This window comes from Aulonocara sp. 'chitande type north' Nkhata Bay, linkage group LG9, assembly GCF_057382095.1.
Source record: "Aulonocara sp. 'chitande type north' Nkhata Bay isolate Kocher_YH1m ecotype deep benthic linkage group LG9, A_spYH_male_GT1.1, whole genome shotgun sequence".
NCBI lineage: Eukaryota > Metazoa > Chordata > Actinopteri > Cichliformes > Cichlidae > Aulonocara > Aulonocara sp. 'chitande type north' Nkhata Bay.
In genome coordinates this window covers 13,366,745-13,510,923 of record NC_141352.1, presented here as the reverse complement: position 1 = coordinate 13,510,923, position 144,179 = coordinate 13,366,745, and the positions used below count along the sequence as shown (strand labels likewise).

Sequence of the window (144,179 nt, the reverse complement as noted above, 5' to 3'; positions counted from 1 at the left end):
CCAGTGGATGACGGATGAGCTTCTTATCTGGGGCCTGGGGAATGGGTAGACAGGGGATCCGCTTTGGAAGGTGCCATTCTGGGGGAGGTGAAGAATGTGAACCCTTCCCACTTTTTCTGACAGGCCCAGTGCGGTGTGCTAACCTGGGTGGACCCCCCACCCCACTTACTCAGTGATTCATGACAACCTGTAGATAGTTGAATGTGTCACTGAAAAACATATACAGGATTTAAAAAAACAACAACAACCCACTGTTGCTTTGCCAAAATGACATCCCATTAAATTAACTCATTGATTTGATTTGTTTGTTTAATATTTCATATTTAATATTTCCAACAATGTACCCAAAATTAAGTCTGCTTCTCTTCCCTTCTGTAAGCTAGAGAGCTACAGAGTATTACATCATTACTGATTAGTTATCACCAAGAGAAGATAACTAATGCACATAGGAGTTGTTAGTTTAAGATCAGCAAAGGCTAAAAAAAAGTTACAAACCTACACACACTATATGGAAAAAAGCACTGGGCCACACCTCTTGACCACTAAAGTCAGGTGTTTTCAGTCCAGTTGCCACAGGTGTATAAAATTAAGCACCTAGTCATGCAGTCTATACTTACAAAAAATTCTAAAAGAAGTTCTTTTTTCTAAGGATCTCTAAATTTGGGCATTGTACTGTAATAGCAATCCATCACTGGAACCACAGCAGCTCAGCCACAATGTGGTAGACCATGTAAAGCTGCAGAGCAGGGTCACAGAGCGTTGCATTGTATAGCGTGTAAAAGCTGTCAGTGTTCTGCTGACTCAATAAAAAAGTCATATACATGTATATAACATTGCAGAAATTGGGGACAGCTACAAGAACCTAGGAATCCCACAGATGAATCGGAACCACGAAGAGGCTGCTAGGACACCCGTAACTACCAAATACCTGCAGAGGGAAAGGCTAGTCCTGATGAGTCAGCTGAATGAAATGAACATGTTCGAGACAATTAACACCTACACCCTCACTGACAACAAGACCAGGAAGCTCCTGACAATGCATGGAGGATTTCACCCCAAATCCAGCACCCTGAGACGGTACGGTATGTATTCCCAGCAGATGCAAGAAGTGGCTAACATCCAGAATCCTACTGGTGGATGGACAAAGCTGGACTGAGAGGCAACACAGAGGCAGCACAGCACAGGAACAAGCTCTCAGCACAAGATCAATAGAGGCTGTGGTCTAACCACACCAGGCAAGACCCCAGGTGCATGCTGTGCAAAGATGCCCCTAAGACAATCCAGCCAATAACAGCTGGGTGCAAGATGCAAGATGGAACGCCATAACCAAGTGGCCAGTGGCCATAGCCAGTTATGGCCACTTGGCATTATTTTATTTCACCAAACTTTCATCTGTTTCATTTAATTCTCCGCAATTTCAGACATATTTATGCATGCCAGACAGCCCAAAGATGGATCCTCTTCACTCATCAAACTCTGTTATGATGCCCTTTTCCCTTAACTAGTGGTTGTTGCTTTATTCCCTAAATGTGCTTTTGCTGCACTGTGTTACATAATTGACATACACTGAGATCTGAAGAGATGGAAAACAAATCAAGCAAAATATTTTAATTTAACCTAAAACTGAGCTTAAGACAGTAAGAAATAATGAAAACGCTGTTATTTGAAGAATAATCTGATGATGGTGAAACATACAGGTAGAACAGTTCAAGAACACACTCATAACACACAATACACATTGGAAAGCACACACACAAGGAAAAAAGACCACAGCAACCACTCATAGAGTGCCTCTGCTTGATGCTGTGTTTGTCCCAAGGGCCTTAAGGGAAGTATGTTTGCTTGCTGAACCATTGTGAAGTCTCCAACAGACATGTCTAGTTTGCTGCTGTGCTGGGCTGTGCTGTTCTCTGCTGGAGGAGATCTCGGTGAATGGGAGGGGAATGCATTGATTTGATGAATGAGTGCATATTTGTGGGACTACTGGTGGCCAATGTGCAGTCTGGTGTGAGAAGTTATTTTTGTGGCTAGAACTTGACAACAAAGCCTTTAGCTCTAAGACGGCGAGAATCACAGCTCAGTGAAAGGCTACCACAGATTTTATTTTCCCAAACTGTCTCGTAATCTGTCTTTTAAATGTATTTTAGTGTACATCGAATATTTTTATTTCTTATGTGCTGTCATGGACTTTTAAGTATACAGAACTAAGCGCAGAATTTACATAATGGCATCATCTGCATAAAGAGAAACCTTAGAAACTGGATTAATTACTTTATGAATAAGATTTCAACTAATGCGTTTCATAATTCTCAGCTTTGTAATTCTGATGTGCACTGCTGACACAATACTTTAACAAGAAAGTAAAACGAGAGATGTTGTCCCGCACAGAAAAAGAGTTTGGGTTTTACAGCTTCTTCCCTTAAGCTCAAGTTTATAAATCGAAAGAATTTAGGGCAATGCTTGTATTATAGCAATGTGTTGCACCTTGTCCCATTCCCATACATCAAGACACATACATATGCTGCCAATGTGCTTTTCAGTTTATAAAACTTTTAAGTTGGCCAATATAATCTTTTTAAAATAACCAATTAATACTTCTACCAGAACTATAAAGTTTGACATCAAACCCAGGTGTTTTATGGAAAAAGTAAAAATATCATTCAAATGTGTGTGACTCAACAACTTTTATGGCTATAAGTGGTTCACACTTCAAAGAAACTGTTTAATTTTTTAAGTTCCTATAAAGGTTCCTTATCCATCATGGCAACTCCATTTATAGAGGCTATATAACTTTAATTAAGCACACCCATGTGTTGGCTGGTACAACAACTTGACACAGAGCAGAAACAATACGACCTGGTTAAAGACACGTGAGGGGGAAAAGGGAGGCTAGGGTTTCATGGGCTAGCTGAAATTCTGGGTTTCCCAGAAGCAGTGTAGCCGTGGTGGTACTTCAGGGTTAAAGCCAGTTAAATTTGGAATCCATGTGTGTGTTTTTCTCTTAGAAATACAGATATAAGATGGAAAACAAATGGTTTACAGAGCCATATGTAATTCACATCACCCATTGTTTTGTTTTTTTCAATGGAGAACTACAAATTTAAAGGTGAATTCATATATGTTGTTTAAGAGAATCAAGAAAACTGTGGAGAATGGACTGATTCAAAATGATAAGTGCATCACTGAATGCAAAACATGTTGGACCTTTTAGGAGATGGGCAATAGCAGCAGACCACTCCAGTCAGTTTATGCCAGAAACTAAGTTTATAATATTATAAACGTATAATTTGCACAGTGTTACCAAATTAGAAAAATGTTGCCCAGTGGTAGGGTCAAACAACATGAATGCATCATGACTTGTATCAAAGGTTCAGGCTAGTGATGTGATGGTGTGGGGATGCCTTCTTGGCATCCTTGGGGTCCTTTAGTATGAACTGCTCACCATTTGGTCGCCACAGCCTACTCAAGTATTGCTGCTGACCATCCCTTTATGACCACAATATCTCCATCTCCTGATGTCTGCTTCAAGGAAGATAACATGTCATATAATAAAGCTCAGATAATCTCAAAGTGGTTTCCTAAACATGACAATGAAATCACTGTGCACAAATGAGCTCCCCAGTCACCAAATCTCAATCTAAGAGAGCATGGATTGGGCCTGGGATATGGTTCAATGGAAGATTTACATCCTGGACATGCAGCTTACATATATGCAGCAACATTCACATTTTTACTACTAAAATTAAACTGGTGTGATGGTCATTGGCTGTTGCAAGCCTGAAAGGGCATTTAGACACTTATTCGACTCTCCCTCCTTTTTTAATATATGTAAGATTTTCAGTCATACCAGTCATATCAGAGTTTAGTTAACATGTAAGTGTTGATTTTCAACATTACAAACCCTCCTGCTAGAAAAAATCATTCACAGAAGGGTTAAATGTGACAAAAACAGCAGACTTACATTAAAACCCTTTTTTTGTAATTTAAAGGAATTTATAGGGGGCTCAATGCTGCTTCATTTACAGATTATCTCAGCCTTTGTAATTCAGTTGCGTTGCATCATTTTTTATGGGACGAGGCAGGGATAGCTGGAGGGGAGGGTTGGGGGATGGAGGGGAGCTCGGTCTAAGTCCTGTACAAGTATTCACACGCTCAAAAAGCAGGGAGGCATCATAAAAAATGGCTCACTAATCATTTCAATACAGCACCGAGGTAGGCAGGAAGATAGCTTTATGTCCACAAGCACACACATTCCCAGCAACAGGTGACATTCATGAAACCTTCGGGGACATTACGAGAAGATGACATACGATAAGAAGTGAGCTCAAGGAAGCGAAAGAAAAGGGTAGCAAATGAGTAAGAAAAGAAAATAAGTTGGATAGTTTGTGTTATGATCCACAAGAGAGGGAGAAAAGAGAAAAGCAGACTCAGAAGTGATGTAACAGCTCCACACATCAGAGGCAGCAGAGAAGAAGGTGGTGTGTTTTTACAAGGTGAGCGTGCCTGAGACGTGGAGACACCTCATTTAGATAACTGGAGTAGTGAGCCACTGTCATCTCAAGGGGAATCTTGCTCCTAATTTCCCTTGGAATCACAAACAGCTGTTGTTTAAACTAGATCACATCACTGTCACATGGCTGCGGGGGCTTGGAGTAGTAGCTCTGCTGCTACTACTGACTGTCACCATCCAATAGCCATTTTTAACGCTGATCCCTTTCAGGTACTTTAATGTTCTTGCCGTCTCTCGAGACTGGGGGTGGTGGAAAACAGAGCAGGAGAAATCTGATAATGAGAAATATGTATTTCTTTAATAAGCGCTGACCTAAGCTCAAAAGAACACACAAGCCTGGTGTCCAAACCCTGCTAACACAGAGGCAATCTGTCGTTTTCTCTTTTACTTTCCAACAGGATGTGTGGGCCCCATCTCTGTCCTTTCTTTCCCAGGATCCCATGCTCGTGCCATGTGTTGCTGCTGATCACAAACATATGGTTTAAATACAATGAGCAGACAAAACAACAAATGCCGACATTAGGATAGATTACTTCCCCTATTCTTTAAATTTCTTTCATAGCATGTGATCTGATGTGACCTAAAATGTTTAAATAAAACATAAATGTTAATGCAATTTCTGTACACATGGAGTATGTCAGCAACACTTAGTACTGTTCAACAGGTGATACAATTTTCTTTAAAAATTGCCATTTGTATCAGTTTTCTTAGTACCAACACAAACATAGAGCCACAGTCTGTCTTCAACTTATGACTCAAGATATCAGGTGATCTTACTCCACACAAAGGAATTTTGTAATAACTATGACATTCAAACTTTGCAGTCTGCCTAAACGAGGAACTAATAAACACCTTTGTGATGTTCAAAAATTAGCAGCGGTTTTAAGTACTGACACTAAGATATACTTAGCGTAGTGCTCTCAAAGAGATGATGTAGCTTAGACAGTCTTGTATGACACATAGATTGCAAGACCCTTTGAGTGCAGTCAGTTTTAAGTCCAGTAATATACTCGAACTATCTCAGTCTTTGGTCAACTTAAACTATATTTTTTCCTGTATGTTATTAATAATAACTGGCTAATTCATTGAATATGAATGAGCAAACTTTGGCTTTATATCAGGTTTAAATCTGTCCCCAGAAGTCAGATGTGAAGGTTGAAGGCAAAAAAATATCACACAGTCATGTTTACTTCAATCCACATTGAAAAGTCCCCGTGGAGATCCGTCTACCTTACCTCGGCCAAGAAACAGTAACCATTCTAACAACAGCATACTCAAAATCTTATTTTACATAATTAGGGTTTACTCTAGCTAGCCTTGAGGCTTAACTGGAAGCATCCCTTGTATTTACACAACTGACAGTTCAAAGTTTGTGTGTGTGAAAGAGAGAAAGAAAGATGGCAGCACGCTGGAGCGATTCTCTGTAGACCATGCTTCAGGAGACAGACGTGAGTGTAAAGAAGCAAAAATGCAAATGAGTCCATCCATCCAAGGCAGCACTCAAACCTTTTACACATGTGAACTTTAAATACCACCCACCCGACTGTTTCCCATTGCCTGTCTGTCAGTGCCTGTCTTAAGAAAGGGCAGCGGACTGAACTTTTTAGTCATTGATTATGTGATTATACTGGCTTAGCGTTTATCTAGCACTGGCCTGCAATATGTCTCATGAGACACTCAGTTCTTTTAGGACTGTGTGTGAAGGATAAGTGTGAGTGGGTGTTCTTTCTTACATGTTTGCATGGTTGATCAGCGACTCCTTATTTCACCCATGTAGTAACTGAATGGTATTGTGGGGCAGAATTTTTTACTTGTATCTGCTTCTGATGGAGCTTCTCTAAACTGTGTTGGGAACAGAGTGGCTGCTATCTTAAAATTCATATTTTATCCAACTGTGTCTAAGAAAGCAGCATTGTCTTTGAATCTCAACTCATGAACTGAAAAGCACTGCTGTGTGTTGCTCGTTGCCTTCCTATTGTGCGGGATCTGCCTGCTGTGCTGATTACAAAGTAAGGGACAAATCATCAGGTGAGTCAGAGCGAGAAGCATTCCTTCATCAACAGTTCCCCTGCGAGCCTGAAAGTTACCACACAGTCATACACACAGACACGAATACAAAAACACACGCATATACACACACACAGACTCTGCAGGTGTGCCATAAATTAAGTGCATGAGTAACTGTCTGGAAGAGGGAAAGAAAAAAGTGATCCTGAGAGACATTAAATGTGAGCACACACTCATAAACAGATGTATGCAAGTTCCCCTCTTGCACACACAAGAACAGAAGTACGTACACAGCAGGGTAATGTTTACGAACACGTATAAATCCCTGTTGTGTGTGTGTGTCTGTGTGTGTTTCTGTGTTTTTAACACTGCATTTTACCATGACAGGCGGCCCAGTGGTGAAGTGGTTAGCACTGCCAACTCACAGACCTGAATCTGCCAGCCAGGCGGAACCTTTCTGTGTGGACTCCGCATGCCTCCCTGTACCTGCACGGGTTCTCTCCAGGTTCCCCAGCATCCTCCCACAGTCCAAACACATGTTTGTTAGGGTCACTGGGGATTCTAAATTGGCCATAGATGTGAATGTGAGCATCTCTATGTGTTGGCAACGTGACAGACTGACACTCTGGCACAGAGTGTACCTCTAACCCCCACCATGCCCCATAACCCCTAACTGGAAAACAGGTTAAGAAAATGACTGCATTCCCATTTTAGGAATTTCCCTTCCCCTGAGTTTGTTATTGTTTTTTAAAAACATTAATATTAAAAAAAACATTTTTAGTAAAATATATGTGCACCCTACTAGTTGAACATGTGCTTCACTCTGTTCTGAGAAGGCCTGTCTATGTGTGTATATATATATCTATATATATATATATATATATATATATATATATATATATATATATATATATATATATACACACAGTGGGGCAAAAAAGTATTTAGTCAGCCACCGATTGTGCAAGTTGCCCCACTTAAAATGATGACAGAGGTCAGTAATTTGCACCAGAGGTACACGTCAACTGTGAGAGACAGAATGTGAAAAAAAAAATCCATGAATTCACATGGTAGGATTTGTAAAGAATTTATTCGTAAATTAGGGTGGAAAATAAGTATTTGGTCACCTCAAACATGGAAAATCTCTGGCTCTCACAGACCTGTAACGTCTTCTGTAAGAAGCTTTTCTGTCCCCCACTCGTTACCTGTATGAATGGCACCTGTTTGAACTCATCATCTGTATAAAAGACACCTGTCCACAGCCTCAAACAGTCACACTCCAAACTCCGCCATGGCCAAGACCAAAGAGCTTTCGAAGGACACCAGGAAAAGTATTGTAGACCTGCACCAGACTGGGAAGAGTAAATCTACAATAGGCAAGCAGCTTGGTGTGAAAAAATCAACTGTGGGAGCAATCATCAGAAAATGGAAGACATACAAGACCACTGATAATCTCCCACGATCTGGGGCTCCACGCAAGATCTCATCCCGTGGGGTCAAAATGATCATGAGAACGGTGAGCAAAGATCCCAGAACCACACGGGGGGACCTGGTGAATGACCTGCAGAGAGCTGGGACCAAAGTAACAAAGGTCACCATCAGTAACACACTACAACGGCAGGGAATCAAATCCCGCAGTGCCAGACGTGTTCCGCTGCTGAAGCCAGTGCATGTCCAGGCCCGTCTGAAGTTTGCCAGAGAGCACATGGATGATACAGCAGAGGATTGGGAGAATGTCATGTGGTCAGATGAAACCAAAGTAGAACTTTTTGGTATAAACTCAACTCGTCGTGTTTGGAGGAAGAAGAATACTGAGTTGCATCCCAAGAACACCATACCTACTGTGAAGCATGGGGGTGGAAACATCATGCTATGGGGCTGTTTTTCTGCCAAGGGGACAGGACGACTGATCCGTGTTAAGGACAGAATGAATGGGGCCATGTATCGTGAGATTTTGAGCCAAAACCTCCTTCCATCAGTGAGAACTTTGAAGATGAAACGAGGCTGGGTCTTCCAACATGACAATGATCCAAAACACACCGCCCGGGCAACAAAGGAGTGGCTCCGTAAGAAGCATTTGAAAGTCCTGGAGTGGCCTAGCCAGTCTCCAGACCTCAACCCCATAGAAAATCTGTGGCGGGAGTTGAAAGTCCGTGTTGCTCGGCGACAGCCCCAAAACATCACTGCTCTCGAGAAGATCTGCATGGAGGAATGGGCCAAAATACCAGCTACTGTGTGTGCAAACCTGGTAAAGACCTATAGTAAACGTTTGACCTCTGTTATTGCCAACAAAGGTTATGTTACAAAGTATTGACTTGTATTTTTGTTATTGACCAAATACTTATTTTCCACCCTGATTTACGAATAAATTCTTTACAAATCCTACCATGTGGATTCATGGATTTTTTTTTCACATTCTGTCTCTCACAGTTGAAGTGTACCTCTGGTGCAAATTACTGACCTCTGTCATCATTTTAGGTGGGGGAACTTGCACAATCGGTGACTGACTAAATACTTTTTGCCCCACTGTATATATATATATATATATATACCTTTTTTTTTTAGTGGCAGTCACCGTGGTGAAAGGCTGTGGCAACTTGACAATCCAGTTCTGCATCCATGTGTGACAAGCCACACCAAAAGGTCAGTAACTTGAAAGCCTGGAAGCAGCTTCAAAGCAGAGCTCGGCACTTCTGACAGCTACATAATGTTTGTAGAAGTCTAAACCTGTTTGTGAGGTATGAAAATGGAACATTTTGAAATGGGTGGGTTTTAATGAAAACCTGCCAAGAATACCTATCGCTTTATCTTGATGGCTCAACAGTGGAAACACTTTCGTAACAATGCGTTGGGGAAAGGAGATGTTCAGTGAACGAGGCTTGTAAGTAGAAGCACTCAGGAACAGAATACTGCAACAAGTTTTCAGTTATATTCAGTAGATTTTTTCCTCATGTGAGCAGACATTATGACAAAATCACTGTCCCACTTTTGGCATGTACATATTTTAATTTTTAATTTTAGATCCACTTCAAAAATCCTTGAAAGTGCTTCAGATAATTCCCATTTAATGCAGGCAAATGTTCATCTTCCCAAAAACTCGTTATAAAGTTATTGCCTACCACTTTCAGAACAACTGGGGAAAAGCAATGGCCGTGATGCACTTGACATCCACTGACCTGTTGCCACTTTGGTATGTACTTACTTAAGGGGACTTGATTGACATCCTGATCTTAACACAAAATGCTCATAGATGCAGCCGAGCTATTCTTTACACTAAGAAGTAATCAGTACACAGGCATCAGCATTGGCTCTCTTTGTCTCAAAACTCTGCAAAGTCACATTAAACTTGGGCTCACACTTTATTTTTTATTTTTTTTGGAGGACTCTAAAAAATTAATTTGTAAGCCTGACACAAATAAACAGCTCATGCATAAATATGCCCGTAACTTTAAGACAAAAGGAGAACAGCTCTATCTTCGTTGCAAGGAAGGGATTTCTCTTCTTATCAAAGCTACACAGGGCAAGATTAAAGAGTCAAAATCCTCCCAATGTAGTGTGTAGTGTGTGTGTGTGTGTGTGTGTCTGTGTGCGTATTTGCTCCTGCATGCCTGCCCCCGGATGTTCTCGCTCCTTCTCCTCCCTCCCTCTTGTCACTCTCCCTGTAGCATTATGAGCTAGCTGCCAGGCTCTCCTCTTTAGCATCCATCCATCCATCCCTCCATCTTTACCCCTTAAGGAGTCTGCATTAATCAGTTCTTTTCAAAGGAGGTCCTGCTATGGTGGCTGCTGTGTTTCCTCACATTTGTTTCCACACAGATGTGGCCTACAGTGAAGTTACACCAATTCATATACAGCGGAATCACATGGCCAGTCAATAACATTCAATAACAGCAAGTCAATTGCCTATTGATGTGTCCACTATTCAACCCAAACACTGTGTACATCCTGTGGATTTTGGACTGCATCAAGAAAAAAAAACTTCCATAAAGTAACTTAAATGAAGTATCAGTAGGGAGAGTGATAAGGTCAGTATTACAGAAAAGTAATAACAAATTTAACAAACAGAAAGAGTTGCCAGTCCTCCCTGCAACAATGTTTAAGTATTAAAGCCTTTTCTTTATCCTGAAACAGTAATACAACACAAAGCCTCAGGAATTTTTCTTAACCTGAAGAAACTCTTTTGCAGGTAGTAATATGGCTGAAACATCTACTTAGAAGTCTGGAGGTTAAATTTGAAGTACTGTTTCATAATTCAGTAATGAGCAAAAACATTTTTAGTCCTGACCTTTCGTGATGTTTGCCATAGTTACAGATACAAACCACATGCAGGCACATCAGGTTTCAGCATACAGCAGCGGTTCAGGTTAGAAGCAGATTAGAAAGGGCAGTTTTGTTCCACAGCAGTCAATCATATTTGAATAAACTATATGTTCACAAGCTAATTGTGTATATCTGAGTCCATTTTGTGCAGCAGAAATGAAGTTAAGGTCATTCAAGCATTGCAGGGCAGTTTCTGTCCTACTCTGGAATTTGAATAACTCATGTTCAAAATACTAAAACATACATTTGGTGTCTTCTCCTGAGACAACATGTGAACCAATTTGTGGAAAAGCAGTTCCAAAATAGTATTTATAGAAATAATCAAAATGAAATAGCTTTTGAGCACCTCCCAATAAGGCAACTTTTGGTTACCAAATTGCAGGTGAAATAAGTTATTTTTGTTTTGATTGTATTGATATGTGCCTTTTAATAACTGTTAAACCAGTTTAACATAAATAAATAAATAATTTTGCACTGCACACTGCACATGTGCAACCCTGTTACTGGAAACTATTTAGGAAAATCGAGTCGCGTCGTAACACCGAGGTCGGTGCTTGTTGATGTTTTGTATTTTTTCAGTCTTTTCTGACTAGATCGAGTATGTCAGTCTAACGAAACAAAACATATCAATTTCAGTTTCCTTACTTTATTTATATAACTTCATCAATCCTGTTACAAAAAAGTGTAACTTTAAAAAAACTGTAACAAAATGACTAATGAAAAGTTGGGCTTATCTAAAACTGAATGACTATGCAGTATCAGGGTAACTTAATGGTGATGGTTTATTCATAGCACACAGCAACTAAAATATCTTGTAAAAATGTGCAGTTAATGCCTCATCTGAGCAAGAATAACTTTTAATGATTTATTGTTAATGTCTTAAATGCATAATGGAGAATTATAAAGTAAAGGGTCTATTTCTTTTATTTCACCAGTTTTGAAGCCTAAATCATCCTCATTCTGGAATGACCCAGTAGTGGTTTGTCAAAAGTACAAGATGTAACACAAAGAAGTACCTGATGCTAAAGATAAGCCTGTTTAGACCCAATTTTTAAAAAAATGCTTATTTTTGCTATAGTTAGAAGATCCACAGAGAAATTTTTTTTATTAAAAATGTAATTTAAAGTAAAAAAAGGAAACATAAGGGATACATAAATATACATAAAAATGCTTAAATATTGCCACAATCCCTAATGCCAGTCTGCTACTCTGAGTCCAAATCAAGCTGTCAGCGAGTGTGCCAACATGTCCAGAGGGCGTCACCACACATACTGTACTGAGCTACAAACAGACACCACTTCATGCAGTGGGTTTACAGTGGCTGCCAAAGGCCAGAGAGGAAAGGAGTATGAGGTGTGTGGAGAAAAAAAATGTGGGACTGAAAGATGTAAAGAGAAGATGAAGAGAGAGAGAAAGGAAAAGTGGAAGTGAGAATGGAAAGAGAGAGGAGAAGAGAGGATGTAGGAGATGGCATGAGGGCAGCATGAAGATTGCCCAGGACCTGACTGGCATATTCTTGGATAGCTAACAAACAGAGAAACAGAGAATAGAGGGAGGGGCGGGGAGCCTGGGGAAAGTTTGGGCCCTCAGGATGTTCTGTCCCACTGCCAGCCCCAGAAGTGTGGCTAGGAGATAGCAAGCCCACGTGCAGTGGTGCACCATACACATGCAGACATCCACACACATGGACTGACAGTGAAAATGAAGACATTGAGCAATGTATGTATCGGGACGCTTAAGGGAAAATGTCCCAAAGATACAGGGAATAAACTAAAGGTAAAAAAAAACAAAAGAAAGAAAGAAAAAATTGATGTTCACGTCTCTTGGAAGATTTTTCAGCTTCTGGATGACTCTGCATTAAAAATGATGCATTCTTCAAGTTTCATTCCCCAGAATTTGGTAACTCAGACTCTTTTCACATAGACCAGTGTGTAGTGCATCTTCAGTCAGGTCAGCTCTCTTTTTCTGCTACACTTTCTCCATCTTTATCCTCCACTCTCTCATTGGCAATGTAGAGTGGAGGAGCTTGAGGCCATGTGTGCAGGTTTGGGCCAATTATAGGGATTCTCATCAGTGCTGGGCTGTCTCTTGCTGCAGGCACAGAGCACACAGACCAGCCGAGGGTCCACATGGGTCAACCCTGTACCCTGCACATTTCTGCACAATGAGCATACCTGGGAGATGCAGTTTGGTAGACTTGATACATAAAAGACGGGGGAAAAAAACAGAAAAAGGAAAATTATTCTTGTTGAGCTCACGTACAAAGAAAAAAAAAGGTGTTTTTCTTTAAAAACATAATACATATTGTATTCTAATACAACCAGACAAAAATTATGTAAACAAATGAAGAAGCTAAAAATGCTTAAATTTCCTAACGTGATCTGGTCAAAGTTATTTGTTATGTATTGTTGTCCCTCTCTGAAAAAGGACTGCTGTCACATAAAATAAAATCTAAATACAAAAGAAAAATCATGAAATTTAAATTCAGAAACACTAACTTCACAACGCACCTGTTGAAACATGAAAAAATGTCCTAAGAAAGAAACACAGAGAAGCTTTGTGTTAAAGTTGTGCCTCTAAAGGTTTCAAAGACACCATGCAAACATAAGAAGGATAGAGCAAAGATGTAAGCACCGAGTTTGACACGAAAACAGATGGATAATCCAGTCATACAACAAGACAGTGGGGATGAGATAATCTGCACACAAAGCATTTCCTCTTTAGTAAGTTATTTCTTCGAAATACGACATGTATTCAAATGTATTTCAGCTCTAATGAATTGTTATAAAATAAAAATAAAGAAAAGTTACACAAGCTTAAACATATGATGGTGTAGTAGCAGGAATTCTTGAAACAGAGCCTGTGGTTCACACAGTTCAGCCCCCCTTTTAGGCTAGAAGAAAAAGTAAATAATTGGTACCCAGTGAGTGAAACGTAACATCTGCTGACAAAGTGGTTAAAGCTCACTGTCCCAACTCCCCCATAACTGCTTCTTGCTGGACTCCTTAACACACTAATGTAGAAGTCACTGCCCTAAAAACAAATATCCACATCAGCAGATACCAGTCAATTAGGTACAAGTCAGTTTGGCTTTACCACAAAGCTAACATGGAAGAACAGGTCAGTGACTTTCTTAGTTTACCTGGAAGTAAACAGCACAGGTACGACACTTGGCTCAGGGCTTGACAACAGCAACGACAGCAATACTTCGAGTATGCGCTTTATTCAGCCGTAATTGCCAGCTTGGAGGGAAATTTGGATGAGAAACTGGATTAAGCATGACCAAATCTTCTTAAATGTGTAGAAAATCAAAGCGCAGTGAATGTTTGCCCCATACACATTGGCTGTGGGATGAAAGGCTTGGCCGAGGTTCGTGAACTAGTGCCGACACCGGGAAGGTTGTTTGTTGTCAAATTATCTGCTTTTATACTACCAGAACTTTGAACAGTGCTGGTTTGTGTGTTTGCTGCTGAAACAGAATCTCAAACATGGCCTAGAACTGTGTGTCTTGGAGAGGGAACCAAACTTGTGGCCTGTTTGGCGCGCCTGCAGTAGCGCAGCCCTTAAAGTGGATTTTGCTGGTGCACAGGATTAGCTGCGAGCAGACTCAAGCAGAGTGTGTACGTGTGTATGAAAAAAAAAAAACTATGTGTGCATGTCTGTGTGTTGGCGCTGGAGGCTAGCGTGTGGTGAGGAGGAAAGATTCGCACCTCCATGCATGCTGCTGAAAACCTGCTAACCGTTGCATTTACAACTCTCAGTATGGTGAGGTAAACACATTTTTACTGAAACTGAACCCCCACCCTCCCCTCCACAGTAGATTTTTTTTTAAAGGAAAAGCAACAAAAACATATCTAAAATAGCAGTGCTACAGAGGAGGGATTCTCTTTGCCCCTAAAACAAACATTTTGGATTGCCAAATGATCCCTGTCATCCAAATGCAAACATTCCCAATACCATCAGTTGGGCTTACGCCTGCTGACAAAATGGAAAGCAAATTATGTGCGGTCACCATCTCTACAGAAACTAGCAGTGACATAAAAATATGCCCACTGAGATCAGCTAATGCTTTAAACACTCATTTAAGTGCTCTTGAATTTATTAAAACCATAATATAAATAACCATGGGTATTTTTTCACTCCTAAGAGAAGAAAAATGAATGTCAGACCCAGATTTCTATCCCAAAGTGCATTTTGGCTTGTTAGTTGAAGAGGAGGGAAGGAAGCTAGAGGAAGCTTTAAATCCTTGTCAAAAAGAAAGACATTAAGCCTGAGCAAGATGTTCATTTAGGAAACCTGGTCTGAAGGTAGGTACGACGGTGGTCCATTAATTACAATAATCACATCGTAGGTGTTAGAATAATTCATTAACTCAGATTTAGTTAAGGCTTCATTTAATAAGTCCTTGTTGGTCAGGAGAATAAGAGACAGGAGAGAGGAGGGCGGGAGGGAGACGGAGATAGAAAGAAACAAAGGGAGGGGGAAGCTTGAGAGGGAGATACAGGGTGCCTATTAAACCACAAGGCCTGGATTGTCAATTTGTGTTTGAGCGTTCCACTGGGGGAACTGTTCCATCCTTTTTAAGAGATATATCATTTTATAAACGACCAAAGGGAGGGAAATGGAGACAAAAACTGGGGGCTGGGTTGGGTGGGTGGTGGTGATACAAGGGAGGGATGGAAGGAGGGAGTTACAGAGGAGGGGGTGGTTGGATAGGGAATCAGTTTTGCCTACTATATTTAACTGACCCATAAATCTGTTTTTAAATTCCCCTCCATTAAAAAACGCCTGGGCAAACGGGAGAGAGGAGAAGGCAAGGAAAGGGAGGGCTTTTCTTTTTCGCGCCAGCTGTTAAGTACCACAATCCATGCATAGCCAGCGCTACATTTATCCTAACAATGTAATTGGTCCAGCTCCCTTGGCTGGTGGCTCAGTTACTGGCCCTCCCTCAGGCCCCCCAGTGTGTGTATGTGTGTGTGTGTGAGTCTGAAACTGAGGCCCTCCCTTCAGCCCTAAAATGAAGAGAAATCCCTGGATTCTACTGAGACAGAAAGTCACAGGGGGCTACGGTGGCTAGGCTAACCTTGGCTAATGCTAACATAAACTGCATGCACCTGCTAACAACCTCACTTCAGGGCTGTAAATCTGTGTGTATGAGTGTGTGCATATTTGTGCATGGAGGGCACAGGCAACAGATGAAAAAGCAAAGGAGGTATGAGTTAAAACACATATATATGCACACGCATACTTGAACAAGCTATCAGTCCTCCTACCAGCCTCTCCTTGTTTTTTTCTTTCTCTTTGACACATGTACAGTACACACACATTCACAGTCATCGCCACATGCACCCATACACACACACACACACACACACTGTATTGAAAGCCTTGGTGCAATTATGAGCAAAAGGACAAAAGCTTCATAGCAGCGAAAGGGTTTGCTCACTGTTTTACCTGGAGCTAAATATCTGAAGAAGAGTGGAGTAAGAGACGAGGGAGGAAAAGGGGGTGAGGACAGAGACATGGAGAGGGGGAAGAAATGGGCAGCAGGACAACAGGGCAAGACCAGAAGAGGAGGTGGTTAAACGCAACTATCGAAAGAATGGATATGATTTTTTTTTCTCTTCTGTTGTTCAGTTTCTGATTTTAGAATTTTATATCAGATTTTGACAGTGCTAAGAGTGTTGGGGAGCAAGTTTTCTTTAATCAGCATGAAAAATAATGTGAGACGCTGGGTGAGGGTTGGGAAAAACGGGGAGGTGAGGTGGAAGAAGGGAGCATTGGGGATGAGAAAGGAGACAGGAGCTGCATAATGAAATGCCGGGCTAATTTAGAGAACTCCAGCTGGCTGAAGCCAGAGGGCCTGAGCTTCCACAACATCTGAAGCACCTTAATGCTGCACATGCACACACACTATAAACTACAAACACACACACACCCTGTCAGTAGGCTTGTGTGGCGTGGCTTTGTGTATGCCCGTTCGTGTTGTTTGGTGACGGTTGATTTCATCTGGCTGGTATATGCGTGCATAAGTTTTTAGAAGGAAGCATGCTAATACTTGGATTAGAATTATTTACATAGAGTATCTTTGTTCTTTGTTTTGTGATATGCGTTTCCACGTAAACTGCGTGTCATGCAGATTTGTGAAGAATGGGAACACAATGCAATGCCATATTTTCCATTCAAAATACTTCTTCTGAATGGCTCACCATGAGATAAAATGCATATGTTTCTCTAACTGTGATTCTAACAGCAATGGCCTCAAGCTTTCCCAAAATTTCTCCCCCCAAAAAACTAAAAAGATATTCAAATTTCTTCGTATCTTTTCATACAAACAAATGTAACAGATACGGCGACACAATAGAGCATCATTTGTTGCATCTCGTGTTCATAATATGGTGCATGGTATGTTTAAAAAAATGTGACAGTGCCATTGTAAAAATAAACTAACAATGACATTGACGATGAAAGTGTCAGTTACCTTTATGGTGCAGTCATTTTGAAACAATAACCCTGCCACTATTAATAATCCTGCTTTTGTTATTGATCATCACAATCGATCTGACAGGTTCAACTTGAGGTTGAAGTAGTTCTGCTAGTATGGTTGGCCCGGCACACCTTTTCTGAACATCCAATACTTCTTTTTGCTCCCTGTCAACTTTTCAAATTTCCTCTGTTTGGGGCTCTGCTGCCTTTTTGACCCAAGGAATATGTTGGCCCTGAGAAGTCAAACGCACTTCGACTTAAGAAAACACCAGCAAAAAGAAAAATGCTGTAAAAGCACACAAAACACAACAGAAGTGCTTTTTGGAGACAATAACTTGAGTGAACAGCTGTGGAAGTGACAGAACATGCACAACACAACATGAAAAGGATTGTACTGAGACAAGCTTCAAAGGAGTAGAGCATTCACCGCTGTTTTGAAGAAGAAGATACAAGGAAGTGTTTGCTTTAATTGCATGAGTCATATAACACTGCAGATACATGTTTGCTTATACAGTTAGCTCGTCCCGAAAAACACTTCCATCGTGTTTGGTGTGCTTTGTGTTTTTTTGGCATTATCCTATTTAGTACACTGACCTTTCAAGGACACCATAAACTTACTTACTTTCCTTTGGCCAGGTAGTGTGTACAGGTGTATAATATCTTGGCATACAAGATAACATTGAATATGTACAGTACTCAAAAAAGAGTAGTAAGGAAGAATATTAGCATTCTATTAAAACTAATAGCAATTATATTGTGAAAGTGAAACTTTTCCGCCTTCAGTTCCCAACTGCAAGGTTTGGTCTTCAACACACTGATGCCAGCTACATATGAGGCACTGAGCAGAACATAATTGGCTGAAATGTTGGAGTAAAATTCCTTTCCTCTGAGGCTACATCACAGTAATGGCTCAAAACACAGCTGGATTAGAGCCTTTCTGGTTTACAACCAATAAGGTTTCCCATCTGCAAACAATGCCCAACTATATTTTGTTGCCCTCCTCCATTTGGTTAACCTCAAGCCTTTATGGTTACCTAGGGGTGGCTTGAGGTGATGGCATTTGACTTAAGACTAGAGCCAGAGTGAAATGTTGACTAATCTGTAACATCTGGCAACCTTTACGAGAGAGAGAGAAGAGAGAAAGAGAGAGAGACTGATGTCAAGTTGGCAGGTGGAAGAGTGAGGAGCAGTCACTGTTAAATTTTTATAACCACACACGCACGCGCACACCTACGTGCACATGAAGCGACTAGACTTCCCATTGCCAGGGTGTGTCGGCTACCGATGCCAAGCAGCTCGACCTTGAAAGTTAACCAACACACATTTGTGCGGTTGTGTTAGTTATCCCAAATAAACACACCAAACACAGTCGTCATCTTAGATGGTCACTGAGTGTTTTACATTTACATGCATGTGCACACACACACACACACACACACACACACACACACACAGATCATTGTGAAGTATCATGTAGTCCAACCAGTGTGTTTTGCAATTGTCGCCCTGACCTTTACTGCAAAGAAGGCACGGTGAGCCCGAGACCTGGGAGCTGTCAGCAACTCAAACACTCCAATAAATAATGTTTAGGCTTAGGTGTAAATGTATGTGTGTGGGTCTGTGTGCTACTTAGAAGAGGCCTACAGCACTGTTTCGTTTAGTTGATACTCAGAAACCATTTAATAAAACGTTAAAAAAATAGATAAATGCACAGCCGTAAGTACAAGTCAAAACAACACACAACTGGTCTATTATTAGAGTTCAGTGTTTCCTGGTTACTGCTGCTGCTGAAGTCTTGGGTTTGAATCCAGCAACTGGCCGAGGCCTTTCTGTGTGGCGTTTGCATGTTTTTCCCGTGTCTTCTTCTATGATCCAAAGACATGCAGTTGGTGGGTTTTGGTCAACTGGTGAGTCTAAAACTATTCCATAGATATAAATAGTTGAACTGTGGGGTGGGGTTTTGTGGCAACAGTTAACCATAATCTGAGCATAATTATTCAAAGCACCAGTAGGAATTGATACACAGGTTATTGTGGCAATGTTGACTTCACTTCTGCTTTCTCTACTGAGTGTAAAACTGAAAGATAAACAAGCCTCCCCCTTTTCTCCTTGGCATTTATTAAGCATTATTTTTATTCAAGTAATTTTTCATATCAATTCTTAGCTAGTGTCAGGCTTGCAGTAAACAACCTTCCTTTGTGCTATAAAATCACCAAGCAGATCCCCCCTCTGAAATGTGATAAAGGTGGCACACAATTAAGTCTGTGTATATTATATTTTTCTTATACGTGTAAGATGAATAAGTTTGAATATGAATGTTTCCACACACACGCACAACGATGCACATGCTCTTCTTCAGCACAGACCTCCTGTCTTCCTCACACACTGAATTACTCTGATAATCACCGGAAAAATGAAACAGCTATGACACATAATGCAACATAAAAGGGAAAAACACATGCAACACACTTTACTCCATGTTCTAAGCTGTACCACGTAGCAATCACACGTTTGGTACGCACCAGGGTGAGAGGAATAGCAATAAATTGGATTTCCCAAGGATGATGGTGTGATGAAAGATTGTGTGTTTTTCTCATCTACCGCCAGTGCTGTTAGAGCAAGGCATGATTAAATAAAACCTTGCCCAAGTTTCAATAAATGCATTATAACAATTGCATTTCCTTGACAAAGATTTAGGGACTGGTGTGATGCGATTGGATTACTGGGGAACATTGAGCTTTTTTAATGCTGTTTTTGCCCTGCCTGAAGTTGAACGTACACCTCCACTTGAGCAAGTTTAAAGGATTTCTCTCCTCTCAACATGTGGTTAGGGACTTTGATGAACATGATAGAGGTGGCTTTTGCTCGTTCCGTCCCCACCCTTTATGCAATGAAGAAAATAAATGACCACGCTTCTGCCTTTCACGCAATGCTTTTAATTCCTATTTGTGGTTAGTGCACACACCAGCAGTGTAACAAGTCATCTGAAAGTTTCTCTCCCAGTATTGATTAAACCCCTAAAAGCTCATCTCTCTTAATCAAAATGGCATATTTAGAAGGTTTTGTTTGGTCTCTTTAAATGGACAAAATGTAACTCTACACCTTTGTAAAGGCAAACCTGTCTCTGCCTCCAGCTCCATCAACCCTCTCCATCTCTCTCCTCCATTGGAAGCTACACAATGGCTAGGTGTAGTATTGGTGTCATTTGCCATGCATGTTTGAACCAGAAAGCAATTCAAGAAATAAAAGGGTAAATTGTACATGGTTGTATGCAAACTTGACTGTGTCATGAAAGCTCATAAATCTGTTGTCGAGCCTTTCTCACGACACTGTGCAAGATGCCGGGACTGGTTCCACAGGAATTTTATGTTTGAAACCGTGAATGTCTGAAACAGGAGATTTTGTGCAGCTCCAAGTTGGGAGTGTTACAATACACGATGCCAAATGTCAAACTTTTACGTATTTATTTGTTTTTTTTAATGACACAGCAATGGAGAAAAGCCTGGTATCCAAAAACAAACTTGTATATGCACCAAAAATCTTTTTGTGATTCTAGAACATAGCAACACAATTGATTGCACGGGCACATTCATGTGGTCTGTGCTGCCTCAGATGAAATATTTATCTGAAGAGTAGAGAGACTATGAGTCATAGCAGATCTAATAGTACAGAAAGATTAGAAGCCTGTTACGCTGATGACTAATACGTAAAAGGCAGTGCATAGTTACTGAGGAAATTCAAAGAGATGTAGAGATAGGAAGAACACCCAGATAAACAAAAGGAGACGAGACAAGTTTATGAATGTGTGTGTGTGTATGTGTCACCTACCAGCGTGGGAAGATTGGGTTTTTTTTTTAATTTAAGGTCAACTGTCTGTCTTTTCATTAATTCAAGTCCACATGTTAGGAGATATAAACATACTCATGACCCAGCGCTACCCATCTGTGATTCTGGCAGGTGGCGACAGGTTTGTTAACAATACCACACCTTCTCTTTCTGCTTTCACCCACACAGATGTACAGAGTATACACTGATATATAGGACCTGTATGAACACATTACAAAAAAATTACACGCTTTAAAATCCTGCTGCTCTTGTCATCGGTCCATATTCTCCTGCCTATCTGGGTGTTTACAGGGGCAGAATAGAGGAGGACACATGACCTTGAGAGGTGTTATTGTCTTCAAAACGGTGTGGAGAATCTTTTTTGCAAGTGTTCAGGATGTTAGAAATGAAAAAAGCTGTCCAGGTTGTTCAGAAATGCCTGAACAGCCCGTAACTGAAACACAGTATTTTGGGATTTAGACTTTACAGCTTGATCATTTACTTTATGTGACCAAAATAAAAAAACACCTCCAAAGACAACATGATGTGTTAGGTAGGTTATTTTCTCTGTGTCAAGAAGAATTTGACTCTAAATAATGGAGGTTAGTTCATATATACAGTCGGTGTTATTTGCCTTATGCTATTGTGCGACCAAACTCTGCGCAGAAAGGGTTCGTGCCATCCCTCCTCTTTGGTAGAATACGTAATTGGGCTCATAGCAAGTGTGTCCAGCGCCAAGATACATGCTAAAATACAGATCTTTCCTCTTTAAACCAGCCAAGTGCTATAGAAAACTTTCTTCACCAATGGTGTCCACAACAGCCTTTTGACACCAGCACAGCCACCAAAGCAATAGAGATGTGGAACATGGAACATTGGTTCCCCACACTCTTACATAAGGCTTCAACAGCTTTGCAAGATTTGAAGAGATCCCAGATTACTAATTGCCTAAACTGACACTTTTATGATGAAACACAACGAGTTGGTCAGACAGTTCTTGCTGATCACACCGCAGTCCCATTCCACTGCCCAAGTGAGCACTGAAGGCCCCAATGGAGTCACGCCAAAGGAGTCCAGAGAGACGCTTGAAGTAGTCCCCCAACCCAAGAGTACAATGAAAGCACTGGAGGAAAGCAAAATGTATGGCCACTAAACCTGGAGCCAAGAGTACTGCAGTGTACACCACTGTGCACTGCTTCTTACCCAGTGCAACTCCAGAGACCAATAGAGTCCAGCCTCTCTCCAAAAGATTGGCTCAAGAACTTGAACATTTAGGTAAATCCAAACTAGATTTAGCAGTTTTCTTTCAAACATAACTCCCTTCTTCTTATAGCAGTAGTCTTGGAAAATATAAGTTTGTCTAGGGTGACCCTACAAGAGTCAAATTGCCCCAGACAACAGCTTGTAACAAAAACTGCCTGCAAAACTAAATAATATCAAGGTGTTTTTTTAACATTGTTTTAACTGGTTACATGTTGCTAATTCAACCAGTTCAGTTCCAGAATAAACATGGTGCACCAGTGATTTAACCACAACAGTTTAGCACATCAGAGAATTTAAGCTAAAGGCTGAAACAAAGCGAGGAAACATTGCCTCTGGTCTTCTAAGTAAGATCGGACTAAATTCAAGTGATTTGAAAATGCTATAGATTAATTTTTAATGCCAGTAAGGCAGTGTAAACCATTTTAATTCATCTGTCACGTACGGGCGTGTGGCAAGCAGGGAGCGAACCCAGACACAGGACCCATCTCTTAATCTTGGCTTTATTAATGCTGGAAAAACAGCAGGAAAAGCAAATAGCAAACAGTGATAAGGCAGGTCAGGAACTGATTGACAAAGATCACACACAATGAAGAAGAACACAACAGAGAACAGAGGGAAACACAGGCAATATATACACAGGGGGTCAATTCAAGTGGTTGGGCTGTATCCTATCACAGCTGCCATAAGGTTAGAGGCAGGCAACACCGTGGACGCGTCATCAGGTCCTGTAAAACATTCACAAATTACTAGTTAACCTAACATGCATGTCTTTGGACTGTGGGTGGAACTCAGAAAGAACCCATAGACAAGCACAGGAAGAACATTCAAACCTCGCATAGTAGGTGAATTCAAACCCAGGCAACAGTGCTAACCACCGCGCCACTGTGACGCCAACAACTACTTAATGTTTTTTAGTTTAGCGAGTGTGTGAATCTGCACTTATGTGTTGAAGATATTACATTCACAGTTAACACAAACCCTATTTCATTGCTTCATAATATGTAATAAGGTGAAATCTCATTTAAGCCATCGAGACAATGACGATTTCATAACACTAACTGTATATGCGAATACATTAATGTAAAAGTTCCTTATTGAGAGAAGCACAGCTGTACGATGTTAACAAGAGTGTGATGAAGAACAGCATGTTAAAGTGGATGGATGTTAAGTAGGCAATAGTGCAATATATAGCTTAAAAGGGGAAATGTAGGTTGTTTAAACAAAAACACTAAAGTATAAAGCTTAAAAAACGCTTTGCGATGTCACATTCCTACTGACGCTTTAAAAAAAGCATAATGCAAAATATGCCTGGTATGACATGAATAAAAAAAATTGCACAGCTTTAAGCCTTAAAATTAAATGAGAAACAAAACATTGTTTACAATATGCCACGGTTATCATTATTTCAACAGGCAAATATGTGACATTATGGAATGTCATAAAAAAAAAGTGACATTGAGTGATAGCAAGAGCATGCAATTGTGTGCCACGGTGGCAAAGGCTGCTACGTCAAATCACTGCGAACTAAAGTGACACGCAGGTTCCTCAATGCAAAATAAAAATAGAGTATTATAATGAGAAATTTTTTTTTATTAATGTTTCCCCCCTTTTCTCTTTTTCTCTCGCCGTTGGAGGCATCCAGGGTTCTGCTCAGCATAGCTCACAGTTCCTCCCTACTTGCAGTCTCTCCTTGGAGGGAAAGTCAAAAGGTTTTTCATTTATCTCAGACTGAAGACAAAGCACAAAACATGACTCCCTCGAGAGACCCACGAGGAAACTGCGAACACCTTGCCCTAAATATCTGATCTTGGAGGAGCAGAAAATAGCATGCACGCATTTGTTTGCTAGGACGAAGACTTCCCTCATTCCCCAGACGCTGTGTTGTCATTGAACATTTTGCCTGTGTTTGTTAGGCATATAAAAATACATTTCGATTTTTATTGGGGAAAGAAAACACATACTACCAAGAACAAAAGATAATTGTATTGATTTGCAGAGCATGTGGAGCAGTTCAAAAAAAAGTATCTGTTGGTAATGTTTGGAGCTCTGAGATTGTGAATGTGTGTTATGTGTGCATGCATGTGTGTGTGTATTTGCTCACTTCTGTATCTGGATGTGTATATTCTATTGACCACATTTTTATTTTTTTTTTACCAATGTTGACTTCCAGATATAAAAAGGCTCATTGGGTTGTTAAACTTGAATTTGAGAAACAGCTTTGAGGTATAAAAAACTAAGATGAAAGCTAAAGAGGTGGAGGCAAAAGCTTTAGAGTCCTTCTGCGGGTGTATCTGTACACTGTTCCTGCACAGTGCAGCTACATATATAGATCAGTGTGACACAGAGTTAAAGTTCAAAGCTGAAGGGAATGTGGTTTAAAGGCTGTCATACTCATTGCGGTAGCTTCCGTGTTTGTTAATGCAGCAGTAATATTTTGCACTTTGCATTCAAACCTGCATAAAAGTGCCGAGTAAGGGACTCCAATGCTTGCATTAGGCTTTTTATTGTGAAATAAAATTCGTATTTCACGCATGCTTTTCCTGCAGAAATTCATGGCTGCATCTGAACAAAGTCACAGACAACAGTTAATCAGAGTCACTGAGAGGAACTGGTAATGTCAGTTATGGCTCATGGCTCAAAGACATATTTTCTCATCTGTAGGCAAGTTAATCTCTCACTAACACACTCTCTTTTGCTGCAAGCTACACTAAATCAGATTTGCATATGGATAACTACTCAAGTGAAACCGTATGAATGTCCACAGAAAAAAAGAAAACAACAACCCCCCCAAAAAAACTAAAGAGCAAAATAGTTATTATGCTCTGTTTTGCTTTTATAATATATTCTGCCTGACTCGTTGTCTCGTTCTCTCATGTACACATGCAAAAATGTGTATCTTGTATCAAATGTTCGTGTTATTTTGCAAGATATATAAAATGAAGAAATAGAGGAGACAATGTAAAAGTCTGCCCTCTGCTGCAGCCGGAATGGCAGGCTCCTGTTTGTGCCAAGCGTCGAGTCTTGCACAGACTGGTTTGCTGCACCAAAGCAGTGCAACAAGTAATATATTAGATCATTAGTGCAAAACCTTCATCATGTGCTTTTTCTTGTGTGGGTGGGGGACCTCCGGGGAGGCCAAGCTTAGGGGGGAGACCTCCAACCTTTTCACAAGGAGGGTGACCTACAGAGGCAAAGGGGAGTAATAAGACCTTCAAAGGCAGGTTAGTTGAAGAGAGTCAGGGACAACCCACACTTAGTGCCCGCATGAATATGAAAACAAGCACAAAACTTGATGCAATGGAGCACTTAATCATAATGTTTGGGTTTTTAAAAAAAAAAATAAAAGGACATACAAGAACATATAAAGCTGGGAAAGAAATTCTCACTGATGCTACAGATGCTAAAAAAAACCCCTCCTTCCTCTCACCTACATGTCCACACAAGCACTCACATAAAGTTTCAATCTGGTTATCAACCTTGGTCTCTTGGCTACAGGGCTTGTGGGATATCCCTGCTTCTTGGCACTCATATCTAACACAAGCTAGAAAAACAGGCTTCGGGTTTGTGTGCGCACGTCTGCGCTTCTGAGTCATTCTCTGTGTGCGTTTTGTTTTTGTACGAGTGAGTGTATTTTCAGAGTACGTCTGTTTCTCAGGCATGTGCGTTTTAGACGGGCTTTTGTTTGTGGGATAACTTGTGCATGCACCTGTGCAAATGTGTGTGGATTACAGAAGGTAAAAACAGATCCACGACTAGATAAAGCTGCTGAAAAACATAAATGACACATAGAGGCGGAAACGGCAATTAGCCGGAGACTAAGAAAAGAAGAGATCCGAAAGCAACTGGTTTCTAAAAAAGCGAATCATTTCTTCTTCTGTCCATGCAACAAAAGGATTACAAAATGTTCTTGCAGAGGGCTTTTGTGTCATTACTAAACTTTTAATCAAAGTGAAAGATAAATTTTGGATTTATATGTGAATGTATAAATGACAGAATCAAACAAAAAGCATAAAAATTTGAAGTCTTCATTCTTTTTATTTTGTTTGAAGTAAATTGCCTGAGGAGCAGAAAAAGTGTTAACATTTCGTGTTAACTCATTTCATGTTACTCAAATGCTGAATTCTGATTATGCTGCAAGTGTTCATGACAGAATTACTCAATTTACATCTTTCAACAACTATATTTTTTAGGTGTAGGCACAGGTACGTCTGTAGGTATAAGTGGGTGTTACTGTAAGTACAGGGTGTTTTAAAAAGAGTCATCCGATTTGAAAAGGCTATATTTTTCAAAGTAAAGGCGAGAGAAGCTTATGGTAAATTTTAAAATACGAATTCCAACAATATGTGTTTCAGTCATTACTAGTGAACGGCCGTGGAATGAAACCACTTTGTAATCGGATTATTCTTTTTAAAACATCCTGTAAATCTAGCACAGTTGAATTTGTATTATAAGACCACAGTAATACATTATAAACTATCAGGGTTGTGATCTCATTTTTGAGTCAAGGTTTGAAATCTCAGCAGAGATACACGTTTCCATCTCACTTACATGTTTTCCTAAGAAGTTACACATGCAACTCTAACTGCTGTTTTTACTGCCTCCTGTCTGGGCTTTGAGGTCACCTCTTACCTTTAATTAGCTCCATCCGTCTGTCCTTCCTTTCATCCATTTTTTCCCCAGTTTCCCTATTTAGCCTTTTGGACCTTGACTTTGAATAGTTCAGCCCAAGCAAGATGGACTTTAATTCTGACAGGTGTATTTTTTCCCCCACTGGATCACTTTAAATAAGGGCAACATTTATTTGAAAAATGTGGCTCTGATGATGTGTAACATCGTGGAGGATGATGCCAAGGTAGGATACATGTTGAATTATTGACGGTGTTGGTGGTAGAGCAGAGTAAGCAGATATTTGATGAAGATTTTGGATGAGATACCCTGAACAACCTGCTCATAAATGTAGTACTAAGTGCTGACGTGCCAGAAGCTCTCCTTAATTTTTTGATTACAAGCAGCATTTGCAAAGCTGCTTTGCAAACACACACACTCCCAACCTCATTCATACATTTAAACACCTAACTTGTTTCCCCCTTAATCCTAAGATAACCAGATGGTTTGCTTCTAGATACTATTTATCTAACAGCACTATTATTGATATAGATGGCGATAATGGGCAGGGGTTGGGGAGAGGACATGGTGCGGCAGCATTCCTGGTAGCCACTCAGCCAGCTGGAGAGTTAGTACTGCTGAAAGCAAAGAGACTTCCCACCCATTTTTCAGAAGATCTACAGGTACCTGCTACTGCAGCCAGTGTGTTTGTTTGTGTTTATACACTTTTTTGACTACATGAATAAGTTATTAAAAAGCAACCATGGACTAGTTAGACATAGATCTCAAACAACTGCAAGCAATGCCGGGATGTGTGTGCAAATAATCCAAATAAGTGGGCACTGAGCGAAAATAAACAAAGCAAGCATAAAATTACTAAATTTCACCATCAAAACACTGGTTAACATTTTATGACCGAAAAATCAGAATAAATCTGGACATAAAGGCACAGAATTACACAGAATTGTATTGTAATTAACCAGAAACATCATCTCATTATTATGAGTCATGGTCATGCCAATCAAAAAGGTCAGTCCTATAAAATTATATCACTTCCTTTTCTTTCAAGCAATACGAAAGAAACCGTTAACAACTGAGCTGTAGCCAAAACAAGACAGTAGGACAGTAAGATGTGAAGAAGCTAAGCGTTTCATTTTTGAGTGGAGTGTTGATAGAAACCTTTCCTCTCTTCTTTCTGATATGTGATGTCTTGTCTTTCTTGTGGATATGAACTAAATATAAATAAAAGGGCAGGGTGCACAGGTATGAGTCTGAGTAGAATAAAAATGGTAGACACATGCAGACAGATACATTTTTGATTAGCTTACTCACTGCACAGGCTGAATGGTAGAGAAGCTGTTGAATGAATGCTTGTGCATTGCTCATTTTCTAAAATTCATTTTTATTTCTCTACTCTATCACCACTGTTCACACATGTTGGTTTTCAGTTGCAATTTTTACTTAAAATGTTGTGGCGAAATTGTAGTAAGCAGGCCCCGCACCACTGGCCTCCTCTCCTTTAATAGACCTGGTTAGTCTGAAAATCTCCTTGACTCAAGTTGTTTAATGACCATGGCTAATGCTGCTGTGCTCCCTCCTCTCTTTGTCTTGTCTGTGTAGCTAGCCTAATCACTGCTGACAGTCAGCTTTGCTCTTTTATTAGCTCTGCGTCGCTTGCAATCAGTGACAGTGAAGTCAGGCAGCAGGAAGGGCTTGTGTGAACTCAACACCCACTCTGGCCCAATGTTCAGACTTGCACACACACAGACACACACATACACACAAATGTGTACACATGCATCATCACAAAAAAAAAAAAAAAACCTCCCTAGTCAAATCAACAATCACGCAGCCTCTGACTTGCACACATGCAAATGAGCAGTGTATGTGCAGAGACACGCACGGCCACAAATTCATAAAAATATCTGCAGCGATGTATGTAAGCACAGACTTGTCCATACATGCATTCATACATCTACTTTCAAAATAATGGAACAGCCTTGACAGCCACTGGCCTCTCTGTATGTGGGTCAGGCCAATGCAAAGCTATATTGATTTTTTTGGCTGTGTGTCTAACTGCGTGCCCCCGTGTTCAAGAGGCTGACTGCTAACACGACAGCTAGCAAGCATATCTAAACGCGCACACACTCATTCACAGATGAGAGGTTCCACAGTTTGCTAGCCCTTCTCGTCAGTGCCCCACGAATTGGCAGACAATGAACTTATTTGATAAAGAGGAGGGCTGACATTCGAACGGGCAATTTGTGAGCGACAGGCCAGGAGAGAGGGATGGGGGTGGGAATAGGGGGTCAGGAATTTGCTTCACTCTCTTTAGAGAATGTAGCGTCACCCATATGTCCGTCTGCCATGGTGCATACTCGATGGAGTGGAAGAACAGGGATGTGAGAGTGCTCTCTCTTTTTTATTCTCTCTCTACTTCCAGCCTATTTTTGCAGGGCTGACAAGCTTTTCTCCCAACTCTGGTGCAGAGCGAAAGCTTAATGCTGTTTTGTCTATTGCACCATGGAGTGGCCATTTAGGCCACTATGTAGGCCACACAAAGCCAGAAAGAGACAACTTTAAAACCTGTGCCATTCGTAGCTGAGGTTAGTGCAGTGCACTGCTCTTTCTCAGTGAAATATCTCCCGTATTTTAAAACACTGAAATGTCACTCATCCTGAATTGCCGGAACGTTTCTTTTCCTAAAACGTGCATGCTATATTTAAGTGCTTTTCAGGGATCCCTTATTAATCCCCTTAACTGCAGGTTTGCACCTCATATTTACCACAGCTGACCTTTTGACCCTAGCCACCGGCGAACATCTAATGTTGAAATTGGCTAATTTGTGAAATGGCTGAATTTGGGGCTAAAGACCACTTAGTGCTAATGGCTGGCTCATCTGAATATAAGCGCCATGCTCAGGGGAGGGCATGAACAGGGCAGCACTGCTACCAGTGTTGGTGAGAAGTATTTGCAAGAATTTCCCATCTCAAAGAAGCTAGATGTGTCTCCCTCCCACATCAATCTGAATACCTAAGACTTTCACTGTTTCCATTATCTTGCCATTCGTTATCCTTGTGTGCTGTAGGCTTATTCTCAATTACAGCCATTTATGGTTTCTAGAGTAATTACATCAAACTTCAGTCAGTTACCTGTAAGGTGTGTTCTACTGTAAATTAATTTGGAAGTTTCTGTCTTACTTCCTTTTCATTTGGTAGTAATGGGCTGTACTTCTTTTTATGCAAGACAACTAGAGGGCTGAATGAATTTAGAAGCAGGAATCTGACCTCATGAGGGAAAGCAAAATTCCAAGAGTTCAGAACAGTTTCTATTAAAACTGGGAGACTGAACACGATATGTGACAAATGCCGCACATGGATGGGAAAAAAAGATGAGTCATTTGTTCTCTGTTAATAGGAAGATAATTTAACACATTATTACCACATTTTTTAATTAGAAACAGCTTAATTTGTGCGATGGTAATTGGAATGATGATTCAAATAGACAAACTGTAGCGTTGTGCAAAGTAACTAAAAGTAAAGTAACCATCTTAAAATAGTTTTATTGTAACTTCTTATAGTCCAGTAAAATAAATCCACTTATTGTGCAACCAAACTATCTACAGACCACCACTTATTCTAGGTACAGCTGCTAGATGTTCTAGGACAGTGGTGTCCAAACTCAGGCCTCGAGGGCCGGTGTCCTGCAGGTTTTAGATGTGTCCTTGATCCATCACAGCTGATTTAAATGGCTAAATGACCTCCTCAACATGTCTTGAAGTTCCCCAGAGGCCTGGTAATGAACTAAACATTTGATTCAGGTGTGTTGACCCAGGGTGAGATCTAAAACCTGCAGGACACCGGCCCTCAAGGCCTGGAGTTGGCCAAGTCTGTTCTAGGAGAATCTTTCCACAAGTCTTATGGGAATTTAGACTTTTTCCAGATATTTCATGTAATCCCAAACTACCTTTGGAGGTTGCAATCAATATGATAAAGTGTATATTTATTTATGGTCGCCTATCCTGCAGAGCGAATCTGGGATCAATCATACACCTTCCTGATGGTACGGTCCCTAAAACCTTATATTGCTGTATTCTGTTTCCCAAGATACAAACATCATCAAATACTAAGAACACTTTTGGAAGGAGTACGGTGCTTTTTCAGTGGAATTACACAGAAAATATGCATGATGACAGCTATACCTGAGAAAGCATATTTACTTCCAGCTTCTTCACTTTCTCTTCACTGTAATTTGTGTACTGGATGTTTCACTATCTCGGTTACCTTCAGCATATTTAGCCAGCCCTTCATTTGCACTCGTCATTTAGGCTAACAGCTTATTCAGCCTGTTTATGGATGGCCCCTCAGAGCTAAATTAATAGAAGAGGCTTTGGGGACCAGAGAGGAAAGTCATAAGCAAGACTGTAATGCTCATTTGCAACGCAGAGGCTAATTACCAATTTGCCACTCTCCAATCTTGTTTCATAATACTTTCACGACTCAACTTCTTTTGTGTTTTGGTGCCTGCGAGCGATGTATGACTTTTATACAACAGAGGATGCTTTGATTCTGTCTTCTTTATAACTTCATGTGCTGGAGATATTGAGCTTATAGAGTTGCTCCACACAGGCCCACATTAAACACTGGCTCATGTGAGAGTGGTACTGTGATTGCCTTCAGATTTGACAGTCTTCCCTTCAGTTGCATTTTTTTTTTGTCTCATGAAGAAAAAGAGAGGTAGATGTGACGAAGCATCTGAGGGAAAGAGTGCAATTGGACATAAATCATCACTCTAAGCTATTCAGTGGTTAAACTTCTAAAAAGATCTTATCATTTCCTTTTGAGATTCAGAAAATGTGGATAATTTTACAGATAAGAATCTTGCGATAACAACACTTAAAAAACAGACTTTTGCAAGTTTTATTATAACCTATAGTTTACAGCAGGACAAAATGCTCAGATGTCAGGTAATCAGGGGTGATTATAAATAATAACACGCTTTTTAAAAAATATGTGTTTTTAGGGATCATAGACGCATGAAAAATATGAACTGACAAAGCAGTATAAGCACCCTGAGATACGTTACCTGCTTTTAAAATGCCTTTTTTCATTGAAGCCCTGAAAAGACAGACAGAAAAGGAATCTGGAGGGTTTACTGTATTTGACAAAAGCTTTGCTGAACACAATCCAGTCAAATAATTTTGTCAGATCTTAACAGAAAAGTGAAGTCTGATTTCTGAAGGACTCCGGGGTGACATGTTGACTCAAGGATTAACAAACCTGAGTTATAACATGCGTTCACGAAATGAATGTTGACTCCAGCCTTTTATGTACTTTTCATCTATGGTTAAACATCTTCTACACAGTAGCTATTAATGCTGCTCATCTCACAGCAAACAAACAATGGATTACCCAGCTTTAGAGACTGCATTCTTGAGAATCCATCACTTATGACTTTTGGGTGTTAGCCCTGAAAGCGTTCATAAATAAAAATCAAATTATGTGTCTGCGTGAATGCTGTCAAGGCAAATGCCAAAACATATAGCATTAATATCTTGTTGTAGACTTTCACATTCCTATGAGAGCACATAATCCCCATTGAAACCTCTTTTTTTTGTACTGACATGAAGGAGCTGGCTAGCTAGCATATGTGGAAAATTAATTTGGGAAATCAAATTGAAAAGAAACTTGTGGTTTTCTCATAACCACTAAAGGAGCTAGCTTACAATCCTTACAGCTTAAATGTTACCTATATCCCAGTCTTCTTTCTGACTGCCTTTTTATTTGGGCTATTTATATCTGACTGCTCAGTGCTAGAAAGCTGCTAGCTTACTCTGTTACAGCTACTTGTAAAGATATGGTGTCCCTGCAAAATTAAACAATAAAGTAAACAACAAAAACCCACAAGAAGTTGTTGTGTGGGCTACCAAAATTTTCTTTGATATACTGTTTACTCACCTCTGCTATTGCCTTGAGATTAGCTAATGTTAAAGGTTATTTTGTAATATGTTCAAGATGTAAAGACACTGAGGTCATGTAGCCATATTCAAGTCACGTGCTTCTGGGAGGAGTCTTGACAGTGGTGCTCAAGCACCTGTCCTTTTGGCCTCTTCCTTGGTAAGTGCACTTTTTGCAAGACAATTTTTTTTGTGGGTTTTTTTTTTTAATTTCAATTTTAATCTTAAATTTTGCCCACAGCACACAATTCCCAATTCAAGAATGTAATTTCCAGCAACTATATTTTTATAATTTTGCCAGACCACACATGAGCAGCTAAGCCTGCCAATCAACCGCCATTGTGTCTCCTAGCTGCTTTTTTCTGGTGAGCCAGGTAATGATGGTGTTTGCCCTAGCCTCATCCATGTGCTATCAATCAATATAATACAGCCAGCCAAACACAAGCAATGATAATCCACTTTTAGCTTATAAAAAGCAACGCGTGAGCTCAGTCAGTCTCTTTGCTTGATTGCTGAGAGAATTAGGTGATCATTTGTCTACACAAATACTTTTTAATAATTATCATTATTATTTTGGATGAAAACAACGTAAACACATCTAGTTAGAGTAGACAAACCAGGTGTCTGGTTCTGTGGGTGCTTCATGAGGTTGGGCTTTTGCTCTGAGTGGACAATGTAGCAGTACAAACAAAATGAAAGAATATATCAAAGTTCTCTGCAAGACATGAGTAGCAGCAAATTGCGTGACATGCTGCAGAGGAAAAAAAACAACAGAGACGACAGAGTTGATGCCCTGAATAGTTTGGATAATTTGCTAATCATCAGACTGAAATATTCCTAGCATTCTCCAGAAAAACATACAATTCAAAAATGCAAGTCACAAACCTAAATCAGTGTCGGTCACTGTTATCGATCAAATGTCTTTAAACCTTAAATGTTGCATATTCATTTAATGCTGATTAACCCTTAATTATCATGTAACACAGCGGTCTCCAACCTTTTTTGCGCCACGGACCGGTTTATGCCCGACAATATTTTCACGGACCGGCCTTTAATGTGTTGCGGATAAATACAACAAAATAAAACTAGTACCGGTACCGAAAAAAAGAAGATTTATTCATAACACATGTGAAAAGACCCAGGAAAACCGAGTTAACGATGAAAACGATAACAAAATAACGCTGAAAACCGATAAAAACCCTGAAAACCATACATTTCCCACCTGAGCCTCAACTCTCGCGGCCCGGTACCAAACGACTCACGGATCAGTGGTCCGAGGCCCGGGGCTTGGGGACCACTGATGTAACATACTGCTTTTGTATTCAGCAGTTGCCACAATCCCAAGAAACAAGAGATTTGGAAAATGAAAGAAAGAGAACTACAGCAGGCAGTCCAGGGTAGCAGCTCACCTCTGTCATGGATCAGGCCAGCTATCAGTAAAGCGGTGGGAGGGAGATATATATTATCACCTATTAAACATCCTAAACAGTGACTGCAAAACACCACGCTCTGTGTGAAATAATATTTTTGATCTGATAGATGTTTACATTATTGTAAATAAATAAATCATTAAGTATGTAAGCCACTAAATGGTGTGATATTTTGTAGAACCTTTAATTATTTATTTTTGATTAATACTCATGTAGCCTTCTGTGGCTTGAGCAGCTTAGTTAGCTGCTGGTCTAAAAATGTGTGACAAATTTCAAGTCTTATTTTGAAAAGAACCTTTATATTACACACACACATACAAATTTCGAAATCTACAACATCTACAACAACATTGAGAGTGACACAAACAGCAAAATGCAATTTTACCCCAGAGAACTCCTAGTTCTCAATGTGTCCTTGCTTCCCTTGTGCGTTAATATGTCAGTGCACACACACAGCAGTAAACCGAGTGTTGAATCATTAACTGTAGGAAATAGATCATTAAAAGTTCAAAAGAGATCTAGGTTAAACTCACAGAGTGAACATTATACCCTTTAAAAAACTTAAAAGGCAAGAGGCAGAGGACACATAGTGTATGAATAGTCCAATGAGCTTGCTACTGCCTTCAGGGTCAGTGTTGCATGTCCACTGAAGACAAGCTAAGAGGAGTTGCTCATTGGACATTAACATTTCAAACGTACTCCTAGAAATTTAGACACACGTGTGGGTTAGCTACCAACCTCAGAGATCATGGTTGAACTCATTTGAGGCAATCAGTTGCTGTTACAGAAAGAGGTTAACCTGGACAGCTCAACTATTTCCTGGTACATTAATTAAAACAGGATATGTCCTTGTGAGCCTTTGATGAACTGATTTAAAGAAACTTCAGAAACCTTGCGTACAGTATTTTCTAGAGTCACTTTTTGAGATTTCAAAAAATTAAGCACACATCCTCTCTGAATATTTAATTAAGTTGTCTTACATGTGTGTGAATGGGTGGATGATTGTGTATAGTGTAAAGCGCTTTGGGGTCCTTAGGACCAAGTAAAGCGCTATACAAATACAGACCATTTACCATTTACCATTTACATACACAGGCATTTCTGTGCTACACAGCAGTTCTTACTGTTCACATTGAATGTGAAAGCATGACTGTCAGGAAATGATGACAGTAATGTATACTATGTATACTATCTGTCTATAATTTAATACAAAGCATCACAACATTAGAAAGTTGTTTGACAGGGTAAACTGTTGAATGTCAAGAAGAATGAACTGAAAATCCTAGAAAACCTGTTTAATAAATGATTAGACAAATTCTTAGATAAATATAAATTACTCTCTGACAGTTAATATGGATTCAGATCAAAAAGATCAACATCTCTGGCATTAATCGAATCAATTGAGGAGATTACAAATGCTATAGATCAGAAACAGTATGCAGCTGGACTATTTCAGGATCTCAAGAAAGCATTCGACACAATCAATCATGACATATTAATTAATAAACTGGAACGGTATGGGATAAAGGGGGTTGTACTGCACTGGGTGAAAAATTATTAAAGTGACAGGAAACAATTTGTGAAGCTGGGTGTCCGTTCCTCATCATGCTTGGACATTGCTTGCGGTGTTCCACAAGGCTCTGTACTGGGTCCAAAATTATTTATTATTTAAATAATTTTGGCATCTGATATATTAAAATTAGTATCATTTGCAGACGACACAAATATTTTTTGTTCTGGAGGGAATATAAAGGAGCTGCTGGATACAATTACTTCAGAAATGTGCAAAATTAAAAAATGGTTTAACAGGGACAAACTATCGCTAAATCTAAGTACAACTAAAATAATCTTATTTGGGAATTCCCTTAGAAATGCACAAGTGCAGATTCATATAGATGGTGTGGAAATTGAAAGAGTTCTTGAACATAAGTTTCTTGGTGTGATTATAGATGATAAATTAAACTGGAAGTCTCATATAAATCATATACATAACAAAATTTCAAGAAGTGTTTCGAACTTGAGTAACGTAAAACACATTCTGGAGCACAGATCCCTCCACATTCTCTATTGTTCCCTGATTGCACCGTATTTGAATTACTGTGCAGAGGTTTGGGGCAATACTTACAAATGTTCGCTATCATCAATCTTTATATTACAAAAAAGGGACATAAGGATAATCCATAAAACTGGTTACAGAGATCATACAAATCCACTATTCTTAAAATCAAAAATTCTAAAATTCACACATGTGGTTCATTTTCTCACTGCACAAATTATATATGAAGCAATAAACAACCTGCTTCCTGACAGTATTCTAAAACTGTTTTCTAAAAGAGAACGGGGATACAATTTGAGGGGGGAATTAAATTTAAAACATCCTTGTATCCGTACAACATTAAAAAGTTTTTGCATCTCTGTGTGTGGAGTGAAGCTGTGGAACAGACTAAGTAAAGACATGAAGCAATGTCCGAGCATGGCTCAATTTAAAAAGCGGTTTAAGGATATGGTTTTTGCAGGGTACAGGGAGGAGGTAGAGATTTGATAGGGTGTCCTTGTCCAATATTTTCATGTGTGTGCGGGTGCACAGGTATGTTGGTATGGGTATATATATCTGTAGGTTGTGTATCCTTTGAGGTGTTACTGGGGTTATTGAAAATGTGTATATGTGTGTATGTGTATATATGTATGTATGGATAGATATATAATAAATAAATAAATAAATAAATAAAAATACATGTGACATATAATGTAATTGCTAGGAGGTATTTCTGTAGTCTGTTGATTACTAGATAGTGGAAAAGGGGTGGGATTAAATAAGCTTATGCTTCTTCCTGCTCCTTTTTGAAAGTTATTTGTAGTTGTGGTTGCTCGTTTTCCTTTTGTTTTGCTTTGTTTGTTTGTCTCTTTTTAATTCTATGTTGTTGTACTTTTTCAACATGTTCAAAATAAAGATTCAATCAAATCAATCTTTCAAACCCAACGAGTTAACAATTTTCTCATACAGTTCTAATGACAGTTAAAGTTTAAGATTGTGTTATTGAGGAAACTTTTTTTTCAGAAATGAAGTTAAATGGGAATACAGAAGGTTTTTCTAAGCAGAAGCTCGTCCAGCTTTGCAACTGTGTGTATATAATAGGAATTAAACTGTACTTAATAGGGAAAAAATGTCTGGATTTACTCTGATCTGCAGTGATCACACCTGATGTCAGGTTTTAAAACACAAGTAACTACTCCCACTATTATATATTATAGGAATAATTTAGTGTCATTACAGTACAGTTAGGATTGTAATTCAATTAGAATTTATTAATGAACATATTAATGTAATTGCACTTTTTATTGCACGCAAAGGGCATTAGATTGGAACATGCCAAAATATACAAGGAAATACAATATACAAGGCAAAACAGAGTTTGTACAATTCCAGCAAACCTTAACATCAATTCTTCTTCAAAACAAACCGAACTTTCTTGAACAAGCTTTCTTGTAATTTCTTTAAGTGGTCTTCAGGAATAGTCCTCCAGGCTTCTTTAATTGGCATTCAGAGCTCTTCTTCTTCTTCATCATCTGTGGATGTTGTCTGCTTATTTGTTCTATTCTCTGTCGAGATGATCCCACACTGCTTAAGTAATGTTGAGGTTTAGGCTCTGGGGAGGCCAATCCATGACAGATAGTCTTTCATTGTGTGTTTTTATATCCAGGTATGATTTTACTGCATTACTGTGTTTGCATTCATTGTCATGCTGAAAAATGAAGCTGTTGCCAATCAGATGCTTTCCAGGTGGTACACACTCATTGTTGTACCTCTCTCCCGGACTTCTCCACATATATTGATGATTTGAACCAAAATTTTAAATTTGGATTTATCACTTTATAATTCTTATAAAGTGATGAATTACAAATTAAAAGAAAGTTTGGCTGCTTAAGACTTTTACACAATGTTGTATGTCATGTTTTTGTTACATTTTTGATGTTTAGTTGTTCAAAAAAGTCAATAAACTTAAGCTACTTTAAGCTAAATATAACCAATCACCAAGCAGCAGTACGGTTTTATATTACATATTTCTTTTGATGTTTGCTGTGAGTCACCAAAGTTAAGTTGAAGCAATCGATAAAGCCAAACTTGTATGTTCACTCTTGTCTCAGACTGTATTTCTTATCGTATCCTATACACGCCAACCCTTTGAGCCACTAACAGAGTGCAGCCTCTGGCTTCCTGATCTTTAAAAAGAGATCATAAGTCCTTCACTCTGACATGTCTTCGCTGTATTTCAGAATAAATGGCAAAGAAAGAAAAACAATGTATTTATAGCACAAAGTTTCCTAACAATTGTCTAATTTCCTCAAGCACTTTGGGTGCTCATCAAAAGGGGCAGACTCACTGCCTGTCAAAAATAATAAATAATAAATTCTTGTCATATGGAGTCATTTGCATGTGAAAAGCCCCTTGTTGGTCACCAAAATGTTTCTCAAACACGTCCCTCTTACTCTCAATTTCTGTGAGATCATGCCCTAATGATGACCCTAGGCACACTTTTAATCACTATTTGCATTGCCCTTTTAAAAATTATTCCACTCCTCTGCACAATTTTAACCATAGAAACAGGAGAAGGATTCTTGTGATTAATTCCCTTATAGACGCAATCTTTTAGGGCCACGTCAGTTTTCTCTTTGACATTTGAGGCATTCAAAATAAGTAATGTGAAATTTTCACATGTGCTTATGGTGCATCATGTAAAGCAAGTTTCCTTTCTACAGCAATTTTTCTCGAGATTGATGAAACCAAAGTTGAGGTTTTACATGCAAGCCACTTTAAAAAAAAAAAAGTCACTCACTCCCGCTCTTATAGATCTACATGAACTCTATGGTGAAAGAGACAGCAAAGCGAATTCAGAAAAAAATTTTTGACAATAGATACAGAATTTTTTTTCTTTTTTGACAGAATTGCACTAACACTTACTCTTAGCAACACCTTTTCCAGTTTCACTCGCCTATAAAATCCAACAGGTCACCAATGACTCGTCAAGGTTTAGGGTTACAGTTGGGTATTGTTTTAAAAGGCAGGTTTTTCTATATTAGAGGATGTTAAAATAAAAAGATGTCATAGATTTTGCCATTACAGTTTCTCTGTAAAAACGCACACAGACCCCAAACCTTGCCCTTAACACTGAATGGATTCCCAATAACCTGGTGGATGTTAAGGCATTATGTACATGCATAGGAGGTAGTTTCAGATAAACAGTATATAATACAGTTCAGTGTTTCATCCTTTTTAATTTTAACATTTAGCATAAAACAACAGGATAAACTTTTTTTTTTTACATCAGTTTCCTATACTTGGATCCAAGAAATAGGTTTATGGTGCTGCAGCGCCACATTCATGTTTGAGTAATCTACAGTACATGCGAATAATAATGTAGCCTTCAAGGTTTATATATTTTCCCTTCATGGGCGATGTTATTAATAGCCTCATCTTTCTTGCTGCCTTAAATATAGGGTGAAATATTTTGACAAGTCCATAGCAAAGGGAGAGAGGTCCAGGCCAAAGAAACATTTGTTTGAATTAATCATTCGATTGTGAATTAACGGTAGGTTTACATCTCGCTGGACCTTTCTCTGTAACTCTGACATCACCTTGAGTCAGTATGTGCAATTGCTCCTGTAAGTCACATCTGTGTCTATTTAGGGAAAATCTTTACAGAGATAAATTATTTTTGAGCAATGAAGGATGAATCTCTTGTGTTTTCTTTGACCTTGTGAGCAAAATACAAAAAGTAGAGCAATCGATCTCTACCCTCTGAAGATACCACAATATTGTATTTTGGAATGAACAGCGCGGGGGGGGGGGAATAGAAGTGAAGCCAGATGAACAGCTGTATTGAGATAAACCGTCACCCCATATGCTGAGGGAAAACAATCTCTGCACATTACAGAGAGTGAAGATGAAAAAAATAAGCTTAATCAACTAACATTGATATTACTTCTGGCAATTAGGAGCATGCTGGTAATGATATGAGTTTTCAGCTGTAAATAATTATGCTGCCTGCGGGCCATGCTTTAATTCTCGGCTGTATCTATAAACAATAATCAAACCAACAGCAGCAGGCTAAAAGTTGGAGATTTGTGGTTTGCAGAGCAGCGGTTGAGGAGCAGCTTATTGGAGCCCTGTGGTGATGCCAGTAGTCAGGGTCACCTTCAGGTGCTCTCTCATCTGTACACCAGCGCGCTGTTCTATTGATCAGCCGGGATGTTTCAACACAACAGATATACATATACAGCTGCACACAAAGCACATGCGAACGTATATGAAAGGTTTGTGCAAAGAAGTGCACATGAATGCATGGGTCCTCCTACCTATATAGTGTGTGTATGCATACTTTCTGTGCACACATGCATAAAGCTGGCATGCTTTACTCATTCTTCACATAGGATTTCCGTGGCAATGATTACAATAATACTAGGTTTAGGAAACTGACTCAGAACTAAACGTGCTTAACATGCTTGTTTACTTCAGTGCTCCTAAAATTAATACCAGTTTTAAAAGAGCAACATAGGAAAAAAAACTTTAAATGCTAGAGTGAGACTTGACAGGTAACTTTTACTCACTGTCACACAGGAAGCAGAAATCTGCTGATGTGTTGGGACTAAGATGAAGTGCATAATTAAGGAAACATATGAAAGCCAGCACCAGGCCTGAGATTAATTAGGTGTGTGTCAATACCCTCATCAATATCCGATTAGCTAATGACACATGGCCCAATGAAGGCTATTGATCTTCTTCAAGTATGCGGAGTTAATAGGTTGAAGCCCACACTCAAATGGAAAGCTGACAGAAAGCTGTAGAAACAGTTTCAATGTATTTGGGACACAGGGCCCTAAACACAGCAAAAATCTGAAATGTCCCTTCAGTCATAGACAGTCGGATCACATTCGCGTAATGTGGCCTCGTGGGATTGCAGTGATTGCTGTGACCACAACTGAACTTACTCAGCTTTGCAAGAATTCCCATTCTTTTAGTGATAATTAAAAATGACCCAAAGGATCCCCCTCCCCAAAATGAAAAAAAAAAAAAGACTCAATCTAGATTAATAGTGGTGGAATGGCCAACATCATAAGTTGGCCCTTTTATGATAATGATTGTAATGATAATAATGAACACTTGGATGAAGGATGAACAATCCCCTGTCCTGGAGTTGAATCCCTATACAGGTTAATTAGGTAAGATAACATCATTAGCCACTCTCATGCCTGCAAAGAGAATTAATTGGATAAGATGGAGATTTAGGTCTATATTTAATCGCATAAACGATCAATGACAGCTTAGGCAGAAAATGGGAGGTCCAAATCGGTGGGCATCTTATTTAGAATATATTTAACCAGCTTAATAAGCAAAAATAAAATTAAACAAATGTAAGTGTAATATAGATCCTGTAAATACTGCTTTTGATTCAAACATGCATTAATGATGCGTTGTTGTTCGTAGTTAACTTCTGATTGTTTTCGGCTTTGTTCATTAACCAAAGAAAGAGTGTGATACGGGTCCCCTGAATGAACTCAGAGTGTTCACAGCAGCTATCATAAACTTTTGATAAAACAAAACAGTGACTCCGTAGTGGCAAAAAACAAATGAGGGCTATTCATTGCTGATACATATGAGCAATCTCTCTTCCTCAGTTGAAAAGGCCACCAATGGCCTGATGGCTTTGCAGTCATAAATAAAACAGAGGCTGACTGTTTGTTCTAAGGGAAGCATTAGTAGTTCATGATCTGTTTTAAGGAGACATTAGTGTTAATATGCCTTATGCCAAACATGAATGGGCCAATCCGCTGGGCATTTTGTGACTATCCTTCATAGCAGCTGTAAAGCTTGCTTGGTTTTCTTTGGCTGAGAAATACATTTGTCTGCACTTTCCTTTAAATAATGCATGCAACTCGTGTGAATTGTCACATACTACATAATGGATGTTTACACAGCAGCACGAGCACTTTAACGTCAGTTTGGGAGGTTCACTGGAATCGACACTGAGCGATGACAAAAGGGGGAAGTTTCGTACTTTTGTTCAGGTGAAACTATATGTAAACATTTGTTTGAAGAAGCGCCATACCGCACTCCGCATTAATAATTCAGCCTTGTTGAGCAGTGATGCCATCTGTTAGATGAAACTATTACACAGACCAGACTTTATCTTGCCAGCTTAATGGTGTTGGTCATGGGTTGCCACAAACTGTCAGAAATGTCCTTCCCCAAAATGTGAAATTGGATAACTCACAGTTCCTGCTTCTGTCATTCATGTTGTATTCATGACAGTCATCTTGCCACTCTCGAATAATGAATTGTGTGCTATCTTTCAAATATAAAAAGTTTAAAACCGGACGTGTGTACTTTCACCCAGAGAAAGTGAACATGAGGAGGTCATCTGACACCAAGTGTAAGGGCTTGCTGTTAGGACCTGCGTCACTATCGCCTTGGCGACTGAGGTGTAGCTAACCATAAAGAGGGAGGATTCTGACTTCACAAGGTAACATACCTCTTAATCCTAAGTAATAACAATATCTATGTATTCAGTTACTGTTATGGTGTGCTAGTTATTTGCAAAAGTTTGGCTTAATAATCCATTCAGATCAAATTACATAGTTTAGTGAAAAGCCTTCTTACCTGCTTTTAATTTACCTGAAGAGGAGCAGTTTGACAGAACTCAGAAAAAGAGATTGTTTCTTATGTTACTATAAATTTATAAAGTGCAAAGAGCACATTTAAAGTAAATATGCTGCAAAATGTTAAAAAGCCTGGCCCCTTTTTTGACTCTTATTGTCAGCCGTGTGAACTGTGTGTTTTGGGGGAGACTGACGGCTGTAAAACAAGAAAAGGCTTCTGTCTGCAAGCAAATAAAATATTCTTTGGTGCGCGATGCCCTGTCTCTTTGTGACTATTGAATTACAGCCCCGATCCGTGTTTGTGGAAACGGGAAAAAAAATGTCAGGGAAGATTTCAGGTCACACCATGCCTCAAAAAAAGGGGAAGTGCCTTGTCTACTGCAAACACTGATCCCACTGTCATTCTGGATTAGGGGCTGATTGAGCTTAGCTGACTAGATGACAGAGGAGATGGTCTTTCTCAGGGCGAAAGAAGTAGATGGAAAAAGGTTGCAGGTCAAATATAGTGACATTCCTGAGGAACAATGCACACACTTGCGGTATTTTTAATCAGTAGATCCATTGTTCATATTAGTGCTGTCACTATTTTAGACGTCTAGGGTAAAGCACAAGCTCCTTATTTAATATATTCAGTGTTTGAATTTATGTGAATAAAGTTTAACTCTTAAAAAGTTTTGAGAGAAAACCTTTAAAATGCTGCTTTGTGTGGAAAGGTCCAGAAAAAGTCGTGAAAAAGTTCTTTAAAAGCCGAAATATTTTCAGTTCCAAAATTTAAAACAGCAATCAATCGACGGCAGCGTTGTCTTTTTAAACTCTGAACCGAGCTGCTTGTTCCCACCATTTTGCTGTGATTGAACAGTTTTGTGGTGTGCAGGTCAAAAACAAATGCAATTGCAGGAAATCGTATATAGATCATTTAGCTGCACCCTGGCTCGTGTCGGCAGAGTGTGTTTGCATGGGTGTATTGCTCAGTAAACACATGAGTTAAATTAACACAGCAGAGAAGTCCAAACTTCTTGTCTTTTTTTTTTGGATTGATACTAGCAAAAAAAAAAAAAAAAGTCCAGAAAGTGCATTAAACCTCCTGGACTTTTGGGGTTTGTTGTGCAGTGCTGTAATATATTCACATATGGCTGTTGACGGAAAGCAGAAAAGTGAGCCAGTCCTTTATATGGTTAACAACAGTACTGGCAATCTCAGTATTTGGCAGGGGGTGTTCAGTTTTAACTACTAATGGACTTATTTTTCTCACAGCATCACAATTTTACAGCCTGTGTAAAACGATTGCACACACACACACACATGCAAACACACAATGCCAGAAAAACAGTTCACCAAATTAAAAACAGGAATGTTAGGGTGTCTTTAATTCAATAAAATACACATGTACAGGAAATGCTACAAAGCACCTCTTTATCTAAAAGTATTATCCTTCTTCTGGTGATAAGCGCCATTAGACACAAATAGATGCAGCTAGAAATGTAGCTGAAAAGTTTTACTCTCCACAGTTGTTTACGCGATCGCTTTTTCCTTTTCTTTTTTTGTTCTCTTTTTTTGTGGGCCGTGATAAGGTGCATGGATATCCTGTGGTCTTTGCCTAGTCAATGTGCGCGGACCGCACACTGGCTCCGCTTTCACTGAGTTATTACGTCGAGTGTAATTTGAAACAATTACAAAAACACTGGCCCACTTGTTACAACACTCATTTTCCCTCACATATACAAACCACAGATTCAATAGCTTTACATGTTTTTCAATCACACCCAGTGGAGCAGTGTTCAGTGTGAAAAAGTATAGCATTTCATCCTAGCTCGCATGGTATGGGATAATCTTTCACATTTTGCCTGGGGTTTGTTTTGCTATTTCAGCAGAAACTTGTGCAAGCCATGTGAATTACCATAGGAAAAGACGATAAAAATACCAAATGATACTGTATCAGATGTAAATGAATAAACACTTTGAATAATCAAGGCAAATAATTTGTTATCTGTGATAATAAATGGTGTTTAGTGTCCTACATTCTCTGAGATGCATTGCAGAGATAACGGTTTTAAGCACACAAGCAGGAGGAGAGTGTGTAATGCTGTGTGTGCTGCAGTAAAGGCTTTCGTACACACATTCAAATAAACCTTTTTTTTTTATAGCTCTAATAATATAGGCATGCTTTAAATTAAGAGGCAAATTTAACGTTTGAAATTAAGTCAATAGTAGCATCTCTGTGCTTTTTATTTAGTTTTTAGTTTTTCATGAGCCTCGGTTTAACTTTATGTTTTTTTCCACCATTTTTCACACATTCTGTTTTTTAGGCCTGGTCTAAGTTCAGAAATCAGGGTCAGCCAGTGATGATCTTTTGCAGTTTGTGGAGATGGACACCTTTGGCAGTGTGAGTACAGTTTCACTTCTGGCCCTCATAACAGTGTGACTGAACACAGCGAGGTCAAATCCTTGTACCTCCAGCTCTCCCTCTCTCTCAAGGTGCTGGAGCAGCCTGACCATTGACATTTAGCATTCCTCTGTGCTGCCTCTGGGTTTTCAATGGGGGGGGACTGAGAGATGCAGAGGCCAGTGCCTGGTTCTCAAGGGTAAAAACAAAAAGGCTCTTGAAAATCCCAAGGAGTTCCCATGATCCTAGGAAAGACCTTGATCCGACCTGTGTTAGATTTCCATTCCATGGATTAGGACAAAAAGAGCATATTTGGCTCATATTTACTGGCATTATTTTGGTATTTGTTTTGTATTTTTCCCTGGATTGTGGAATTGCAGCGTTTAGACGACTTATCTAAAATTTTGGCAACAATAAGAATTTACAGATTCTCTGCAGTTTGTTTTCACATCCATTCAGAATTCATGCCCTTCAATGACATTTCTAAGTCGGTACAAAAGCTTGTAGTGACATTTTATGGTAGAAAGTTTTCAAAGTCATTTTTCAAGGTTTTTTCCAGCAACATACATAATCTGTTAGCATCAAAGGAGCACACATGCATAAATAATTGACTAATTCACTTAAAGGGGGCCAGCGTAGATTAATTAAGCTTGAATACTAATTATGTTTTCTGTCTACACCAACTGACGCGGTTGTTGTTTAGAAGAAACTGTTTGGTGGGTCACAATTACCATGCACATATAAGGCTGCTCTATAAATTGAGACGGTTTCACATTTTAAGGGTAGAATTGGCTTTGTATGCTTTTGAAACAAAATGCTAACCTTATCTATACTCATTTAAATAGAGATGCTTTGTAGATGTTTTAATTATTCTTATGACATTTTATCAATATAACAATTTTTATTATGTGGATAGATAAAAAGAGACTTTGTCAACATGAAAACAAAAGTGGTCATTGATTTAGCAAGGCTCAACTTTTGCGTGTCACATTGTTTTATTGCATGGAGTTATGATGTGTAGTCGCACATATATGTATATTAATGACTTTACTCGCTGTGTGTATCATGCCCTTGGATTCAAACTGTGTTGATCAAGACAAATAAGAAATTATTTTTAGGTACAAGTTGGAGCTCAGTGAAGACACAAAACACATTATGGGATCTCTGTGTAAAGCTCTTAAAACTCTTGTCACTTCCAGAATCACTCTTGTCCCTGAATCCTTTGCCTAGTGCGCAGGGTGCTTGTCTGGAAATGGTAGCTTTAAGTAGCTCAGTGAAGACAAGGTTTTGCTGTCTACTCTCCCCTGGCAAGCAGCGCGCAGGGACAGAGGAAGACAGCTCAAAGCTGGGGCCTTGTTTACAGCTGTATGGGGAAGAAAACAGGCAGACGTAAATGAGGGTTGACGGTTTCATGAAGCACAATTGGTTGATGGCAGATTCAATGTGACTGGGCTGAACTGGGCGATGATCCGTACAGTATGCAAAATTCACTTTCTAGCTGGTCTGTGCCCACCAGCCCCTAGCAGCGAGCGGTCTTCCCCAAGCCCTTCTAGCTATGCCTTTGAATGCAACAAGAACTGAACAAGGCATTGTTGTGCTCAATTCCTTTTGACAACAATCACATTTAAAAAGAAAGAAAGGGAAAAAAGTCACGATTCTCCTTTTTTGTCACCCGTTGTAAATTATTTTTTTCCCATGTTGGCTGCAAAGTAAGCATTTGGTGTGCTTCACAGTGAAATGAGGTGGAGTGGGTGGATTTAAAGGGGCATATGTAGATGCCTTCAGATGGGAAGAGAATGGGCCTTTTGTGCTGTGCTACTATTTACAGTATGGCTGTTGTGAATGGTATAATACATCCAAATTTCTTGGCGTGTAATTTTGGTGCAGCTCCAAAAGTTTAACACATGTTTGTGCAAAGTCACAGAAAACAGCAGAAACTTTGGCTTGGGCTGGTTTTCACATTTCTCAGTGTACTGCATAGTAAGTCCTGCACCTGACCAATTAGTTGGCTTTTTTGTTTTTTTTAATGAGTCCTTTCTTAGCTTTCATGACAGAGAGCTTTACATGGCAGGATGTGCACCCAGAGTCTGGGGCTACCATATAGAGTCTAGGCTCTTTACTTGGTTACCTTATATTCAAATTGACACTTTTATTTGCAGGGCATGAAGCTATCGCACTATGCACAGTTAGAAACATGGGAACTTTTATAAATCAGAGTAATACAAAATGTGCTTTGAGGACAACCAGTGTAAAGACAAAGAAAGAAAAAAAGAACAGTGCCAAAAACCCTTCATGTTATGTGCTTAAAATGTAAAGTCTGCTATAAATTATGAAGTAAATGATATTGCAGATATTTCTAATTGGGCTGTTAGCATAAAAGGTGGCTTCTTCTTAAACGTCCACTCTTCAGATGGTTTGTGGTTCAATCCCCAGCCACATGCCACAGTGTCCTTGGGAGAAACATTGAACAATAATAGCAAACATCTGTGTTGAAAGGACTTATATATGCAGACTATTAAAGATTATTTTCCTAGTCTGAAAATCAATTACAGTAGCAAACAAATCTGAAATGTTTCTAATCACAGTATGTGTTGTTAAAAGGCTGAACAACAAGCTTTTAGTGTCAAGGGGGAAAACTGTAGTGTGGATGGACATTATTTTATATTTAGTCATTAAGGATTTCCGAATTGGCTCTGAGGTTCCAATAACAATCAGCATTTTAATACCATATAAAGAATGCAAATACCATTTAGCTTATTCAAATCACTGATTTAGTTTGCAGGATAATATTATTTAAGTTGTCTGGTGTACAAATGAGGAGTGTGTGCATTTTTCATTAGCAAAAAAAGAACTGTTTGATTAATTTTCTTCTAATTGTTGCAGGGAATGTCGATAATTTGAGTATGCACCTGAACATTAGTGCAGAAAGTTCTGTAAATTGTTTACTGAAATGTAAAAAAAAAAAAATCAGAGAGAGAGAGAGAAGAAGAAGAAGAAGAAAATGAAAGAAACGACATGGAGACATCTTCACCAATGCCAAATTTGTCTCTCATTTTTGTATGTGCAACTCAGAGAAAATGATTGGTACCCAGTCGAAAAGAAAATGGTTTTTAAATAAGTTACAATTAGATAAGCATTAATCTCAGTGGTATAAATGAATGTCTTGCTGTAGGGCTTGTTGAATGTAAAAACAGATTTACAAAAACTCCTCTTACCAGATTGGTCTGGAAGTAGTCCTCTGCTATTTTAATTGCTCTGTCATTTAGAGTTGAAATAAGCCCTCCCCACCCATTCTGCCCCTTGATTTTTCCTTTGAAATTAAATATTGTATACAAATACATGCTGTTCATGGGCATGAGCACAGTTCATCACTGAAATCTGCATAAAATGATGCTTAAAAAGCTCCATACGCTCTGAGCAACAAAGCTCTTTTATATGGCGCATTCTTATGTAAACATATCAATAACAAAAACAACTACTTATGCTTTTTACCTCGGCTTTCTTATTGTTCTGCTTGTCCGCAGAAATGAGAGAAATGTGGGAGTGCGGGGTTTGTTCCACATACTCTTGATTTCAAAGAAACCCATACTTTCTGTCTTATAGCCCTTCTTCTTTTTTCTTTCCACTTCATACCAGTGAAGACCACCTACAACTCCAAGTCGGAATAGTGTTCACTTAGCCTGTCTTTGTATTCCCCCTGCCGCCATTTATATTAAATTTGTGGCATCTTCAAGAATAAGTCCTTCATCAAAAATCTGTCTTTACCAAATGCAGGAGACCTGACATGATGTTATTTAAACACCACTTCTCTCCCTCCTTTGAGGGTTTTTAGGTTGAGTTCATGTGAATGGAAGTAATGAGAAGTGTGCCTGGATTTCCATACTCATTTGCACACCGAGACGGTGTACTCTCATGCAGCTTGTGCAGAAAAAAAGAAAGAAAGAAAGAAAATGCATAATTTTCCAGGCGCGAGTGTTGTTGCCCGTTCTTTTTAGAAACAAGGAGGGAGTATTTTAATGTGACCTTCATTACACATTCGTGTCAACTTTTCTTATCTATTTATGATTAAATTCTTTTCCACTCCTGTTGTTCAATTAGTGCTTGACCCCTTTAGCGGCGATGTAAATTAAATGACATTTCAGTGTCGTCCCATATTTAAAATACTGCGTTAGTTGCGGATCATAAATGATGATCTTCATTCTGCAGCTAATTTATTCATTTAACAATTTCCCTCCAGAAGTTACAGCAGAAGGCTCTGCAGCAACCTAAGCAGAAGAAATCCAAGTCGGCTGAATTTCTGATGGGTGAGTCCTGCTTGATGAGTTATTGCTCATAATTTGTGTAAGGATTAATTAACTAATTACAGACAAATGGCTTTGGGCTAAATTTTGCTCTTGCTTGTCAGGGCGCAATTTGTAATTATTTTAATCATTTCTTCTTCTCCTCTTTTTTTTCTCCTCCTCCTGCAAGATTCTGATTTAATTTTAACCTAATTGTGTTTTAGCATCATTCGAGGAGGATGCGCTTGAACATTTTGGGGCAGTCAAAGCACCAATAGAATTCTGTTGTTTATAAATATGCCTTGTTTTTTTCTTTTTTCTTTTAATGACTCACTTTGATGTAAGTGTTGTCCCGGCCCTGCGTGTCATTGTATTTTCATTTATGTTTCTATTTATTCTGTCAGGGAGAGAAGCGAGAGCTAATGTGGTGGGCATTGAAAACCCAGCCTTTGATGGAGAAAGAAGCACCGAGCATTCCATTCCTCCGGTTTGGCTCGGGAGAGAAATTCGAGGTGACAGACCAGATAGCACCCTTGCAGCTCACCAAAAAAAAATGGAGCCGCGAGCCCCTGCCAAAGAAAGAGGTGAAGCTTCATTCTTCATTAGCCTCAAATTTGTTGACAGTAGATGTGTTCCTGATCTAACCTTTCTCTCACTGCCTCTTTCCTTCTCTCAGTCTGTAGCTTTCCATTTGGGGGGCCCTTGGTCCCTGCATTCCAAAGCAAGCGTGTCCTAACAAGCAACCCTCGTATAACTTCTTCCTTCGCTGGAGAACGCTACAGTAGTGGGTGTTCTATCTCTATCTAGAAGTACCCTCGACACAATCAGCCTTGACTCCCACTCTCGGCTACATGCCTTGTGGTGGGCTGGAGTCATAGGAGAGTGCATTTACATACGCTACTACGCTATCGAGCCGATCCGCTGTCTGTGTGGTGTACTCACAACGCCCCCAAAACACAGCTTAAGGCCAATCAGGCATACGAATATGCCCCCTTATAATTCAGTATGTCAGAGAGAACTCTTGAGGAATGGGATGGTAAATTAGGATGTGTTCGAGGTTGTGAGTGTGCCAGTTTTCTCGGGGATGAGTCACATGTTAGATTCTTGATTTAATATGGTTTATTTTGCTTTCGCTGTGTATGGCTAGTAATTATTATCTATTTTGTCATTATTTTTTATGCACAAGAGGCAGAGCAAATCCTGGGTGGAAAATAAAGTTCATTCTCAAGTTGCTCTGGAAAAGCAATCATCTTTTTTTTTCTCTCCCACCATCGGCTCGCATTTGGTGTGAATTAAACACTGTCAATATCCATTATAAGGATTTGCAAGGTAGGCGACCAAATCTGGAATCAGAGAGCGAGCCCCATCCGTTCAGAGAGGAGTGTTACATCTGACTGCCAGTAACTCAGAGTAGCGCTGCAATTGGACAAGGGAAGCCTGCTTTGATGGACTGCCTTCATTTTTACATGGACTTGATTAGGAAGGCAATTTATGGTTGCTGAAACACTGCAAATAAATAAAATTGAAAATGCACTGAAGAATTTATAGGTTCTGAATCCACAAACTATGAATCAGTAGCACGCAATAAGCACTTCTGACTTGTGTGCCTTTACTGGAAGATCCAAACAGAAAATGTTCCATGTTTGTGACACTTTGGCCTTTTCCAGACTCTTTCATTATCTCTTGGTCTCTGCTAACAGTATCTCTGGCTGCCAAGAAGTGCTAGTTACAGATATTGTGCATGTAAGAACAGATAATTGAAATTTTCATTAGAGAGATGAATTGGAGGGCAGCCAGACTATTTAGGTAAATCACAGCTATGATTCAAAAGGCGATTCACGAAGCTACTACCATTATGCAAATTTGTATTTGAAAAAAGGGTTTCATAACCTCAGAGCTATTTGCGGAGAAATTGTTCAAACTCTCTGCTAACAATGTACCAGGATTTAACATGTGAATTTCACAGTCAATTTATGACACCATTGAAGAGTCATGTAGCAGCATGACTCTTAATAAGTATTTCAGTCTGAGTGTTTAAGTTGGAGTATGAAAGAGCAGGAAAACCTCATGCAGATATTTTACAAGAACACAAAAGAATTTCTGTGGAGTTTTTTTGGGGGGTAGTGGCCGAGTGGCCAGTGGTCCTTTTATGCAAACAAACTCGCATTTTTATGCAACCAATCACTGAAGCCCTCAGACTTCTATAAACGCGCCTTGTGTGGAATATATAACATGACTTAATCCATTTTCCCCTCACAATCTGAGAAATACAAGTCAAGCAATTTAGATTGGAGCAAAATATTCAAGGCTTGCAATGATAATGATTCCAGGGGTTAAAAAAAAGCTGTAGGTGGGGTGTACCTTTAATAGAAAGTGCCCCTGAGCCAACTGATTCCCATAAACTCTGTGGAGCAGACTTGATACCCATAGGTCAGTGATTGCTAATAAGAAGTCAATGAGACATGGGCTCAAGTTATTTTCCTTTGGATCTGCTCCCCCAAACTTGCCTCCTTCTCTAGGCCGCTGACCTCGGAGTATTTAGCTGGTATTGTCTTTGAAATTCCAGGTACTTTTGGGCTTGTAGACTTTCTCATTAGTTCCTTTTGAACATGGAAAACATATGGCAGTCATATTTAAGAGATTGCTTGCCATGACCTTTTGCAGCATGCTAATTAGGCCCCAGAGCACCGCAGGCCGTGGAGAGGTGCACTGAGAAACCCAGGAGTCTTTTTCCCAGTTCTTTCTCTGCGCCTCTGAACTCCTGTCTCATCTTGGCTCTGCCTTATCTAGTAGCAGCCACTACCACTGCCCTTCGACAGTGTGGGTTTCAAAATTAACATTTTGCTTCATGTGCTTCTAATAACCACTAACCTGAACCTGTACAACTCCCTCCTTCCCCTCCCTTACCACCCCGCCAACTCCCAATCCCTCTTTCTCTCATTCGCTTTCCTCGTCGTGCACTTTCCACAGGAAATGAACGTGCGCAAAATTACTTTGACCCGTCATCGACAAGGCAGACGGACTCGGGGCATTGCAGGACGACTGGGGTCAGCGCTGAAGATGAGCTGGAATTAAGTATGCCATTCTCTGTCATAATGGTTCTCCTCGGTTCATTAAAGAGGGGTGAGAGAGATCACTAGTAACAGGCTGCCATTCGTGATGCCACGGCGGTCTATGTAAATACACCAAGTGATGGCATCACTAGATTGGCTACCCAAGTCGTTGTCATTGATGAAGGTCATGTATCATTGGTCAGTTTTCATTTCACAGTGGCATTTTCTCTCTCTCCCCCCCCCCCCCCCCCCCCCCCCCCAAATGACACGTGCAGAGCCATATCAGGAGTTTGCAGCCCCCTCCTAAAGTAGGCCTATTAAAGGCAAGCTCTTGGGAGCCAAGTAATATGCGTGTTATAATGAAACCTGGCTATTAATGGAGAAGGCATTTCACCTGTATCTTTTGGATATCACTGCCGTGTAATATCAAAGGATCCACCAAATCAAATCTCATCACATGATGACAGGCCAGCTAACAGGCATGTTAATGCTCCCATTTCATTACCCCTCTACATACACTTGATTTTCACCCTTCCCCACGACTAATTTGCATGTTAAGATGCAGTTTCGATTGAGTTGGCTGATAAGCAGAAAGTAATTATTAAAGCACACAAAAAGAAATATATTTCTTTTTTTGGCACCATTCAAATATACTTGTTTGGATTTACAGAAACTTTCACTGCTGATGAAAAGAAACTGTATGAAAGAATAACTGCGTTGCTGGATGACGAAGACACCTTCATTGACTTACCTGGTATGTATCCCCTATTAGCTATACTACAGTGCCATAGTGATTTGTGGGTCCTTGATTTATTGTGATATTTAGCCAAATTTCATCCAGTTTTGCACATTTAACCTATGTGTATCACTTAAACTAGTTTGCATGTATTTGCTTGTATTGCTGGTTTAAATCATTGGTATAATTCACAGACATGCTGGTTAGTGTAGATAGTGCAGAAGCACTAAATTTGTTTTCAGACTTTAGAGATACATCTTTCTGTTAACTTCCATCTGTATTAAAATATCATTAAAAACACAATTTTGTGAACAAGAATATCATATTTTCTTGTGTGTTCTACTTTCTAATGTTAAATGTAAATAACAGAAACCATCCACCCAAAAATATGATGCTGTATTTCCCACTAAAAGCAGCACTACCATAGAACAAAGAGTAAACTAGAAAGGGACGCTCACCAGCAGACGGTGCTTTCCAAGCAACCCTATTGTCTCACAGTAGTCGTGCCTTTTCTCATTAGCTCAGTTTCATTTAAATATGTAGCCATCCAGGCAATACTGAGATGGTTTAAGCTTAGCATTGTTCTGGGTGAAGACAGTCATACCAGATCCTGTTGACATGACGCACATCTCTCTTGTAATTCCAGCGCACAAGTGATGGGTTTAGGCCCGCTTCAACACGGTAGAATTTAGCAGGCTTGTATTATTTCCTATTGTTTTGGATTTAGCTGTACCACCGAGATTAGCAACCCCATCCATTGTTTTGGAATGTTCATGAAATCCCACAGAGAAAGTAAAGAGGATCTTGGATTAAGAGTTGCTTCATGCAATAGGCTGAGAGAAAGGGAAGGAAAGAGAGACAGGGAAACAGAGAGAGAGAGAGCTTGTACTTCTGTACTGTCCAACACTACTGCCAGTTAGCACTTTACTGAGCTACAATAGACTTCAAGACAATGACCTTATGCAGTTGTATGGATGCCTCCCACCGGTGTAGGCTTCAAGTGTTCTTTGCAGAGGGCTCAGAGTATGTCAGTCCTGATCCTGACATTTTGTGACTGCTTCTCAGGCTTTTGTTTTGGCTTTTACAGCCTGTCACAAAGCACCATACACATTTCACAAGAAAGAACCTGAATAAAACAAAACATTAATGAAATGGACAGTGGCCAGTGTTGGAGCTTTTTTTCTTTCCTCTTTTAAGAAAAAAAATCCTGGAGAAGTCTTGTCTGTCTGCCTTGGATCTTCAGCTCTTCTTCTTTTTTATCTTGATGAATTCCTTTGCTTTGGCTTGGAGATGAAAGACCACAAAACTGGTATTCTGGTTTTCTGTAAGGCGTTAGGCGTCGCTATCAGCCTCTATGTGAAAAGCATTAAGCAGTTTTAACAGATTTGGCTCTTGCACACGTTGGACTGCACACGTTGAATATAGAGATTGTTGAAGAATACATCACATTTCTACCAATGAGCCAGCACAGCAAAACTGAAACAGAAACAGCGAGCATGATAAGCTACTGCAAACAATGCCTCTCTCCATTCAGTAATGATTTTTAGGTTACTAACTTAAAACTACTTTGCATATGTTTTTTTCAGTTTAGAGGCTTGGTCCCATTTCAGTCTGGGCATGTTAGATTAGCCTAGCCTGTAGAATGCCTTTTACTGAAATAGAGCAATTTGATGAAATGTGCTATATTCATTGATTCATCCTATTTTTTTTAAACTAACTAAAAATATATATTTTTGTACACCTCTTATAATAAAAAACTAACATTATAGGATTCAGCATTTCTTTTTTGTTCCTTCTCTAAACAAAGTCCTGCCTCAGTATAGTTTTAAGCCAAACATGTGGATGTGTGAATTGAACATGATGCTTTTTGACTGTTCACCATTGTGTTTTTGTACAAACTTCCACTTCAGTACATCATACTGTTTGCAAACATACACATATCTATCAGTTTGTGCCTGTTTCTGGATGTGCTAAATATGCTCATCCATCAGTATGTGAATGCATGTTCCAGTGTTTACGAGTGGAAATCCGTGTGCGTATGTGTGTGTGTTTGTGTATGTCTGGTTGTGCGTGTGTCTGCACATGCCCACTGATGCGAATCTCTCCAGGTACGCTGCTAGCCTCCAGGGATGAGGAGGTGTTGGAGGTGAAGGCGGGTGATCTGGTGCTTCAGCGGCGACTGCTGCTCCACAGTGGTGGTGATGCCTCGGGCTCCAGGCCCTCCCAGGCCCATACCATTGCCAAAACCCAGGCTGAGGGTAGTACTGAGCTGGGAGGAGAGGCTGGACTCGAAGCAGGGAGGATGGTAATGGGCAGAGAGAGCACTGTAAAAAGTAATGCTATCCTTTTATTCGTTTTAATGTTGATTGATCCTATACATATATACATAGTACTATTTTATTGCACTAAATTAAATGGATTATCTGATTAAAACAAATATATATTGGAGAGCAGAAAATGTCTCATAAAATCAAAGTTAAAAGTAACATGATATTATTTCAGCATTGCAAAATTAATTAATTCAATTCAGGGTTGCATGATTGGATCAATGATGCAATGGGAGACTTGACATAATATTCAAAGAATCATGCATGCTTTGGTAATCTTGTAGTTTTGTTAAATATTAGAATGCTTTTGCTGCCTCTGTAATATTTCTTGCAGTGAGGACAGCTGAGGAGGTGATCCCCCACTACACCCAGCAGCTGAAGGAGCGTGCGCGGCCTGACATGATCATGCTTGGCAGCCTTTCACTGCAGCAGGTCAGCGCTACAAAGAGGAATATCTGTGTCATCATCCCATATTCACCAGCACATCAGCCATGTCCATTATAGTGTGTACCAGTGGCTTGGCTAATGGACATAGAGTCTGTGCATGTGTGCATGTACGTCTATCTGTTTTTTGTCTCTTCACATGCCTGTTTGCAAAGTGAGTAACTTCCTTGGCTTAATTTTCTTCTTCTCATTTTCTATTTTTCTTCTTTTCTATGTTGTCCCAAACCTCCCCCCCCCCCCCCCCCTCCCTTCTCAATCCATTTCATTTTCTTGGAAGATGGTCTCAGCTGAATGCACTCATGTTTCTTTTGAACAGCGGGCATTCAAGGTACTTCAGAGGTTAGATTACTCATTCATCCTTGACTCAAAATTAGAACATGGATTTTAAATCGATATTCTATTCTACATATGATAAGCTCAAACCATTAATTTATTTGATTTATGTAGACTCTCTTCTTCTCTCTTTCCACTTTGTTGTGCATTATTATGCATATTTGTCTCTAACAGAAGCTGAATTTCCTCGGTGCTTTACAAGTCTCACGGTCTTTTCAGGAAAAAAATAAAAGATCACGATTACTTTTCATTTTCCAACTGAGGATTTTCTGAACTAGCTTTAAGATCTGAAGCTTCTTTCAAAACAAGTGTTTGCATTCGATCAGACAGAAGAGAAATGGGAGTGGATAGAAGAACAGCAGGTTCTCATTGTGTAGGCAAATCTAGGTTCCAAAGAAACACATTAATGCATATGTAAACACAGGAATGCAGGACTTCCATCCACTGTATTTTTAGTTCTAATCCCATTTGAAAAGAGAGGAGAGAGAGTATCAAGTTACATGAATAGAAAGTAAATGTAACAAAATACCCAACAATGACTTACTGTCACTCCGAAGTCACAGCAACAGTTGACTCATCTTTCCTCACTGGATAATCAGCGGCATCTACTGTGTACTGTATCAGTAGTGGGATCGGTGTTATCTTATTCGACAATAATATGTATGCGCTCTCCTACTGTTTCCACTCCCACCTCCCATTGAAAGCACATTATCCACCAGAGATTTCACATCTATTTTAAAAATAATAGCGTTTTTCTTCTTTCTCTATTCTGCCGCACAAAGCCGCTGCAGTGCGAGACATTGTCACTTAGCAGTGTCAATGTGTCTGAATGGGGAGTGTGAATGTGCTGACTGAATGTAAAACCGGCAGAAATACTCATCAAACGCTACATGTCTTTAGGGTCTGGCTCGGTATCGATTGCCTGCAGATTGCATTACAGTTGCTCCTTGTGCTTAATTCTGCCATTATGGTGCACTGCACTGTTTCACAAAGCTGCACCCAAAAGAACGCGTGCATGTGATTTTGAACATGTTTTCAGCAAGTGGCTCAGAATGGACCCCCGAAGAGAAGCGAGTGGGCAAAGAGAAAGAAAAGACTAATGGCTTTCTTCACTGGTGATTTTAAGGTAAATGATCATGTATTGTATAGTGCAGAGCAGAGATGTTGCTGTTTTGCTACATATGAGAACACAACATATCCACTTTAAATTAAAGGAGCCCGGTTCACAAAGAGACAGCGATGAGGCAGTGAGACCACAACCCATGATGAACACACTGCTTCCGTGGTAAAGTCCAGCCCATTTCATATTTCTTTCCATATGTAAAATTTATGTCACATGACTGTAATCATTAATTGTGTTGAAAGCATTTGTATTCCCACTGCCGTTCGGGAAGGAATGTAATTCATGTGTCCCCCGCATGACTTCTCTTGTCGGCAGACATTGCGTTGTGGGTACTATGGCTCCGGGGCACAGAAATCTGTCCATGTCACTGGGCTCGGAGGTGCATCAATTCTTGGTCCATCCGCTTTATTCAGAGATCACACATCACATCTTGAAGCGAGAGCCCCAAAGGCAATCAGCTTAGCATGTTTAAGTTTTAAGTAATTACGGACTACCGCGCCGGCTGACACGATAAAATCAAGACACCACTGTACACATCAGCATCTCGTCTCGCACCGGGTTGTATTATGGGTGGGTGGCAGTCGGACACCAGCCCTGTCAGATGAATGTGGTTTGGAGTTTAGCGAGATGACCTCCTCTCGACAGCCTTGAACCCTGTAAATTCCCTCTGATATCAATGGTGGGTGGCTATTAGACATGGGAGACTTTCTATGCATCACCTAGGGCTACATCTGCCTGAAATTGAATGAGAAATTATTTCACTTTCTCTCTCTCTCTCTCTCTCTCTCTCTATGCCTGTGAAAGAAAAAAATTAAAGAGCAGAGACACAGAGCTGACTTGTGGTTTTTGTAACAAATGTGTAATTCATTTGTTTCCACTGTTTCTAATTTAATGGAGGTTGAGTAATTGCATTAGGAAGCACATTGTGCCTTGTTGTGAACTGATGAAAGCACATGTAATACTTTTGATAGGCAAACAGAGAGGAGGGAGTGAAGGAGAGAAAGAAAAGAAAGAGTGCTCGCCTTTGATGCGCAGCATTTATTTGCTGAATTATCCTCCCTTTTACAAGCATCTTATCCCCAGTCACAGGCAGGCCAGGGCCCTTGTGATATTGCTTTATTTTGAGGAATTAAGAGAGGTGGCGAGGAGACAGAGCGAAGCAACCGCTTATTACATTACCACTGATAAGATTGAAAGGCAGAGAGAAGAAAAAGAGGAGGGGGAGAGAAAGACAGAGAGAGCGAGAGACAGTGGAAAGTGTTTTGTTGTGGTGTTATTAGATTGAGCCGCTGTTGGCTACAGAGTGGAACAACAGAGGGTCCAAAATGCAGGTGGCTGTTAACAGGGTTAGCCTCTTGTGTTTGTGCGCATCGCATACAAGTGTGTGTTTGTGCACGTAGCAGCCGCGACATCGAAAGCCTGTCACTCAGAGCGTTGGGGGAAGGCCAAGAAGAAGCGATGGCCAAATACAGCCAGATGACAGAGCTCCCAGAATCCTCCTCTGCAGCATCACGGCCCCTGTGGCAGGTAAGATCTGTTAGAGCGAGCCACACATTCACCGAGGACAGAAAGCATGTAAACAGGAAGTGACATACCCTTAATCTGTAAAAGGGTGGTCTCGCAGGAGAAGATATTGATCCTGAAGTGTTTACAAATAACCACAAAAAACAAAAGTGAATGATGTAATTTTGTGAAATCCTGTAACCTGTTAGAGTATCCAAAAAAAATCCTTTATTTTCTAGATTTTCAAATTTTGTTCCTGTATGTGCATATATTTGCAATACAGCGCTGACTAAAACAGTTTTCCTTATACAGCGTGCTAAATACGTAGTCACAATATCACTATATATTGACACAATGTATTTTTACGTAGCATATAAAGAATCTTTTTTCTGTGGGGATGGTGTCTTTGGTTTTTGCAAAATAAGTAGGAGGAAAAGGGAGCCTTTAGAGAAGAAAAAGGGGGGAACAGAGTTAGAGGAGAGAAAAGATAACCGAGTAGGAAAGAGAGAGAAGGGGACTGCAGCTTTAGTGGTAGCATCACCAGCTGTGGGAGGAGTGTGCTGTTGTGTTGCATCTGGGGATGAGGCTGCCATGCCACCGTGCTGGCTTAAAGATGTAATGAATCTTCAGTCGGGGGCTTTCCTTCCAGGGTGACAACTGGCTTTGAGGAAGGTTGTAAATGCAGGGGAGATTGTGGTATAATTCCTCAGACTGGCGTTTGTGCCCCCCAGTCACCATTCGATTATCTCCCAAATTGCTGTGTTTCACTGAGATAAAGATTTTTTATGGCTTGCTGACTTGAAACAACTAGCACAGGCAGAATAGGGGGCAAAAGAGGGAGAGGGAAAGAGAGAAAGAAGAGAAAGCAATGGCCAAACCTTTGGTAAATGACAAAATCTTTGTTTATATGACATTTCCCTAAAATCACTGCAGCGAGATGAATCTGAAATATAAAATGTCACATTTGGCATGCAAAACTATGAAAATATATTTCTGTGCAAAATTCATGGAGGCATTTAATTTAGAACGTGTTTAATAACTAAGGCAGCCTGCATCAGTAATCCTGCCCGGAGGTCCCAAAAAGATTGTCATATTTATTCTCTCCTTTCTTCACCCCCCCTCCTTCATTCCAAAGCCAAAAAATTTTAAGGGTAAATGTTCATTGTTAATTAAGATATACTAATTAAAATGAAAATAATTAACGAGAAAGCTTAATCTCTGAATATTAGCCCATACTTAGAAAGAAAGGAAGTTTTTGTATGTGGCATTTCCTGTCTCTATTAAGAGTGCATTTTGTGTGATCAGTCAATGTGTGGAAAGCCCTGAAAAGATATTTCAGTGAAAGGACGGCCGCTTGCCAGCAAAACCACGGAGGATCCCTCGCTGGAGCCTTTGATCTCATCTGTAGGAGTGCTGTAATGTTATGGCACTTTAGGCACAACTCAAGCTTGGGGCAAACAAACCACCTCTGATATGGAAAATTGGCTCACTTCACCTTTTACCTTCACCTTGCTGTCTCGACTGACTCCTGTGATGCCTGTGCAAGCATGTGGGCTTGATAATAACAATGCTTACAAATTGGACACCGGTATGACGTTATTATTTTTTATTCCAGTGCTTCTTTATGCTCCTTTCTCCTCCTCCTCCTCTTCCTTTCTTGTCTGCATGCATACATCTCGTTCCAGTGTGGGGGTTTGGAGGTCTTCATCCCCTCCTCCCAAATGTGAGATGTGTGGGCTAAACGGCTTTGCCACCAATTATACTAATTTCACTTCTGCCTAAATTGTTTTAGTTGTTTTGGTATGCAAAGATGCTCACAGAGGGGAGATTGCGGGGCATTACTGCAGGGCTCAGCACACACACCCCTGCATTGCCTGGCAGAGCAATGGGGATCACCAGCCCTTGCTAGGTGAACGTGTGTGGTGCGTGACTATGAAATAGCAGGGAACAATCTCAGGTACAAACAGCACTGTGTGAAAGTGCGTGCATATGAGTATAGACACTAGCCCCTGAGTGATGCTATATCATTGATTGGAACTGAGGTCTTTAATTGCCAAGCATTCAGAATTTGCCCCTGGCGACTGGTTAACATGGTGTAAATTTGAGCACATAAAATAAATAGGAATTAGAAGTTGGACCTTAGATCATGTCAACACTTATTTAGGATAGGATAGGATGATATGTTGAGTATCACTGTGCGAATTGTATTGTGGATTTATTTACCTTCATCTGGCAGCAGGATTAGGTCAGGAGAGCTGCTTAAAACTTCAGATGGCAGCTTACAGATAGGTTACAAGTAGTTAATATTATAGCAATGTATCAGTAGTCTCATGGTAACATAACTATAAAGTTGTATTACCCGACAACTTAGCAAAGTAAGGACCAAATTTTGTGCCATCCTATGCTATAGGTTGGTAGATAAACAGTAAAATCTTGATGTTAATGCATAATTATTTCAATATCAAAAGACAATTAATCACATAATATTCTGTATTTGCAGCGGTATATTGTTGGCATGGTCACTTTTGACCATTAATACACTAATCAGGGTGAGTATTATTTACAATCAAATCAAATCAAATCACTTTTTATTGTCACATCACATGTGCAGGCACACTGGCACAGCACATGCAAGTGAAATTCTTGTGTGCGAGCCCCACAAGCAACAGAGATGTGCAAACACAACAACACAAACGAGCAAAATACAAGAATGGCCAACCTGAAACTAATAAATATATGTACAATATATAATAGTGTATGCATTTCTGGATGTGTATACTAAATATTTTCCTACGTGTGTGTGTGTGTGTGTGTGTGTGTGTGTGTGTGTGTGTGTGTGTGTGTGTGTGTGTGTGTATACACATTTTTACAAATTAAATAGTAAAAAAATAAAATAAAATAATAATAATAATAATAATAATAATAAAATATATAAAATATACAGAGTTGAATATGTGCAAAATATGTGCAAAACAAGTGGCATTTATATACAGTGTGGAGTGCATAATATTAACATTCATCTTGATGCATGCTCAATCATCCAGGTAAGTAAATCTCCAAAAGTTGATTCTGTTCATCTGGATGAACATCAAAAACATTACGTCGAGATGAACAGAATCAACTTTTGGAGATATTAACATTCAGCCATTTTTGCCAACGTCATATAGATTTGGTTGCAATGGCCATGTACTCACAATGCTGTTCTTAATATAACACCCCTGCAATGACACAAAAATACTAGCCAAGAGTAGAGAATATATTAACAGAAACACAGAATATTTTCTGTGTTTCTGAGTTTCTGTGTTTAAATCTTTGCATTTTAGCAACAAAGTACTAACATGTGTGAAATATAGTGTGGTGGTGGTGATGGTGGTGGTGGTGGTGGGGGGGAGTTGCAATCCAGCTAGAAGCCTGCAGTAAATGATGTTTTGATGTGAATAAGCAGAAGTAGATGGAGTCAAACTATAAGCTCAACTTTTCTTCTAGTTTTTTAAAAGTGGTATATTGGCTGATATATATATCACCAATAAGACAGTTTCTCCTGCTGGTTTTCAAATAATTATAAAATATGCAGTTACTGGTTAAATAAAATAAATATATATTTTTAAAAAATGACATGTGCACATAAGAAAGCTTATATTCCGGCTGGTTGTGGTGATCTGTGATTGCTATCAGGTGGCTGCAGTGCTGCTTCCTGTTTGATGTGTGAAATCAAAATGGCAAATGCTGTAAAGTGGCTTATGGTGCATGATGTCACATCACACACACACCAACATGCACATGCTCCACAGGGTCTCATACTTTCCAGACTCCCTTGCAAGTGCCCCTGATGGAACATGAACTCATGAGTGGAGTTGCTGTAATCTTAACCTACACTTAAACTAAACTCAAATATGAATTGCATTGAAATTTAGAAACAGCACATAATTACATTGTACAGGTTATTACAACGTTGCCATGCAAAGGCAAGCAATGGGCCAAATTTACTGTTTGTGCTAAAAAAGTAAATAAATTGTGACTAAGGGGTTTCTGTTTAAACTAGATTGACTTTTCATCCACTGCTGTTCAACAGATGCCATAGGACACAAAAGGCTAAAAAGTATCTACATTGTCGTCTGATTATGTTTCATTAGAACAAAATAAAAATGACTGTCTAGCCTGCTTAGACTATTACTCATCCTAAGCTCTGAAACAAGGCACATGTCACCAAAGCAAACAAAGGCATTTGCAAGTGGAATGATGTAGCCTGAAGGTTAACGGGATAATCTTAGTAACACAAGGATGGGGTTTTTTTTAAAACCAGTCGTCTGAATAGGGAATCTAGTTTCGTTATCAAGGAATGCTGGTATTCCCTTGAGCAAGGCCTTGAGCTTTAAACGCTGAGGGATTGAATGGAGATATGTAGATAGGAGATTGTGACTTTACTGAGCTTGTCTTTAGTGGAATCACATTTGAAACACCTGTAATCTGAGTATTTATTTTTTGAGAGATAAAAATGTAATTCTTGTTTGAAAGATATACTCGTATGAAGGTTTTTAGTTTGTTTGTCCATCTGTCTGTTTGTTTGTTCTAATGATGTTGCCACCAGCATTAAAGTAAGGACAATATTTAGCTTACATGATAAATAATACAGACGTTAAGATGCCATTTGGCAAACTCCTCAGGGGGTCTCATATATCCTCAGCAGTCAAAGACACTGTTGACAGGCAAAATCTATTAATATAATTATTAATTGCCCCGTAGTTTCCTTAGCATACAATAATTTATATTTATATTTAAGTATAGAGAAAAGCTGTTCAAATAGAATTTGACAAACTTTATTTACACTCACAGTTATTTACAAAGTTACAGAAGTCTTGGTTCAATAAGGGTGTTGATTAAATAACAGTATTTTCCCTAAGAAAATATTTTTATAATCACAGTTTCCACGAATAAAGAAAGATAATAAAATCAAGCCTGTACTTTTTTGTAGGCGGACCAGAGGACTGCTCCCCAGCCCGTGGAGGTGTGTGTGCGTTGCCTAAGAGCCACGAGGGACAGACTTCCCAGGGGTCTCTATACTGTCAGAGTGGCACTTCACAGCCATCTAGGGGGTCCGGCTCTGGCCTGGTGCAGTAAGAAAGGGCAACATGTTTGGGCAGCGTCTACTGAGCCCACTGAGCATCGGGGACGCTTCTACGACATTGACCTCCACATTAACCAGAGTCTGTTCATGGTAGCCACAATTTCACTTTGTATAAGCTGTGTTTAAGCATCAGGGCAAAGCATGGGGTGTGCTCTAATGGGGTGATATCCACTGAGCTCTGACAACAACAAAAAAGTTTTAATTTTAGTGTCATACGTCTTTTCTCTGTTGACAATAATACAACAACACACATCAGGGAAAATACACACAATCTGTCCCTGGTTGTGACTATTAAGTGTTAAGAAATAGTATAAATATAGTACAATTTTGTTTTGCAGTTGACAATTGGAAAACTTGAATTAAATTTTTATTTTTTCAAAGAAAAATGGAACTAAATATAAAATACATCTTTCACCGGGAAGCAATTTTGACACTGAGGAGGCAAGAAATTATATTTATAAATTGGTCAAACAATAAAGCTGCACGTGCTAAAAATGACAGAAGCTACAAAACTGCATTTCTGGTGCTATTTCAGAATTTCTCTTTCTTCTTCTGCCTTTATTTTCATCAGCTGCAGTGAAGATGGAGCAGTTTCTACACTGAAAGGGTTATGAGAAGTTATATTACTGTAAAGGCAGCGTATGAAAATATGTCACACACAGCCTCTAGGTTTTTCTCTAGGGATCCCTATATGAATAAAACAACAACTTCTCAAACATGACATTTAATCCATGCATGTAAATCAAATCCAATATCAATTATTCATTCATATAGAAGAAATAATGTTTTATTGGAATAAAAATGGAGCACAAATGGAATGAAGCATTTCGTTTCTTTCCTGTGTGTCTTTCAGCATCTGCCACATGCTTGAGCCGGATCAAGGCATATAAAAGCAAAAATAGAAAAGTTAGGCAGAACTGACAAAAATATGTATTTGAAACATATTTTTAAAAATGTCAGCCTACATTTCCATTGCATAATAGATGACTAAATATGTTTTCCCGTTTGGTTCTTTTATTGAAACAACACAGCAGATTACATTAGATGAAATTATGCACATTTTACAACCCCTTTCCTAAACCTTTGGATATGAAGGAGCGGATCTTCTATATAAGCTGTGCTAATCTTTAAAAAAACCCACATACTTATTATAGATGGTCGATATTGACCAGTGGATTAGAACTCTTTGGTTTATTCATTCAGTGATGTGTGCACGGTACAAAAGAAACCTTAAAACAGAAACCACTAAATGCAGTGTCCCTCTTGATCCCATAGAGTCTCATACAGGCTGAGAAAGCATTTCTTCACTGTTGTGATGGCAACTCTAAAGGCCTAGCTGGAGCATTTAGCACATGTGGACACTGTCAGCGTGCTGGTGGGTGTATTCACTGAGCTAGAGCATTCTGATAATATTGTCACAAGCTCCCATGAAACATAAAAGATGGGGTAAAATCTGGCACGAACTGAAAGCAAAACCTGGGCTCTGCGTCAGAGGTAAAAAGAAAGAGGAAAAAGAAAAAGGTTTAAGTACAGCATGGTAAATGCCTCGTGTCACTCTGCCTTCCCTCCTCTCCTCCCCAAGCCCTCAGCTGTGCTTTATAGACAAACCAGTTGTTGTTGTCCTCATTGATAGTAGTTGGAACGTTGATCAGATTTGTCTGAGACTACCAGGATTGGCTTAGCTGGTTTTCTCTCCGTCTCTCTCGCCTCTTGCCCACACGATAGCGTGCGATTTCAGTGGAGCTTGCAGTGCCTTCTAAGAGGAAATGAGGAATTAGTGATGGTAGGAGGAAGCCAGGAGCTTATTTTCCTTTCCTCTTTCTCCATATCTCTCTCCCACTTTTTTTCATTCACCCTTTGCTTTGTGTGTCTGGGTTTGGATTTAGACAGAAACAGTGCCGCTTAGTTTTGAAATGTCTTGGATATGCAGAAGAGTGGGAATGCTTGAAAAGAGTTGAGAAGAGCCGAGACTCATTTTAGAGTTTTATACCGAAAAAGGAAAAAAAAAAGATCCACATTCTAATTAAAGAGGGGAGGAGGGGAGTGGACAGGAAGAAAATTAGGAAAGATCCTTGGAGGTATATGAATTTATTCTTGTCTTTTCCACTTTTTAAATCTTTTGTCATGTGTTGTGCTTATTGCTAAAAGATCACTTTTTATCAGTTTACTGTAAACTGCACAACTGTAGCCGTTAATTTCCCCTCAGCACTTTAAAAAAAAAGTCAACCTGGATATTTATAATAGTTTAAGTAGATCCTCCATAAACAGAGGAGCAGAAAAAAACTCTGAAGCATATCAAGTCTCACAAACCTCCCACCACATACGCACATATGCCCACGTGTCTACACAAAGGCACTGCGCGCGCACGTAAATGACTATTTATGCAGGTCACATTTCTTACAGTAAATGAATAATATGAATATCCTCAATATCTATAATCTCTGATATTATTCCATAAATTTATGTCCTGAGTCAGACACTACTACCCATCATTTCACAGGTGCATACCAAAGGCTGATTTACAGGGGGGGCGGGGGGTTGAAGAGAACGGGATACAAATGATTTATGTGTTAAAACAAGTCCTCTGCATTTTCCATTACAACTAATAAAGGGATAAAATATTTCCACCCAGTGATGGATGATGTCGCACGCACCTCACTGTCAGTTCATTTTTTAAGCAAACCCACCGTTCTCTGGGTAAATAAGAATGTATGTGTTTTCCATTGACTGCTAACCACTAACAATTTTTGCTTCGCGCAAGACACCCTTGATATTATCAGTCTGATTGATGATGGCTTCTCTGAATCACAAATTCGGTAACTGTCAGCTCACGCTCTACAACAGCAAACTCGAGTTGCCCTCTTCGCAGTGTTTGATGCCGCAGTCTTTATCACGCCGACATCTCCTTTTAGGCAATTTTCTGAGCTCGATGGGTTAGAGTGGCAGTTTAGAACGATCCTAAAACAGCAGATAAGTTACGGGAGGATTCAAGTGTAGGATGTAGATTAAAAGGCAGTTAGCATGAGATACTCTGCTGTTGATGTGTCTGCATGTGTGCATGCGTTAATGCATGCGCCCTGGAGGCATGTGCGCTCAGCTGACTGAAACTGTGAGCAACTTTCTTCTTTCCTTATATTGCTCTGTATGTTTATCCAGGTCTTACCTTCCACCTGTAATATCATCCCTTCCATGGTGCTGGTTTTCCAGCTGATCACAGCACCGGGAGACAGAAGTCACGTCAGCTCTGCGTTGGCCTGGGCAGCATTTCCTGCTTGTGGGCCAAGTCTCGGTTTGGTCGAGGGCAGGTGAGTCAAAACCACTGTGATGAACAGCAAAATGATCTTCACGTGTTTCCCTCTGTCATTCTGCGAGTTTCCCCCTAACTCAGTCCAAAGACAAGTTCTTTAGCTCAAGCGTGTTAGTTTTTAGCATGTGCACCCTGCCTCTCTGCCCCCCCAGTTACCCCAGATAGGATAACTGGTAATGAAAATGGATGGCTGTAATTCATTTTCAGAGAAAATACCTGCAGTCCAAAAAAATGCAACCTGCAACTTTTATGAGTGTTTCTCATCAACATTTCTTTGTACAGTGACAGGTTTCTGTTATGTGCACAGGTTCAAAACGCCACTGGTCAGGGGCGAGCCCAGCACACAGCTGGACCAGTTTAAAAAGATTGAAGCCCTCATCTCCTCTGATCTCGACCACTGGCTGTGCAACCTGTATTTTCAGGTGTGTGTGCAATTACGAAACCCCTTGTTCACATGTTTGTTTTGATGACGCGAACCTCTCGATTATTCTATTTAAATTCGTAATTGCGTGCAGGTACAGTATGTGCGTGTTTATTTTTTGGTCTCAGTTATAAACCATGTGCTTGTGTGTGCCATTTTTTTGTGTCTTTTTCACTCTGATCCTCTTCTTTTATTTGGAATGTTTAGGGGGCAGAACGGTGGATCTGAAAAGATGGGGGGTGGATTTTTGGATTTTCAACGATAAAAAGCTTTTACAGAGAAATTGAAAATTGGCCCCAGAGAGCAAACAAGAACCACATCTTTACCCAGCAATTCTGAAAGCATTAGAGCTGATGCATTGATTAGATTAGTAAACATCTTAATTGAATTAAAAACCAGAACAAAGCTCTCTGTCTTGGATTTGCTTCTTTATTTGTCCCTTTGACTGTGACATGTTGTTTGTATTACTGCATTATCATTACTGTTGGTACGGTTGCTTTGATTGCTGTGGGATATTTTTTTTGTATCTCTGCATATGCACAGCACAACAACAAGCACAATATTCTTGTCACATTTATAGATTTAATTGAATTGTTTTACTGCACACTTTGACAAATGCTAGTAGTTCTCTGTGCCTGCAGTTTTGAACACCTGTAATGTTATTCATACAGCAAGATGTTCTCCCACAAACAATGATGATGCAATGGAACATTATGCACATAACTACTGATTATTACAAGCTATTAATGTTCACTGAACACATATGCAGACCTCTGACACACGCAAAGCAGGCCTGTTCCTCTTCTGGTTTCTTGTGTTTTAGGTAAAGAGACTCCCACCTGGAGCATCTCGGAGACCAGAGCACTGCATCACTCTATCGATCCCCACTTCTAAACAACCTATCATTCCCCAATCTGAGGTCCACCAGAACCAGCTGCCACTCCAGCCCAAGCCCCCATCGCAGCACCAGCTCTGTCCTCAGCTCGTTCATCCCCAGTCCCAACAGCAGCCCTGTACAGACCCCAGCTGCAGAGCGGGAGATCCCTCTGTGGTACATTCTCACCGGGGGTCCCCTCTCAACCTGTCAGCTGATTCTGCTTGCTCTTCCTCATCTCTGCCAGGTAGGGCTCCGATGTTACAACTCCCAACTATGCCACAGTGTGGAGAAAATGTCACCCTAATGTCACCAACACTGGGAAAAGAAGAATGACAGGCCTCCCTTACAGCAAAGCTCCACTGAGGTGAATGTGCTTGAGGGTAGGGTTTGGTAGGGGAATGCTTGACAGACAGACATTATATTTGTTTTCTCAGTTAGATTATGTGTAAAATATATAGACTCTAATGTTAGTGTTAGCATAGGCAAAGTATCGTGCACAACATTAGCAGAACCTGATAGTTGACAGACATTTAGATAAATAAAACCACCACTTCAGCAAGCAAACAAAAACCTGGCATGTAAAGTGCTGGTTAAATAAGTCCAATCAAGCTAGCTATCGGTGAACAGTGGTTAGCCTAGCTGCCATGATTAGCACAACAAAGGTTTTGGAATTTATAACCACATTTTCTTCTTTATATTCTGTGTCCAGCTGAGCCAAACCAAACATTTTACATGCTTACATGACCTGGAAGACACACATTGCTGTGTTTTGCGGTCTGGCTTTGGTTCACTGTGGATGACTAACTTATAATTACCGAGTTCGAGCTATAAAAAGAGCTATATAGCAATTTTCTGCCAGTTGACTGAAATTCCTTCTTTAAGTTCAATACATAGTAGGTGCTTACATGCTGCAATGCATTTCTGATTACCATCTTAACTTCATCTGCCTTTTTATCCACAACTCACCATTTCAATAACATCCGGTTAGCTTTATTTTATATGATTTCTCCTTAGGAAGATAAGATATAAAACAGATGATGAAATTTTAGATTTAGTTATGAGACTTCATCTTGGTTCAGTCTTTACTGTTGCTTCAAGTCAAGGAGAGGCTTTTAGAGTTCGTGTGTTCCCTTATGTATGTGTGACCTCTTCCTGTGTCCTGTAGTTACTTCTTTAAATCTTAACACAAGCAAATCATGTTTAAGTGAGGGATGGGCGCTCCTTTGCTTCCCTTTTACAGCATGCAGAGATAATATCCTGTGTCATACAACGTAGGTATTAAGGTATCCTTTAGCTACGTAGGAGAAATGTTTTTTTATGGTTTCCTTGCTTATGTGGTGGTCCAACCCAGGTATATTAGTAGAGGGCCCGGGTTAATATAGTTTTTGCTTCATTTCATTACTGAAATGGAGTGAAGTGATATAAGTATGAATCTTATAATGTCCAAAGTTTGAGCTAAGCGATAAAAATGCTGAAATCACATATTTAATCATAACCACATTTAATTGGGGCTAATGATTTTGTTGATAATAATAATGATAATATTAGAGTCCATCTCCTTATTTTAAAAAACATACTAGTTTTAGTCATCTAGCATTCTGGCCATTGCCACAAATCAAGTGCAGACTCATTTGGTATTGATCCTCAACAAAGACGACCGGCTAGCTTCTTTGTTATTAATACACTGGCCTTTTTTTCCTTTTCTCGCTTTCTTTCTTTCTATTTTTTTGCACGCACAGCTCATCTTTATTTAACAGTCCTCAAAAGTTTCTGGGGTGCTCTGCTTTAAACATCACACAGGCTTTTTAATTACAAATGAGTTGTGACAGGTCTGCTGGGTAGCACCCTGGCCCATTTTAAACGTGATGCCGGCTGACAGCTTGGCAGTGTTCTCCCAGCACTGAAACATGTGGAAGAAATTGGTCTTTTACATTTCACAGCTTGTCGCTTCCTCCGCTGGCTGACCTGTGACCCCCCACAGAGATCCTAATGCCCACAAGGGAAGTGTCCCCAACGAACTGACTGCCTTTCCAGAGAGAAAGAAAGAGAGCGAGGGAGGGAGAGGAGCACTCACTATGGGAGATTTATGTTCTGCCACACAAGGCAAAAGGTACCAGGTCTCTTCACCGCACACGGCTTCAAACTCTGGCTTGCACGCAGGCAGAGATGTCAACACACACGCACTCGCGCGCACGCACATTCTCACAGGTGAGGAGGTTGCTTGGGAAGTGAACCCAATCCGCAAGTGAAATAACGGATCAAAAGGTGTCCTGCACAACACCTCATCTGCGCCGTTCCCTAAGCCGACCTGACGTTTGTGCCTCATTTGCATACAGATCCGTTCATGTTGCATTACCTCTGGAGCGAATTATGGTGTTCAGATGGGGTGATACGTCAAGGTTGAATGGAGCGATTGGATGGACAACTTTAACCTAGCCAAAAATGGAAATCCAATTTAGCCAGGAAAAGAGGATCGAATTACCCCCCTACCCCACCTCCTTCTCAGTTTTTAGTCAAGTCTGAGGGTTTTCAGACATTTCTTTCCTATTTCATGCCTCCCTGTTTCTGATGTCTTCTGCGTGGAGCTCACTTTCTCTCTGCATGTAACGCCTAGATTTTCCTCATTACCCATTTGTCTCTGAGTCAGGACAAGTATATGGAGATCTCTTGTCATTGCGATAATCTGCACAGTGCAGAGCTTGACAGTGAGACTTGAAGATTGCATTCCTCGGGCCTTAAGTTAATTAATCCCCACAGAAGAAACACAGCGTTGGTGAGGTGTCTATACGGAACGAAACCTGACATCCCAAACCAAGATTATAACTCTGACGAGTTTCAATCAAAACAATTTTATGTGGGCATTAATGTGTTTCTGTTTCATATTATTATTATTAGCTATCGGATGGTAATAATCTGATTTACGTCAGTTGACTTGTCCAAGCAGAACGGAGTGTATTTGGCTTTTTACCGCAGTGATCGGCTGGAGGCACAATGGGTTAAGTGACCTTTCGCATTAACTGAATGATCCAGTTAGTATGGGTTTACTTGAACCCAAATGACTAATTAGATTAGCATCTTGTTTCATGATAGCCTTTAGTGGATCACTGTGAGCATGCAGATGAGTCTGCTGTAACTATGACACTGCTTCCTTTTTTTTCTCTCGTTTTTTGAACTCATTTATTTATTTTATCCCACAAAGGCATCTTAACATCCATCCCCTTGAGCATAGATGGTGATTTCGAGGATTCCTCATCTCATCTCTCTTTTGGAGCATTGCCCTTTACTTTCAGGATGTTTTTTCCCCCCTCCAGGCCACTCCCAGTCATCAGCATTTCAAACCGCGATGTTACATCATAAACTCTCAATCAGCCGCATGCCACTTCCTGATGATTAATTCGACAACGTTAATGTCCAACTTCCAAATGTATGCAGAAACACACATTTAAAGCTTTACTTTAGTATAAGCAGACTGCATGGGACAAACACAATGGAAGGTGAATTCCCAGAAAAGTGAAGGCTGTGTTTGATTCAGCAGGTGCGATGTAGACAGATTTAACCTGCAAGACCTACAGAATTTACCGGTAACTCCTGATATAATGGCACATAACTATTTAGACATTAGTATGCACTGCAGTGTTTGATAGTCATTAAAATGCAATGGATTACAAGAAAGAAAGAAAAAAAACTTGAGTGAAGCAACAATAAATCTGCACCGTATCATAGCAACCTCAACATGAGAGCCTGACAGACTCAAGGGTAATCCGTGAGTTGCTAACCTTCGATTCCTCTGTAAATTTGGACCAGTCATCAGGCAATTAAGGGCCTAGGTGAACAAGAACTGCCATCTCAGTCTGGTTCCATCTCACCAGTAACACAGTGATGGGGTCTCGACGGTGTTACAGGCCTCGGGCTTTTCTCTTTACTTGGCCTGTTTTTGTGTGTAAGCAAGAAAGAAAAGAGGCGCGTTGAGTTATGCGTTTTGTGAGGTAGACTCTTACATTTCTACCCTGGAAAATGTTTGTCCATATATGCAAGTTTCTACATATTAATATCTTTGCCTTTTTGTGTGTGGGTGCATCAATACAGAGTGTGTGTGCGTGTGTGTGTGTGTGTGCAGTGGATGAGTATGTGTTCTGGTCTTATAGCTCAGAGCACAGGGGGGAAAACAAGGAGTTTGTTGTTGGCCTTGGGTGCCCAGGGAGGCTGGAGTTGTGGCAGCTCTAGCACTCTGAGTTCATGGACGTAGCCTTTAGCTGTCAGAGCTGTCGATGCTGCCTCCGCACTGATTCTCGTTCCATAGCGTCTGAGCGTAAGCAAGTGGGGCCTAGTGTAATAAGTTCGTGTTTGTGTGTGTGTGATAGTACAGTCTCTGAAAAGATCCTAATCCACGGTGGTCCAAGTCTGTGAGTTTATGTGGTTGATGCTTCAGCTAATAGAGTATGAGGGGTGTGTGTATTTGTGTGTGAGAGCATTGCATTGTTCTGACTCAGACTGTCTGCACATGAGCACAGACGTAGTGCTCATGTGCAACATTAAAAAGACTTCTGTCCAATGTAAACTAAAGTCAGCAGTGTCGCTGTGTGCTATTTAATCCGACTATGCTTTTTAAAACAAGGTAGGGTAACATCCTATAGTTTACAAAAAGATTCTTTGATTTTTTGACACTTGAAGACCTGTACTTTTTTATACTCTTTATACTAAGACACACCAATTTGACACAACTTTAAAATCACTTGTCTAATATTGTGCAAGTTCTTTTCATGCCACCAAACCAGTTCTAACCAGTAAAAACTGGCACAGAGGATGTCTGAAAGTGTCCCATGGTGTTTAGATCCTTTAGTTCCTGTGGTTTGCAGGGGTGGAGTCTCTGTGCATACTGTGAATGCTCGATTGGATTGGTAACAAGGGAGTTTGAAAGACCAGGTATATTTCTCAGGCTCTTATTCTCCTTGTTTGAGTCATTACTGAGCACTTTTTGGCTTAGAGTCTTCTGGAGGGGGTCACTGAAACCAGAAAGGGCCTGGCCTGCAGTGACTAACAAGAAAGAGAGCAAAACATTGCATTTAACAAAGTGGTCAGTTCTAGTCACCTGCTGTTTTAATCTTGTGGCTGGCAAGTGTGTTTATCCCAAGCCCTGATGTGACCACACAACTGAGTACACGGTTATGTAACGTCTTTATAATGTAGAAATAAAAATTTTATCCTGAGAATAGAATAACTATAACACCAGGGCAAATGTTTACCAGCAAAGGGGTGGTAATTAAAAACTACATCAGTGTGAAATCTGATTTCAGACTCTGTGAAAAATAGAGGTGAGCAGAATCTTCCTGCCATTTAAATGCAGTAAAAATTTAGCTGTCAGGAGGATTTCTGATGTGTGGCTAATATTTAAGTTATTATTACTGATATATTTAATCCCACAGCAGGAGAAAAATTATATCATTGCTGAGGCTTCCATATGTATTATATAGATGTGATTGGTTCCACGGGGGGAAAAAAAAGTTTCACATAGTGAGATTTTTACATGTATCAAGCTAAGGTTTACTTAATTGCAACCTCCAGGCAAAGCAGGAACCCTTTTTTAAATTCTGTGAATGTTAATATGCTAAATAATGCAGATCTTCGACTCTTCAAGCATGAGACACACATCTGGCGGCTTACCATTTAAATTACAGCAAGAAAAAAAATGCGAGACAGAGAAAAGAGAAAAAGAAATGGAGGATGAAAAACACTTCAGAAGAAGGGAAATGATGGGAAAATGTGTGAAAATGTATCATAACCAAAATTTAATTTATTTTTTGATTTTTCATCATTTGTAATTGCATATATATCCATATCTATATATCTTACTGTATCTCCCTATATATTTTTTCTTCCCCTTTTTTTATTATATGTGTATTAATATTACTCAGGCCTGAAATTATAATGATAAAGTGTGGTATGCAAGAGAAAACAACCTTAAATATTCTTTTCCTCTTTACACTTACTGCACATTATTTCTCTTTTGGGCGTGCAGGCAAGAATTTCTCATCAGGAGCCATTTCTGGAAGCACCGGAGAGAAGAGTGATCCATGCAGGGAGAAAGCAGAGGGTGGGAATCACTACAAGGTAACACTGTGATTTAAGGGGAAGTGTTCCCACCCTTAAAATGAGCACCCTTTCTGCTTTCCCCTTCCATTCCCTCCCTTTCCTTCCCGCCCCTCTCTGCGGCCTTGCGCGCACCTCCCCGGCTTATTATCTGAGATTTGTCAAAATACATTTCACACTAACAGGTATTTTTCAGCCTTCAAAGCCAGTTTTGATCTGCTTGACAAGCCAAAGCAGCTCAAATTGTGTGAAATCAGCAACGCTAGCCAGGCCTCGCCTTTTTTTCTTCTTCTCCAAACCGTTCTAAACACGCCTCTTCCTGGGCTACAGACGACTTAAGCTAAATTAATCAAAGCCTGCGTGTTACCTGCCATACTTTGAAGTGGTAATTGCAAAATTACTCCATGTGCTGATCTGGCATTGCTGCCTCCCGGTCCGCCCCTTCCATTGTGCCTCTGCTGCGGCCTTTTGTTGTTGTGATGTTATTGTTGAGGTAGTTAGACGCCTATGAACAACATCAAGCCTCCTTCTCTCAAACACATATACCCACCACCCTTTCTTGCCCGTCTTTATTCCTACTAACCTCCTCCTGCTGATGTACAAGAGGCTCTTTGGACCACCATTAATCAGGGATGACCTGTTAAATAAATGAGTTTGTTGATATGAGGTTTTATATCTCTGCAGCCTCTGCAGACCATGTTTTTCCTTCCCCTCTTGGCCTATCTTTAAAACCTTGCTAACTCTGTCAAATGTCTTGGTTGGAACCCAGTTGTCTAATGATTAAGTGGAGTGATCTCCAACCTGCCCCAGCCTGGAAGCGCTAGGGATCAGATTTCAGCCCTTCAACCTGCAGTGCAGGCCTAATTAAAATGAATTTTCTCCAGGCGACCACTTTGCCCACAGGGCAGGAATTCAGCTATATACGGAATCCACTCTTAAGGTATTGCATTAAATTTATTGTGTGGAGACACTGGAGAACATTGTGGTATATCTCCCCCCCGTCTCTCTGCCTTTTTCTCTCACTCTTTTCCACCTTTTTATTGTGATCATCACTCTGGAATCCAAGCTTGCTTTGGCAAAGATTGCCCTATGAAAACGGATGGAGCTTTTATGGGACTCTGCCCATTTACTACTTCCTGGGCCTAGTTTATCTCAGAGGGAGAGACAGAGAGGGATGGAGGAAAGGGAAGATGAAGAAAAAAATAAAAAATAAAACGGAGAGAGGTAGAGTCAGAAAGGGGTGGAAAAAAGAGGCAGCTTGCTTATTCCAAACTGTGGGTCTCATTAACATACATCAGTGTGTATTTCACAACTTCAAGCAGAAAGGCACTAAGCCCACCCAAGGGCAACACAGGCAGGGCTGACACGGCCAGGGAAAGCAAGCCGTTAACATGTTGGCGGCTTAACAAATAATATCTGCTCCCAAGTACCTTAGTGAAAAATTTAAAACCCCACTTCCTAACTCCATTTGACTGTGTTTATGACGATGACAGTAAACGACTTGTGTGGAAAAAAACAGTGCCAGCTGCTCAAATATCACATATTTAACGCCACCATCACTGTACGCATGTTTCCCAAATGAACTCAAGTTGAAGGATGGCATGCCGTATGCGATTTTGCCGTCATTCTTGTCTCGTGTCAATTGAGGCGCGGGTGAGATATAGGAGAGGCTCCAAAGCGCCACGCACACTGTCACTGTCACCGTGTGCATCCCCCAAGATAAATTCAGAGGCCTGTTTCCTGCTTTGATTACAAATGACATCCGCATGTGTTCTCCCCGATTTCTGCTCCTCACAGAAGAAGCCAATCAAGAAGACAAATAGCTGTGGCCCCAGCATGAGCGGCAGAAGTGCACCGCCTCGGCAGGCAGACAAACAGAAGATGCAGCCTTCAATGGAGAACCTCTCCGCGGAGGAGATGGAGGAGTATACATTCTCCCTACAGTAAGTCTCACCACTCATTATCCCGGCTCAGCCTTGCAAAATTCAAATGTGTGGGGGAAAGAAAAGAAAAAAAAGCAAAAGAAAGAAAAACGTGGGTGACAAGTGGTTTCTGTGCCTCACAGATGCTGAAATGTACAGCATCAACCAGACAGACTCTGACAACAAGATGTGCCTAGAACACCTCCTTAACAGATATAGATAAAGTAGTCGAGTGTCTTTCGAGGGAAATCCAAATAAGTTTGTATGTGGTATAGCTTAAATCGCATATAACTCAATTTTAATTTCCCAACATAAACAAGGCACACTCAAAGCAATTTCCAGAGCCTGGTGGCCTCATCTGTCCCGAAGGAAAGGAAAGCACTCCATAAGAATTTGGTGAGGAATCACAGAAATTCAGCTGCCCACAATACTATCATTTTTATATTTGATACTTTCAGAAGTCACAAGTCCTCTTTTGTCTGTTAATTAAATCTGTACTTGCCTACATTTGACTTAGATCTCAAGACTGCACAATCAACAGTCAGTGTTTCTTTGTGCTTTGCTTTTCAGGACAAAATAATCAGTCGTATTTCAGCTAATTTGCTTTGTGACAGTGTCGCATTTAAAGCCAAACCAAACGCTGCTCAAGCTACAACAATAATGTCCCCGTGAATTTTTGTTGTTGTTGTCTCCCAGTCCTCTGCAAAAATGCGTGGAAATTACGTTTCATCTTTATTGTGGCTCACAGCATTTGATTTTAATGAGAAAACAAGAATGTATGAAATACAAACAGAGCGCCGAATTTCAAACACCTCGGCCAAATTTGCTAAAAGCATCCAGGTAGCACCCGCATGCCCATGGAGCATCAAAACAGACTGAGAGCAAAATTGCTTATTTCAACAAGAAAAGTCTCAGGTATTTGTTTTTATTTGAATGTCAACTAAATTGAGGGGAGGAGATTACCATTACTGCACTGGGGGGGGGAGAGTAAAGACAGCGAGAGAGTCTACTGTATGTATGTGCAAGAGAGACATAAAGCGAGCGCTCCCTGGAGATTTAAAAGTACCCATGTTTCCTCATTTCTGGGAGTTTGTAATTTATAGCTGCTGGTCACATATTAAACAAGATCAGAGACTACTCCCTGACATCTTCTGAACATACTGAGGGAATTCAAATGATTACCAGCGTATCCTGCCAACAAATGACGACATAGAGACTATCTTGAGGGAAAGTGAATACAAAAAAAAATAAAAAATGAACACAGAGCCCGGGCAGACTGCGCACAAAGGGACACAATTAAATGGTTTTCACGATTATTCATAGTGCCGCTTTTTACCTCTGAGCAGTTGCTGGGTTCGGTGAGATGAGACATTTCTGTCAGTTATAGGTACGGATTGTATTGAGTTGGAGACTTGGCTGTTCCCTGATGCCCTGTGAAGGTGCTGCTGCTATTGATTTCATCTTTACAAGCACACACATTACAGTATCTTTGAGCTAAAGGCTGATAATTTTATTTTATTTTTTTGCCCTCACCTAATCAGACTATTAGAAAGATACAGTGGCAGTGCTGGCTTTCACGTTAAAGACGCAGCAGTCTCTCATCTGTCTCTCCCGCTGTGTTGTTTGACTTATTCTGGGTTTGTCTACATTACCTGAGGACTGACAGAGATGCCGACAAAAGGGATTATTTACAGATATTTTTTTATTTATTTTGCCTTAATGATGTCATCTCGCCCCGCGTCGTCTTTTGGCATTTTGGGAGCTCGTGTTTTTATCTCTGTGTCTGTGTTTATGTGCATCTGTAGACGAATGTGAGAGACAGAGGGTGTGTACAGTATTTTTTGACTATGCAAGCGAGTAGAGTATGCACACACACACACACACACACTTGCCTGTATATTCTTGTATTTTAACTGAGGAAAGGAATCATACTGAAGTGATTGAGGGATATTACTGCCATCTATTGAGCCACAAGAGACTGAGCTCATTGAGATTTTTATAAGGCATCCTGACACAAACGTGCAAATCAGATGCTCATGCATTATTAAGCAAAGACTTTGAAACAGTAAGATTCAGTTCAGACAGTCGGAGAATCACACGAGCGGTTTAACATAGTGCATTCATTTATGTGTCGCAGTCAGGAGCACTTTATTCATCAAGTAAAATAAATGCAGCGCGATGAATTGGAATGAAGTGGGCTAATGTCTTAAAGAGATCTGCAGTATGTATGGGACCTGTATACAAGTGCTTAGACTGTGTGTGCGTTACAGGTGGGACTGTAAATTAAATTAAAAAAATTTTTTTTTAAATGTATCAACTACATAAAAACATAATACTGATACAAGTAGAACCAAGTCGACACGAATGAAAACTACTAGAGGTTTTATGTAAAAGTTTTTTTTATTCCAAATGGTGACAACGTCATCTACTTTGACAGAAATACTGCAAAGTACATCTTTTGGGAGGAGATGTTTCCAATGGATATGATTGTTTATATATTATAGTACACACATGTATATTTTTTATTTAAAGTCTTTGTTTCATTGGGTGAGGATCAGGCTTTCTTGTGTAATTGTTTTCACATTTCCACGCTGGTGATCTAAAAAGGCATAGAAATAAAATAAAAAAATAATGAAGTCGAAAATCAAAGAAAACACTATGCTATGCACTTTTTTTTAAAAAACTGCAGGTATTGACAATTGCAAATTAGTTCTGGGCAAATGAAAAAGTCTGAAAACATGTCAGGAATGATCTTTTTGTCAAGCGTTACTGTGCCACTGATATCTGTTTGAACACGCTTGAAAGACTCCAGCCGACCCTCCAGTTTATTTGATGTCTACAAGTGTAATTTTCAATACTCCTCTTTTTTTCTCACAGAATAGCACTGAGCAAAATCAAAGCACCTGATTCAATATGGCTGTTGTAATTCGATCGGGCCAATTTAATGCTTTTGGTCGAGGATAAACATGCTGAATTAATTTTACACTTTAAAGACTACTTTACATTTTGTGTACTCAGCACGGTGATGAGATACTAATGGTAGCTCACATTCGACCTGTGCAAACCTCATCATGTGTGATATTGACGAATTATTACTAATAATAATAATTACTATTAGTTGTTATCTGATAATATATACCCTCTTCCTATGTAGTGTACCACATACTTACATGATTATTATCAAATTGCTATAGTGTCGTATTATACCTCATCAATGTCACCCAACTGTTTTTTTTTCCTACTCTCGTTTTGAGGAGAGAAACCTGTTTTAATCAAAGTCATTCTCATATAGCAATTAGATCTAATTAGTCCAATTATCAAGATTCTAATTACACTGAAATATATCCCCTAAATCTCATATCAATTATAGTATGTGTGACTCGTCCTGATCGGGAAACATGAAGAGCGACAGTGAAGACAAAGCTGTGTTGAAGGTAGCAGAGAGCGTTTTCATTCTCTGGAGGACAACTGGCTGCAGAACTGTCCCCATCTGTCCCCAAAGCTTTTATTACAAAATGCTGTTTGGTCATCTGGGGATAAATGTCGCTTAACCTTTATCTAGTTGTTTCAAAATCTGAACTATTTTGCTGCTAATTATGATGCCATGATTAGTTACATGCTTGTTTGTCGTCTCAGTTAGATAAGTTGAATGAATAATAATAAATACAGTTTCAGCTGTTATTGCTGCAGCTATTAAACACCACCGTTAAGTCTGGACTCAACGAAGGAAGAAGCCACTGCGGTGACAGTGAACTAGATTAAAGTTAGGTTGAACTTTTGGTAGCACAGTAGCTCATATGCTAATAAGTCTCAAACAGGTACACAAATCCACACACACACACGAAATCAGGAGCAGACCTTGATTGTGTAGCACAGTATGTTGCTATAGTGGTGGAGTGTTATACTGTAGGTGCACTGGAAAACACACACGCACACACACACACACACACACACACACGCACACACACACGCGCACAGCCTGCTCTTGCTGTGGAGTCAGAGGGAACACACTGACCTAATTTCCCCCAGTTAACTCGCCTCGTTGGGGACCAACGTTCCTCTCCACCCGTTTCCCCCAACCGAGCCTATAGGAGCGTCCCTGATGTGTATCTCTGTGTCTCTATCATTCTGTGCCCTCCATCTGTTTGAGCATATTTCCTCGCTCAAATATAAGATTCCAAGTTAAGTGTTATTCTATTTTATGTGTTTATAACAAGGGTAACGTGCAACCCCGCAGTGCCGCACGCCTGGGAAAGACCAGCAACTGTCGTGGAGAGAAAGAAAGCCGAGCCTGAAGTTGTGTACAGAAAAAAGGCAGAAAAACACCTGAAATAACACCCAGTTTCAGGCTGTCAATCCTCTGCAAACTGCAGTTACGAATCACAACTCTGTGCAAGGGTCAATAAATTCTGATGTAATACTGGTAGGATAAGTGGGTGGAGACATGGTGGTGCTAGTCACCCCTCTCTAGCGCTTTCCAGGGCTCTTTCCTGTACTGAGAGGGCAGGGAAGTGTCTGCGCTTCTGCATGCCCAAGTACCTGCTTGCATGTGTGAAAGAGTGGCCCCTGGCTACCACGGCCCGAGTGCACATGTTAGGGGTTTTTTTAGTGGCCAGACGTGCCCTGGGTCACTTTCAGATCTCACAGACACATACTCGCAAAATCAACATGCCGCTTCCTTTATGGAAATCAGAGCTGTCACATCCTTGACAGACTAACACTGCAATATGATTGGTTAATTCACACTGATGGTGTGCATCAGTGGGCGCATACTGCGGTCCCATTGGTGGTCTGGGTCAAATGAATGCGCTTCACACTGACACGTGGGAAAGAGGGGAGGTGTCAGATACTGAAAAGTGGCAGGAGCTATATGTAAGAATATATGAGTAATCGCATATGATTTGTGCATGAGGCCTTTGTGTGCACTTGAAAAAATAGAGCTAAGCCAGAGATGGCACTTAACTTACGCTCTTCCTTTTTTCTTTTATATCTGTAATCACTAGTTCCCCAGCGTTATATAAACACATAACTCTTCCAGAAATTACAAGTTTTACATGCAGCTATGTAACAGCCAATGCACTGTAGCACAAACATGCACTAATGGACTGTGTCCTGTGCAAATAAATGTGAACTCTTAGGAAAATATTACTGACAGGCAGCTCTGATACTATAACTGACAAGCTCTCTGGATGCCGATGTAATCAGAAGTTGCAGTTGCCTACTGCAGCATTTGTATATATATATATATATATATATGCATGATGTCATCTGCACACGTTTTAGCTATTATTATCAGCAATAAACAAAGGTGGAGCAGGCCTGACAGGCATTTACCTTCTTCTTATATTTGCTTGGAGACAGTTACAGTTATAGTATCTATAAAAAAAACATGATCTTTGTTAATCCATATTTGTGTTGAGGCTGGATTCCTTTGAATGAAGCATTTGAATCAATAACAAAACATTACATCATTGAACATACTTGGCCCCCATTAGTGGTAATGTATTGTAACAAAGCCTGGGATTGGAAAAAAAGTGGTTTGAGAGTTACAGACTCCTACTCCAAAAGGCATTTCAGGCCACGTCTTCAAGTCAAACATCATCTTTGCTTTTTGTCTTTAGCACTCACTTAATTGATCTCTGCGTACCCGCACAGTTAGACTCTATAGCTCTTTATTATTTCCTTTCTTCCTCTCCCTCCCTCCTGTTAATTCCGTCTTTATCTCACTTCTCTGCCTCTCATTTTCTCCATCTTTCCCTCTCCATCCTGTCTCTATCTCTCTGGTGACAATGTCCTGCAGTTATGAAGCAAGGTCAAAAAAGTGAAATCCATTTAAATACTGATGCAACTCTCTGGAGGGCCATACATACATTCTGCAGCACCCGTCCCTGTACACCTCACACAGATTGCTGAATGGATGGATGTGGAACATTTATTTGTTCTGCATTTATCGCTTATTGTGTTGCACATCCACTGGCACCCATATCTGTATTTTCTCAGCGCCCCCCAAAAATCTAGAGAGAGAGCGAGAAAACAACAACCTGTTCTTCATTGTTGAGCACAAGGGTGGTGGTAGTTGCACCATTTGTGTGTGTGTGTGTGTGTGTGTAGCACTCGCAAAGTCAGTATGTGTTTGTCCATCCCAGGTGCATCTGCATTTGAAATGTTTCCACCCTACTTTATGGTGCACCAAGGGACCTGCCATTTCCATTTTTAATTCCCTCTCGTGCTAAGTCAGGCACTCCATAAAAACGCCACATGTTGCTCAGCAATGAAACAGCTACCTCATTTATGCATCTAAACTATTCCAATGTGTGCGAGGAGGCCAAAATGTTTTTGCAGGAGGAGTTTAGGCAATGCAAGAGTCAAGTTGCTAAATTATGGCTCATGATCTAAGACTAGTTTATCCACAAATATGAGATATGAGACGGTTACATGGTTTGACTTGTAGAGCCGTTGTTATACCTCTCATCTATGAATGTATCATAGATATTTTTACTTTTTAAAATTCTGTTCTCCATAACTTCTGTTTAATTGCAAGTAATTGGCTTGATTTTTAATTCTGATGTGTACAGGTTTTATTACATGGCAATTGACTCCAAATACCTGCCACTGTGCTCCAGTTTTGTCAATGGAGCTCGTTTAGGGTATGTATATACTCTTTGGCAGATTTGCAAAATAAATAAATAAATAAATGTGCTTATAAAACCTCAACATGTTAAGGTAGTTTCACTTGGAAAAAAATAAAGCAAAGAAAAAAAACAAATGAGAGGAGGGAGTACGAGAGAAAGAGTGAGCACAAAGTTGTATCCGATGCATTTTTTTTTTCATGCTTTCTGATTCTTTTTTTTCCTTGTATAAATAAAAGTTCTCACAAGATGATATAAAATGACTCAATTATCTAAAAGCCTTACAGGCACAGAGAGATGCTCTGTCCAAGTTGTTATTGTGCACACACACATACACGTTCGAGGTGCTTTGGAAAATGATACCAGCTTAGAAACCAATAATTATCATTTAATACATCTTGTGGGAGCGTGTTTCTTTATGGTTTCCACTTTGTAAGCTTCGTGCATTATATTTGGCCCACCTGTGCAAAGCACTGCTTCAGTGCCAGAACTGCAATAAACATCTGTACTTCTGCATGAATAAAATTTAAAAATAAATACGTTTGTTCACATAATTGAAATGCATACACGTGAATTTTATTTACACAAACTTCTGAAACTTATTTGGCAGTTTTAGTTAATAATTCTTTATTGTGATTTTTTTGCACTCGCATTATAGATCTCCTACAGAACTAAAGAAACCACTTGCATGAAATGCAAAACAGCTTCAAGAACTTTTCAAGCTTTTCAGGATCACTTGCATTAGAGTCAAATGTCAAAATAATTATTAGTATTCAAATATAACTGATAACATCCACTTCTTTGGTTTCCAGGGACAAAAGGCAAAAAAAAAAAGTGTTAAATGAAAAGCAAGACATAAGAAGCTGGAGCAGTGATGGCTTTGGCAGCGATTCAATTGAAACAAGTAATAATCTGCTGGGGACCCGTTTTTGTGGAGTATCCAGCTGTGGGAGGCCAGGGAGTGCCTTGGTGTGTCTACTTTGTGTGTAACAGTGATTATGCAGGTGGCATGCCAGGCTAAATTAGTTAGTCTAAAGAAGCCAAAGCGCTCCCAACTACTTTTGGGTGCCAACAACTTGTAAAATGTAACAATGTTCTGACAAAATGATAGATATCTCATGCCCGGAGTGAGCAATGGCTGGTTAACATTACACAAGTATGTTTCAAAACATTGAAACAAAAAGGCCATTTAGTTTAACATCTAAAGCAAAAGAGGATTTATTACTTTTATTATTCATTTTGTTTATCATATTGTGTTTGTTTTGTTGTAATTTAAGACAGTGATGCTGGATGCTGTTGCTGGGCTGACTGACTGACTAAAGTGATATAGGTGTTTAGTCTCGCAGCTTTGGGTGTGATGCCTGTGGTATGTTTTGATTCAGCTTTGTGGACTCTAGTAGCTTAGGTCTTCCCCTCTACATGCCCCATCATAACTATCTACACTGACAGCATACTGATGCACATATACAATGCCAATCAAATTTGTGAAAGACCACTTAAAGCACAAGTTTTATTCTGGATGCTCTCACCACTTTTAAATACACAGTTATCCCCTCACTAATTGTTCTCTGAGTTACTTGCTCTCTCTTTTCTTGGCTGATAGACAGCGTTCTTTGTTTTATTCCAGTTAAACGCATTTTGCCACTACCTGTGTCTGCAACCGTCATTAGCCAGCAATGCCTCTAAGCTCTCGATGTATCACATGGGTACTGCAAACACAGGTGACAAGGCTGACATGATGACCTATAAGTTTCTTTCAGATTACCAAAAACCTTTCACCACGTTCCAAGCCCTAGCAACGCCTTAGACCTGATTGTGTAACGCACGTAGGACAGATGACAGATACACTCCTAATTCAAAACAAATGCATTATCAGCGTTCCTCAAAAATGAAATATAAACAAAGATGTGGTATCTTGAGTCCTATCTCTTGACAGAGATAATCACACTTCCATAATCACCACAACACTTATGCATCTGGGCCACTAAGAAAACAATTACATTATCTGTCAATCTCTTAAGTCTATTTTCACAGTGGGTTTTTTTTGTTTTTTTTTTGCTTTCTCTGTTTCCCCAACAGCAAACCGTTCATCGACTAGGTGGGAAAAGAAGTGTGGGAATTTAAAAACAATGCCGGTGGCCTAAATAAGAAAGTGACAGAAAATATCTTAATCCTCCGAATAAAGGGATAAGTTCAAGACTTTAAGTGGTCTGACACTGGAGGGTTTAAGCCATCGGGGCTACGCAGAGGGAATCTGCGGGTTACCTTTACTCCCTACAGCCCTGGAGCCTTCACACCATAAGTGTGCTATTTTAAATGGAACACCCCACTGTACTCCCTCCCCCATCCACCCTTCCATCTCGTATTACCCGTGCCGTCTTCAAGGTATAATGCATGTCACTACTTGCTTTTCGCTTTGTGCTATTTTTAAGAGCGTAGCGTCTGTTTGTTGTCATAGCGTACAACATTAAGGGACACCAGCCTGGGAAAACCAGTCCAGGAGATGCTTCTGACAGAAACACGCTAGTTAAATCTGATTTACAGGCCTTGGCACACTCAGGAAAGATTTGGAGTGGATGATGAGTCCTTTTGCAATATGCTTTGATGACACGGGTATGAAGAACAAACATATCAAAACTAAGATAATGAGCAAACAGCTTCTGGCCCAGATTTCACAAAAGCATTAAAACTACAATTAAAATATAGTATTATGTCCCATGCATGCCTGTTGAAATGGTTGGTTTCATCACTTGGCCACTGTGCCACATACTATCAGCCATTCAGAGGACAGGCTGTGATATTGAAATGAAACATCCTTCATCCCTGCGAGATAAAAATCCCACACGTCCGCCCGCTGCCTTCCCCTATTTTTCTGTATTATACTTTTGTAATTGGAGGTGCCATAATGAAATCAATTCAGTCGGGATAACAGATTTCACATCATGTTACCGGTTTCCTTTAGAAGGGGCCGCTTCGTGAAGACGTCTAAAAATATTCCTCTTTCATGCATCATCAATATCTTCATTACATGAAAGATGGACGTCAGATTGTGTTTGCTGTTTCTGCGCGATGCCAGTTGACAGGGTAGCATCTCGCCTGTGTCTGCGACACACTGCGTTTACAGGGATTTGGAGAGCATTTTTTGTACAACACAGTGAAGTTGCGATAAAGCTGGAAGTGCTTTTGTGGAGAAGCATGAGATGCGTTTGCTAAGACATCATCTTTCTATCTGCGTTTTAACTCCAAATCTTGTATAAAAGCACTGAATTGGATATTTTTCAGTGATAGTAAACAAAGACTTTGGCTGAATAAATATATATATTTACTCTGTGTGCATGAGCAACCAGTGGTTTCACACAGGAAACACGCAGTTTATTCGCAGTGGAGTATACTTTAGTTTAAGATCTCAAACAGAGAGCTGAGTGATAACAGACTTTCATGACACATTTAGCCCAACAGGATAAATGTTATTTCAGCCAAGCTCGAACATTTATCAGCCCAAACTCTTGACTGAGCACCTTTTTTTTTTTCAATGAATTCCAACTTTTCCCACATGTACAGCAAAATATACCACTGCTCTAAATAGCATCCACTGAGGAAACTTGATTCAACTTCAGATAATTTCACACTTCACACCTCACAGCGACGGCCAAAATTATCTCTGGGTTCGAACAAAACTATGTGAGGCTCCACATTTTCGTATTAGTAGAAGCAGGGAACACAATGCACTTGTACATTTTGATGCAAGTCTAGCCCACATTTGGTAATGGGGGTGAGAGAGCAATACAATTGATTCGGTTTTTCGTCTTTAGGCAATGTACCATTTTCCCTAGATACACACTACAAAGTGAATTCCAACTGTGCTCTGGGACACAGTGGTGAGACATGGGGATGTCCACAGGCATATGCCTTAAGTCACATTGTGTGATCCTCGCCATAGCTCTACTGTAAACACCTACTTTAAGTCTTGTTCTAATTACTATCAGGCGAATGCTAGGAGTCATCACTATCACTGCTTGTTGACATGTGCAAATTATATTGAACAAAAGTCAACGAATGTTGTAAATGCACACCTAATTTACCTATACACAAATGTGAAATGTCAGGTTTTTATGTTAGGGTATTTCCTTTCCTTTTCTTTCCTTTCCTTTCCTTTCCTTTGCTCCTGCCTCCACTGCTCCATCTGTGCACTCCTTATGAAAGGGAATAGTTGAGCAGGCCTGACAAAGGGCGGCACATAGGAGGCAGAGGTGCTGAGGGAAGCTGAGCACCGCTGAAAGGGATTCCTATCTGTTTGCGTGTCTTTGGTGTGTTAGTGAGGGGGAAAAAAAGAGAGAGCACTTGTGTATATGTTGGCAATTGTATGCGTGTGTGTGCCAGTTTGAATACTACATTTCCCTACCTTTAATGTTTACTGCATGGCTGTCGTGATGGAAATAAGCTTCTGAATAGTATGCAACAGAAAGAGGAGGAAGGATTTGCATCATTATTCAAAGTGATTGTCATAACCTCCAAATCGACTGAACAAAGTCAACACCTTTGTTCTGTTTCAGTAATCTTGCTTTATGTGGTCACCTGTGCATGAACGTTCTTATCCAGCCTGAAAGTGTGATGTAAAATTAATGAGAAAAAAAGACATTACAATGCTTTCATTGGAGGAAATCTGAGTAATGAACTCACATAATTACATACTTGAGTAATAGTATCAGTGTCTAAAAAAAAAAGAAATGCTGAAGAAAACTTCAGATAGTCATGTACAGTGTGTATGATCCTCCTCTTATGAAAACAGATCACAACTGACTGGACCTGGCTCCTGTCCTCCGTGTCTGTCTGACCGAGCGCGTCTGGCTCTCTCCATGCTGCCATCTGAGCTGGGCCTGCCGTTGCTGCGGCAACAACAACAACTGCATAGTAGCTGGCATGGCTCCGTTCAGCAGCTCGGCCTCATTATACTGCTGCTGGCTTTGATGTGGTTTCTGAGGCTCTACCTGCATTACTGCAGCCAGTGGCTCTACCTCCAGGCCATAGCAGTTCCTGTCAACAAGTGAGTTTGCTTCCTTTGATATTGCCCTGCACACACACACATGCATGGAAGAGGATCGCATGAATACACACACAGACGCGCAAAACTTTTCAAGCGCACACATTGCTGCTGACATAAATCCATTAATAAAAACGGAGGACTGACACATACCAGATAATAGTAGCATATTACCATACTGTAAATTCATTAGCATGGCCACACATAACATGACCTGAATGTAGGCTCACACACATGCGGTGTACAGTTATGGGAAAATACGATGCGGAGAGGACAACAAGCTGAGAGGATGAGGATGTGCTGTGTGTGTCTTGGTGTGTGTGTTGGCAAATGCAGGCTTGATACACCCAGATCATCTGTTTGGAATCCCCCCATTAACATTTTAACAAGACTTTCTCAATATTAACAAACCATTGCTGGGGGAGTTTGCTCACCACACAGCTTTAAGTCCCAAAAGGCTACATTATTTGGAAGGAATTTATTGTTATTATTTGGTACGCAGCATTGATAATAAACAGCAATAAGATGCCACAGAACTGTTAAATCACATTGGAATAGCATATGGTGCTGATTTAATTCATCACAATAAAAGGGCTGGCTGCAAACATGCATACAACCAGGTTTTTATTACAATAACTCAGGGGCGCAAACATCATGGAAAGTGATGGAGGAGAGCTCAGGAAGAAAAAAAAATGTGGCTGAGTGAAAAAAAAAGGAAAAAAGAATGGACTGAGGGGGCGGATAGAAAACAAAAATGTGAAAACAGAGGGGGTCAACGCTGGATGACAACTTCCACATGTCCAAATCTGCTGCTCTCCCTCCAAGCATTTCTCTCTCCATGCAATGGTCAGAGCTGATGATGCCCATTGAGAGGGAGGGAGAGAGAGACTAAGTGACAGTCAGAGCGGTTGGCATGATGACAGGCATACCTCGCTTCACCCTTATATCTCACACTCGTTCCTTTTTCTTTCTTTCTACGTCTGTGTCTGTTTGTTTTTGCATTCTCCCTTCCCATAATCCATCCTGGGACATCATTGGCCTGCAAAGAGTCCCCAACAGCAAAAGTCCCTGGCCTTCAGTGCTTCTACAGTCATCTATGAGTGCTTCATTTCTTCTCTTCTTTTCTTTTACTCACTCAAGTTACAAAGCAGTAATACACTGGTCTAAGGTACTAAACATCTTGTGTTCAGAATATCCTGAATTATAAGTAAACATATACTGTAGGCATAAGCAGTATAATATTTTTGTGCTTATTAAATATGTTTTTCAATGTAATCTGTTAAGAGAGCGATCAGAAGTAGAGTGTAGCATAAATCACATTCTTCAAGGACAGAAAAAGTATGTCAAAGTTGTACTTAACTAAATGTACTTTAATTATAGCACAAAATGTCTCTTATTTTGTGCCAAAATAATAGGAAGCATTTGAGAGAGATCTTAAGATTTTTACTTATAATTTTGTCTGGAAATATAAAAAATAACACATCAAAGTCTCTTGTCTTTACCGGTCATCCAGACAGGTAATCTCTGTTCTCTGAAATGACTTTTTGGGGCTTGAATCTCTTGAGAGATTTGCTTCAGATGAAACACCAATGGACCTCTACTGTCAGATTAATGGACAGAATCTGAGAGATGCTTGACTCTTGGAGCAAATCAGATGGAAATTAATGAGAGAAAACTGGACCCCTCCTCTCCCACCACTGGCTCTACCTCCTCCTGACTGATGGGAAGATTAAGGAACTCATGAGGCTTGCTGTAAATGGGGAGTTTAACGTACAACGGGCTTGGATAAGCTCTGCCATGTATCGGCAAAGGTGGTAATACTCTTACTTTCAGTGTCCTTTGCATCTTTAGTGTCTTTTATGATAGTAATAGGTATAAAGGTTTTCTTAACAACAGTCAGTCATAATGCCATCAAAGTCATTTGAGTGAATTAGCCACAAATACTATAACACAGTATATGGAGTTGCTGGAAACAGCTGCCCTTGAGCTGCAAAGCATCACAAGCACAAATATGGTACACATATATTGACACTTTCCTCTCATACCAGATTCCACTTCCACGCACACACGGTGGACCTCGTGTACCAGAGTTCTTTACTCCACACCCGGGAGGAGCTGGCAATGGTGGTGGTGGGTCCCCTGACCTTGAACGCAATAACGTTCCTGCTGGTTCTGATCAGATGGGGCTGTCAACAGATATTTGGCTCACTCCCTTCCTTCACGTCAAAGTTTATCATGGCTCAGGGAGTGTGGACAGTCCTCGACCCCCTGGCAGTCTTTGCAGTGGACGCCATCCTCGGGGTAAGTCACTTAAAAATAACTTGGACACTTGTGCACTTTAAATAGGAGTTCACTTTATCTTGGCAAAGTGACTTTAGATTACAAAAAAAAGAGTGCAGAGAGGGTGAGAAGCAAAATGTGCAAGGTTGGATGGGTGTCTTTTTTGGCAGCGGGTTAGATGTGTAAGGTGACTGAAATGGATTGGACATTTCTTGCTGCAGTTTCATGTAGGCAGCAACTTAAACGTAAAAAGGGAGAGAAAACGTTGTTATATTTTGACTTTTGAAATATGTGAAAGAAAATCCGTGAACTGTCTTGTGATCTTCATTTAGAAAAAGAGATTTTCTGCATCCACAGTTATAGGAAACTACTTATTATTTATTTTTAATCCTTGTCTCCTTAGCGCCTCTCCTACAGTCCTGACACACCAGTGGGGGATGCTGCCAAGCTTTATTGGCACTTCTATCAAGCTGACAAATCAGGTGCAGCGGGGGTGATCATCACTCTCTTCCTCTATGCTGTCGTTTTTCTCCTTTCCATCACCATCCTTTCCATGTACCTGCTCAGGTGAGCTACACAGTTAGAATACCAAATATAGCAAGAAAACAATTACATTATCTTAAACACAAAATGTTTTGAAGCAACTGGCATTAACATTAAAATAAATCTCAAATATTTTCTTGTTATTTTAGAGATAAAATGAATGTATTTTTGAATGTTAATTTGTTTCTGTTTTCGGTATGCTCCTAGTATATAATATGTACAATAAACGTATTTAATACTTGCTGGCTTGGTTTAAGTCAACCATCTACAAGAACTTTGTTTTGAATCTGAAAACAAGTTATATCACTTGTTAATGCCACTTGTATCTGTGGCATTAAATACAAAGTATCTTTATGAGACACCCACAAATAAGTCTGCCTTAAATTCTGTTTCAGGGGCTACATGTAGGTCAATCTGATCTCAAGTGAGCTGGGACAATAAAACCACTGCAGTAAAACCTATAACACCCCCGCAACCCACAGCACACAAATGCACAACCAGCCCTTAATCGTCCAAACCTTACCTCCTCCCCATTTAGTAAATCAGAACGATGACATTTTGAAATTGGTTTCTTTGGGTCTCAGTCACACCGGCCTAGAGACAGGTAAGTGATCTCCTGACAACCTCTATTTTCGAGGGAAACATTGTTAACAAGTGGTTAAGAAGTGGTTGCTAAAGTTTCTGCATTAAAAATCTCTTTATGATTGCTTCGGTTGCTAGTAATCACACGGCTAAAATACAGCTAGCAACTAGCTGTGGCCACCTATAGTTGGAAGTCAGCTACCTGCCTACAAACACTGGCCAACTGCTCCTCGAGGAGTAGTGAAACTTGATTGCAACTTGCAAACTGCAGGTGGAAACAGCAATCTGCTAGCAACAAAACAATCATGAAGATGTTTCTTGTGTAGGACTGTATACCTCTTCTTGAACAGCAACTTCCAGCAACCACTTGCTAACCGGAAATACACATTTTTCTTTAAGGACTAGAGGTTGACAGGGGTTGTTGGCTAGTCTCCAGGCCTTATTAAACGCAGACTACTTTAGGCCCGGAAGTAGGATTCGTCACGTCATCACTTAACGACTGGATAGTATAGCACCAGTTAATAATAATACAGTATATCTAAATGTTACTATCCTGCTTGTTCCACCCTTCATCAAGTATTTATTCACCTTTTCTGTCCACAAAAAAACTGTAAACAAAAAAAAATCTAAAATATAAACAGATGTTGATGTAATTTATTTTGAATTTATAGTTGCAGGGAATTGCTGATGGAGTTATGCATCAAAGGCTCACATACACAAGCATACACAAACTTATTAAACACAGAATCAGGAATATACACACGCACCACACAGCTAGATTGCCTGAACATACCATTCGCTGCAATTCACTGGAAAATGGAAATCATTTCTAATTCAAACGTTAGATGTGTTTTGATATAGCGTGAATATGGAACCCCCTTACTTTATCCGATTAGGCTGGGTGTTTTGCATGGTTGGGATCACTGCAGGTTTCATACATATTGAAAAGGACGGCGTGCGGATGGTGATGAACACACATACTCTATCTTAATGCACTGTGTGTTCCACTCATGTCTTGCAGATTGAGGTCAGCCATGTTGAAACATTTGGTTGCTAGCCTGCATTGTGATTTGGCAACTCGGATGGCTTTTTCATGTCATCTATAGACCTTTTGCTGATTAGTTCGAAAGCCCAGGCAAAACAAACACTGCTCTTTCTCAAACATTCAAAGGCATTTGATTTGACAGACTTTTTGCAATATAGGACTCACTTTAAAGGCAGGCAGGTGATAAATTACTGAATAGTGTAACTCAGTATTCATCCAAGGTGTGTTCTCTCACTCTAACATACGACCAAATTCCATTAATAGCTTAAAATGTAAGAAAGCGCCTATTGAATTAATCAGTTTGAGATTGGCAGCCAAGGAGATGGTGCCATCTAATTTCAGTGAGCGAGACGCTTATCGGGATCAGACTAAATGGACAATATTAAAACAGCAGCCGGGAATAATGACTTCTGCCACTCAGCAGCCACACGGGTTTGTACTGAATGTAGGCCACGAGGCTGAAGCAAGGCTGATAATTTTATGGGTTACAATTTCCTATTGGCTACAAGGAAGGGGCTCTGACACAGACCATGACCTATTTCTAAAAAATATGCTCCAGGCCGTATGTATAGATAGAATGGACTGTTATCCTTTTTTCTTAATTACATTTAGGAAGCTTTTATTCACTGCCTGCAAAAATACACGTAAAATACCTCTGTATTCTTTGACCCTTTATGGAAACCAAAATGAGCAGCTATAAAAGTAGTAGTGTAGTGGTAGTTCCATCAACATTTTTGCAAGACTGTAAAAGAAAAAAAAACTTTGTTTGTTTCAGTTACTGCAAGTGTCTACTTCATCAGTGTCTTTATCAGTTTTCCTTCTTCATTAGAAGAGGTTTGCAAGTTTGTTTTTGATGGAACAAGATAAGAAGGTATCTTTGTTTGCACTGAATCCTTCTGTTCCATTAAATTTAGTTTGATAGGATCCTTTAAAATAAATCACACATTCTGTAAATTGAGAAATACAGTTTAAGCTACTTTTGACTGCTCCTTTGTTCACTAAGGGTTTCCACAGTGGGTATCTCTGCATGTTTGATTGAGCAGTTTTCACACTGAATGCCTTTCTTGATGCAACCCCAAAGGGATTTGTGTCACCTCCCATCTTTTGCTTGCTAGGCAAATGTGTAAACCACTACACTACAGAGCAACCAAAGTGAGAAAAACCTTTGGGTGAGATAATACTAACATATACGTTAGAAAGACAAATCATTTGTGTTTTATTCTCTGACCCTTTCATCCACTGACATCAACTCGTGAACCTTGTGCTTAAACAAAGACCTGCCACGAGCCTTGTCATCCAGATCACAACCTACATGGTAAAGAATTACATACTTAAATTCAGGCCTTTTCCACACCAAAGAAATTAGCCCGTTTTGAAGCTCGGAGATGCAAAGATGGTGAATTCCTCCAAGAGAGAAACCGCATAAATGAATGAGAAGCACAATTCAAGTGTAGGATTAAAATGAATGCATGCTATTCCTGTGTCTGAGGTCAAGATTCTACAAACATCCCACTCCCAAGAGCAATGGGGAATGATGCTGAGTTCAAAGCTCCGTACCAGCTTCTTGTATAAATCCTTGCCTCCTTGATGTTGGTTTTATTTGAGAGTTGATTACCCTCTGACAGGCTAGAATCTCTGTGGAAGGGCACAAGGTCTGTTGGTTTTGATGGTCAGCCAAGACATTTGTTTACAGACATGGTGTTTCTTTTTAGGGGTTGGCTGCATGTGGCAAACGAAAAATAGCATTTTGGTGATGCGTACTCATGTGCAGGTATGAATCAATATGCCTTCTGCTGGGCAGAAAATTTTCTTGTGACTCAAGCCGGGCTCTCCAGATGCATCTGCAACCAGCACGTCCACTGTATCTGCCATCTTTGAAGCACAGCATTAACACTGAAGAACATCCCAGGATCCGACTCCCACACATTAATATTTGTGCAACCACGCAGACACCCAGCCAAACTCAGACATTTCTACACTCAGCTTGTGTCCACAAAATACTTCCCACTCACAGGCCAATTTGTTTGATTCCTTTTGCTGTTTCAATTGATGTATTAGACTTTTATAGAGCATCCAACCCAGCTGTCAGAATAAAAAGTTGGCCCTGTGCATTTCTGCAAGCTGCAGATCCACACAACGTCTGTGTTCTGGAACCAAAAATAGGTTTCATATGAACTTTTCTAGGTATGTGTGAATAAAGGTGATGTTTCAAATGCTCTTGGAACTTTTGAGGGCATATACTGCAGTAACCTATGAAATAACAAACGTATATATTTAATTACGCACCGCATTTTACATGTTTCTGCAACAGTGGAAACATTTTTTGGTTCACCATCCTCCAGCCTCCATTTCTCATAGGTGCACTTGTTTACAACCAGCGACCATGATTTAATGAACGCAATTAATATTCTTAATAACAAACTAAGAAAAAAAAAAGATTGGTTCTTGGTGGCAATGAAACAAGCAACATGTTCTCATACGTCAGTGGTAAAGCAGGTTAATTGCCAGTGACTCCTAAATTGATATACATACGTGTTTGTAGAAATAACATAAACGAGTAATTTCACTCATTAGTTGTGTTTGTGTTATAATGCTTCAGTAAAGTCTGATGATTTAAGGCGTAAATCTGAGTAAAAAGTCTTTGTTGCTTTTGCAGCTTTGCCAGTAAAGGTTTCTAGGCTGCATCAGTCAGGTTCTTGTATTTCTCTGTGTGTTTAGTCTCATAATGGCAATTTTAAATGTAATTCTTAAACACAGCAATGTGCTCGACAAAAACTAAGGACATAGCTTTACTGACTTCAGTAAATAAATACTTAGAAGTCCGTGGCCTGTCAAAAACTCCACATTCATTCTGCATCAGTCATTCTTTTTTTTTTGCCGTGATCTGACATTTCTCATCACTGTCTGCTCCAGTGCATTTACAGTGAAGCTATATCCCCTTGCAGACATGTATGTACATACATAGAGAAATCCTCTTCAAAATATTTCCAATAAAAAAGAGTGTTTAATGGGTGAAATAGGAAAAACAACATGATGCATGTATTTACATTTGAATCCGATTGACCAAACATGGGCTGGTCAGGGACAACCAAAGGGCCAGGTGTGGCTTTACAATGCTAGGTCTGTGGTGGGCAGTACAGTTACCGCTGTATACTTTATTGGCCATCATTCATTCCCTGTCATTGGGAAGTTCCCATTCCCTTCTGTGTTTCTTTAATATCTGCTGTATTTGCAGGCTAAGTACCCTCATATAGCAAGTCGCCATTTTTTAAATCTCGTACCTCTGTTGGGCATATTCTCATGTGCTCAAAGAGCTTCTTATCAGTCTTGAGTTGCCACCAGCAATTAAAAAATTATAACGCTAAAATGTAGATATGAAGCCATATTTTTTGTATCAGGAATGCAGTGCAGTATTTTATTACAAAAGGCTGTGTTTAGTCAAAAACGTTCTCTAAGATCTCCAGTCAGTCTGCTTTTGTTGCGCCGTCTTACATTTCTGAATCTTTTCTTTTTTCTCACCACACACCTTCCAGACTCCACAATGATGGTCGCATGCTGGATGTCTTTCAGCGACTCACCGCCAAGGAGGGGGTATTCTTCCTGCCTCAAGACCTTGAGCTGTCCAATCAGGAACTGAGCTACATTGTCAAGAAAGCAGAGCAGTGGAGAGGGTTCAATGGAGAGAGGCGCAAGGTAGATACATTATTGGTCTCCTTTGCTGTCTCTAAATAAATTGCATTGTAATTAAACCAATAGTGACCTGTTGGGCTAATGATACTAGTCTTTTCAATTAACCTGGTCAAAGGGGAGGAATTAACTGTGGTGTTTGTAACCAATAAGGTCTTCTGCCGTGGTGCAGGTGCTCAATGAAAGTGCTGAGCTGGGTGAGATCAGTGAGGCACTAACAGAAGCATTTAAAGGCAGCCAAGATAACACAGGGTTAGCATTCACTGGTCACTTTAAAGGAGATATTACATCCGAGAGGATGTATAGAATAGGTTCATTTTATATCATTAAATTTTCTTTAGTTACATTTGAGAAAGCTGAGAATTCATCTCAGAGGTCTTTAGCTCCGTTCTAATTAGTACAAGATAATTACCAAAACAGAAACTCAGCTAACAGGCAGCCTGATTAGTCTGTGGAAACCAATTTTCGAAGATATTTCATTAAAGAGAGACTGCTCAATCAACACACACAGTGGAATGCGTGTGTGAGATATAGTGGGCATTCCCTTATTGCGGACATTTCGAAATCATCTAAGGCAGCTGAAATAAATGCTTGTCCCCATGAAATTACTATCACGGGGGAGAGGATGACGCATGTGGCCCAGCCCCGTGTAGGTCGATGATGGTGGCACAGGAGAGGGCAGTGTATTAGCACAAAGCCTACCCCTGATGTAAAATCTTTGCATAGTGATTGAAAATGTGACTTGTTGAGATAAGGGAAATAGAATGCAGCGATCAAACTGCAGCCCCCTTTAATTTATTCTGTAGGGTATTTTAGTAGCACACTGCTCGCTACATGTTCTCCATGTTCATTAACTCCCTTGCTCTTTTCTCAAATAAGTATGTGAGGCAACGGGATGAGAGGCTGCAGTGGACTGTGGTGAAAGATGGTCTGCGCATTAGGAAGTGATGCATTATTTTGTCTAATTGTAGAACTAAAACAGAGTGGGCCAAACCAAAATGTAGTTTTTGAGGGTCGTAGCAGTTAATATCTGAACGACTACACATCAAAGTCGCGTCAAACCGTGTCGTAACAAAGTTTACACTACAAGCAGGACTGCATTCATTATGTTGCGTTCACAGCGCTGTGGAAAAGCGAATTTCGTTTCAATGAAAAAGGCAACATGAAGCTGCTATCTCATACCTGACACTTGTCACCGTGTGACAGGTGTGACATGTGATAAAGCAAAGTTAAACATTCCTGAATTTCTTCAGGGCAGTAATAACAGGGTGAAGCAGCAACCAACAGAGCCCCACAGGCAGAGACGGAACAAAACTTCAGCGGTGAACGATGCAACAAAGTGAGCTTGTTGCCGATTGTGTCAACATGGCATTAGAACTTGTGTCTTCCTCTCAATGATGCAATGCTTTGTTGGGGTTTTTTTAATCTGTAGTTACACTTTATTTTGAAACAAAAGACAGGACGTGCAACAGGAAGCAGGAGACATGAAGACAAAACAGTATGCAAAATCTTGTTTTCCTAAACAAAGTATTTAACTATGTCGATTGTGACGTGCCAGACACAGGGGAATGGATACCTTTGAAAAGCTGGATTCTTCTTGATAGAAAATTGTACAAAAACTCAGCTACAAAAGTGAGAGAAACAGAGGAATACATTTTGCATCAGCAGGACCTAAAAAATACACTTTTTAAATGGTTTTACACTACATTGCTAAACCAGATAGTATAATTGTAATCGTGTAAATGCTATTCTTTTTCTAAAGTCTTTTTTGTTGTTGTTGTTTATTGGTCTTCATGCCTTAATGAAATGCAACCCCTGTTCTGAGAGGTGACTACACCGCCATTAATGGGATGGTGATGGACCTGTTTATTGGAAGAAAATTGAGCCTTCCGTTGTTTGGAGACTTTAAAAGAAATTACATCCCCAAAGTTTGTGATTAAGAAAATGCCTCATTTAGCAGCTGATGGCCTCTTGCTGTGGTGCACTGCTAAATCATCTTTGCATTACTGCATATCCCCCTCCATGGTAACAATTACAGCATACTTCATATTATACCTAATTTGATGTTATTAAACTGATAAAATGCTAACACGTTAACACGTTCTCTGGTCTGATGAAAATTTAGGGTTATTGCATTTTAACATTTTTACATTATTCAAGCAGACCATTTTTCATCAAAATAAGATGGGCCTTACCATTATTTCATAATTATTGTAACAGTTTCTCCTATGAAAAGGGTCACTTTCCTAACTCAGCAAAGACATATCCCTATTAGACTAATTTGACTACATGCAAATTTTTGTCATTTTTCCCTCATTAACTATTTATCATAGACAGGGAAAAAATATATTCATGAAAGCGAGCAAAGGAGCAGCCCAAAAGAGCTGAAACTAATATTTTGCAACTCTAATGATTTTTTGCATCCTTAATTAGATAGAATAAGGTTGATATGATTAGGTCAGGATGTAGTGTTTTTCATTAAAAATACATTTCAGAAACTGTATTCCAAATGTGCCCTTGCAATTAAATAATGAATCTGACGCATTCCTTATTATGGACCCAATTAATATCAGAGGCAAGGGCGTAATTTTAATAACAGTGGGCTACGAGACCTTCATTAGCTGAGCGAGAAAAAGGAGGGATGAGGGGAAGGAAAAACAAGGTACCCATAGGAGCATCAAGAGTTTGTAACCAAATTTAAAACGTTATTGAAAAAGATAGAGTGAGATATTTTGAACAAATCCGATCTCGGGCTATCGGGATCTGCAAATAGCCCATGTTTCTTTTAACTAACTCTGGCACTTTTGAATATTTTTATAGTCTTAGGTCCTCTTCTAACCCTGTAGAGGTGTTGAGGCTGGACCAAAGCTGAAAGAAGCTTAGCCTTAAAAGGGAAAAGAACGATTATTGCTTTTTATTTTTAACATCGCACCTCTACTGAAATGTGGTCACCTTTGAAAAGCCACTTCCCCTTTTTCCCTCTCCCCCCCTGGAAAGCAGGCAATGCATTCATCAGACAGTCACCACCACACACTTGACCTTTGTGTGGTCCATGTGCAAAAGGGTGGGTGTTGCTCAGTGCTCACACAGTGTCAGCGTCATCATGGATATACCTCCAGATTCTTCTCAGCCCGGGGAAAACTTCTCATCCCATCCATACTTAAGTAAATACATGAAACAACTCTGCTGATTATGATTCCTCCTAAACAGCTAGCTGGTATCCATCTAGGCTAAAATCATGTTAAACAGTGTGTAAATATGAAAGTTTTGTAACTGCACATATTCTGGCTGCCTAACTGTCATGTAGCACAGAAGCTCACCTGCTAAAAGAAAGCCTCTTTAACCCTCACTGAAATACAAGAGGCTTCATAATAATGGGAAAAAAACAGGGTGCTATATCTAGTCTTTAGCCATGTCATCAAGCATGATGTGTGCACTTTAAATGTGCATGTTACACATAGTGTATCATCACAGAGTTAGTTAGCATGGGTGAACATTGGTGAGCCTTCATTGTGGGCATTAGCAGAGTTTTGAGTTCTCTCTTTTTTGCCATATTTTTCAGGTATATGACAACAGCAAAATAAAATTCGAAATTCTGTTTTTGCTGTGCCAACGCAATACTTTTATTGGCCCTCATATGGCAAGATTAAGTGGCGTCCCTGTTCTTTGCTACCTGTAATGTAGCTGTTTCTGTCCTGGATGCTCTTTTCACTTCACCATTGACCTCTCGTCCTTTTGTGCAAGTAAAAGTAATGTCCGCATCTAGACCGCGCCACCGTTTTCTTCAGCCTTCAAGCTGCAAGTTTTCTTTTTTCTCTCTAACTATTGTTGAAATCACTGAGAACCTTTGTAATTAAATATTTGTAACTGTAATTGGATGAAAGTAACACATTCGTTTGTAGCACGTTACGACATTAGCAGTGAATAGCTGTTTCTGGCCTAGGCATGGGTTCCACTTTACCCCCACTTTCTTTTCCTTTCAAGCAATAAAGGTTAGGCTTATACTTACATCTCCACTCCTTAAAAGTTGTAGAACCACCTATTTTTCTATTTTGGAGATTTCTACAGACAATCATTTAAAAATTTCTGAAACGTATGATTCTATTATATGTCGGCACCTGTTCTAGAAGCTATATTGCTGAGACTTCTCCATTATTTTTAAACACATACAAATCATGAACTGACTTACCATGTAACACCTTGAAGCAAGGACTTTACAGATTGTGCAATGCTAATAATGGAGCCACCGATCAGTGCTCCAAACCCCAAAGTAAAAAACAGTCCAGATAAACTTCAGGGGCATAAAAATTAGCCCTGTAACAGGTGGCAATTTCTCCAAAAATCTCCAAACAACAGACCTGCCAAGTGCAACATGAAGTCATACCATTTTTTTTCCCCCACTGTTTCTTTTTAAAGAATTTTTTTTAAAGGCTAAAATTAAACCAAGTAGAATATGAGAGGCAGGTAATCAGTTAGGCTAAAAGTAGATTCTTGATGGTGTTAGCATGCTCAGCAAAATCTCTGTAATGCTCTATGTCCCCCAAGCAATGAAACAATAAAAAAAGAATCCACATTCAATAACCAACCTGCAAATGGCCTATTATTATCAAACTTGTAATTTTCACAAGGTGGTCATAAAACATAATCTCATTTTTACTTTCTCACCAATTAACTTTATATTATAAGATCCATCCATCGAGTTGTTCCATTGAGTTGCTTGAAGGTTTAAAAATTCCTCAGGTGAAGATGTCAACAGCAGGGTCCACTGACTAAGCAAAGAGGGCGAGTAAAATACTAGTATGTAGCTTTTTAATTTAATCGTGTGATAAATACAATCTTCCTTTTCCTGTGATAACAACAATCATAAAGAAAACATCATATGTTCTTCATTTGTTTATCAGATTTGCCCTGATATACGACTGATTCAGGATGATGTTTTTAAAACCTGTGGAATAAATGAATAAAAACTTCACATATTTTGCTGGTAGACGGCAATCAGTACCACAGGTTAGCCAACTAGAGGCGCATTTCAGTGATTTCAAATAAACAAAAATCTTCACTTTTTCTGTGCCGTCAGTAATGCTCCCAGCTAGTGAGAGGGCTTGCATGCTCCACATCTTACTAGTGGTGCAGTAATGAGCCCCATTAATTATGTAAAGGCAGTGATGCAGATGGACCTAATTAATTGTCTCCCGTCACCCCCTTGATTACTGTACCTGGAAGGGAGGTGTTAATTTCTGTAATACTTAAGCAGGTACGCAAACTGTTTTGTCGGAGCTACCGCTATGACAGTGACAGAGTAGAGCACCAGCTTTCCCGTTGCTGTTAATTCACCGAAAGGAAAGTTTCCCAGTGGTGGTGGTGACATTGTATTAATTGAAGGAGGGAGGGAGAGATTAAAAGAAGTGAGGAAGGAGGGAGAGAGTGGAGAGAGGGGGTTGTATGATGGCCCTGGAGATGTTTTCTCAACCTGATTGCATCAACATTTGCGTACCTTTGTGCCGTTTGTCTCTGTATGTCTAGGTAATGGGTTACCAGCAGGCGAGTTTGGGAACACCCAAGGTGTTTTGCAACAGCAGTGTGCTTGGTGGAGAGTAAACCTGTTGAGAGTCAAATGGCACAGACTGGAGTGGTAATGATAACTTGTGTCTGGGAGGCTGGCTGTTAATCATATGAGGTGTGTTCTCCATTTTAATCCAGAGCCTGTGTGTGTTGTGAGCCCCTGACCATGGAGGACTGTCAGGGTCACACTTTTGGCACCAATTACCAAGTGATAAAAATAGATTTTGAGCTTTAATCTCTTTGCAAAAGTTCATCTGGAGTCAGACAAAATAATATAGGCTACAAATATCATACCTGCCTAATCTATACAATAGCTATGAGGACATGCACGTTCTCTATTTTCAGAGGCATCAAAAAAAATCTTAATCCCATAGTTAAATAAATAAAATTCAGTCCTCAAAACACTACAAGTGTGCATGCCTGCGCACTTGTACTCATCAATCTTGGGCTTGTTCAAATAGTACAGTTAAATGAGTGTGAGCCACTTGAGATGCAAATCTAGACTCATGTAAAGAAAGAAGCTTTGGAGAGGAAGGTAGACAGAGGGAGCAGTAGGCCGTGACAGGATACACAGGAACCGCTGTCACAGAACAATAGAACCTTCAGCTCCTCAAAAGGAACCCATAACAGCAACACAGGAACCCCGGGAGAGGAGAGGAAGAGCTGAGTGGTTCACTGGCACAGGAAGGGTTTTTAGAGTCAGAGGGCAACTACTGGTCTGTAGTGTGTGTGTGTCTGTGTGTGTGCGCCTTTGTGCGTGGGATCAAAATAGTCCTCCCAACCCCCAATAAGCTCTACAAAAGAGCAATGTGGTCAGTGTGCGGGCAAGTGTACGTGTGTGTGCACGCGTGCATTTATTTGCTTGGTTGCGTGTGTATGAAGGCAAACCTGTTCATGTAGGCCCAGTATGCCTGCATGTGTGTAAACTGTCATGCACATTTATAAGTGTGACTGTGTTCATGCAAACCTTTCTGCTTGCCTGCGTGTGCATGTCACATTAGAGAGACTTCTTCAATTACAGTGGATTTTTGTTTCTTCTTTTTTTAGTGGACAGTGCTGAGGGCCCCAGTGGCCCGAGGCGATAGCGAGCAGACAGGCAAGGACAGGAGCGACACAGCAGCAAGCACAGCATCCACAGTCGGAGCATTAGGGAGCGCAATATGAGATATGACTGCAAAGGCTACATGCCTGTGTTCCTGAAAAGGTCATGGACTTTGCTGAGCAGTAATGTGTGAAAGTGGTGCACAGTGGTTAAAAAAGAAGAGAGAGGGGGGAAAAAACAGATAAAGATCAAACACATTCACCTCTTTTCCAATTCGCACGCAAGATTTTATGGACACAAATACAGAATATCTTCAGTAAAATGAGCTGACTACTTTTAAATGTAGTGAGATCATTGCAGGCTCATAAAGAGGGTTAAAAAGCACAAATCTTATCTTATTTGGGTTTAAATTTCACCACACACTTCCTTTTCTTATAGTCAACCTGCATTCCTAAACAGGCGCACAGTTCCAACATTAGATAGCAAGAGAAAGGACAAAGTGTTCCAGTATGAACTCGTCGGTGTGAACAGTTTAATTACAGGGAGTGTCAGCTCCATTGCTTAATGTGTCCCTTACAATTAATCCAGGGAGAGGATGTCATTATCTACCAATGCCTGGGCCTGGGCAGGCTTTTCTTTCAAAGAGATGGAATGTGAGAGGGGAAAAAGAGGAGTCTAAACAAGGAAGCGCCTTTGGTTAGCAGCCTATATTATGTTCAACCTCTGTGTCAACCAAAAGGATTTAGGTAATATGCTCGGGTGTTGTTTCGAAACATTGAGTTTGAATATTTTGGACACTTGACTCTCATGAAACCATTAGTGAGGAAAAGCTTTTCCCTATAATTTCTTCATAATATGAAGCTTTGCATGTCAGCTGTCAAAACATGGGCAGCTGGAAGAGGTTAAACTGACAACAGGTTTTCGCCACTTTCAAGCCTCGACTTCTTCCTCCTCCAGCGGGCCACGTCCTAAAGAGTCCTTTTTTTCTGCTGCACTGCCATCCCCTAATGTGAAACAGAAGACAACAAATTGGACTCTTGAAAGTGAGAAAAAGACTGTAGCGAGAGCTTTTCAACCATAGAACAAATTTAGAAAGACTCGTTTTACATCGGTTAAAGAGGTTTTCCACCCAGAGCACCTGGCTCGGATCTGTGAAGCTGGTGCAGAATGTGGTTTCACCAAACATTTTAAGTGAATAATGACACAGTGAGATGCCATTATTGGAGGAAAAGATTTGATTATATCAGCTGAGGAAATGTTACAGGGCAAGTACCCTGCAGGCAGATATACTTTGCATACACACTGGGGCAATGTTGTATGTAATGCATACTCAACATACATGCATGCTTAGGTATACAGCTTCTAGCTCCACAGAGGTTTTGTGGCTTGAATTTGACAGATCAGATTTTTTGCGACTGTCTGCCGTTACTTACTTCTCCTCCCTTCACTCCCCCTTTAAAGAGTTTGACCTTGGCCGCTTCCTGTGGCCCTTAGGGGATGAAGAAGTCCTGGTGATTGTGACAGGTGTCGCGTCTTAACAGCCCCACGTGACATCCAGAGGAGAGATAGACATTTGGATTTTTTTTTCACCACATTTGGAGATTTTTTTCCCCCCTCATAAGCTTAAAGAGACAACTTAGGGTGTGTGTGTGTGTGTGTGTGCTCGTGCGTGTGTGTGCACATGCAGCTATAGTGTGTCTGAGTGAGAATGTGTGTGAAGTCTTACCACTTATTCCCAGCTCTCATTTTGGTTATTGGCTTGGATACTTATCACCTCCAGCCTTCGAGGCTTTATTAGGTGGAAGCTACTCCAAAGTCAAATTCTGGATATCAAAGGCAATACTCAACTTTGGCATCTGTCTGCAGCATCTTAATACGAAGCCTGGTCTCCTAAAATTTTAAGAACTCAACATGACATTTTGAAATGCGTCCTCGACGGAAATGTGTTTTCCCACCACAAAAGGGCCAGCATGAGGAGTCCATGCGACAAATGCCAAATGAGTAAGTTGGAAAGTATTGGTGACACAATTAGTTTGAACTTGATACACTTAATGTTATAAAGTTATGGTCCTGACCGTAGGGGCTGGCTGGAAAAGTCTAGCAAGACCCATCTACCAATCGGAAGGTCAGTGGTTTGTTCCCCAGATACTACAGTCTGCATGACAAAGTATCTTTGGGCAAGATACTGAACCCCAATCAGTTCATTTCAGTTCAATTGAAGTTATATAGCAACATTGTAAGGTCGAGACCCTACATTAATACAGAGAAAACCCCAAAAATCAAACGACCTCCTTTGAGCACTTGGCGACAGTGGAAAGGAAAAACTCAATTTTAACAGGAAGAAGCTTCCAGCAGAACCAGGCTAATGGAGGAGCAGCCATCTGTAGTGACTGGTTGGGAGCTGTTGAGCTGATTCCACAGAGGAGGGTCCTGAAAGCTGACGACTCTGCCTCCCATTCAGCTTTTAAATACTTTAAGGAAGCCCGTAGTCTGAGAGCCAAGTGCTCTGTTAGTACGGTACTCTACTATGAGATCTTTAAAACAAGATGGGGAATGATAATTCAAGAACTTGCATGTGAGGAGAAAGATTTTAAATTTGATTTTGGATTTAATAAGGAGCCAATAAAGACAGAAGCCAATATGACACACAATCCTTTCTTGGAGGTTGGGGTTGTAGCGTCGCCCCCAATGCATTCATGTGTGTGTGTGTGTGTGTGTGTGTGTGTGTGTGTGTGTGTGTGTGTGTGTGTGTGTGTGTGTGTGTGTGTGAGTTCAAATGTTGACAAAACAAAATAATTACTAAACGTTTGACACTTGATTATAGTTTCATTTATCATCAGTTCTGTTAGTGAAAATAAGGATAATAAGAAAACAGTTGAAAACTAGCTGCTGCCTGCTGTGCGTCTTTATGAGAGAGAGGTTTCTTATTCCAGTAATAACAGTAATACAGTTTATTCCTGACAGAGAGAACGAGTGCCTACTTTACTATTTCACCCTGCTTGTCAGTATTCTTAAGTATGATAAGGTTCATACATTTAACTAATGGTAACTAATTTATTTTCTGTTTTATGGGAGGTAAGAGTGAAAACTATGCTCCTTGGCAGGAGAGCGTGTATTCTGTTTCTTTATAAAAAAGTGAAGCAGTAATGAATCATGCATGAGAAATACTATAGTAAAACCCATGATCAATGGAAATTCAAATACAGAAAAAAAGAGTGTGGAAAAAGTAGCATATCATCAATATTTTAGAAACCAGCAACATTTCATAAATCATAATCAGTAAACATTGAAACATTTAAATGTGGCACAGGCTTATTTATCTTTTGTTAAAGTTTCAAGTAAACTTCAATATTCTCCAGAACAAACCTGGAAAAAGTGATCTCCCTAAGGCCCAGGGTGAGTCAGACATGGTGTGGCAGAAAAAAAGATGGGCTGCTATCTGAGTTGTTTACTGTAGGTTGAGAGTAGGCTTTCTGCAAAGGAGATTAGTAATGGTGAATTATGCATATCTTATTTTCTGGATTATCTCAGGCAGTCAGAGATGCTATCTCATTGTATAATCTCTTTTAAAGTCGTTTGGTTTATTCTGACTGTAAATACAGTCATTTTTGCTTGTTTATCTTTTCTAGAAGTCCAATTTAGCCTGTGCTACTTTTAGATGGAGTGTATTATAGCTTATAATCTATCATTCTTCAAGTTGAAATAAATGCAGACGGTGATCTTTGCTTTACCGGCACAGCCATGTGAGGAGGGTGGGTGGAAGCTACTGTAGCATAACAGTCATTTTGTCACTGTGCGTGTGTGTGTATACGCATGCACGTATGTGTGTCCCTCCATGCAAATATGAATGGGTGGCCTGTCTTGTCCAGTGGTGCGTTTAACCAGACACAGACCTTTGCTTCAGCCAACTCAGGCCCAACGCAGACAGTGTGCATCCATGCCATTTTCAAGCTGCTCCAATTACATCCGCTGAGCATCCACATATTGGCTAAATTTGCAATAATAGCATATCTATTTCCATTCTAATGGCTGACATTGCTTGGCTTATCCATGCATGTATGTCGGTGGTCTTTTATGCTTTATGGTTTGGTCTGTTCCCAGCCATGTGCAATGTGCTGTGGCGTGTCTTGGCTTTGGATGTGTGTGTGCTGGACGAACTTCATGTGCTGCTATGCACTGTGGAGTGCAGCAGTTTGTTACTTAGAAAAATGCTACACTAATGTGGATGCATTTTTTTCTTTCCTTTAACAGGAACTATACATGGTTACAATTTGAAATTCAGTTGTTATATTACATTTGCTAATCTCAGTGCCTCCATAGTTACTTTGACATTTGTGGTTGGCCTATTAGCTCTTTTATTAGCTGTTCCAGGATGGTGGTTCACCTCTACCAAAAGACAAATGCCAATTCTAGTAAATTCAAACAGTTTCATGCTATCGACTGGGAGTCACCTAGTTTTTATTTTTAACAGTTATAGTGTACCTGCTGAGAAATAAGGCTAATGTGACCTTGAAGACAAAATTCCTTAAGATGCAAAAAAAAGTTTTTCTTGTAAACTTTCAGATCAGTGTCGAGTAACAACAGGTTATTCATGACTTTTGTTGCTGGGTAATGAGTAATGCGATTACTTTTTAAATAATGTCATGAGTTAAGTGACTGATTTTCCAGTAACATTTCCAACATTATGTTCATAAATGCATGAAGTGATATCAGAGAATGAGCTTGTGCTTTAGTACAATTTAGCCTCTGACGTACGTGCAATGCATCTGTGCATCTGCACCACAGCATCTGCACTTATTAATTCAAATTGTTGTGCTGCATGCAATGTATAATTACATGTTGGTGGTGCATGTGTCCACGAGTCCATGTTGACAGTGTGTTTGTGTTTCTACGTTCTGTCTGTATCTGTTACATGAACCCCGTGTTCAGCAACCAGGCCTTGAACCCAAGCCAGCTCTGACAGAAACGATGGTGGTGTTGGAGAGGAGGGATTGACCCTCTATAGCTTAGAGAGCCTCAATGCACAGTACACACACACACACACACCCAACACACACCCTCCTCCCCATCAACCCACAACCCACTACTCCCTGCCTCCCCCCACTCCCTGCTGCATAGCCCTAAGCGCCCGCAGGCATTGGAGATGCACGCATGCGTTGCCTTACTGTGTGGGGCTTTGTCTGTCTGTGAGCATGGTCGTATGTGTGTGTTAGTATTTATATGAGTGTTACTGTTTCTCTCCTCTCTCTCTGTATGTATGTGTGTGTGTGTGTTTGTTTGTGTGTACATGTGGACAAAAGAAGCAACCATGTCTACCTCTTTTCTCACTTGGTAATAATCACTGATGCTTCTTTCAGATCTGTCTGTGCTAACCCACTGCATTAGATGTGATTACCTTTTGTTATAAAGTATACGGATTAATTTGTATTAAATGGTAATACCAATGAGCACTAATTCAATGTACAGTGAAAATGTGAAAACAAAATATCGCTTTAATGTAAGTACCTATGTTCAATACCACTAAATAATTGATCTATCTATCTATGACACAAAGTCTACTTCGTAAACTTAATGCAATGCAGTGATCCAGATGAAGCTTCACTGGATCTGCTGAAACACTTAAAATGTTTCCTTTTGGATCATGTCACAGTTCAGCATTTCCAGCCAACATGACTCTGATCTGGTTCCCAGCGTAAAATGTATTTACAGAAAGACTGCTAAAAACCAGGTGACTCCATAAAGCTTTCTTTGTGCTCAAAATATTCCTTATGTAAGAATCTCCAAGTAACTTGCTAAGGATACCCCAAAACCAAGTCTGTACACAGACTTCTATTTTTTATTTCTAAACCTCTATAGGGCAAATTAAAGCAGTAATCCATACACACAGTTCCAGACATACATCAGTCTCTTTAATCCAACATAGGTCCTACTACTCTCCCCATTACTGGTTCTCTTACCACTATGGCCTTAAATCTCCTCCATATATCCAGATTCACTCCCATATTTCTCTCCTCTCTTCTACACTTCTTTCCCACTGATTTGGTGCCAGCGCTGTTGCTGCCTTTCTACCTTATAAGAAGCAGCATGGATCGAGCAGGTTTAGAATCAAATATTACAAATATTAGACAGCATATTTTTGAGGTAATTTACATGGTAAAAAAAAATCATGGTGGGTGGAATCTGCAGACTGAATCTGCAACTCTTTGATTAATTTCTTGCAGTAATCCCCAAACCACTGACGACTGTGGATCTGAATTTGGACCAAGCAAACTTGTTGGATGCAAACAGAATTGCTGGGCAGCAGTCTTTTTGTGGTGACAGTTCATGGAAGCGGTGCTAGGTTGGGCACCGGTGCTGTAACTGCTTTGGTTGGCAAGATGTGCAAAAATGCCAGGAGCCACAGCACCGTTCTGAGCACCGGGTCCAGAACCAGCAACATCCTCTGTAGTCTCCCAAAATCCAAACCCCGTATCACCCTCTCCACTGAGTTTCAATCTCGTCCCTAGTCTGAGTCCCAACTGCAGCCGCAGCCGGGGCTTCCATGTGCGACTGACACATAAATAACCAAGCCTGTCCGCCACCCAGGCAAATTCAAATGCACCTGTCAAAGTGATGAAGCACCCACCCGCAGGGAAGCATTGTTTACATTTTCACTCCATTCTTTGCAAAAGTGAGATTCTAATTATTTTCCCACTGTAAATTAAAGCCAAGTGGGACAGAACTACAAACCAAAAGGATCACGGCAGTGGAGAAAACCCCAGCCCTTGCGGAGTAGGCGTGAGTTGGTGACGGGCGGGACGGAGGCAAGGTCAGCAGCTTTTAAGAAGGGAAGCAGAAATGGGAGGTATAGCATTCACACTGGCTGTAAAGCAAGGCGATGCAAGCAAGACGAGTCTAAGAGAACTCCAACCGGCTGGAATACATTATGCCCCTCACATTTCATACATAATAACGTGCCAAAAATGTGCTGCATTATTTTTCATACCACTGGACACAGAGTGAGACAGAAAGAGGTAGGGAGACAGAGAGAGCAAGAGAGGAGGGAAATGTTTAATTAGTCCATGGAAACGTGCAAATGGAAGGTAAAATTAGGCGAAGGTAGGAAGGTCTGGAGAAGAGAGAGTGCATGAATGGTAATGATGGCTATCTAGTTTGGATCAATCATTAAGGGATCAGGGGGACTGACAAGCCTGTTTGTGCCCATGCCTTAGGCTCCTGTTCTGGACAGTAGCCAGCCCAGCTCAGCTTGTGTGCTCATTGAAAGTTCTCCTTTCCTCCTCCCTTTAGTTGCAAACGTACACACACACTCTGGCTGCACAAGTACATCATACAGTATAAGTATAAACAAGTTTGTGCAGTTTAGTATAGTAAACCCATCATTTTAAAAATAACATTTTAATATCTAATACATGTAATTAACTCACTTGCAAAATAGTGGATTTCCACATTCGTGGGAGATTTTTAACTTGCTCTTGAGGCCCCGTGATTAGTCCCTGCTCTGACACAGTGTTTTGATCAGTTCATTACAAGGTTACAGGGTTACATTTGGGAACTGTTTTGATTGTCAGGAGCGACATGACATGTTTTTTTTCATAACAATCAAATCTAGACATGGTGTTTACATGTGTCATGCCACAAAATGGAGCAAGATGTCACATGTATATGTGTATGATGGGGAAGGCCATGTAAGACAAACAAATAAAATACACTGTACCTTTCCCAGACACGCATTACCAGAGAAATGTGTCACCCAGTGGAACTGCGTCTCTCCGTCTGCCCTCTTTTTAGCTGTTATTTGCAAGTTCAAGTCCTATTTTAGGTATAAATATGGGTCGCTCTTAAAATATAACACAAAAGAATACCCTTTTTAGAATGAAGTGCATTTATACTTTTATCTCTGAGCAATAGATGCCTCCGATCGCAGTTTATTTTTTATTTTGTTTGCCCTCAGACTAAAAAAGCAACAAAGCGTCATGCTGTCGGTGACAGGTAATCCAAATCCATCTGTTGCTAGACTTTATATTTGCACACGCACTTGAATAAAAATGACTGTCAGGTCAGTCAAATTTTATCACAAGTCACACTGGATTTTTTTTTTAAAGAGAACCTTTCCACAGGCGCTTGTATTTAAAGACTGATGGCTTTTCTTCTGCATTCATATGTGGTATGGTATGATTCGCTAGGTGTGAAATCACATCTTCTCCCAGAAAGACAGACAGACTATATTTGCGAACCATGGAGCCACGTCTGCAGCTGTGCCATCCCCACTTCCTGTGCCCCTGCTCCTCCCTCCCATTCCCAATGTGCATTTGCGGTAATGTCTACAAATCCTGAAATTTATGTCCCTGCTGGAAAACATGGTTTGCCGTTTATAGTCCTCCGCTAAAAGAAATAAGGCCCATCTCTCCTGATACAAGTCAAGGGACTGATGCAGACTCTATCAGATTTCTAAATACAGACCCCAACGATAAATCCTGGCTTGATTGGGTTTGAATTGGGTTAGCTCACTTGAATGCTATCTGCTTAACCCACAGCTGGCCTGTCTGCTCCATGCAGGCATTGAACCTAAATCAGTCACTTAGTGCTATCAAATGGAACAATGGTGGAGTGGAGGGAGCACTCAAGCTAGGGCTAGAAGCCAGGCTAGCACCATAACACAACACAACAGACCAGAACAGAGTAGTGTCGAGCAGACAGGCCCTCTAATGCTCTTTCCTTTTTGTGTCTTAGCAATGATGCTTCTTGAGAGCCATGGTGCATTGCATGAAATGGCATCACCCAAACCGAACACACAAACACCTTTTCAAGCTTTTGTCTCGTCTTGTCAACTGGATTTCACGTGCTAATTAGCATAGGATGGTGGCATGGCAAACATTTAAAAAAATAAATAAAAATCCATTTTCATGCAAGCCAAAATACAGACACGCAGCACACCATACCGGGGGAATTCAAGCAGGTGCGTTTAACCAAAGTGACTGAGAGCACAGAGGCAGAATTCATGGTGTTTCTATCGCCACTGTACAGCTTGGATTAAAACATCCTGGAAAGGGGCCATAATTGAGTCATAGGCACACTTTCCTGTGGCCAGTAAAGGAGGAAAAGATGCTTTCTTAGCCGTTTTTTAAGACTAATGAATGACCTTAAAAATGCAGCCTGACCTCGCTGAGAACCATGGTATTGGAAGAGATCTACGTAGCTTTTACTCAGAGAGAGATGAAAACAATAAAAATCTGAATATCAACATCGATGTAAACATCTTATCGAAACAGACTGATTGCTGCCTTGCAGGGGCGCTAAACACAAAAGAAATCCAGGTAATCAGTTTCCCTCTCGTGTGGGCCGAGGACAGGCTGGAGGCAAGGCAGCTGAGGGGATTCCACAAATGAGCATCTGAATTAGCATCGAAGAGATCCATCCTAGCATACACACCCAATACACACACACATCTTCTTTGAGTGTTTTTAGCTAGTCTTATTTTCTGCACTCATAACCCGTTGACATTTCGACTCTGAGGTCTTTTTCCACTCTTTGGGTCGTGTGCTTTGCAGTTTATACTAGGCTTCTAATTACAAGAGGGGTAATAGCTCCCACTGTTTTCTCAGTGAAGCGCCTAGAGTTGTGTTTGGCTAACCGTTTCCAAGTCTGAGGTGACATCGATACACCGCCAAATTAAACTTCTCCTTCAGCTTGACCCTGCCACTCACGGCCCTCTGAATGAGTTTGCCTTTTTTCCCATATTTTTAGACGAATCATAATTATGCCGCCAATTAGAGGGTCACCTTGAAAAACTTCCTCCTTCTTTTGACTCTCTGTGTGTGGCTCAGTTTACGTGCGTGTAATGTTCACTGTTTTGGGTCGGTAGCTGTGAGCTAGACTTTAAATTATGTCTTTAAGTACAGCCACGTACACACAGGCAGAGAAAGAGTGCGTCACTGATTCAGCAATGTCACAGTCGCAGTTTATGAATATGAAAGAAAAAAGTTGATTTAAAGACTCTCTGTGAGCCAGATTTAGGTGGGCGGTGCTCGTGGCTTTACTACCTGGTCTTTCAGTTGAAGTGACGTATACAATCTGTGACCATTACACGTTCAAGACTTTACCAGCAGACACTCTCGGAGAGGAAGAGAGCTTCCATGATCTTCACACATGGATGACTTCAAGTTACATGACCTACATAACATGTTACACGCGCCGCTTGCTCCCCATGCCTCACCCTAATAGGGAAGGGCAGTACATTACAGGTGTGTAATCCCTAATATGTGCATATGGACACACAGAGAAACAACTGGTCTCTTTACATGCCACGTGGTACTCATGCACTCTGTTAGCTCCTGTTTAACACAACGGCGTTCATATTTGTTTTGTGTTTTTATATCTTCTCATGTGTTCCTGCTGTTAGCTGGCCTTTATGTTCTTATCTCCCTCTCAAAGGTGGCCGTGTATGACTATATCTTAACAACGGAGGACCCCGTGTCAGACTCTGCAGCGCCCAGCGATGAGTCCCATAGGGATGGTGCGCACATGCCAGAGGGTGAGACCAGCACCCACGTGGCAGTCTACACACTGCACCTCAGCGGGCTTAAACAAATATACAGGCACTTTCTTCGACAGTCAGATGGAGCCATCATAGAGGTGAGATATCAATGGAGATGACACTGAAGTCTTAATTTATTTGCATGTCTCCAATTTATGCAAATGTGAAACAAGAAGGAAAAAAGAGTCTGTTGTTGGAAGACGTTGCTTCCTGCTTTGCTCCAAAATGAAACTGTATAGTGATCTATACTGGATCTGAATTTATATGCCTTTAAAACCTGAAACAGGGCTCCCTCTTCTGTTGCTCTGTCCTGTTTGTTCAAAGATTTACTTCAATTCAAATTAAAGGTCTAATGCGATAGAATTTCAGATGGTGTACAAATGACAAAACATGAGACAATTGTATCATTTAAAAAAAACAGAGTTGTGTATTCCCTGAAAATTGAAGCTTTTTGCTTCATCTACATTCAGATCAGCAGTAAATAAACAAAAAGCTACCTTTGGCTGCTCCCCTATTCACAAGGCGTCATGACAACGGGTGTTTGATTTGATGTGGAGTTGCTGGGATTTACGTCATACTAAAAGAGAAATCTGTTAATGTAGATCATATTAATAAAGCTTATCTGTATATTTATTCAGTTTGAGACCATTTTAGTTTGTTTTATCTTATTCCCTCACTCTTTCTTTTAATACTTACTGACGTTGAAATTAAAGGAAGAGGGCAAGAGAGAGCAAGAAGAAGACAGAGGGTGTGATTGTTTCACTGGCCCTTGCATCACTTGGTTTATTCCCTCTGAATAGAGTAAGAATGGGAAAGGACAGAAGTGGATGCAGCAACTATTTCTTTATTCTACTTTCAGCACAATGAGAGGCAACAGTACAGCTCTGTGGCCTGAAAGGGTGAATAACTATGATTCTTTTCTTTTTGTTGTTATCCTTGGGCTAAAGCAGATTTGAAATTCTTTCTTCTTTTCAAACAGAAAATGACAGGATTTGCTTCGAGAAACAAATCATGACTGAGTTCAACATGTGAGCGTAACTACAAGCCGAAATTTAGCCGACACAACAATTTCCTCTGTCTCCGTGTGTGTGGGTAACAATCATTTAGAATTTTTGGGGTGCAAAGATCTGCTCTGTATAAAGTCCCGGACATCGGTTTAAGTCACGACTCACGGTGACATTGGAAAATATTGATTGCTGTCCTCTAAGCACTTGTAAGAGAGACAGGCCAGAGTAACCGGCTGATTCATAGCTTGTTGCCTAATTAAAAGTAGGACTTCCTAACGACTGCTGCTGTGGCAAGAATGTTTTCCTTTCCTCAATCATTCTGTCACTCCCCTCACAACCTGGATCGTCCCAACAAAATTAATATTTTGAATGTCAACAGAGTGAGGATAGAGGGTGTCATACGCACTAACAATTAGCTCTGAGGCTCTGTTGTGCGCTAATAGCTCTCAATCATAATTTGAATGATGGAGTGCTTATGTGAATAAACACATGGCATGATATATCTATTACTGGTGTCACACTGTCTGTCTGTTTGTGTGTGCGTAGCCTCTAGACCTGTGCATAGCAGATGAGACATCTGGGAGGATTTTTCAAACAACAAAACCGCGCACACACCGACTCACATATCCTTTCTGTCTGTGAAAAAAATAAGTTATAGTGTTCACACAAAACCTTCAGCGCTCTCCCTTCGCATAAACACACAAATTTACTACACCAATAACCTTGGCAGACACAGCCTTAGCTCACTCAGAGAAACAGAATTCATTCCCAACCTGGCAACATGCTATTCTTTAAACAGTGCAGGAAGTGTCAGAGAAGCCACCGTAAGTGAAAGATAGGTGTCACAGAAAAACAGGAAAACAGGCTCGCACTCATGCACAGACACACACACATGCACACACAGACACATGCTGTTCATAATCTTTCTGTTGATCCCTTTTCTCTCTCTCTTACACACACACACACACACACACACACACACACACACACACACACACACACACACACACAATGTCCCGTGGGTATTGCTGTCTGTTCCTTGCAACTTCACAGGCAAAGGACCCCCAGCAGCAAGACATGCTGATGGCATCCTCTTTCACCCGCCAGTGGTGGGTATGATAGTGCCGATGTGCGGAGTTGCCAATAGAGTACTTTGTCGCTTCCTTTTGCTTTTCAGAACAGATCCCCTCTTTACATATGCAAAACTAATCCCCTGGATATATAGACTGGTTTTATGTATAGGGCAAGATCTAAGAATCTCCAAAGGGCATCCCCAGCACTTGGAAGAACACTTGAGCTGATTTTATTAGTGCTTTATGTAATTCTGGCAGTGATATACACACTGCAGCCGGGTCCTATATACAAAATGGCTTTAAAATGTAAGGTGACTGCTGCTGAGAGATGAGAACAGCACAAATTATATATATATATATATATAAAACATCTCAAAACATGTTTTTTTATGTAAAAAACATGTTTTGAGATGTGATGATGTGGTTACACTACAGTTGCATGGATTCTTTATTTGTGAAATTTTCACAACCAGTGACAAAAGCATTTATCTTAATTAAACTGTGTACTGACAGTACTCGATTCTCCACCTCAGTTAGCTTAAAAGCTAATCTTACTACTTAAGGAGTCTGTTTCCATTTATTGTGGAAATATTGACTGATGCCTCATTTCCTTTAAAAACCTTTGTTTTTTCAGGCAGCGTCCTGGACATCGGTGCCCTGGAGGACTTGTTCCGCCCTTAGCCTAACATGACCACAGCTCGAGGGGCCTGTAGCTTTGCATAACGCAACACATATACACTCAAGATTTGCCTAAATGCACATTTTAAAAAGCAAGTCCCAGAAGAAGTGCCCTGAGCTATAGACACTGTAAGACACCGTTTGGAAGGAGCAAAACAGTTAGGTGTGTACTGTTTGATTTGCTGTAAAATGAACTTCTGAGCGAGAGTCACGAGAAACTAACCTATTTCTGTTGTTTATTCAGCTACTGTTGAAACAGCTCCGTTCTTTTCTTTCCTCTGTTTCCGTCCTCGGTGACACGTAGGACCAAACGGAGGAAAGCTGAAATCGTGGGTGCGTCGTAAAAATTAACTGATGCTCAAGTCTTTATTGACTTGCATATTGAATTCTGTTTAAAGAAAGTTAATATTAATGATCCATCATATGCTCTCGTTCAGTTTGTTGCCCAAGGCAGGTGTCTGTAATATGGACCATGTTGAAGGAATCTTCTCGCTGAATCACAACAATAGAAAAAGTTTAAGCTACATTCCCATCAGTGTGCTCCAATAAAAGACATTAAAGGTAAAGTGAGGTGTAGCTTTTCAAACACTCATTACCTATAAACAGATGTTCCACAGCTGCCGACTCACAAAACGCACTGCTGACAACAACTGTTAGGGCCAAAATTATGCAGGGAAATGCATCTATATAACCTAGGACCTTCAGAGAAGGACTCATAACCACTCTGTCTGGAGAAACAAGATGGCTGATGAAGAAATTAATGCAGGCAAAGTCATTATCTTCCCTCCTAAAACCACAGTGGGTTTATGTCCCCCTGTGTCGTTTTTTCTCCGGGGCTAACATTTAAGTGTCGATGGACTTATAAAAAGATAGGACAAGCCAACTGTGCTCCTTTTGTCTCCTTTCCTCCATATGGGAGGCAGCAGCATATGCAAGAACTGGCTCAGCTTCTGTAAAACTTCCATTAAAGATGCACAACTAAGGCTCTGCCAGCTTGAATATTACCTCTCTCTGCAAATTATTTATGGCTCGGAAAAAACGCTGATGATGAGCATCTCCAGCGACTTGTATAAATAAAAACACTTTTTTTTCTGCAATTTCAGCTGTGCTTTTTTTTCCCTCCCCTCTCTCTCTCTCCCTGTTCTGGGAATGCACTTAACTGTTTGTAGAAACCAAAGCTATGCAGTTTAGACACATACGGTTTCAACTCCATAACATTTATTAGTTTACCTTCCCAGCTGGACTTATGGAGTTTTACAAGTACAGTGACAAAGCAAACAAATATGATAATAATGATGCAGAGCAATGCAAAGTTGGGAAGAGGTTTCATAATAATCATTATATACCATCTCTCATTAACAGAGCTGTTTGTGTGTGTGTGTGTGTGTGCATGTGTGTGTGTGTGTGTTTTCCTTCCCACAGCTCAGTCCACTGTCCTTCTGCACACGACGACTCTTCACCGGACCAATATTGACCTAATTTAACATGCAGACAATATGAAGAAGTTAACCTTTTGAAAAAACACCTTGCAGCAACATTAATTGACAAACCACATCAATTCTCCCTCCTACCCCTCTTTTGTAATTACTCTGCTGCATGTTTGATTGCCGCTGTGGAGCTGAAGACCTGCGCTTCATTTGCCGTGAGGTCATCGGCAGCCCTCAGAAATATGAATTTGATTTTTACAGGAAGTGAGCGCGCTCTCTGTGTGCGTGCGTGTGTGTGATGTCGTTTCATGTGCCGCGTGTGTCTACGAGAGGCAGAGGAAAAGAATTAGGGAGGGGAATGTCCTTGGCTATGTACTATATGTTGCATGAGGAGATTAATGCCTCCCTGGCAGTCATATCTGTTTAATAGGAGGACTTCCCTGAAGTACACCACAGGCAATTGTCAAGCAAGTTTATACTAATTTTAGAAAAAATAAAAAAATAAAATGAGCTAAAATGAAATAAATAATAGAAAAGAAAACATTTTTTTGTCAACACTTGCAAAACTAAACTTTGAATATATAGACTGGTTTCATGTATAGGGTGCTTTTGTGCCAGCCTGCATTTTCAGCCTGACCACTTGATGTATAGCACAACCTGATAAACATTATTCTCTTCTTTTATATGCCTTTTTTTTTGACAAATGTGTGGTTCATCATTCTGTAATTGCTTATACCAGTGAGATTTAAGTTATATTTCCTATCACTGTATATAAGTAGGCCAACCCAGAGTTGTGAGAGCCGTTTCCCCTCTGGGACGAGAGGTAGTGTGTCATATAAAGTCTCCATTTCTGCTTCTCCTCCAACTTCACTCTAAGCACGGGGACAGAGGAAGAGACTGTGCATGACAACACTATTCGCAGGCCTCGAGGAAAATCGCAGTTCTTCTGCCAATCTCAGTCACTGTCATCCAAGTTCAACCTGCACTTTGTGACGCTTGATACGTTTACAGGCCGCGGGGGCTCCTGAAACAGTCGGGTTTATCATTGTTGTGCTGTTCATTTCTTTTTTGTCACCTTTTCTCGTTTATGCTACCTGGCTGATTTAAGCATGCTTTGGGTGAGTTTTTTTTTCTTTTTCTGAAGGTGATGGGTGACATAGAAGGCCTCGACAACGCATCCAGCACGGTGCCCTGCCCGGCTCAGAGCTCTGACAAACAGAGGGAGGACAAAGGAGGCGACGCTCTCCAGCTACGGAAACGAAAGAAACGATTCTGGCGTGAGTGTCTCTCTCTGTTATTTCTATCACTGTAACAAAAATATGTTTTTCACAGTTAGCTCGTCACACTCAGAGCACACAACTACAGCACATTCGGTCGTCCCAGTCACCTCACCTCACACACGTTTGACTCTCTTGCTTGTGCAAACCTACCTGTTATTGACACAGTTTTATCAGTCGTTTCATTGCCCTTAGGGTCCCATCGTGTTGAGCCAATAGGAGGAAACAGGTGTGACTCCAGTTTTGCACTACAAGACCTCAATCAATGACACCAGATGGAAGAGAGAATAAACACTGAGTCCTCTTATTGATCATTTAGCAATGCACTGCAGAAGTTATGCATTCTGAATGTTACTTTTCCTGCTCTTTGTGTTAAAATCAGCGTTTATTAATCTGACAACAGCTCTCATCACCTGTTTGTTTTTTAGTAGTTACAAAAAACATCCCCCTGTTCTGTGTATTGTGTAGTACTTCAAAGAATCACAGTGAGAAATGCACTGTACTTTTCACTCTTGAGACCCTGTGCAAGTAAACATAAATGGTGTATGTGAACTGATAAGCCATCTGTGACCTAATAAAGCAAATAAATACTTCACCACCACTTCTAATGGATACAGGTTGTTAAGTGCTGGGGACTGCCTCAACACAATGAAATATGAAGATTCTTAAAGTCACTAATCAGAACACGAGTGATAAAATATCAATATTGGCCCCACATTAAGCAGGATAATATTCAGGCCAGCTTGATTTGTATTGAATATGTGTCTGCTAGCCGGTGCTTAGTGTAATGAAGTGGCTCACAAATCAGACTGTAATGGCCGCCTACTTACACATATTGCTTAATTAAAGGTTGTGAGCTTATTAGCATGTGTCTCTGCACAGGGTGGAGGGAGATGAGGATCGGGACTGCTGTCATTGAGGGCCAGGCTTTAAAGGTTTTATAGATAGCTAACCTATCATACTAAAGCCATAGCACCCCCTGCCACCCCCCTAAAATCGGATCTTAATAACCTGTCATTTTCATTGATGATGATTCTCCTTTATGGGCAGCCATTATAGATCAACTTCTGGGTCTTGCTGAATGGCGTTAGCGCCCGTTTGCGGCCCATCATTATCGCGAACACACCTTACTTTTGCCTTGAAGTTGCTCCTCACCTCCATGTTTAAACCATCACAGCCCTGCCCCTATGGCCCGGTGCACAGTGCGTATGGACACACACACACATACAAGAGGCCTCTCCATCCCTATAAAAGAGGGAGAATAATGAAAGCACTTTAAGGCTCATAAGTCCATTTTTAATACAGAAAATGAAGTTAGAAGACATCGGCATACTTGTTGATAGGTTATCTGTAATTTATGCAAATGTCAGCTATTTGTTTATCACAGTGTACCTCCAGCATTCGCAGGATGTGTCAGAGTAGTGTTGCACCTTGCCCTTCTGTCTGCCTTTGACACTAGCCAGAACCTACAGAGCTAATTAGAGATCGCTCCATTAACGGTGACAGTGCTACACCCACCAATTCAATCAGCCCTGAAATGAACATTAAACAGAGACGCTGTTTTTCAGAGATGACAGGAAGCTCTTTCTCTAATTTTCTTACCTTGCTGCCTGCGTCATTTCACGGACCTACTCAGTGTCCTCTGTCTTACTTTGTTCTATAGTATATATGTGACATGACCTTGGTCTGAGGTCATCGCAGCTAAATGATGGACATATTTCACCTGTTTTCTCGTTTGCTTCGGCACGTTATTCTCTTTTTTCATATATAAATAGAGAAAATTTGATGAATGGCTCTTCTTTGTCCTCCTTTCTCTTTCGTGTGATGTTCTCTGGGAGCTCCATCACCTTTTTCTGTTCGCAATCATCAAAACAAAGCCCCGTGCAGTATTTTCTTTTCCCAACTAGGGGCAGAGGGTGCAGAAACGGAGGGGGCAAAGGTATTTCAGCGGTTCAAATATTTGATTGCTAATGACAAACACCGTTTCACAGCGATTTAAATTTCAAATTGATCCCTGGGAGCAATTATTTCTGAGGGGAGAGAAACACGCCGCTAGGTCTCTGCTACACACATTTGCTGATTTAAGTTAAAAGAAAACCTTTTTGCAGTGCTATCATAAGGGAGCAGCAACTTTTTGAAGTAAGTGCCTGCATCTGCTTGCAGCCAACCCAACCTGGGGATGTTGCTGGAGAGTGAGAACAGAGGGGGGAAAATAAAACATAAAAAGAAAAAATAACACTTTGTCTAATTCTATATTTATGTAGCCCTCAGCTTGAGGTATTCACATAAAACAGTTTTATTCAGAAGTGCTGCCGTGATCGTTATGCTGCACGTTGAGATCGGCAACTCTTCGGGCAGGGTTGGCGGGTGCAGCTCAGCCTGATTCATTTGAATTAAAGTTGCTCAACTAAATAAAAGGGATTCAAATTCCTACTTTTTTTTCTTCTTTTCAAACCTGTTTTTAAGGCAACCGAGCATTTCTTTTGATGAGGAATTTTCTACCTTTAGTCTTTGGCATACACGCCTGGATTCTCTATTTGCACAACCCCATTTATGGCATCGCTTTGTTTGATATTGAAATTGTATTATGTCTTGTAAAGAGTGGAAGAGCTTGTTGCTTTGGGACCTTAAGAAGGTCTGAGACCATAGAGAGTGATCGAGTGTTAATCCAAATCTTGTATTTCTCTGCACTGCTTGGCACACACTTCTTAAAATCCAAAACTTTTTTATAGAGTGTGCACCATTAGAGTCAGAAGGGTGTGCTACGTTATTTTATCTATTATTTCATGTGTTATTTTTAAAGAAAGCATCCCTCTGCTTTAGATTGTGCCAAATCAGATACAAGGCATAGCGATCTAGCTTTAGCAGCAAGTCCGCTGATCCTCTTGTCAAATGAATTTAGTAGGGTCTCCGTAAAACCTCAACACCAGTGCGATGGCAGCATTCGTGCCACTGTGGAAGAACAATATTATGCAAAACAGATATACACTCCAGACCTCTGTCAGGTTTTTATGCTCAGGCTGTATTCTTCTCCGCTGACCCCGAAAAGGATTCCCTGGTGCTTAAGCTGTGGAAAATCCACACGGTTGGGGTATGTGACGATGTCAACATCGTGCCATATTTCTGTGGCATCTGGATAGATCATGTGCCTCTCGACACACACATATTTATTTATTTTTCCTCTTCCAGAGCAGTGTCGGGGAGGCAGATGTCCTGCTCACAGGAAAAATAATTTGCAGTGGGGGGGAAAGAAAAAAAAAAAGAAAGGGGGGGGGGGGGGGGTGGTGAAGGGAAAAATATATGAATATGCAAATCTTGTCACAGTGTGGAACCTTGTAATGAGTGGGAAATGTTGTTGCCATCTTTCATTATGCAGAGGTCATTGCTTAATGCCAGGCAGCTGGGCCCAGATTCTTCTCTATGAGCTCCCCCCCCACCCTCACCACCACCACCACCACTACCACCATTTCTGCTGTCATCTCATAGCAACTTGAACCAAACTACAGCCTGGCAACACAGTTCACAAAAAACACACAAATGCACGCAAGGCACTCACAAACGCTACAGGTACACGACACCTGGATGTCTCCATAGCTATAAGGAAACCTAAAAGGAAACCTTGTGTTGTTCAATTTCCCGATTAAGACAACTCTGCTGCTTCTATGAAGTACTTCAGTTTAACACAATTGCATGATTTACTGTGTGTGTATAAATTATCTTGATATGTCTGCATGTAGTTTGCCAAACCACATGTGAATAAACCTGACAGCATATTTGATCAGTCAGAAATTTTGGTCAGAACTCCCGAGACCAGATCTGGTGATTATCATCTGGCTCATACGTTACACTATCACCTCAGCAGGACTGTGTTTGTTACCAAATGGGCTTCTAAGTGTGGAAACTAAGAGATTTTGAATCATTTTTAGCATCATTATAGTTTCTTGGGTGCACCGTAAGTAAAAATATCAGTTTTACTCTTTAAAAACAAAAGTTAAGGTATATGAATACTTTCTAAAGTGACTGCTGCTGTATGTCTTGTGTTTCATTTGTGCAGAGCGATGCTTGCACAGCTTCAGAAAATGGAAAAGAGGCTGTAAAGTATGTCTCTTTCCAATCCAGCTTTCCAATCCAGCAGCTTGACCGTCTACTGGATGATCTATTGTTGTTTAAGCGGTTGCATCAAGCTCTTTGGAGCTGAAAGTTTAAAAAGTGGGCACAGCTCATAGTTGTTGTTGTTGTTGTTCCCGGCTTCCTTTTGATCAACCCTTTCATGTTTTGTAGATTGCTGAGACAGCTCACTGCTGTTCTGTCTCCTCTTGCAACAGCTTTCCTGAAATTTCCGCTGGCGTCTGCCCGACATTGAGCTATGGGGCTAATCATTAGGTAAACCCGTCTCCCTCTCTCTCATGCACTCTTCAAATAATCCTGGGTTTGAATGCTAAAAATGTAATGAACTTCACGGTTCATTGTGTCTGACATTGCTTAATTAATGGGTGCATTTAAAGTACATAGGGCCCCGGTAATTGATTTATATGCATGATTTGCACATACAGCTGTTGGTTCCTGTAGGAGACTCATCACTCAAAAAGTGGCTGTGCTGATGTTAGGCTTGGTAGGTAATATTAAGATTTTTCTGTTGGCAGATCCAGCCTTGAGAGAAAAAGACCAGGTCACATGTTAGCATATTTTTTCATTTGCAATTATGAACAGCTACTTAAAAAATTAGACTTGGGCAATTTAATATCATATTCTCCACCAAAACACTTAAAGGACTCAGTCTGAGCCTGGAAATGTTTTTCATATGGAAAACCTTTGGCTCCTGTAACATAATTGGAAAAAAAAATGGCAGAATATATTTGAGAAACTTTATTTTCATTAGGCTGTTCCTGACAATAGGGCTGGACCAGTTAATTCTGTGCTACCCACAGGACCTCCAGCATGCTTTGGCTTCACACCATCAGTCTGTCTTACTCGCCTCAGTTAATGCATTTGCCAAGAAGAAGTTGGACACAGGCATTACCATAAATGTCTGCATGCTGAACATGATGCATTTGAATCTGGGTTTTGTGACATTTATTTTTTCAGTTTAGTTTAATCTATAAAATAATATTTGTCTTTTATTTTGTTTTGTTTCTTAATTCTTTTTATATCTTTATTTATGCTCAGAGCCATTCTTGTGATTGCACTTACCCGTCTAAAAACTGAGGATACTGTACAGTCCAAACCGGCTTACCAGCCATTCTTCTCACCCCTGACTCTATAGGAGCTTAAAACTCATCTGTTCAGGCTTTTGTGTGGTTTTTGTGTTTTATTTGTTTCATGTGTGTTCATTATTGATACCTCTGTAAAACATTTTACTTTAGGCAATATTTGTATAATCTATTGACGTCCGCCTACGAATTTATGCATTCGAAAAGTACTCACAGCACTCTAAGTTTACTACAGTAACCAGGGTTTGTTGTCTTTAAGTGACCAAGTTTAGTGAGAATCATTAGGTGGCCAGGAAATAGTTAACTAGGGTAAATGATGCGTACCAGAAGACACATATTTGAGAAGAAAACAGAAGTGTTGACAGTGTGAATGCAATTATTGTTGAAAGTTCCAGGTTTTTGTTTTATGCTGAAACACAATATTTGTAACATTAGTGTTCATCTTTCACGCCTTTATGCTTATTCCAGGCATATACAGTGTGGTCATAATTATTGTTTTCTGCAGAGATCTCGAGGTCACTGGCTCCTAACCATTATTTGGCTTCGGACAGATTCTCTGTGGAGCTCAGATCAATCTATCAAATTCAAGCATATTTCTATCACCATCAAATTGATTTTTCCATGAGCAGGCCCTTGTTGTATGCGTGTGTGCATGTGTGTGAAGTGTTTTCATGCACAGCGCATAGGGAATGCAGCCTGCAGCATGCATGAACACACACACGCACACAGCTAAATGCGCCACACAAAAAGACGCATGCCCAGGTGCACACGCACAGATACTGTACTTGTTCATTTATTCATTTCTGTAGACACCCTTTGGCATTTCTGGGAGTAAAATGCAGGCATCGGCATATTTAGCGGTCTCAGATCTTAAACGCGCGCTCGCACACGCATACAGTACACTTCTTGTTAAAGCAGACACCGAGTGAACCGTGGCCTCACCCAGGTGTCTCACTTTCTTTATTATGTACACATTAATCAATACAGACTGACCTGGCGTTGAGGCTTGCCATCTTTTCATCTTTCCCCAACACACACACCCTCTTCAACCCTCCACCCCAGCACCCATCGCTCATCTATCATTTTCCTTCCCTCCTTCACCTCTCCGCACCTGAATGCCATCAATCCCCTTCCTCGTCCATCTATCAGCTCTTATCCGTTCATTTCACTGCCCAGCCATCACTCCTTCTATATGACTGTCTCGGTCCTTGGCATCCCTTTGATTCAGGAAGGGGGGGGGGGCATCACAAGAAGTTGTGAAGAGTAAAAGAAAGAGTGCGCAAAGAGAGGTGGGGGTGTGGCGGCAGTGAATTGTGGGCTGGCAGCATTATTGTCATCCATAACGTAGCTGGACAGGGGAGGGTGATTTGGATTTAAATAATGTATTAGTTTTTCAGAGCTACCATCCACAATACCTCACAACACTGTGAAACATAATAACTTAAAGGTGCGCGTGTGTGCGTGCAGGCTTGTGTGCGAAGGTGAAGGAAAGCAAAGGAGATGAAATTGGATGTCTTTTAGATGCAAATTGAGCTGCGTGTAAAATGGTTTGATGCAGACTGATTGGGTCAAATTGTATTCCCACTGTTGTTTAGCAATAAAGGATAGAAGAAATAAAGGAAGTCGTCTTTTATTGTCCGAGTGTGCTACAAACACACGGAAAGACAGGCTGCCGTGTAGCACTGGTGCCGAGGACTTTGAGACAAAGGAGGTGGCTGGGCAGAGCGAGGAGGGCGGGAATAAAAGATTGTGCTGGAATTTGTCAAAAGCCAATAATCATTCTGGTGCAGGAGAGGAGTACTACATCAGAGTGGCAAATCAATATCGCATTACTTAGTATGGGAGTATATACAAGACTCATCAAATTGATTATTTTTGATGCTACAATGGCAGTTTCATTTGCTGGGGCCTCTCGACAACAACTACTGTTCAATTACCGGGGACGTCTGTGAATTGGGGAGAAGGAAAAAAAGAAATACAGCAAGACAAATGGATATTTATTTGACTAAAATAAAGCCTTGCCTGGTAAAGAAATGAGGAATGGAATGTCACAGTCAAGCTCTGGTTAAAAGATGACTTGTCTCATCGGACATTGAAATTTCATGAATATATTTTCCAAGGGCCAGGAAAAACAGAATTCATCATGAAGTTTGTATACAGGCCATAATGTCACAGCAAAGATTAGTCAATCTCCTAATGCACAGTGGCACTGTTAAGCATACGCCTCTCCTGACTCGCAGAGTTACAGAGTGGGATGGTTGTAGGCAGGGTGCAAAACTTTGTGCTGTTTTAGTAAAACTGTGTTTTGGGTTTCTCCTAAAAGCCTTAGAGCCCAATTAAATCTATACTCCATAAATTATAATTTAATGGGAGTAGATTTGCAGCTGTGTCGAATCTTATAAAACATATATTATCGACGCGTATGTACGCAGCAAGCGGCCTGAACAAAGAACAGAATTTTTAAAACCATTATTTATAAAGAAAAAAAGAAATGCACATCAGATGTTTCCAGTGTTTCATCCCAGGCGCTCTTCAGTTTGGACTAGTTCATCCCTAAAAAGCCCAACTGTTGCTAACAACAGCTTCTACCAATGAAGTCCTTCTCCTAATGGCTTCAAGTCTTCAATATGGGGCCATCAGGAGATACAAGGCGCAGCGGCTCCTTGGATGATTAAAAAGTCATTTCCTTAACTGTCCTCCCAGGATTTGTGGGCTTTTTTTTGTAAGAAAACATTAAATTGCTCCAATCAAGCATAAACGTCTCCTGCTTGTGGTGTAATTTGTACTGCTGTTCGCGTGGTGGGCGCTTATTTGTCATCCTTTTCCTTTGGCGCTTTTCCCAACCGCCTTGATCAACAATTAATGGTTGAAATTGCTTCCCTGTTACTTATGGCTGTGGAGACAGATGCAGCAATGCAAAAAAAAAGTAAAAAATAGTGGAAAAAGAAGTTTAATTGAACAACAGAAATGAAGTTCAGATTTATTTAACTTTATTCATACATGCTTGGGAACAATATATATATATATATATTTGCCGTTACACTTTTTTCGAACAGTTATAGCTCGGAGCCTCCAGCATTATAAGTTCTGTTATTGGACAAATGCAGCATCGCATCAGCAGCAGTCCACTCGTTCTTTCCTGTCCACTCTGCCTCTCTGCTCTTCTGTCTCTCTTCCCCCACACTGTTCTTTTGCACAGTGACCTTTAGTGCTCTTTTCTTCATTGCGGGGACAGGCTGGGGCCTGGCATCTGATAGAATCAATATTCTATTATGATAGTGCGTGGAGCGTGTGGGGCTTTACAACTCTGCTGTAATAGTCTCTCTATTTCATCCCGTGGCAGCCATGGCCTGAGGGATCATCCAGGCTTCTCCAGGCTCTATGCTCCCAGCATCGCCCCATTTCCATTAACGTCGCAGGCCTCTGCCTACCAGGGGACATTCTGTGTGACCGATGGATGGGGTTGAGAATGAGTCCAGCCCGGGTGCAATGTGTGTCAATAGACTGTGTAATAGCCAGGCCTGGGTGAAATGTTAGTTAAATGGCTTTCCAGTTTTAAAAGAAACAGGAGGGATATTTGTGCTATTTCTCTTATTTTATCTTGGCGTTTTTCTTTTTTTTTTACCCTATTGTCTCTCCCTAGAGGTGATCTCAAACTAAATCAGTATATTTGAAAATACGACTGAAACCACCAAAGCAAAATGATCTTTTTCTTGATTTTCATGGCGATCAGTTATCCTCCACAGTGATTAAAGCAGTGGCAGACAGACAGTAATTCAGGATTTATTAAAAAAAACAACAACAACAAAAATAGCACCCATGATTTGGACTCAAGTTAGCATCACACTCTAGCATGTAAAGCATTTTTTTGATTAGGGCAGACCTGGGTTATACTGCCCTAGCGAGGGAGTGCTAAAGTGAAATGTTAAGCTATTAGAGATCGTGACACCAGGCAGACCCCCCCACCCTCCCACCCGCACACACCATAAAAGATTCATGCCATTCACAGGTGCCTTCTCGAATAATTAACTAATGTGAGTATTTTGCTCAGCCAAATGCAGTTATCGTTCAAAAACCTGTGCATTTAAATGTCATTTGTGAGCGGACTTTTGATGTGACTTTTTAATCTGGGACAATAAACGTTATGAGGTTAACAGGACATTCGCTGTCATCTGAGATGCTTCCATCAAAGCCTGGTCTAAAATGTCAAGATTGGTTGTAAAGTGCATTACTGTTTCTCTTGGTGGGAAGTTGCTGGAATGCATAATATTTGTAAAGTCACGGAAGTCAAGAGCAGACACTTTAAAACCTATGGTCAGTGCGTAGTGCCCTTTTAAATGCCACAGACACACACACAGACATAAAAAAAATCTTTGAGAAATACCTGTAGAATAACCTCCTTCAGTCCCATTTACTCCTGATGTATGTCTTTCTTTCTTGGGGGAGAGCTGTCCCTAACAGCATACGTACGCCTCATCCCCTAGAACTCCCCCACCCGCCGCCTCTTCGTTTGATTGAGAGTTGGGTGACTGGAGGTACGCGATGAGGCCCCATTCGCCTCATATTCATCATGATGTAACCGTGAGCAACCCGGATCTAAATTACCTTCGTCTGGCATCATTCCAGCACATGCTATAAATGAGGTAATCGTCCTTGACTATAAAATTTGCATTTTCAAGACTTAATTGCTATCATTACATTTTTTGCGTAATTCTATTAATTTAACAGAATGGGGGATCAGAGGCTTTTTTATGGTTATAATTTGCAGTAAAACAATGCATTCCCAAAGTAAAAAAAAGAAAAGAAAGAAAGTCTCTAGTAGAAAAAGGATGAGCGGAGAATCAGGACAACTCTGGCCCTCGCATCACCAGCTTCCATTATCCCTTTGCATTTGAAAGGGGAGATTTGAAAAACTTGCACTCGCACGGCGTAAGGCTCAAGGATGTGTGTTTGTGAAGGCTAGCGTGAAAAGCTGTCTCAGGTTTAAAATGGGAGATGCCTCAATTATTTGCCATCGTCACATTGTGTGGGCTAACTGAAGCTTGTGTCTTAATAACATCAACCTCGGCTCTATTTTTTGCCCCCCCCTACACACACACGCACACGTTTTCAACATCGCCTTCCTCCTTTCTTCACATACGACGTCAGCTGCGCTCAGTAGTGCCGTCCCTGAAAAAAAAATATGGTGGCGAGCACGTCGGATGACACGGAACAACGGAGCCATCAACTCCCATTTATGCTTCCTGCGGTGACCCTGCCACAGACGTCTACGAGGTTCAGAAGTGCGCCAAGCTAAGTGCCAGCAACATTCTGCAACCCGCTGCACTTCCTCGCACTCTGCTGACCTTAAAAGTGTGGCCTCAATTTGGGGGAAGGCTGAAAAAAAAACATGCGCGCGTTCTGCTTCTCCTTCTGCGTTGCACTTGTGCTGCAGTGCCCTACTTTTATCACCGTGATTGTTTACAGTTTTTCACAAAAATGGAAGTAAATTAATTGCAGATACTGCAAATCAGCTAGCAGCTTTTTAGACTTGATCATTGGGATTTCCCCAGTTGTTGGATTCAGCCAAAGAACAGCACCACTGGAGTCACTCTGGGAGAACTTGTGTATCTATTGTACAATATTTCACTTTCTTCAAAAGCACAGAGTGACACGTTACATAATCAACTGTCATTTAAATCAGCCACAATTTCTAGATTATGTTCCCGAATCTATTATTATCATTGTTATTATTATTATTATCAAGCTTACAAAATACAAAATATGAATACATGGGACAGCTTTAGTTATCAATAAATAATAGGCTGACACTAGGAATACATTTTATGTATGTAACTTCTTAAAATGCACAAGCAGCTTAAAGAAAATCCCCCGGAGGCATCTTGTGTTTCTCTAGCCTCAATGTGCTACATCTGACAACACTAGAGCTCAAAAAATAAAATAAAAAATAAGAAACAGGTTCATTATCAGAGAAATATTTCTGAGAATTACCTCTCACATGTGTCCCAGAAGCACTTTAATCCAGGGTGATTAACACTCCATGTGAGGGTTTAGTACAATGCCATATTGTCTAAATTAAGTCCAAAGAGCAGCATTGTGGAAAAATCTAGCAGGGACCGACAACATACAGCATGGTGCTGCTTTAGATCAAAGTAATGCTGGTAAATACAGACAGCGGTTCACTAAAGGGAAACGGTATGAGGATCTGGTGTTCCTTTATTCCCCATTTCCCCTTCCCCTGTTATCTGTCTCATACTGACTTCTGCTGACACTGACCAGGTGGCTTCGTCACTACGTGTTTCCATGGAGCCTTTAAACAGGAAGCAGGTAAGGTCTGACACACCATCCTCGATGCTTAACGTAGCGGTGAAGGAACACCGAGCTTTGTTTTGACTGTGTCAAGCAACATCAGCTCAAGCTTTGGGTGTGAGGCACAGAAGGCTGTTTCCTTTCTTTGTGTCTCCGCATCAGCATCTGGAGTGCGAGCGTGCTGTGTGTCTTCATCGCGGCTGGGAGAAGGTGTCAGGTGTGTATGCACTGAGAGCACTTCTGACAGGGGCGCTTTAGTGCATGTGTAGATGAAAGAGAGCGGGGCTGACTCACCTCTGGACATTGTGGTTTAGCTACAGTACAGACAGGGAACAAAAGCTCAAGCTCTGGCCGAGACCGTTTTTTAATAATTTTAAGAATGACATATGAATAAAACAGCCCACATAGCCTAATATGACACACCAACATCATTTCTAGGGATTCATGAACAAAACTGTAGAGTAATATAAAAAGGATGAAGGCGCGGGCGTAGTAGCCAAACCTTTCTCTCAAAAAAGCAACAGTAAGAGTATTGTTTAACCTACTCTTTAGCTGAAGATACATGAGGCATTAAGGAATCAAACGCTGTTTGAGTTTGGATTTAAAATTCTCACTCAAGTGTTGAGAGGCACAACTCTCCGTTGCCACTGATAATCTCCATCTATCAACACACTAAGCTAGCTGCGATAAAAAGTGTTATCTTTAGTGCTTAAAGACATTTTTCCAATAAAGGCTCTCATCAAGACACCTCACTCCGCACAGAGCGAGCATATTAGCCACTTTGTGTCTGCGGACAGCTCAAGCTGTTCGCTCAGATTCATTTCTCATCGCGGTACAGTGTAGCAGAAGTAGAGAAATGAGTGTTTTGATCACCGCTGAAAGAAAAAGAGCTTTTATTTAAATAAGTTGCATTAAAAGCTTTCTGCTGTCAAGCTGAACAAAACATCAACCGCTTCCAAATGTGAAGCTAGGTGGAAAAACAAGAACAAACTTTTCAAAGCTCGGAAAGAAATATGATAAGTTTTTCTTTAATGCCAAAATCAAGAGCTCATTCGACTTGGTGGAAGCCCGGCTCTTTGCATGCTGAAACAAAGGGGCATTTTCTTGATAAAGTGCTGTACTTGACATTCATCTGTTGTGCAAATTAACATTTAATAGCAATACACATTTGAATATGTTCTATCTTGACACAGTGAGAAACCCACAACGTCAACTACATACACAAGCTGAGGAGAACGAGAGATGGGTTTTGGCCCCGAGCGCTTTTGCCCACCACAAGCAACATTAATTGTTTCGCAAAAGCTAACTGCGGAGCCCATTTTTCAACATTGTTTCTTGTTTTTTTGTTTCTCCTGTAAACAACTCTTGCCTTACGATTTGTTCATCATAACTCGACAGTGGATGGCAGAAAGAAGCTTTTTTTTTTCGTGCCCCGGAGTAACGACCTTGGAAAAAAAAGCCCAAATAAAAGGACCAGTGGGAGGATGATGAAGGCAGACGATGGTTGTGCATTTGTCAGATTTCTGAATTAAAGAGATGTTTGTGGAGTTATTGCTGCACAGATGACCAGCAGAGACTGCCATCATGCATCTGTGTTATATGCGAGAGTTCTCCAGCCAAGTTACTGACACCGTCTGAATGCTGAAGTAAGCATGCACATATCAGACTTTGAGCTAATAAAAGAAATAAATTAACATATAACATGGATTCATACACTCTTTTTATAGGAAATCCTGGTTATTTGGAAGTGCTTCCAAAGTGCTCAAGCTCAAAAGCGTGACACGATCTGTGTCTGCTGGGTGCTGTTTGTTTGGTGCTGCTTGACTTCAGCTCAAGAGGAATCTAGTCTGCCGCTCGTCAGGTGGTGCAAACAGCGTCTTAGAACACTTTTCATTGAGCGTGCAAAGATGGCAATAAGCCAAGTGTTTCGTCAAGGGTTTTTACTAAGAGAAGAGAAGAGGCCCTGAGTGTTGTATTAGTGTGTTTCTCCAGAGCGGCTAGCCCTCTTCCTCAGGTGTGACAGATGTGACAACAAAGTCAGAACAGTCTTTAGCACCTAGAGGTCAGGTGGAGGTAGACTCAGTAAAAACCTTCCTCCTGGTCAGGATCAGGTGCTCTCCTTGGGGACGGGCGATGTGGGAACCCTGATAGCAGCCCTGACCCGGTATAAAGTGTTCATGTCTGTGCGTGAGCGTGCACGTGACCACCAGAAAGGTCTCCTTTCTGATTGAGACTGATGCATGCCGATTGGTTGCGAGGCCGTGCTCAGCAGCGGCTCAGCAGTGTCAGGTGAAATTAGCAGCCGTCAATAAAAGGACCCTCAGACCTGGGGGATTCATTAGGGACAACCGCCCCCATCTCAGCAAGCTGACAGCCCTTCACACTTCCACCCTTGACTTCCAAACACACACGTGCATGGTAGACACACTCCATTCCCCTCTGTTCCAAATAATGACTCCCAGCGAAAAGTCTCACCAAGTTCAAGGAGGAGCGTGTATCCGTGTGTGTGTGTGAGTGAGTGTTTGTCAGTGCATGTGTGTCCTGGCCCTCTCTGTTTTGCCTGTGAGGACGTGTGTGATGCTACAGGGCCACTTCAGCAAACACCACACCAACTACAAAACATCATTCACAAGTATCTTCTTCTACACTTCAACAAGCTTGCTGTCTCTTTCAATAAGATAACATCAGAGCAGAATCACTAAAGAAGTTATCTCTCAGTTTTTCATCCTTGTACTGCTTCTTCCTAGTTTTACATTTTGATTGACAGGAAACCCAAATTAGAAAAAAAAATGTTTTGTTATGGTGTCTAGGCATTGATTTTATGATTTATACGGCACCAGGGAAAGTATCATAATACAAACTGTAGTTTGACGTGTTGTATAGTATAGTGAGAGTATTGTCCTTAGCTAACCCTTTAAACATGTGGTTAGATTAGCTAAACAGCTCACGGGATAACAAACATCCACCCAGAACCACCTCTAAATCTCACTAGTGTGCCTTTTTTCAAAAACTCCATTGCTTTTGGACAAGTGCTAAGCAAGTCAAACTGCAGCTTCATACATAAGAAACAGATGAGAGTAAAATTGATAGTCTCATCAACGTCTGGCAAGGAAAATAATAAATGTATCTCCTGAACGTTGTACTGTTTTTTTCTCAAGTTTTGAAAAGACGAAAGGTCATGAAAGAGCTTCTGTGAGACAGACTTACCTGTGATAAATTGATTATGTACATTGCTTGGCAACATGTTTTTTTTGGCATTACTGAACCAAATAAAAATCCATAACAACCTTTCATCACATGCAAGTGCAGGGGACTAGACTCCTGCAGCTCTTCTTTGCTCTGTTTACAGGGTTTAGAAGACCTGGGCTATGGGAGACTTTGGCTAATCACACTTCTTTGCAGACCGTAGCAGGAACAAGAAGACTTTCACCTGTTTTTTTGGTGTGTAGGAAGCACAATATGCCCCCTGACACCTGGGCTTACAACAGGGAGGGGAGAGCTGCAGAAGGTGGAATATCTATTTAAAATTTTTCTCCTTCTTTTTTGAATTTTTAAGATTTCTATCAACAGAAGTTGAAGCTGAAGTCACATATGTATAAAGGAGCAAGGAGCTGTTTCCACTGTGTGCTCTGTTCTACCGCATACATCTAATCAGTGGTGGTATGTCTGCTCACACAGCCAAGCCCAACCTGGAAATGTGCTAATGTAGCCAGAGATTGTATATTAAGTCATTATTGGTACTACAGGGGAACCTGCCATCTCCAGCTGGACACAGCACTCATGCTACCTGTGAGTTTTGGCGTTATCCCAGATTTGCTCTGCCGAATGAGAAACTGTTTCCAGCCGGCCAGCCTGGCCCAGTCACCCCCACCCTCCTCCTCCTCCTTTTTTTCCTTCTTCTTCTGTTTACGTGTGTCACTAATTTTTATTCCGATCCACTCTCCGAAGTTGCGTCAGCCCCTCCTTCCTTCCTGACTTTTTCTTTTCAGTCCTCAATTCCCAGCATAGATGTCTGTTTACTCTCTTCTCTGCTCTTTTTCTATTTTTTCTCTTTGAAATCGTTTATTTATTAAAGCCTCTAAAACAACTGTAATTTAATACAGGATAAAGGGTGGTACTAAGTAGGTTTTGGTAGGGTTGCATCCAAACCTTTTATGGGGGAACACTGACAAATTATCAAATGTTGGAAAAAAAGTCAGGGTCATACATTCAAATGTGTCTCAAATCTGTAGGATGAAAGGGAGTATGCGTGGTTTAAGCATGCATAGTACATCAGCAGAGGGATTTGAAACAGGCTTTTATGCCAGTTTGTACATCTGCACGCATGATCAAAGCTGATGACTTTGAACTAGGGTCCATTTGCCCTCATGAGAACTCTCTTAATCCAGTGCTTCCCAGTTTAGGAGCATGTAGCTGCAACACAGAAGCTCTGCTCATTAGAATTAGAGACATTAGTTACGACCAAAGGAACTCTATTTCACGCACATCTCCCCGACTGACTAAATGAAGCTTTGCAAATCCTCTACAGCTTTTAATAGCTGCCGCTAATATTACAGGTCACAAATGATTGCACCCTGAGACTCAGATTTGGCTGATCAAACACAGACTGAGATTATCAGTGTTATTTACGCTTGTATTTCTCTGGCATAAACACGCATTTATGGAAATGCAATCCTTCTGTGGTAAGACACAGCAATGATTTATGCCGAAATGATTCATGGAAAATGGGGCGGCATATAGGCAGATTCAACCCACAAAAAAGTTGATTTTTTAACTAGCATTTCTTCCCATCCTGTTTCCCAACATAGACGTGGTTCCTGCTAATGCTTACATGTGCATGTATCACAAAGGCTCAGGCTGTGTTTCGGAAACACGAGTGGTCTGTGTACAGAGTACAATGGTTACACCTTTACAAATCAATTATTAAGTCCGGACTAAATAATATGATGCGTGTCTTATTACCCAACAATTCAAAAGCTTTTAGGGGCCTTGCCAAGGAGTAATGGAGCAAACACACGTAATACCATGCAAACACACACACACACACACACACACATATTTAAAAATCCCAAATGCACATAATTGGTTTCACACTAGCTCACACGAGTAGAAAACGCACAACTCAAATAAACACAAAGTCACAGGTACTCAATATATCGACTAATTAAAATAAAGGATTACTATGCTGAATGTGTGTGTGGGGGGGAGGAGGAGGGGGGCACCGCTGCCATGCACACAGGCAGGCAAGCAGGCAGGCAGGCCTCACATTGCCCACAGCTACTCGGTAAGGATTCCCGATAAGGAGAATTAGTCAAAACTTGGGAGCTGCCAGTCAGCGCCAATTAAACTTTAATCTTGGGCTGAAACAGGCACAAATAAATTAAACCCTTGTGAGCGGCAATGTGCGCTCTCCTGATAATAGGGGATTGAAGTCGTCTCGAAGCGAGGCTGCATGTTCCCCAGCTCAGCCATGGCAAGCAGTGGTGCAGAGGGAACGGGGGTAAGGCTGGTGACAGAGTGAACTGAAAGGAACTCTCAAAGTTGACAGAAGCATACACACTGATATGCACACAAGGACAGGAACGCACAAATGACAAGAATCCTCGATGCTGGCCAACAGAAAAAAAAGAAGAAGAAATTATAGGACTAGCATAATTCGTCTAACATCCCTGATCATTTAAAATGAAGGGAATTTCCTCTTGTGCTACAAGATCCTTTGTCTTCTTTATGACCTTCTAATGCTCTCACATTGTGGATGAATCTATGCAAATATCAATAAAGTTCCTTGCACCTTTTTTTTCATGGTCCAGGCCTAAATATGGTTATTAGAAATGCTACCCAGGCATGCAATTGACCTTTTTTTTCATATCTGCATAAAGCCGATGTATTTATTGTAAATGTCTTTGGACAATCTTGGGCTGGGATCACCTCACAGTGTGTGTTGGAATTTGATAACAAAACCATGCATGATGCTCCCAGTACCAAATGGAAATGATATTTTCAATCACGTTCAGGCGTGGAAAACAGGCTAAAAGTATCAACTTATTAATAATAAAGATAGATCTACTGTTCATATCAGCCAGAGGAAATGCTTTTAATGTTGCAATATTCAAAAGTATGGTTGTCTCCATGCATGCTGTGTAGAGGGGGATATTTCATTAATATTTTTTAATGAATTAGCACCCTTATCTCTATTTCCTGTGCCCGACCTGTGCTAGCCTGGTGTTTAATTTCAAAGTCATTTTCTTGCTATATGAGCATGCAGTTTATGTATTAATGTCATGGGCCTCGTCAGCCAATGCCATGATTTATTCCAGAGTAGCGGTCACATACATTCTAATAACTTAAAAATAAGCCCCAGAGAAATGCTGTAATGAGAAAACAATAACATTAACAATATTAGCAACAATAATGAAAATAATTGCCGGTGAAGCAACAATGGTAATCACACATAGAGAAATACCTCTGTGTTTGACCGAATCGTACACAATTATCATGCATGTGTATATAATATAATTAATTCTATGTCTGAGCCTCTTAGCCTGGGGCGATCAGCATAGAATCAGTTTTGTATGTATAATAGATCAGAGCGCAGTTCATGAATAAAACAAACGTAGGGACTATGCAGCAGTGACTGTGAATGTTTGTCTTTGGACAGCAGAATCAAAGTGAACATGTAATATTGTGATAATCCATACTTGATGAATTCAAGGGGCTGACTTGCCTTAGCTAAGTTCAGCTAATTTCCAGACATGGCTTGCCTCCATAATTGAGTTTCCAATAACATTATGATTATTCCAGCCCACATGATAATTGAATCCAAGGTATTTTTTTTCTTAACACTGCAATATTGTAGATGTGTGATTATTATGCATTTGCATGTAGATTTCAGTGCCTTCCTGAAACTCATCACTTTTCTTCTAACTGGATTTCCTATATTGTAGCATACATTTGGCTCATAACAAATGACGGGATCCCCTCTCCTTATGAGCACAGAGTCAATTATTCCAAAAAGTTCATTTTTATATCAATTTTACCCCACATAATGATATTGCAAAGAAGATTCACCCCCTGAAAAGTCTACTCGAAAAGTCTACCCAGCGCCGACCTGTTTGTCATACTCATTATACGTGAAAAGTGAATATTTTTACTGTTGAACTCATCAAATTCACATCACTGCCAACACTCCTCCCGCGCTTCCAGTCTGATCCTGCTTAAGAAATGCTATCAAACTTAGACACCATGGCCCCAATGCTCATCTGTTGCATAATGTAGACTGTATAGGCAGGAATGGCACGGGTGTGAATGTAATTTTCATCAGGCTGCTGATAGAGCCCCCACAGATCCAGCCTGTGCATACGGGTAAAGTAGGGGCACAGAACAGAGCAGGGAGCTGGCTGTTGAATATGGGAGTACTGCAGTTTTCTTTTCAGCGGCGCAATGCACTAAATCCCCTTTTCTTACAGCTCTAGGTGAACTAGTTGGCAACTTCAAACTGTACCCTTGCATAAAATGAATTTTTAACAGTGCAACGCTGAGAAGTCAATGCATTCATGCATGCATAGTAGCATAAATTGAGCACCCCCCCTACAAGACGCCAAAAAAGTGGGAAATTATTTACCATATTGCCCTCCATCTAAGCCAGCGTCACGCGCAGATTTGTAAGAAAAAGAGTTTTTATTCTGGTGCTGATCAGCACTGATATCGCGCAAGTTCACAGCAAAGAAGTGGGTGGTGTTTCAGCATTAGCGTAGCGTTAGACGCTTGCTCTGACTGCAGCTAGCTGTCACATTGGGGAATGACTGGGCAACTAGTTGATGCTTTAAGCTACTGGGCGCACATGGATGGTTGTGAATGGAAGCTCTATCCATTCTCATCATTTGGAGTAGCCACAGGGCCTGTACAGTGAGGATGGCACCAGCCAAGACATTATGCCAGAGTTTAGCTGTTGTTTTGCATAAATGTTGAATCATGCCAGCGTCCTTTTAGTGTGTAACAACAGCCTGCATTGATATTGATTTAATGCTCACTAATATTTAAACTGCCCTGAGGGATCAATACTGTTGAACATGATTTAATATGGCCTACTAGTACAGATATAAATACAGCCACATAACACAGAAAATCGATTATTTGGTCTCAGATTTAACTTTTTTTTTTTTTTAAAGAGACAACAACTCTTTCATGTCTTATTTTAAACTGAAAATATTTAATACTTTATTAAATCAAAAATGGCCGCCAGGGATCATCAGTACTGTACAAATACACCAGTAGACATTTTCCTTTCCGTCCTTTTTTAGCGGACATCTATCGTTTCGGAAGTAGACGGAATTCTTGTTGATGAGGAAGAATGGGGAAAGGAAAGGCAGAAATAACGAGCAAAGAGAGGTTGCAACAACTTTTAACAAAACATGACATGCGAATGAGTGCTGAGTCCTCATTTACATATGCTGACATTTTGCGGAGAATATTTCAACGTTGGGCTGAGCTGTAATGAACTCCTGCCAGGGAGCAGTCAAGGAATAATGTTTCCATAAAGGTAACCTGTCCACATCTCCTGCAGGAGAAAGATGTGGAGGAGGAAAAGAGACATTTTTCTCGCTCCCCCTCTCTTCTTCAATGCTGGGTTTTTGGCAACAAAGGGGTATTTTTCTTTCAGCACACTTCATCCATCTTGGCCGATACTGATTTAGTGTATTTTTCCACCCTTTTTACAGGCTAATTGCGCACAGCAATGGTGAATTTGTTAGTGGTGACACCTTGCCTACCCATTGGGAATGCATCTCATTACCGGACGCAATGTCCAGGAACATCAGATATTATTAGCTGTCATTAATCTGCCATATATAGTGAAGGGGGAGAATGGGGAGGAGAGAAGGGCAACAAAGGACACAAAGAGACAAATATGATGGCTGGCAAAGGGTTGTGTGGTAAGGTCAAAGTTCGCAAAGGTTAGCAAGAACCCAGGTGGGCTAGAGGAGGTGGTGGAGATTATGAATGATAGCGTTTGGAGTCTTAACTGAAAATAAACCTAATGATTGTTGCAGCACACAAATGCAATGCAACTTTATTTTCTCCACCTGCACACACGGCTTTAGATTTGACTTGCTCACTTAGCAAACAAGTAAAAAAAAGTAAACACTGGAATGACAGGATTTTGTTTACCACAGCAATTCCAAAAAGACAGGAACAAAGTCTCATGCTTGCTACTTCAATGCAAAGAAGAAGAAAATGACACACATATAAATGCATTCCTAGCTCATAATTTCAATAAGTAAATGTCTCGTTGCCAATGCACTTCTTTTATTTATGACTTCCAACTCCATTGTACTAAAATATTTACATCAATAATATTCAGATGATTGTATTTAATAACTTTTAGTATTAAATGTGTGTCATAATATCCCCCAATTTCATTTAAGGTGCTGTGGACTTGCTTTAAGTCCTACAGTGACTGAACAGAGAATGCAGATGTGTTTTTCTCCTTTTTTCTCTTTATAAACAGATCAACTATTGGGTCTGCTTTTGTCATGTTTCAAACTGCGTTTTGTTCTCAAATCCCATTTGACTAAAATGAATATGACAACCCTAAACTAGATTTTCAGAACAAATTCAGTCTCTTTCAATGCGGCCTGATTGTTGCCCAAAAGAGTGTGCTTCTTTCACACATATGTTTGATTTGATACAGCATCTTTGGCTGTTTTTCCCGCACAGCCCCGCCTGAAGACTGCTACATGCATACTAGATAGGATTACACCATCTAAGCAGATTTCGTTGTGGAAGGGTTAACACAGATCCCCCTGCTTTGCCGAACAAACAGGACACCATCTGAAGACACAGGAACTAACTAGGCTCTCATTAAGACCATTTTCTTTTCTTTTTTCTCTCTCCTCTAGAGTTGACGGGGGGGGTTCTGTCCTGCTTTTTTGTGTAGAAGAAGCACGTTGCAGCCTCCTGCCGCGTCGCCTGGCTCTTTGAGTGAGATGGAGTATATGGCCTAATGACTAAAAGTTCCTCTATAAAAAGTATACAGCACAGCTCCCTGCAAATTGAGTTTCCTCTTTGTGCCAATTGAGGGTGGTTTATGTAGGCTGCGGGGAGTTCCTTTGAACTCTCATTCCAAAAAAACCTCCAGATTCCTGGGTAACCCCCCCACGCCTTTCCTATTTCTCTCCCACCAGTAGTTCAAATAGAGGAAGAGGTGGCTGCTGTCTCAGACACCCAAATTTACGCCACATTTATGCAAAGAGCAACAATCGAGACATAATGTGAGTGAGAAAAAGAAAACATGTCAAAATGAGGTTAGGATTCTTCTTTATTGGTAATAAATGAGTTTATAAATTGAACTTTATTGGTGTTTACATAAGAGCATGTCTGGAAAAAAAAGTCATTACACACAATAATGGTGTCTGTATTTAAAGTCATATCTTCACAGAAGACAAACGTCCTTTAGTTTCTTGACGGGAGAAGAAAACAAAAAACGTGGCGAAATGTGGCGAGGAATGCAACCATGACATCAGTCAGAAAATGATCTTTAATGTCTGAAAAAATAAAGAAAAATGTAATGTTAACATAATAAAGTCAATCCCTGTTTAATTAATGAATTTCTTCAAAACTAAAGCAGCAGAATAATTCTCCAGTCTCCAAATTCCTCTCCTGTTTAACTTTTTCCTCATAACGGGTTTTATAAAAAAATAAAACATATATAAATTAAGAAGCCCTGCTTGCAATAAGAACTTGCCAAGAGGTACTTGCTGCCTGTTTTTTTGTCCTCAGCTATCTTTATTGCCAAAAGCGAATGTTGGCGGCATCCCATGTGGAAGCAATGGGGGCCCTGATGCCCAGGACTCAGCCAAGTGGCAGCGTTTGTTTTCCATGTTGGGGGCATGAAAGCTGGGCTCGTTCTACACTAATCAAAACCCCCCAAAAAAGGTCTCAGTATAAATCCTGAGACCTCTTCTTCTTCTCCTTCTTTTCCCCCACCCCACCATTTTCACAATTATGCACATGCATTGCCATAAATCTAATGCGCTTTCATGATCTGTGGGTGCGGAGTACATAAAACGTGTTTGCCGGATTTGCATACAAACATACTTATTCTAAATCCCCCTCAGAAGTTGTAAATGATTGTCTTTTCCTGAAATACATCTCAGCAAATTGTATTTGGGCATGTTTATGAATCCTATTATGGCATGGGTTTTATCATATTTTGTGGACAGTGATGGCTTCTCAGCATAGCTGTTAAGAAGAGGGAGAGTTGGGCCTTGGGCGATAGACTTTGTCATTTGTTTCAGATGGGCGCTGGATTCCCCTTCATTGCTCTATGACAGGTTCACGGTACCAAGATGGATCTCTGCTAAGTCTATGCAAGAAGAGTAATTCAGTAACTACTGTCTACTGGATGAAAGAGGCTTCACTTACTGTTCATTTGGTCTTTGGTGCAGCACTTTTGAATGCATTATTTGCAAACCTTTGATTGTGGCCTTTTCAATTCCCCCTTCTTTTTTTATACCCTGTAAACATCGTGACATAATCGAGTGAACGGTTGCATAATAAGGCCTCTATAAAGCAGCATTTATCAAGCGCTGGAGAGCTTCTGGGCAGGGAAGAGTAGGAAGACTTTGTTAGCTGTGCCTGAGAGGCCTGGCCTGCCAGAGAGATTGTAATATCTCCTTGCTGTGCTTCCCTGAAGCATCTGAACAGCCAGCGTAAAGTACTGATGGCATATACTATCAGGAAGTAAATAACAACCCAGGTTGGATTAGTCTTGCTTAATAAAAAAATAGGAGTACCACATCTTGTTTCAGGTAGTAGTTTTAGCTTTGAATGTTAATCACATTACTTAGTAAATCATGAACATGTCAGCAGTGTCAGGCGTTTGAAATATTTTTCTCACTGCCTTTTTTCCTTGTTTTATCTGGTTGGGCCAGCTGAGCTCATCGAGTCTGTCAGAATCAGCCATTAATTGGTGGGACAAGCTGTTGAGTGGGAAGGTCATAAACATTTCAAGTGTTATAAAACTTTCATTAAGTTCTCACGATATCGCGCCAGTGAATGACCCACTTGCTCTCTCGCTCTCTTTTTTTTTTTTTTTGTCTGGGCGGCGTTGAAGAGGGGAATGATTGCGAACAAGCGGCCTCTTTGTGGCGGAGGGAGCCTTTTTCAAACTGTCTCGGCCTCTTGACTCGTCCTAAGCCAGAGATCAGAGCTTGGAAAGTGGCAAAACAAAGGGCTGATTTAATGAGATTGTAAAACAGGCCGAGGAGAAGGAGGGGGTTACCAAATAGCCAGACTGCCAGCTCTGGTCCATTTCAAAAGGTCTTTTCAGGATCTCTTCTAAGCCGTCTCAATATGAGCAAGAGGGAAAAAAAAAATCAAAGGACTGCGAATGCTTCGACAGATTTTGACATGAAGAAGATGTGGATATTTGCCTGCTGTTTTCCACACAAAGTGGTCGCATTCCTGAAAAAAAAAAATAGCACCGCATTTCTTTTTTTTTTTTGCACTTGTGAATAAATTCCTGCAGTCAAATTAATATTACAGCAATTTGTCTCCTAGTTACAATTAGATTATTTTTTAAATGAGGGTGACTGAAAATATAAATCAATTAAGAAAAATCAATTACACTTGGAACAAGTCCTTACAACCGCTTTCAGCTTCAGATCAGTTCGCTTCTCAAAGAGTGCAAAAAAAACGCCGGGCCTTGTTTGATCTGAAAAAAATAAATAAATAAACGAACCTACCAATTATGATAGTCATAAGGCGGGACTTCTTGTTGTTTACACACACCCTATAAATAGTCACCGGCATACGTCACAAAGGAAACAACATTCTCATTCATGTCTCTGGCTTCTTACTTGCTTTTTCTCATGTTTATCGCTATAAATCTGTCACGTATCTTCTCCCTCCAAAAATCTCTGTGGAATTAGACCATTTAACCCCTCCTCAGTTGTCAGTAGAGGAGGGGGGTGAGCAGAGCAATGGTAGGAGGGGCAGGGGAGGAGAGGAATGAAAACAAGCCAGAGTTGAAGCGATAACCATCAGGGTCCTAAACCCATTATCTGGCCCCTGTCCACTGTTGAGTGTCAGGAGTCACACCCAGGTCCAAGTTAGCCTGGAGCTGTTGACCTGATGGTCTCCGCTGACATTTCCATTCAGATGAATGGCTCTTCGCTGCATGCTAGGAAGTGTCCAGTTTGACCCCTACCTGCCCCAAGATTCCCTCTCTTATTAACTGGGCTGTGGCCCTCTGTCTAACCTGTATTCTACTGCCTA

The 144,179-nt window shown here is 40.4% G+C and overlaps 1 protein-coding gene across 1 annotated transcript; it reads left to right on the top strand.

Annotated features, from left to right (window-relative positions):
- Positions 1-42,872: 42,872 nt before the first annotated feature.
- ofcc1 (orofacial cleft 1 candidate 1) lies at positions 42,873-121,078 on the top strand. The gene is made up of 24 exons (XM_086305933.1): positions 42,873-42,921; positions 45,364-45,440; positions 49,678-49,748; positions 50,129-50,304; positions 52,691-52,795; positions 53,444-53,527; positions 55,618-55,842; positions 56,171-56,268; positions 57,653-57,739; positions 57,828-57,898; positions 59,137-59,263; positions 64,212-64,454; positions 67,521-67,669; positions 67,979-68,093; positions 68,916-69,213; positions 74,986-75,077; positions 76,854-76,999; positions 88,397-88,651; positions 90,697-90,949; positions 91,332-91,495; positions 96,632-96,791; positions 113,821-114,021; positions 119,253-119,385; positions 119,581-121,078. The coding sequence occupies exons 2-24, from the start codon at positions 45,423-45,425 to the stop codon at positions 119,652-119,654; spliced, it is 3,345 nt and encodes a 1,114-aa protein (XP_086162059.1). The 5' UTR covers positions 42,873-42,921; positions 45,364-45,422; the 3' UTR covers positions 119,655-121,078.
- Positions 121,079-144,179: the final 23,101 nt, after the last annotated feature.

Excerpts from the sequence above, each read along its gene's own strand:
- ofcc1 (XM_086305933.1), top strand. Across the intron at positions 49,749-50,128 it reads GCTGAATTTCTGATGGGTGA|AGAAGCGAGAGCTAATGTGG; the intron begins GTCCTGCTTGAT and ends TCTGTCAGGGAG. Across the intron at positions 57,899-59,136 it reads ATGAACACACTGCTTCCGTG|CAGCCGCGACATCGAAAGCC; the intron begins GTAAAGTCCAGC and ends TTGTGCACGTAG.